The sequence below is a fragment of the Coloeus monedula genome (genome assembly GCF_965178545.1).
Source record: "Coloeus monedula genome assembly, chromosome: 9".
NCBI lineage: Eukaryota > Metazoa > Chordata > Aves > Passeriformes > Corvidae > Coloeus > Coloeus monedula.
Window position 1 is genome coordinate 19,351,832 of NC_138789.1, and position 144,179 is coordinate 19,496,010.

Here is a 144,179-nt window from a genome sequence, read left to right on the forward strand (position 1 = left end):
TAAAGCAATTGTTACTGCAGATTAAACAGGATTTTTATCTCACACCATTTAGAAGAAGTTTTTGCTACAAATTTTCTTCTTAGTTACAAAAGGTCATTCTCTGAATGAGGGGTGAGACATAGTTGTTTAGACAGTGCAAATGACAGTTCTGGCAGAAGAGTTAATATTTGACATTGTGCAGGAGGCATTGATCAGTGTATTTTCAAATCTTTAATTCTGTAAAATTGGACAATTAATGTCATGAGGCTTTGTCTGCAGCATGTAACTTTTGGGTTTGTTTGCAACATGTTCAGATTGCATTTGAACTCGTGTAAGACGGATGAGTCCTCTTCATATATACTTGTATATTTTACATAATTAGCCCAAAACCTTTCTAATGCTATTTGAGATACTATCTTTCTAAAAAGAATAATTAAGTAAACCTGATTGACATGAGGTTGTATCCGTAGGAGCTGATTTCCACCTGAAGCACTAGAATAAAATAACCAGAGAAGGGAAGCCTGAAGCAATATCTACACAGGCTTTCCTTACAAATGCTTTCATACTGCCTTGAGGGGCAAGGCTTGAACTTGAACCAGTCTGTCTTGTACTTCACTTTCTTTCTTAGACAGCAGCTTTCTGACCCAAGTCAGGACGAGGAAGTAAAGATGAGCAAAACAACTGCTCTGGGAATTCATACTCGTGGCATGTACTCACCCTGCTCTTCCTGCAGAAGAGCTGGACCCCAGCCACATACCAACACCTGGCTGGACAGGACACTAGAGGCCAGAATTCAACTGTATTTAGAAAGAAAAGTAGATGTTTCATAAACTTCACTTGACACAGATACATTGGTAGCACCCGCATTCATAAGGTCAGTGCCTGGATGTGTAGTAAATGCTGTCAAACACCCATTCCTATAGACATTTTCTATCTGTTTGCAGTTTTCTTATTTTATCTATATATCATTTGAGACTAAAAATTAAGTCCCTTATGTTCATTAACATTATGATCGATACATTTTATATCAGCAGTCCTTTTAGTCTAAAAATTCTGACTTTTCTAAGCAAGCTCCTCTGTCTCTGGAACAAGATGGAAAAAAACTGCTCCAATAATTGTTAAAGAGAAAAATAAATTTAGCAAACCCCCCTAATTGTAGTACACTGTGTCAGAATGAAAGCTACTTCAGCAAAATTGCATATCTTTACTTAAAACCAGTTTTTTTGGCTATAAGCATTTACCTAGAAGGTCTGAAACCCCGTGGAATTATATCAAGAAGGTTACTAGTCATCCTACTGTCAATTTTAGCTGACATATTAATCCATCTCTCCCTTGGTTGCACTATGGTACAGCAACTGCTCTGTATTAATCAGGTGAATAGAACAGAACTTTTTTTTTCCAAGAAAAGAGTGTGGGGAAATGCACTTGTCCAAATTTAGTTGCAAAGAGTCCAATTCAATCTGAAGGGACATCAAATTGTGCTTTCTGGAAAATATTAATTTATTTAAAATATCCATTCTATGCTTTGTTTTGCAATAAACAGAAAATTAAAAGAAATTATTGACAATGTTTTTCTGATTAATATTTTCAAGATACGACCTACTTCTTGTGGTGGTTTATTAGGAAGATGACAGCTTAGCAGCTTTTTGAACTGAATTTACATATTTACAGATATCCTTCTATTATGTATCATTTGAGTACCATACCCTGAGACACGGAGGAAGGAAGGAAGGAAGGAAGGAAGGAAGGAAGGAAGGAAGGAAGGAAGGAAGGAAGGAAGGAAGGAAGGAAGGAAGGAAGGAGGGAAGGAAGGAAGGAGGGAAGGAAGGAAGGAAGGAAGGAAGGAAGGAAGGAAGGAAGGAAGGAAGGAAGGAAGGAAGGAAGGAAGGAAGGAAGGAAGGAAGGAAGGAAGGAAGGAAGGAAGGAAGGAAGGAAGGAAGGAAGGAAGGAAGGAAGGAAGGAAGGAAGGAAGGAAGGAAGGAAGGAAGGAAGGAAGGAAGGAAGGAAGGAAGGAAGGAAGGAAGGAAGGAAGGAAGGAAGGAAGGAAGGAAGGAAGAGCAAATGCAAAGAAAAAGCCATGTTTACATAGAAGGCAATTTCCATCTACAGCCAAAGTCTTACTATTCAGTTTAACTCAAGTTCAATGTGTATTGCGAAGTCTTTGAAATAAACAAAAAGAAACCCCACAATTTTTCATGCTTGCAAATGACTAACATTATGTTTACCAAATATGATTTACTTCTGCTGGTATAAACAGATATTAGAATATTCTATTTCCCTTGAGACCTGGGGGGCCCTTTTTGTAACAAATAATTTGTTTATGTCTGCATTTTCAGTTTCCAAATTTTGTATGTTCTTAATAATATCATGGTAAGATTTTAGGAAACATTTAAATGAAAGTTCTAATAAAGACATTTAAAGTCCATATATTCAGTGAAGCATAGTTTAAAATTCTCAGCCTACCAGAGTAAATCTTACCTTATTCCCTTGTTCATCCAGTCTGTAGCTCCAAAATAAATACCACAGTAATGGATTTTTAGCACCCACAGGGCTTTGGGCTTTGGGCAACCTGGGGCTAATAGCTTACACTGCCAATAGCAATCTTAATATGCAGTAAAGAGCAAGGCAGTAAAAAAAGTAAAATATAGTATTGAGAATGTTGTTTGCTCTACAGAGGCCTCGCTACCTGTGAAAGATCTCAAGTGCTCTTCCAAGGCAGACTCCCCAGCAGTGCAGGGACAGTGGAGGTGAGGGCTGCTCCTCTAAATGATCAGTTGTTTTTCTGTCTGATATCCAGTTGTAGATGATTTCTGTGCTGTTTAGAGCTGACATTAAGACTCCCTTCAACAAACCTGGGTAATGTGAGCCATATTTCTTCATTCCAATCACTTCTTTGGGGGTTTACCAAAGTAATTTAGAGTAGTGCTTCTTATTAATGTATCATAGCCTGTCAAAGAACTGGCCTAGAGGGAAGCTCTGCTGCTTTCTAAGAATTTTTCTCCTTAGCTATAATAGAGGAAGGAAGAGTGACACTCAGGGCCAGATGTCAAGAATGAGAGCCTGCATTATTCTGGACTTTCTTGCAAGTGTCAAGATATGTTAAGAGACCTGAGCAGAAATGCTAAATATGCATGCCCAGATAGTGCCAAACATGCTGGGGGAAAGAAAAGCAAGTATGTGTGGTACCCCACTGCTCTGGAGGTCAGTGGAATTTTCCAGACTGAAGGGCAGAGCTGGCAGGCTTAGAGCTGCAGAGCCTGACCAGTGTGCAGTGGTCCACATGGGCAACCCCTGGGTGATCCCTGGGCTCCTACAGTCCCCACTGTCCTCAGCCTTTACTGTACACATTGTCACAACAGTTCTAGAGAGTAAGGACGTGCAATTAAATTTGTTCTGCAAACAGAAAATAAGTCACAGGCAAAGGACTGAACACTAGTTTTCAGGTGCTTAGGATTTTGCCAAGTGTCCTGGATGAAAGCTGCACCTGAGATTAGAATTAAACTCTGCTCTTTCATGCCAACAATCATTGCTCACACTAGTAAGTCTTGTCCCTCATTCAGCATTCAGAAATAGAGAGACTTCAGAAAATGTGCATTCAAATACGTCTTCATATTTAATCATGATTGTGATTCTTACTCATTTTTGATAAATATTCATGTCAATACACTTTTGTTCACATAAGTTACTAACCTCCCAAAAATACCTGTATTTAGAGTGAGAGAGGTTATTGGTACACGGTGGCGAGTTTAAATTTCTGATTAGCATTTACTTGTTATTCTTTTTCTTTCAAAATATTTTTCTCGGCATTGTAAGGGAAAAGATGTTTAGCAAATTCTAACTGCATCTTTATTCTGTTAAATGCATGTTCCATTTCTGTAACAAACATTCTTAAAACCCCTTGAAGTTTGATTTAAAAACCAAATTGAATTGCTGAATTATTTCTTCTATGAATACTGCAGGAACATAAATGTTTTTTTAAAAACAGTTTTCAATGCCACATTCATTCTTCTAAATGGAGTGTCAGGGCATGTTAGGTATACCTAAAGCATTATAATTGTGATACTGCTAGGATGCAAAATGTCAAGACACGCTAGATGTTCTAAACAACACTGCAAGTATACCTGTTATAATTTTTCTTCAGCAAGTAGTTAAACAAAATTAAGCAAATTATATTCAGCAAGGAGTATGAGGGTCAAAAGGTTAAGGACTATTGTGAACTAAACTCTTCCTGATGAAGAAAATACATTTTACTGCTAGAAATAATTTCACCAGTTTTTCAGTGAGGACCCTGGCAAGAACAGGGCTACAAAGGAGCATCTTGCTAGAAAGAACAGACCAAGCCAAAGCAGTAAAACAATTTAACTTTGCTGCAGTCTATTTCCCTCTTTTATTAGCTCCTAATTCTGGTGTCTGTTGAGACTTTCCTTACAAGTTTTTCCTTTGTGTTTCTCAGGATACAAAGTTTGTAAGCTCTGTTCAACAGAAAACTTGATTTATAATAGAAATCAGTAAAAACTAAACCACTGCTAAATAAAAGATTTTAATGACTACTTATAAGATCCATCCAAGCCCCTGATTCACAATTTACAAAACCTTAATTTGAATATTAGTACACAAAGAACATTTTAGTGGAGTGTGATTTTCAATATCTTAAAATGATCATTAAAATACCTAACCTCATTGAAAAAAAAAAAATTAAAAAAAGTTTAAAAGATAAATTTAAATTTAAAAAAATAGTTCCATTATATTATTAAAATGAAAACAGCTACTGTTAATTTCCTTTCCTGCATATTCAGTGTGAACACAATCAAATCTAGGCTTACTTTATTATTCCATTAATTATTGAAATATATATATTAGCACAGTAGCCTTTCTTCAAAAGGCAATTTAAGGATGATGTATTTTGTAAATTGACAATGAAAGGGAGTAAGTTTGCCTACCATAAGGAAACGTAGCACAAACAAAGCACTTAATTGTATTAAGCAGTACTTAAGCAAAAAATATTCCTTTCATCAGTAATGCTTTGGGGAGTATGATTGAGGTTTCCCCTCAGTGAATGCATACTGTCCTAGGAGTTGGTAACATTCATTCTTTACAGCTTTCTAGAATGCAATAGTAGCAATATTCTCAAGAATTAAAAATGGACAGAACAAGATAGTTAAAGCAAATAAACCCACTGAGTCCAGTATGTTTTGTGGGCTGCAATATCTTTAGAAATAACCCAATATTAAATGTCTCTCAGGTATCCAAAAAGGTCATGAAAACAGTCATGTAAATTAACAACCAGAACTTTCAAAACTATGCTTTGTAGAAGCACTTTCCTATTTTTATTAGAGCTATCTGAAAGTTTTATTTTACACTTCTGTGTTTAATGAGAAAAATTTTTAAATCGTGTAGAACCACCTGTACCAGTACAGTGCTGAAACCATGGCATCTCCAAAATATGTATTCCCTGCATGCAAAAGCAATGTTTTTCAAAAGGTGAGCAGACAGAGAACTGGGAGTTTGTTTGAATCCAGGAAAGTTCCAACTGACTGATTGAATGACTTCCTTGATATCAACAAAATTCTCTAAAACTGCACGTTGAACCCTGTTAGAAATCACTAACCAAGAGAGTTTCTCTGGTTCCATATTTGTGAACCCCACTATTTTTTTAGGCCAGAGAGGTTCAGATAAGTTTGTATAAGTGTGAGATAAATATAAAATAATAAGGTGTGAAGCAAGAAACCAATGCAGGGACTCTGAATTTAATAGATCATCCAGCACAGTGATTAGGAAGGGGAAAATCATTGAAACCATCAGTCCAGAGCATAACAGCAGCACAAAAGGCAAACAGGGCAGAGGATTGTTAGGTGACACACAGAATATAAAGCAGCAGAGGTTTTTACAGCATACATTTACTTTGTCATAATTGGAAGCACTATTAAACTGTACTCGTGGCAGATAACTGTGAACAATCTAAAACATTTTGTCAGAGAAAGTGGAAAAGAATAACATTACTTTGGGTGAGACACACCTTTTCCTTGTTTCACGGTACCTAATACAATAAAAGCCTGGAATGCTACGCTCTACTCTCTCACGAATCATTAAGATGATTAAAGTCAAAGAGCTTACTGAAAAATGATTAAAAATTTAAGAACAGAATTACAGAAAATGTTTGAAATTGGTTTTGGTGTTGTTTTTCAAAAATATTTTGTACAAGTATGTGTTCAAAGACTGTAGCATCCCATAAACTACCTAGCAAAATCTCTGTTGTGGGAAAGTCAGTGACCATTTTGCTATTGAGTCAGATCAAGACCTTGATGCAGTGGGACCAGCACTATACTGGGAGAATCCTCTGAACAACCAACACTGATTAAATTACATTAGAATGGATGTTATTCCACCTATTTCTTGGACCTTCACTGGGGTTGTTTCCAATTCATATCAGTAAGGTCAATTTTTCCTATCCAAAAGCAAGAATGAAGCAGAGATTCAGAAGTAATGCTGGAGTATGAGAAGGTGATTGGTTTGGTATCAATTTGACCAAGAAAAGGAGATAATTAGGCTTCATGGGTCAGAGAGTATGAAACAGCAATTTTTATCTTCACTACTGCTAAAGTAGAGTTGCCAGAAAACCCATGTTACTGCAGCATTTTCTTTTGCATTTGCAGGGTGCTCCTCGCGGAAGACCAGACACAACTGAGATGGACCTGCCAAGTCTGGCTTGTGCAGCTTTCCAGCAGAGCCTCTACAATGTCAGTTTGCCTCACCTGCTTTTGACTTTTCCTCTGAGACTTCTCACACTAGCTAGTCACAGTTCATCACTGAACTACTCTGGGTACTTATTCTTGCATATCTGTATAATAGCAATGCTCCATCAGATGTCTTTTTAAGCTTCATGCTAGTATAACCTCTTTTTTGCAAAACAAGTGAATTATTTTTTCTCACAACTGAGAAGCAGAATAGGCTTTTGGAAACAATAAAGCGAATAATGATGGATTAATAAACCAACTATATATGTGATAATTTAAAATACTTATTTACAATTTCTCATGACCTTACATTAATTGAATGAGCCTCATTCAGAGTGTCATATACCATGACCATTTTTGATAATGCTACTTTATTAGGTTGAAATAAAATCAAAATGTAATGTTACTTTGGCCGACCAAAGGAACAAAACACTGCAGGTGCTACAGCCCCAAAATTTTGATCCGTCACATATTTTTTTCTGTAGACTCTCTTTGAACAGGCCTTCCTAGAAATAAATCTACTATTTAACCTCTGAAATAGAGCAATGTTTCTCATGTTTCTCATTTACTGTTAACTCCACAAACAAAACAAAAGTACAAATAATGTATTTTATAAAAAAATGAACTCTTATAAATATTCAGTAGAATATTAACTTTAAATAGTCTTCATGTTTAATCCTTAAATAGAAGGCTGAACTAATACTAATGTAATAATGAACCAATCGTTAATTCACACACTTAAAAGAAAATTCCATGCAGTCAACCTCTGAGACTCATGTGTCAGATGCACACAATTCCAATTAATAAAATTGATAAAAAGAGCCCAAAATTTTCTAAGCTTTATCACAGGTAGTGTAAGACTGTTTGACAGCTAAAAATGTTACCTCAATGAACTACCCAAAGAAGAAACTAGGTGAGTTAAATTATCTGCTTTTTAAGGAATAAAAAAAAATCAATCATAAAGGTAAATTCTAGTGGAAGGCATTTCTTTGAGTATCTGCCTCATTTATTTGTGGGGTTTTTTTTTTTTTTTTTTGAAAGTTTGCATGTATCTACAAAAAATATTATTACTTTTAAAAAGTATTTTCTTTTTCTTCTTAATCAAAAATTTTTGTACTTATGGTCTATGAAATATCCATAAGAGTATAGAATCAGTAAATAAATTTGTTTGAAGTTTGTCTTTTTGGAAAATTTAGAAGAAAGCTCTAAGGTTATCAAATACAGCAAGTTTTGTAATTCATATTCTAAGAAATAACACTAGGGATCCAGAGAAGACTCTTTTGGGAAATGGGTTATGCTAGACATATTTTACTCAGATCTTACATCAGAAGGAAAAAATATATTTCCAAAACACTTGTTTAACCTTTCATAAAATCCAGAAACAAACCACTGGACCCTTAAGAGGAAAAAAAAAAAAAAAAAAAGAGAATCCTTTGCAGGAAAACATTTACTGAGCACGTACCAATGCTCAGGGTTTTCTTCTGTGTAAATTTAAATAGGTACAGCCCAGAATTTCATTCAAGCTTTTTTTTTTTTTAAAAAGGAGATGTACGTTGAAGGGTGAATAATGTTTCTGACCTAGAAAGGGAAAGTCATCTGCAGTTCACTATGAATAAAGAACACTGTGAAAAGTATAATTCAAATGCAAAACAGAGCAAACCATCTGAATATAACCTGAGCAAAATTATCCTCAATTGTAATTGGGTTTTTTTGTTGATGAGGTGTTTTTGTGGGTTTATTGTTTGGTTGGTTTTTGTAGCCCACTATCTGGTTGATGTTCTGTGTAGTTACTGTGAAGGACAGAGAGTGATGTAGCTCAAGCAGAAGGCAAAACATCTTCTCCAAACAACAGATTTGCTTTTTATTACAACTCCAGGATTCCTATGACCTTCAAGATCATAGTGTAGTTGAAATAAGAAAATTGTCAGTAGCTATGTAATCCATACCAGGGAAAGCAGAACTACAGACATTTAGTGGCTGTCAGTTGCTGTATATTATCAAAGGCAGGTGTTTCATTTTCTCTGCTCTGCTGCAACTTTTGATTGCTCTATCAGGTATTTATTTTTCTTTTTTTTCCTGCTTTGTTCCTTTGTGGGGATCTAGAAAGAAAGGTGGGACTCAGAAAGGGAGGAGAACAGATGCTTTCAGCCTCTGCTGCTCTGAGGAAGCAAATTCTGAGCACTCAATGGACTGGCTGTTCAAGCAGAATGAATAGAGCTCGATTTAATATTCCATATCCTGTGTGGAAGCTGAAAAAAATGTTGACTCCTTCTCCCTATACATCTTGCAAGTTGGTTGATTCACACTTCAATATTTTTCTTCTAAAAAGTCCTAAAAATTCCTATCTACAGATTTGAGCATAGCAAGAAATGAGATCCTGCCAGTCAGTGTAGGTGGTTCAGTACAAATAGTTTAGGAGACTGACCAATTAAATTGCACGCATAATTAAATGACATTTAATTTGATTCCTATGGACAAGAGATCCATCTTTAGACATGTATATTTGGAAAGACCTCCCCTCTACCCCCACCATTAAAAGAACCAAGCCAAAAAACATCTCCTCACTACTTCATCACTATCTATATCTATGACATGCAAATTATTGACTGAAAAAACAGTTTTGTAAACCAATGTATTAATTAATTCTTGCAGAAATTCTGAACCATAAAAATAAAAACAGGTAAAGGGGCTTTTAAAGTCATTATCTTGAAAAATATTAATCTGATTGAATTAATAAAATTCTTACATGCAATATTAGACTATAAACAGGGAAGTAATGCATTTATGGCAAAGATCAGAAGACATATTTCATCCAAGAAATTGGTGAAATTCATGCAATTCAGAACAGTAAAATTCTTAGTTCTATGGAGTGTGTCTGACAGTAAGATTTTAAAAAGATCTAAGTGTTTGACCTTTTTTAATAAGTAGACCATTTCAATAGAGCACATCTGGTTTATGTTCCTAAACCTCTAGCCTTTAAAAGTTCTGTTCCCAATTCACACAAAATACCATTCAGGATTGCTTGACATGGTGACCTTCCCTGTAGGGTGCTGGCTGAATAAACCGATTAAATAGATTCAGGAATTTAGCATATATACAGCAAGTTAACGCTTATATCCTGGAACCATTAGTAAACACACTTACTGCTTCTCTGTGCCTTCTACTGGAGATATGGAACTGATCTGGGAATTTTAAAAATCCACTTTTATAAATAAAGATAGCATTTCTTAATTTCATGTCAAAGAAGTTTTTATTATGTTGTCACATTTTCTTAGATATTAAGCAGCACAAATCAGAAAGAGTCAGTAATTACAACATTAAATGTTATTATGATTTCACATGGATTGAGACACTGAAGGGTGGAGAAGATAGGTACAAAAAATTCAAGTGGTCAGTAAATATTTAACAAGTTCTTTTGTTAGTTAAAAATTAAATAGTGTATGGAGTGGGGAGGTTTCATTTTTTTCCCCATAACATTAATAGCAGGTTCATTGTTATTTGTGTAGAGTGTAATTCTTTTTGACTTTTCCTTCCATTTGCCTTGAGGACAAGCCGGTTTAAAACCGTTCAGCACACTGTACCATGCATAACAGGTAATTTGTCTAATTAAGGCCTGTAAGGATGTTCAAAGTAAAATATTGAAGAGCTTCCATAACCTCACTTTCACCCTCCCTGTGTACCACAGCTTCTGAGACTCAGAGATACCCTAGCCATTAACTCAAGTGTTTACACTCTAAACTCAAATTCTTCTTTGCCAGAATGGTTCATTTCACATTTTACAAGTCTGTTTTCTCATTTACAGGCAGAAAGCAATTTATCAAATTTTTATATTACATTTCTCAGCTTGTTTCAATATTGGATGGTATAATATATGCTTGGAAATTCAAAATGCAAAGGCATACTGTGACTTTATCCAGGGACCTAATAAGATTTATATCTACCTTTTTTTTGTGTGTGTGTTCATTTGATGCATTTCAATGAATTATTAATTATGACCAACAATAAAATATTATTTTGCTCTGATGCACAACAAAAGGAAAGATACCCAAGAGAAAACCATCTGACAGCTCAAAGTAGACATGGCCAAAGAATGCTCACAAGTTTCTCATCAAGTATTGCATGACATGCATCTGCCCATCAAATGAACCAGGCTGACTGAGCCTTTCTGAACATACAGATGTAATCTTTGGGGAGGTAAAGTCAAGATTTATTACATATTGGGAGGCACTGATTTGATTTTTTTTATAAACAGCCAAAGCTATGATAGTGAACATCAAAAGATTTCACTCTGTTTTCCAAACCTATTTTTAAAGGTTGACATATGGGATGGAAATATATGGAAGGCTGCATGTTCTGAAGCTGACAGAAGTCAGATTCAAAGCTGCATGTAATAACTTTTTACTTAGGAGATTTAAATCATACTTAAACATAGCATTATGTAACTGCTATAAATATGTTATTATCTGCTGAGGAATTTGTTTTCATTTTGCTTTTATTATATTTTCCTAACTGATCTTTGCTCTGACACAAGATTTCAGAATATTCTCGGTACATATGCCATACCTTATGGTCATTTAAGCTACACAACTTGGTTTTTAACATAATGAAAAAATACAGTTCTTTCTATATTCGAGCAACATACTATTATCATTCTTTCTGCATTACTTACTAATGAATGTCATATAGCAAAAAACCTTCACAACTTTCTTTACTTTCAAGGTCATTATAAGAAGTGTTTTTGAAACTGCAATGAACAAATGTGAAAAGCAAATGGAGTTTCTCCCCCTTACAGCTATCTAGAGAGTCAAAGAACATATAAAATATTCAGAGAAAATGTCAAGTTAAAACACTTTGGGTCTGAAAGCAATAAAGTAGGACTAAAATTATTTCTGTTTTCCTTTTAAATAGAGTATTCAGGTTTGTTTTGGTCTTTGTCCTGCTATAAACAAGAAACTTACACAAGATAACACTGTGCCCTACACATTAAGCTTCACTTTCAAGATGACTATTTTTCCTTTGTAGACTCTTCAATTTAACTTTGAGCCTATCAGAAACATATTCAGTGTGCTAAATAGACCTAATTGAAGAATATAGCATGCATTTCACAAATTCCTGAAAAATCACTCTTAATCGTATAAGAAATGCAATGTTTCATGCTTATAAAGGATTACTAAGAATGATAAGAAATCTACTTTGAAAAAATCATACCAAAAGCTGGCTTAATGCTTATTTGAAAGAAAAGTGAGTGCTAATGGATTTTGACAGGCTGATCCTGCCTATAATAGCATCAAGCATACCAAATTCTTTTTCACACCCACTGTCCCCAAGGGATCATCAACCTATAGATTAAAAGCCCTGACCTCTGACCTTTCTGTAGTTAACTATCTGTCAGCTTATTGTTAGCAAGGCTACCAGCAGGCACCACTTCTCTGTTTATATTAATTGCAAATACCAGTTTTAGGTAAGACCAATTCACAACATATGTCCTCTAAGTTTTGAAGCTTCCCTTGTAATTTCTTTTTCAGCTGCTACTGTCTATTAAAAAACAAGAATCTGATCTAAGATGATATCTGCTCTTTCTCCTGTTATGTCTTTCCACTTTCTTCATTAATGATTAACTTTCTTAACAAAGCTGAGTTTCACGACACTTTTTCCTGTTACACCTTGATCAGTTCAGAGGTATTCCTTATGAAAAACAATTCCATTTTAATTTTTTATTTTACTTTATTTTAAGGGATCATGGCCAAGTTGATACTCTCAAGTGCTAATTGGAGGTGAGTTAAGCGTTCGTCTATATCCTCCTTGTTCTTTGAACAACTTGAATTAGAAAATTAATCAGGAACAGCTCAGCTATATCTCACGCTTGCATGTTTTATAGGCACTTACAGGTTTAATCTGAAATATTTCTTCTGGAGAGCAGGGAGTAAAGTCTTAGTCTTGTCTGCTGCCTTCAAAGCTCAAGCCCAGGTGGCATTGCAGAGTACAGACACCCTTTTGGGTCAGGGATTTGTTATGGGCTTCCTGTGTGGCAGGAGAGAAAACCTCTGCGTGAGTTTCATTTTCCCCTTCCCTTCCTCAGAGCACAAATCCGCAGCGGCTCAGGGGCCCTGTGCTTACAGATGCACTGTGGTGCCCCTCTGCAGCCTCAGGTAGGGAGGAGAGCTGCTGGCTCCTTCACCAGTGAGTGCAAAAGGTTAGTTGGTGAAATTACAGGAAGAAGCAGACCTCTGCCTCTACTCTGTTCTTCAAGGAAGTGATGGGAAAGGAATAATTACAGCAGCAAGTAGTGGGATGTTGCACAGGTGAAGTTTCTCAGTGTCCCTCATATGCCTTCATTGAGTCAGGCACAATCTGTTTGATTCTTGGTGAGATTAGATAGATTTTCCATTTCACTAAAACTTGAAAAAAAGAAGACAAATTTACACTAGACACAGTCAATACATGCAGATCCTGCCCCAAAGCAAAAGAGTAAGCTCAAAAAGAAATAAAATCTTTATCCCTGTTATCTTCTCAGAAGTCATAACCAAGTTTTCCATATCCAAATTTTCAATATGTTAAGTGTTTCCTATGTTTTCTCTTCCTTTCCAGGGGGAAAATGCTCAAAAGAAATGACCTCTATTATGGTAAATTGAGATCTAGTGACTAATGGCTAATTGTTATTGCAATTCTTGACCTGATCTGTAGTGTTGGTAACCACATCTTAGTCTCCAGAGTGTAACCAGATATACCAGACAGCCCCAGAGTTTATACTGCCAGTGTAGTAACAACTGAGCAACTTCAAAACTGTTGCCTTAATGATCAACCTCAGATCTAATAAATTCCAGTGCTAAAACTAGGTGAACACTCAGTTGTTTTCATTTGAACTGACAGAATTGAAAATAAGACATTTCTCTTCTATTAGTTTATTCAGAGTGAAGAATAGCATTAGAAAATTAGAGGAAACCTTCTCATTGGTTATTTTTTCAACAGCTTCAAGCTGTTAACAGTTACATTGTCCCCAGGTATGGGGTGGTGCATGTTATGGCTAAATGATTAGTTTAGAGGCTCTTGACATACAGACTTTTTCTGTTCCCCAGTATCAGCTGTGAAAATGTATTTCCAAGCAATTAAACTTCATCTCCTGCTGTCTAGGGAGCCAGGAACCTTCAAATTCCAATTCAAATTCTTCAACACCTACTACTGCTGAAAAAAATATAACTCGGTTAGTTAGAGTCACAAAGAAATCTATTGATATATGTTTGAGTGTCTTTTTAAGAGGAAAATGAAAGCCCTGGGAAGAAAAGTTGCTAACATTGTAAGTAAAGCAGATGACAAAACATATTCACTTTAATTTGTGCAGCTTTGGACATTGCAGCACACATACACATCAGCATTCACAACCGAAAGAAAGGGTTGCAGTACTAAATGGTAGGAAGGAAGAATTAATGTCTGACTCTCCCCTCCTTACCTCCAGTCTTAAAGACTCTCTGACCATATAATTTTTAAAGGAAGTACCACTGTAAGCAAATTTTGGTTAGTAGCTAGATGCAAAATGTAGAATTAACCTCAAGGTTATTGTGTGGCACAGGTCACCCAACAGTGACTTACATGGCAGCTTGGTTTGTCTGTAGAGAGGAGAGTGCCAGACAGCCCGAAGAGAGGAGGACACAAAGGGCCACTTTCACCAAAGGTAGCCAGATCCTTTATGCAGATGCTGGAGAACTGAGCACTGAAGTTCAAGTTAATTTCTAACTACATTTAAAGCATATTCACAGCCCCTTGCAAAGGCCAGATTGTAGGAACACAAATGAGAATAAGGATATGCCAGCAACAGCGCCCTACATTACTGTTTGCCACTGGATCCATAGGATGGTGTTTTGCAATGCGTTTTCATTCCAGCATGTGTTTCTTCTATATTCCAGTGCCTTTTATACTAGAGATACAAACAAATGGAAGAAAGAGGAAAAACCCCCTTGATTATGTTGGCTATACACAGGGAGGAAAAATGGCAAGAGCTTTCCATCAGATGTTGTCACAGCAAGGTCCAAGTGTTTGCTTTGGGCAGATGCAGCTGCTGCCTCCAATATTCTCTTTATTGTTGCTTGTAACATGTAGTTACAGTTTTCATCTTGCATAAAGCATAATCAATCATGTTGACCAATATTTAGCCCGAGTGTGATATAATTCAAGGCAGTTTAGTGTGGAGAGGTTTAATAATTTATATTGGAAGGTACAAGCTACTTGAATAAATGAAATACAATAAAAAAGAGCTAATGTAGCTCATGTGTGTTTTTTAAGAATTCAGCTAAAGCCAGATGAGTACTGAATTCTGGGGTGAATGTTTTGGTAAGAAAGAAGGTCCTTGTTCTGTCTCTTCCGTTGAGAAGGGAGGAGGCAACTTTGTCGTTCTACCCCAATATTAGCAAAATTTGCTGGATATTTGTTACTTCCCAGAACTTGTATTTTTGGCTGTGATGGAAGTACCAACACCCACTTATGATATAATTAGCCAACATTGCAGTGGTTCATGGATGCAATGAGGAAACAATGAAAAGTAATGTTAAAGAAGTAGCCTTAGTGGTTGGGGTCACCCAGCTGGGTGGTCAGTGCATTTCTGGTGGATCTTTGTGCTCAGGGTCAGGGAGAGGGTTATTGGCTGGCTGTCTTTTTGTCAGCAGTAGTCATCTTACTTGCTAGATTCATCAGCAAGACTTAGCAATATGAAATAAAAGCCTTTTAATTAACATTTCTGCTCTCATTAAAATCACTGAAAACTTGGACTTCCTACATGGAACTGATATCAGGCTTTAATTGCAATTAACATATTAGTACCCCCCTATGTGTTCTTAAACTGCAATAATTTCCATACTTTTATCATACTAATAAGATGGCCAATGACTTCCTGCAATATAATTGAATTGAATATTTGTAGTTAAAGTTTTATATAGTTTCTAAAGGGTGTAACTTGATAGCACATTCATTCCATACTAGTGGAAGAATGATATTTTACTCCTTCAGACTCTATTTTAATACTTTATCTGATTTTCACAGATGTCAAAAGTAAGTAGTAATTAGAATTGGATGAATACAGCAAACATATTTATATGAATATTCTTTTGATTTTAAATGAATTAATTTAAATTGTGTACACACTGCTTTGGTGATTACTTTCACAAATACTATAGTTAATGAATTTGTGGAAAAGAGCATACAGAAAATGAGGTACTTAAATACTCCTATTATACAAATATTTTTTCATTTAAAATGTAAGTATTTGGCTCGAAAGTTTCATAGATAATGTTATCTAACCAGGGAATAAGAATATACTTTGACCTTCATGACAAGTCTCATTGTGGTAGATGTATGCTGGCTGTTCCAAATCAACCTTTTCTGATTTTTGCCTAAAAACTAGGAGCAGAATTTCTCCATTATTTTTCTAGATACAAACATGCAAGGAAGATAGACAAAAAAGAAATCTTTTGTGTGAGGAAAAAAAAAATAAATAGAGTTCTGAAAACAAATTATCCTCTTCCACAATTTTCTAATTTTTTTCTTCTTCTGCAGTGGTTGACAGGCACTCCTCAGGATCTCCTATGGGTCTTCAGGAGAAGAGTTTTCCTGCCCAGTGTTTCCTGGCTGTCATTCACACTTTCCACAAGCTTCTCCCATTTAAACGAACGGGGCAGCTCTCAGGTGATGTGGAGTTTCTGCCTCCTGCAAGATATCTGGCATGCAACTGCCAGGATGACACAAGCAGATGACCTTTCTCATCAGTGCTTAATTCTTTTTTTTTTTTTTTAATAAGACTGATGACATGCAGTAATCAGGCAGCAAAGTGAAAGCAAATGATTTAGACGACTCTACCATCCATCATCATAACACATCAACAGGAGTTCAATTCTTCTGGCAAGCAAGTTGATTATTTCCTTCCTATGTTCCTTTACCCTATTTGGAAGGGAAGGGCTTCTCACTTCTTGGTGGCCCATCGTTCACAACCTTTGCCATTTTCTTTGGTTAATTCCATGTTGTTTTGACAACTCTTTAGACAGCCTCTGCTGCTAGTCTTTATAATGTCTTATGTTTGTTATGAACCCTATGGCCTTGAGGAGCCTGAAGTCTCTTATATTCCTTGGGATTTTTCTTTCTTTATTTTTATTCCAGACTTTTTATTTTTCTTTTAGTTTTCCTGTCTTTCCTGTTTTTCTCTTTACAGACTCTTTAAATTTATTTTTTTCTCTGTCAAAGCTAAGTATTTTCTGCAGATTTGTGTTTGCATAGATTTTATGTTTTAGCAGGGGAGTTTTGATGTCATACAGAAAAACTCCAGATAAGTGGTAAATGTAGATAATTTAGCTATGTAGAAAAAGTACTTCTCCAGGTTGAATATTATAAAATCATGCCCAGCTTTCACTTTTCTGGCTTGCAGGTGACTCTTCTTTTGCTAATGATGCTGCCAAAATGCATAAAGTATCAAACATTTTTAACATTTATTCCAAACTCTGTAGCTGGAATGATTGATGATATACAATCATGGGGCTAGAATTTTCTAAAATTGACTATCTCATGTATCTCTGAGACAGTCATAGTGACAATTTATCAAAATAAAATAGGAAAGTTTCAATAGGGAAACAATGCATCCAGATTTGATTAAAGAAAGCCCAATATTGACTAAGAGTTTATAGCTGGTCTATAATCTGATGTATTCTTTCATCTGGATGAAAAAGAAACAAGGAAGGAAAGGGATGGGGAATGAGAAACAGTCACAGGGACAATCTTGAGAAATAATTATTTTTATTACATTTAATTACAACTGCAGAAACACATTTAACAATGAAAATTTTTAAATATAGGATGAGACACATTAACCTAATGTTGAAGAAGAATGACAGTCTGGAAATATGGTCTTACTGAGAGAGAATGAAATTTGGTCACATCTTCTCTAACCAATTAGGTACATGACTTTCATTCAAGCTTCTCTGTAGGAAAAAAAATCACAGCTAATTTTTGTGAGTAGCGTTAATGCCTACATCTTGGGTATATATCATGATGTATGCAGTGACCCATGACCTAAAAGATAGCACAGAAGTAGATGTTCAGATTTACACTGTCAGCAGGAATTGGAATAGTTGCAGTACCTTGGATTTGGCTATGCACTCATTTATGTTTCACTCAAAACCTAACTCAAGTACAGCCTATTGTATCTTTTCAGCTGGATGAAAATGAAGGATGCACTTGGAATGTAGCTGCTTGAATTCCTGATCTAAATTCCCTCTGCACTCCAGTGATGTAGTCTGCATAAACTAAAATGTGACTTTCCATAATAAGTTCTCAGTACGCTTTTGGTTATGAGGGAGGAAGACAAGTAGATTAACAATTATTTCAAAGCTGCATTATAGTGAATTATAACACTGTAAGTTTGTGGTTTGAGACCCATACTGAATTCTTCCTAATCTTTGAAAAGTCATGTAAAGGAAAAGGTTTTCATCAGCAGATATTACTCACACTGAGCAGTGCATTTCTCTTTGACTTGCCAGAGGATAAAGCACTGAGAGCATCTTCATGTGAAGTAACTTATTATAACTCAAAAATAGAACAAGCAACCTTAACTTCAGCTATCCTCTGTGCATTTGTGAGCTACTGCTGATTATCAAGAGTGCTATAAATTCACGTTTCCTCTAACCAGCTGTACTCTAACTATTGCATACCGAGAAGCCTTGAAATGTTACCATGTATGATGTAGGGACCTGGCAAATCTTCATAACTTCTTTAAGGGTTTTTTACCTTTTTATCATGTAACATTTAACAATAATTGCTTAATCATTCATAACTCCTTGGTATTTATTGCAGGAATATTAATTCTCATAGACTCATTTGATGTTAATATGGCTGCAATAGAACTTCAGTAGAATTTCCTCTGAAATTCAGCATTAATTACCTGCTCCATTACTTTGAAGCTGCTACTCTCTTATATAGAATATGTTGTCATAGCTTTTATCTGAACAAAATTTAATGAACTTCCATAGAGTAAATAAGTCACATTCATAGTGGCCCCAGTTAGGCTGAAAGTGGCAGAAAGTGACCGAATGAGTGGTGAAAATGTGACTTCTAAGGCAATTATAAATGCTTCCTGCTTCTGAAGTCAGCTCCCCAAAGAATGTGCTACCTTTCAGATGCTGTAGTCATTTGTAGCTATGCTCAAGAGGAAGGAGAGAAGTATAGAGAAAGTGAAGTCATTTATATAATAGAGGAGGGATTATTATTTGAGGTTGTGTCCTTTCTTCACATAAAAAATTCTTGATTGTGCTTTAAATTCAACTGCAGCCAAAAGATGCAAAGTTATTAAATAAAAGGTTACCAATCAGTCCTTCAAATCTCCATGGAACAAACAAAAAATATCTAAAGACCACAGCAAGTGATCTACTTATTCAGACACTGTCTGCTGACCTTCTTAACAGACTAGAAACTCACAGATATTGATTACTGCTTTAAGAAAAGTGCTTTAAAAATTATTTTGTATTTTAAAACATTTGTTGTCTTGAGCTGCATTTAAAATATTATGAATGGACAGTGGCTAGTTTTGGAATATAATTTTTATTTTATTATTCTGACAGAGCTTTTTAGCTTCTTAACAAAGTTATTTAATCTGTATTTATAGTGCCAGAGCCTGTCCATTATTTAATAAAATAAGCAGGGGTTATAATTGATTCACTTAATCATATTACTAGGAATGGAACCATATCATAGATCTTTATAAGGTGTGAACTGATACATTACTTGGGGGTCTCTGTATAATGGAGTGTGAATTCTTTTTCCTCCAGTGAACCTTTTGCATGCAGTAAGTCATCCTCTGAATCAGTATGTTGAATGAAGAAAACTTCTATTTTCATAAATGAGGACCTATAATATGGTCCCTATTTTACTGGACACTCAGAAATGTATTTTAGATACAGCTAACAGGGCTGGATTAAAGAGTGGAAAATGAAGAGTGTTAATTGAAGTATATTGTGGAACACCTGACAAGTATTCTTATATCCTGCAAAGCATGTAGACAGACTCTTCTTGCGATTTCAACAAGAAAATTTGAGTTCTCTGATGTAAATAAGTCTTCAGAGTAAGAGGAAAGTCTCATCTTGGAGCGGTTTCAGAGAACAAAATTTTCAGCTTTGAAAAAAAATCAATAGGATTCTCAATAAATGAGACCAAAAAATCAGCTGGAAATTGAAGAAGAATAAAATAAAACTTAGCAAAACCCAGGAAAAGCACCAAGATTCTATAAATTTGGGGTTTAAATATGCTTCGAGCATGAAGGTATTTTAAAACTAAATTACTTACCTAGTCAAAATCTAGTTTTCATTCAAAAAAAGTCTGAATTTAAATATCCTTAGAAGACTTAAAATTTGTACCTATGTATCTATAGAGTGAAAATCTAGACATTAAACTTGGAAGAGCAGGAGGAAGATTATTGTTTTGCCACAAATCACAATGGGCTTTCACACAGCTAAGACTATATCTCTCTTGAAATTAATCTTTATGGATACTGAAAAATTGCCTCATAAACATCAATTTACTCTGTGTTTGCTCATTCTGGTATGACACAGAAGTAACTTTATCAGTAACTAATCGAAACTTTAAAGGAAAGCAGCTCTTTGTTACCAAGATGATTGTTGAGATGGTTTGTAAATAAAGAGCGTGACTCAATTGATTCTCTGTAGGATAATCCAGATATTCAGATCAGATCTCTTTAAAAAGCGTGCATTAATCAAAAATCTACCATAACAGTAGTTAATGAACTTCCATAGAGTAAATAGGTCACATTCATATTGGCCCCAGTTAGGCTGAAAGTGGCAGAAAGTGACCCAGTGAGTGGTAGCCATCATGGCACATGACTGTACTCCTCCCACAGTTTGATGAGTACGGGTTACAAGAGTGAAATAATTTTAGAGCTGCTGAATTAGTGAGTACCTCAGAGCTTGTGAAGCTTGTTTGGGCTATTTATCCCCTGTATCTCCCTGACAAGAGATGGTGAAGGACTGTTAAACTCTGATGAACATTATTCAGGCAGGTGCATTCAAAGGAGAGGATGTTCACACGATATTGGAAAGTGAAATATTCCTAAACAGAAGAGTAAAACAAGCAAACAAACAGAAATTATTTGGGAATGTCAGAATTTGAGAATTCTAAGATGCTAAGAAATATGGTCAAAGTGGAACAAAAAAGTTTCAGAGAAACTGGAGGAGGCAATGGATGACATCGAGTAGGGCAGTGCTTCTACTCGGACAGACAGACCCTCCCAGATCACATGAGTGCCTGGAGAAAGTTTGGATCTGGTGCCAAGAGGGAATGAAGGCCACAAGAAGCAGGTAATTTGTAGAGCACATTTGTCAAGAATACCTAAAAATGCTAAGAAAATTCAGACAGATATTTAGGCAGGATATTTAAATTGCAAAAAAAAATCACTAATGAAGTGTTTGGGGGCAACTTGTTATGGGTTTTAGCGAATTTCTAGTGAAGGTGAAAGAATGCAGGTCTGAGGAAGAGATTATCACTGCTTCACTGAGTAAAAAAAAGTAGGTGTAGCTCACTGGGTGACTCAGTTTCCCTGTCATAAGACAGGTTTTAATAATTTCATCCATCTTAATGAAATATTTTGAAATATATGACCAAAGATAGCTATCAAAGAGCTAGCTATCATTAAGAATGATGACCTCAGCTAAAAATAATTTTTGGCTTAATAATTTATTCCAAACTTATTGAAATAAATGTTTTTTATTTCATCAATAGACAAAACATGTCATACAGTGTTCATAAATCAAGTACTGTGTTTAGGTTTTCTAAAAGCTCTAGTTAAGTGAGGACAGAGTTTGTGTGCTCTGCAGATGTATGTGATCATAATATTTACTGGTGATATAAGCTTGGCTTTGATTCTCTGCATTAACTTTATCAATGCAAGATAACAAATGGCTGAAGGTAACTGAAAGCTCAGCTAGGAAGGCAGTGCTGGGTGTGTGCCTTCTGATTGACCTCATAAACAATCAGCATTTCTCCCTGGTCAAAGCATTCTCTGAGGCTGCTAATCATCACAAAAGAATTACTATACTTTCATTCCCAACTCAGACAATCCATAAATTAAGGCAGAACTGATTCTCACACCATCAATGGATATAAAAGCCGTTTAAAGAATCTATGTTCATTACCTGACTGCCACATCGTCTTGTGTGGCAATTTAGTTCACCCACCTGCACCAGTGGGAATGTGCTCGTTAGTTAATATAGATTAGATCTCCTATTTTCTGAGGAAAGATATAAAACTCTTTCCTCTTCCTTTTTAGTAGTCCCAGAGGCATCTGTGCAGGAGATACTCATCAGCACAGGCATGGCTGGGGCAGTGCTGACAGATAGCTGGGAGCAGCGAGGAGCTTTGGAAGCAGCACAGAGCCCAGAGCTCCTGAGGCCAGAGGGGCCAGAATGTGGCAGCTGGAGAGTGAATTTACTGCAGTCTGGGGGACCACAGTCTCCTCTCTGTGCCATCAGCAGAGTGACATGGGATAAACTCCATCAAGAATACCCCTTGGGTTTCCCTCTGCTCCTGAGGCATTTTTAGCCTGCGCTAAAGGTCTGTGGGCTTCAGGCAGTCTCCCCAGTCTGCTGACATGTGTTGTATGGCTTGGTCTTTATGAAAGTCATGCAGACAGAGAGTAGCTATCCTTGAGATCTCTCAGATTTTAAACAGACACATTCCTTTCAATAATCAATTAGGATAAATTTTATCAAGACATAGCAGGAAGGAGTTAAGCAAATTATAAGTATTCCCAAGATTTTACTTCTGTTCAACTATAATTAAAATCAAACAATGGTGCAAAACCAGTTTGGAAATATCATACAACGTAGCTCTAAAAAATCCCAGGAGGAAGTTATAAATGCTTCCAGCAAACAAAATAAAAAGAAACATTAGTCAGTTGCAAGCCTCATTTCCTCAACGATGGGAAGTAACAATGCCATAAATCATGAGTTACCTGAAGTCATAGGAACTTTTGTGCCATGGGCCTTTTGATAATCTTTACATTTACCATCATGGGAATATTTGTTGAATAAATATTTACTAGACCAAACACACTATTTCAGTACAACAGACTTTTTTGTAAACAGCACTGAAAAATGATGTACACATGCTAGGGACTCTCAGCAACTATCACTTATTACCAGACTTACTGAATAATTCTTTAATAAAGGATGTGTGAGGAAATATACCTCCTAATAAGACAAGAAGGTCTTTATAATGACTTAAAATTCTATTCGATGCTTTGAACTGAAAATACACTTCATGTTTGTATAACCTGTGCTCTGTTCTGAAGCCGACAAAAAAAGGAAGTAGGACACTGAACATGAGTCTCAGCCAGGCCAGGCTTCACCTTGCACAGCACTGGAGTAATTTGGTCTGAAAACGTGACAAGGACAGGACTGCAGTCATGGATACATTTTGCAAGCCTTGGGATCAAGTTATTTTGTTTTGACACTAATATAGTTAATACTGTTTCAGTCTAAGCACAAATATCCACAATTATTTGTGCCTTCTTAAATCTCACAGAACTTGCCCAATGTGGGTGAGCTTTTCTAAGTTCTTTTTTGAAGGAAAACCAGCTACAAGAGCAGTGTCAGGTTTATGTGAATAAGGACTTCTGGACTGGAGTCATGGCAATAATTACGAGAAATTTTTATAGATTTCTTTTATGCCAAATAATGCACTTTATATTTTATGCCCGCTTGCCAATACAGACAGAAGCAGAGTAATTTCTAGGGTGGAAAAACTGCTATTCTATGGAAAACAGCTTTCATTGCTATGTGAAAAACTGAAAGCTAAAGACTAGAATGAGAAAATATTTGGCTCTCTGCAAGGCTGGTGCTTAAAATGTGATTATCCATTACTTCTGAGTAAGGTGATGGGAATTTCTCTGAGTTTGACTTCAGGGTAAGTATATTAACTCTGAGTGTGGGGAAGCAGAAGAGGCAGGTGACACGGGCTCAGGGGGTCCCCTCCACAGAGCCCACAACACCAGGCAGCAGCAGCCTGATCCCAGCACATGGGGAGAACCCACTGGGGGCAAAACAGTGGCCTCAACGTGTCTGAGGTGCTCAGGGGCACTGATTTGGGGATCAGTCCTGCCACTCAGACCAACATCTGAGTCTTTGTCCCATTTTAGAAATCAAGAGATATTAATCAGAAGGTATATGCTATATGGCATTGATAAATAAAATTTCCAGAGATACTGTTAAAAAAGAAATAAAATTAATTAGTAGGTTAAAATCAGCTCAGCTAAACTGACAGTCAGAATGCCTTTTGGGAGGTGATTGATTTTATTCCTGCATTTTCCACCTGGAGCTGTGTGACTCATAGACCTGAAAAAAGTAGGAGTAAAAAATGAGGTCTTTTTCATTTGGAGGATATTGCAGAGTATGTTTCGGGGCATTCCTCTAGTTTTTCTAAATTCCAATCTTTAAAATGTCATTCTTCAGGATGACATATAGATGGAGAATTCTGTGTATTTTAGGGTTCTGTTGGATCTAAAATTGCATTATATATATATATATATAAACACTGTTCATCCAGTGCGTGTTTTACTTTAATCTGCCCATCTATCAACAAGAACCTCAGTTACCCTGCCTTTGGGGTAGGTTGTAACAGAAGGATAATTGTTATAGGTGACAAAGTAAGCTGATGTCATGAGAAGAGTCGTAATTAGCAAGCAAATATTTCTTTTACATTGAAACCGTATATGCTGAACTGCAGAACTATTTGAACTGCAACTAAGTCAGATATTTGCAAAATTTCATTAAATAAAGCGAGTGATTTTTTAACTTTTCTAGGTAACAGTGAGGAGAGTGTGATATTTTTAATAAATGGATCCTTTTTAAAGGATTCAGATTAAGAGACACTGAAAACCAAACAGAACTAAAGCAAAGCATTAATGAACATGAAAAAACACTTCATAATGCCAGTGCTCAGGATTTGACAGAAAGTGGATAAAATCTATCAGAGATTAAAACAGACACAGAGTTGAAATACCAGATTGCCTGTGGCAAACTCTGGCAGCAGGCTTGTTCACATGGAATGGGAATATAACATGAAGGTATGACAGGCCATGTTTTATTGGCCCATTAATACATGCCTCAGGTATGTTTTCAGGCAGGAGGCCACAGGCTATTAATTGATATACTTTGCAGTGTTTAAGGCCTGAAACAACAAAAGCTATTCTGTGATCCATCAGAGAAAATCAATCGCAAAAATTCCATTTTAGGAAGATGTGACATATTCTAAAATATAAAATAAATAACAAGAAAAAGAGAGAGATGACCATCTGCTTTCTTTTGCCTGAGGAGCTACTAAGGAGTCTGATAATGCTGGAGTTCCTCAAACACAGTAAGCCATTCAGGAAATAAAATAAAATAAAGATATATAAATCAGACTTTTCTTGACCTACACTTTATTAAGTTTAAGTAATCTGCAAAGACCCAAACTGAGTTTAAGTAATTTCATTACATTCTTTATTTCTCTTGAAAATGTTACAAATATTACCTGTGAATTGTGTCTAAAATGCAAAATTGAAAAGCTGCTATATCCACAAAATTCTGAGGTTTTGTACTTGCAGTGGGAACAGTGCCTCGTAATTTATAGAAGCAGTTCATTCACAATTCAGCTGAAAACTAATTATGAAGGCTGAGTCATGTTATGTGGGAAAATCAGCTGTGCAGTTTTCAAAAAAAGTAATAACCTCCCATGCCCAGCAATCCCACTTGGCAGAGTCAGGGTTGGCTGAGGAAGTTTTTGCCAGAGTAGCTGCCTGTTGAACCTGCACATCAGTGACTGAAAGCCTTCTGTTTCCTGTTTTATTCTTCTGCTGAGAATTTTCATCTTAGAACATTTAATTTTGCATATTTTTCCTTCATTATAGTTCAGAGGTTTTGCTTTCCTTCCACACAAATGAGAAATTGCTTTCTTCTCTTTGCTCTAGTGTCTTTTCTTTATGAAATTCAAATAAAATGATTGTTCTGCTTGCAACATTTGTGGCTTACAGGACCATCCTAAAGTTCAAAGGCTTTACATAAGAACCATCTCTAAAGAGTAAAATCCTTTCAAGGGATTGAAAAATGTTATTCTCAGGATATAAGAATAAGGAGAAAGACTCAGAGGTTCAGAGTGAAAGAACTGGAAAAGGAAAGGATGACAAAACTACTATGGACAGCATTAGATAAGAAACTTTACAAAAGATGTAGCAAATACGAGCAATAAATAGGAAAGATCTGGTTAGCAGGAGCTGCCCAAGGAGAAGCGTGTAAATAGAGCAGATTCTCCAGGGGGAATAAAATGAGGAGAAAGTAATTCTACAGGTTAAAGGGGTAAAAGAACCCTTAATAAAATGCAAAACTTGAAAGATAGTCTCTGATCCTGTGGCCAGCCACACTGCTCTTGGTTAGCTCATAGTCTGTGAAAGTAAAAACTGGAACAAAAAGATCTCTGAAAATCCTCTGGAGACTGCAGACTCTTACGAGTATGTCTGTCCATAGCAGTTGTCACTTGCACTGGAGAGAACCATTGTTCAAGTGCATCCTTTGTTTGCATTTCCATATTGCTGTGTGTGCTTAGCTCTACATGCTTTCTGAGGTTTTTCTTCATCCCCTTTAAATCACTATTTCAATCATGTTTTCTTCTCCAAATGTATTGTGGCATGTATTCTTCTCAGGTTAATGATTTTCTATAGACTTCTTTTCTATATATTTAATGTTTCATGATTTACCTTTCTATTTTTCCCTCTGTCCTTAAGGACATTTGTATTTTAGTGTCTTTTAGAATAAAGTGGAAAAGCCATTTGTTTACTGCATGTTTCTTTAGTTAAGACTGGAGTCACCATGTAGTTTCACAGCTCCAAACTAAGCATTTCCTTTCAATTCATCATCTTACATTCATTCAATTACAACACTTTGTTTAGTTCTTCAGTCCATTTAAAATTAATGCAAATCTTTCAACCAAGATCGTTTAGATTAATTTTGAATGTAGAAATTTGTAAAACACTGTATTCAATTATTTACATTATGTTTGCAATATTTCCTTCATTCTCTAATCTGGAAATCTTATCTATTCCATCAATCAGGTTTCTCAGGCGAGTACCTTCTATACTCTTAGTTAGCATAAGCTCATTTTCCCTTTTTCCTATCCTTTCCACCAACCCTCATTTTAATTTCATTATCTTTCTTTGGATAAGGTATATAATTTCTGGTGCACATATTGTCTATGTAATTTAGTATTTATATCTGGAACTACATATTTTTAGTTTTCATTTTCTTGCAGTCCCAAATTGACAATGCTTTTTTTGTTATTTCCTTTGGGTTTTAGTTCTTTTAACCTAATATAACACATCATTGAATAGAGGCTCTCTGGCACTGTAAATACTTCTGGTTTGTAAAAACTCAACTACATTACAAATTTATTTATTTATTTATTTCATGTAGAAAAGGTCATACCATCTTTTCTTTTGTTGTTCAGAGAAATTAAAAGGCAAAATTAAATGGTTCCATTTAGTTTAAAACTATTTTACTTTGGTTAATTTTTTAAAAGACAAAATGTTTAATGAAACTTTTACTCAATATTTTCCATGCTTTTAAATATTTAAACAGTTTCTAATCTTACTGCCCCAAAACTAATCATTTAGCGGTGCACATCCAATTTGTTTCTTAATTTTATATTATAGCATGTAAATTTTCTCATGTATTATATGATGGAGATCGTCAAAGCTTAACTACTGCTAAAGTTTGACACACTATTTCAGTTAAAATAATCTGAAAATATTTGGGACAAATATTAATTCAATAAATGAAAGCCTTGTCAGTACCTTTGCCAATATATTATATATAGGATGAGATGCACGCAAAGATTAGATGAGAAAAGACCATGTGAATCTGCATGAAGGGCTATAAGACAAATCAGAGTGAGAAATTTACTATGAAAAAAAGAAACACATCTTTTTCTAAGCGATGTCTTTTCACTGTGTGACACAAATAATTTTCTTGTTTGATGTATTGTACCTTTTTTCCCTTGCTTGAACTGATAGTTGATACTACATTCCATTTTAAGTTGTGATATTATTTCCCAGTACAGCCTAGCAATATTTCTTCAGAATATGCCATTCCCTGCATGGTTGCATTGGCAAATAGATTCCTAATCACTTTTAAATAGCAAAAGATCATTTAGGGAACAGATAAAATCAATATATGTCATACAAAGGAGCTATCTTTGAAATATTTAAAAGAAAAATAATTATTAGTAATCTGATGGTTTAGTTGCTGCATGTAGTTTATTGTGATCTTAAAACAAGAACAATTAAATCAACAGAAGCCCTCTACTGATTTTTGCCAACCATTTTACTGGGTTCTATATGATGAGTGAAAATTGAGTGTCTATTATCCCCTGGAAAGACCGTGTTTAAAACTTCAAAGGATAAATGTAACATGCTCATAGTTATCACAAAACAATAGATTATATACAGCTCAAACAGGCAAAACCTCAACAACTTTGTATTAGAGAGGTGCATCACAAAGGCATTAAACAAGACAGCTTTATGGGTTTGAGAGAAACTTTTCTTCCAAAGTCATTAATTATACTGAAGGGTTATGCAAGTCTCATTTCAGCTTGAAATATCTTTGAGCTTTCCAGTATCTTCCATTATCACCTTGATTTTAGGCTAGTCTGTTTATCATTTTAACTTGTATGGGAGTACGTTGGTGGAAAACCTGTCAGCACAGATGTACTTTCTAAAAGTAAGAGCTGCAGCAGATTACTGAAGCACGTTTTAAGCCCTTGATCTAGCCAAAGTGACATTCAACAGCTGTTAGGTTGCAGATGTTCCACACACATTTCCTGGTCAGCAGATAAAAAGATTGTTCTCCATTCCAAGGAAGAAGCACCAGCTTCCTAATACCTGTTACAGTAAAGATTATTATGTCTCAATATCTCCTCAGAGTAGCTCAAGGACACACATTGCAGCAAACTCTGTGATCCAGATAATTAAGGATAACTTGGCAGCAGCTCATCTCCTGGAGGGTGGACTGAGAAATATCTGTTGTGAGAGCTCCTTGCAATTAAGGAGTTTAGGATTTAAAGTCTTGCATAGATAACCTGATTCTTTTCGCTTTATTCCTCCCTGCACAGATACTTCAGATCTTGAGTTCTTCTTTGCCATTGGTCTGGTCATTTAGTCAATGCAGGGCAGAATTTGGTGTCAAATAAAGGCAAATAAGAAAAGCAGCCTTGTACTGCTGGCTGGCATGCACTGTAGGGCAAGGGAGAAGCTTTTCCTCTATCTTTTATTGTAAGTGGTAGCTCTATTTTTCTGACTGTAGGCTGGCCACCCAGGGAAGCTTTGATGAATAGCATTTCTGTATATAGTTGTATCTGGAAAATTAAATAGACTCCTTTAAAAATCAGCCAAATGTCCAACCAGCTACAGACCATGAACAAAGCAGGTTTTTAAGGAGAGCTGTTTTTCTTTACTGACAAACTTGAGATCACTCTGCTAACCAGTAAGCCTTAAGGTGTATAATAAAAATGACAGCTCTTTTGTACAAAATCACTCAGGAATCCCAAATGTATTTTCCCTTTGTTGTGACTGTTACTAAATTAAATAGACTACTTAAAGCAATGGTACTATCTTAAGTTCAAGTACTTGTTTGGAAGTGATGCTGTGCAAATAATTAAGTATAAATTAAAAATAAGTTGTATGGAAACTATTTTTCAGAACTAGATTGAAGTGATAGATTAATAAAGAACTCTGGATCATCCCCAAAAAAACCCAGCTGATGCATGAGACAGAGCTCAGGTGAGGCTCTTGTGTACAGAGCTGCAGAGAAGATGTGGCAGCCGATCAGATTATCTGTCCCTGATATTGAAGAGAGAATCCTTCAGAGTAGGAGCAGTCTGATATAAAAAGGATTAATTCATGAGTAATCCAGGGGATATAGGATTTTTGAATGCAGATGCTCTAATTTCTGGTAGATGTTCACCAGTAAGTCTCCCTGAGGTGAAATGTCTTAGCACACCAGAAACTTACTAAACTCTATTAACATGTTTATAAAACAGCATTTAAGCTTTCTGCTCTCAGTCCATCTTTTGCTTATAACGGTTATATAGTGCATCTATTTATTTTAATGATCAAAATACAAATACTTGAGAAGCTCAGTGCAGTTGCAGAGACCTTTTCTTAAGCTTAAATTTGCAACACAAGAATTACATTAAACTCCCTAAATCCAATGCCAGATGTCCATACAATCACATCCTAATCCAAATCTATAATTTAATTATATTCACTTAACTATCTCCATCCAACTCTTATTTTGTCCAAGATGTCACATGTACCCTCAGTAATAGCTGCAGTAACTCAAAACAGATATGAAGATATCTGACCATCAGAGAAAAAAGGATGTTGAAATAAAAGCTGCTTCCAGTAAGAAGATGTGAAGGAAATTGATATGATATTTCCACCCCTGGACATCAGGCTTATTTCACTGCTCACAGTTTCCCACTAAAAACTTTTCCAACCAAATGTCATGCTGCTTCAATATGACATAAATCATTCACTGGCTAATAAAAAACTGATTTATTCTCAGTTCTCCAGACCTTGCTATTACTATGAGAGCATCTTTCTGTAGATGCTAATGTTGCAAATACTTGATACACGTGTATAAACATATGTGCTGAGAAGCACATACCTTTTGGAGGATATAATTTCACAGAATCGTGGAATGGGTCAGGTTGGAAGGGACCACAGTGGGTCATCTGGTCCTACCTCCTGCTCCAGCAGGGCCATCCCAGAGCACATGGCACAGGAGTGCATCCAGACGGTCCTGGAATATGTCCAGTGAGGGAGATTCCACAGCCTCTCTGGGCAGCCTGTTCCTGTGCTCCATCCAGCACTGTGTTTTGCTTTGCCAATAGTGGAGTGATGTGGTGCAACACAAATGAAGAGTGTATGCAGGTAATTAGTCAGTGAATTAACACAGCAGCTCAGTTCTCCTGGACTTAAACCATTCTCCCCTTAAAAAAAAAACAAACCAAAAAAACACCCCAAAAACTCACACAAACCAGAAAAGCAAACCCTGCCCAAGAGTCAAACTACTTTTTTTCCATCAGTTCAGTCTGCTGGTTTTAGCTTTTCTAGTTGCAGTGTGTCACTTCAATTACTTTCAACATTAGAGTTATCTAAACAATAGGCTGCAACATGGGAAAGTATCAATAATTTCAGCAATATCAATTATTTTGAATAAAAGATTAAATATTTCTCTAGAATCCTGATTATTTCAAAGAAACTGTGACTATGCAAGTGACACAAACTTTGCTAATAATCCCTTTGGGATGGAGACCAATGAATATTTGCATACAAACATAGTCATTCAGAAAGCACTATATAACCACATTAAACAACTCATCCAATTTGGATGGGCAAAGTTAATTTAAGCTAAGGAACATAAAGCACTTGTAAGCATCTAAAAGAGAGAATTGATCAGCAGACCTGAACACATTTCACATTTATCAATAGCGCATTGCTTTCTGGGGTTGAATGTCTGGGAAATGGAGTAGGCATTTTATTAATTAGATCCAGTTCCTCTTCATGGCCATTGATTATCCTTTACTTAGAAAGAGAAAACACGAGGTTGCTACAAAAGAAATTCAGCAAGCAAATATCTCAATTTTATATATATATTATCAATTACTCTGCATGTTTTTTCCCTTGGACCTTCCACTTAATCTTATTTATAGTCTTGTGGTGTTGTGCCTTGCTCTCAGATACCACACAATCAGATTTCAGCATATATTTACCAACAAACCTTTCTTTATTCAGATTTGTCGTGCGCACAAGTCCTCAGAAGGTATTACCAGTAATAAATGCTCTGCTTCCAGTTAGATTAGTTTTGTATGGTATGTAATAAACTGGATTTATTGTGACTAGATAAGTAGCTTCACCAGAATTTTCAGTTTCGATGTCTTATCTCATTCATCAGACTCTTACTGACAAAAGAAGAGGAGAAAAAGTAATCAGGAAATCTTGAGGCACTTTCATTGTCACATGTTTCTGTCAATCAAGGTAATCCTGTAGATAAGCGGGACAATAAGAATAGACACAATTTCTTTGTTCACTACTAAAATCCACATTTTAGACAGACCTCAGCACAGGTTGTACCATGTCAGTTCTGGATTCCAGTCCCCACAAGAACAACATAATTGTGCTAGCTTTTCTACTTCCATTTTTTTCATAGTTTTATCTATCATTCTAACATGGGCAGGCCACATAAATAAATTGGGCCATGGGTGTGGGAACCAAGTACGATTTCTCTTGTTATGAGCTTATTTTTCCTTGTAATTTCCCTGTGGAGGCACTATTAAAAATATTTATGTGTCTTCATGTACTCACCCATGCTGGAAAATATGCAATATCTCTGTTTTTAAAATGGTTGTCTCCATTTCATTAATTGCACTCTCTACAATTAACACCAATATAGATTCAGCCCTTGCAGAAACCTCTTTTCCACAAAGAGAAAGGTCTTTTCTACCATTTGCTAACACTAGCCTTTTGTAAGGAGTGGGAATATTTTTTGACATCCCAGTTCAAGTGGTGAATTTGATTTCTACTTTGAAAATCACTAGCAGTTTCAAGCATGTTAAAATTTTAATGGATAGAGAGAACTAAAGAAGCTATGAGGATAGAAGGAAAGCAATTAGAAAATATGTCTCGCTTAGCTGCTTTTCTTCTGCTACACAACTTATAGATTTGCTCAAGTTGAAAACCTGATACAAGCTTCCCTGAATGGAGAGATGTCTATATCAAATCACTTCTTGTAACATCTATTCAAAAGTTTTGAACAGGGGATTTTCATTTTTTAACAGATGTTTTTACTGGAAATGTATTACATCTATTATATTTACAGAAAACCAAATATTTTAAAATCAATATTTATAACACTTTTAATATTTATGGTACCGAGACTTTGTGAGCTGAAAGTCAAACAATTTAAAGTATATTCAGTCTTGAAATATTAAATATATAAGAAGATTTGAAGTGAGGTTTCAGTTCTTTATGCATAGTTCAAGTATGAAATTGATGTAAAATCAGTGTGATTGACACTTGCTGTAGATTTGTTCCACATCATTTAGGTATCTTTCATCTTATTTGTGTGTTAAACCTAAACATAAGGCTGAAAAGCATGCAGAGGATATTAAATGGTGACTACCACTTCTGTCAGTGGAGAAATATTAAATGAAAAAAAAGGTAGAAAAAGAAAGTAAATAAAATAATTTTGCAATCCATTAAAATTAAATAATTATAATTTTTTTCTCCTTGGTGCTTTCTGAATGCAATATAAATCAAGAATTATAAGTCATGAAATTTCATAAAATGCTTTGATTTTATTCCATGTGGTTGTTGGTTAGAATCCATAAACCCAAATCAAGAAGCACCATCCTCTTTGCTTCCAGTCTCAGCAAAGACAATTTCTAAGTAATCTCTAAAATCAGATTGACACATTGCGAAGTATTTTTCTTCTCCCTGTCCTGCAGTTCTTTTGTAGACAAACAAAGATCTTCTTTCTCTTCAGATATCGTCTTTCAGGGTGATTACATTTTATTAAAAAGTAATTAAAATAAAAAACAGAAAACTGCGTGTTTAATGAAGTAGGGAATAAATGGTTTAATGATGATTTACATTTCTCATGTACACTTTAGCTAAAAATAATCCCAAAGTAGTTTAAACTATGCTTTTTAACATACTGGGATTTGCACACTAATGCATTGATTATGATTCCATAACTGAAGGCTAGAATTTATCCTCTTCCTTATGTATTAATTATATTGTGTGTCATCCCTAATCTTGCAGAATTTATTCTTAGACTAGAGAATGAGACAATATATTTGAAATGGATTTTTCTGAATATTTTTGTGAACCTCAGCCTTTTCTATTACTGTCAGTAATAGATTTAAGAAAAAAATAATTAAACTAAGCTATTAAAGTGATGATTGGTTTGTTTGCTATGCTTAAGACAGGGCAGTTTTCAAGGCATTTTTAGGAAGCTGACCTTGTGATATCAGAAGGTGTTTTTGCACTCTCATTTCTTGCTGCAGTATTAGAGTAGAACTGAGTCAATGTTGGGAAGATTTCTTACTGTTTGAATACAACAATTAAAAGAACATTTACCATTAGGAAGTTTTTCCTAACATCTAACTTAAATGTACATTCCTGCAGTCCAAGTCCATTCCTTTCCATCTTATTCTCTAAGAAGTGGAACTGTTCAATTTTTTTTTCAATGCCTTTTTTCTATGCCTGAGGGCCAGTGTGTACATCCTTTAACAAAGTTATTTCAGCTATTCATAAAGACTTGGCTTTTTTGTTTCTTTCTTCTTCAGTTCCTTGAACTGGCCACACAGTACTCCAGCTGTGATGATCCTGTTTCAGAGTACAGTATAGCTGGTGGATTACCTTGGGCACTCTACAGGTAAAGTCCCAGTTAACAACTCTGCTGAAAACTTCATGGACTGCTTTGGTTTGGTTTGGCTTGGTTTGGTTTGGTTTGGCTTGGTTTGGTTTGGTTTGGTTTGGTTTGGTTCAGCAGAGCCGTCTCTTAAAATCTCTGCCTGGTTCCACCAGGCTGTAAGGATTAGAGGCATGAGGCATAGAAAATGGACAATGGGAAGAGCAGTGAAAAATAAAAAGTCAAACTTGATTCAAATAAGGCATGCAGTCTGCACACCTCTTCGGAAAAAAAACCCAGCAACTTATATTGATTTGGCATCTGCTGCTATTTTTAAGTCCCAGGTATATCATTTTTGATAAAGCATGATATTTTGTCTGATGTTTAAACAGTGATAAATTATAAACCTCAGTGGTTTATTCTGCATTTTTTTTTCATAACTGATTATCATCCATTCTTGCCCAAGTTTACAGAGCTGCACCTGTCCCCATTGCTCTTCTGTGTCATTTCTTTGAGACCATTTTTTCAACTTGACCTCACATATTTTAAACCCCACATATTTTAATTTCCTTCAATGCCACTAGGTACCTGTAATCTCCTGATTCCTAAATGAAAATATCGAACAAAACTACACAACCACTTTGCAAGTGATCCATTGATAATTGGCCCTTTAGTACATTTTTTCAGTCTTACAACAGAAGATGAAAACATACGAGAAAATGGGTCATTGAGGTACACTCTGCCTATTTGGTTGAAATGTTTACATATGGCAAGACCTGGTTACCAATTTCCAAGCTCTTTAGCCATATCTGTGGTGCACAGCTAAACCTGGCAGTTACACAATGTAATATGGTTTTATTTCAGAATACAGGAATAGGTTTCAATTTTAACATAACAGTAAAATAGCTTCTCTTGCAAGACAAGGTGGCTTTCTCCAATGGTGAATCAGCACTATCTAGACATTTAGGAATGGGAGAAGAAACAAAGAAAAGAAAGAAAATATTTATTTTGCTTCTATCTGTAGGAGACTCTACTGTGTGTACATGTGTGTGAGAGCGTGTGTGCAAGTTTGTGTGTGTGTGGTGAAATTGTCATCTAAAACATTTAAAATTAAATGACAATTCTTGATACATTATTAAAAAAGTGGGTGTAAGAACATTCTCTATACTGTTGTGAATGGTACATTTATTCAGTGTTTCAATCCCTCAGCTTGCTCTTTTCTGTTTCCTGTTCTTTTTTCTGCCTCAGTTTCTCTCACACACATTTGCACACTCTTACACACACTTTTACACACACCAACACACACGCACACAGTAGTTACACGTGTGTGTGTGCATGTGTGTGCTTGCTTTTCATTACTGACATTCGACTCTCCTTTTTGTTGAATAATTCATTGTATATGACATTCCAATTAGTAAACAACAGATTCAGTCCAAGAGAGAAAAGTAAATTACATTTTATGTACCATTCACATCTCTTTGCAAACCAGCCATAAGTCATCACTTAAGATACTGCTCTGGAAAAGATGCCATAGGATGATGGATCACTTTGTTAATTTGAGTGAGTAAATTGCAGTCACTTTTTTAATATGTGGAACCCAACTTTGTACAAAACCCACACTTTTGAATTAGTGACTGACAGAATGAATGCAAATGCATAGAATACCTTACAAAGAGGTGTTTTTCTAAATTCGATTGAATTATGCAGAAAGTTACAGCTGAGAAGCTGGCTGGGTAAACAATCACAAATCCAAGTCAGTATTATCAATTATTAAATCAGTTCACAACTTTCCTAGATCGTTCTAGACCTTTTAAAAACCTTTCCAGATAAAAGAAAAAGTTATTTCACCTCCTAAGACAGACTTGGTTCTGTCATTGGTTTAATTTGAAAATGTATTTTTTTTCAAAGTATTCCATTTTAGACTCTGTGTACTAAAGTAAGGCATTCATCTAAGCTGCCTCTTAGCTATTGCAGTTGCAAATAGCATAATTTTCTGCCACATTTCAGTGTGTTTGTAATGATAAGACTGATCCAAATGGGAACAAATGCACTACCTGGATGTCTTTCCAAAGAAGGAACAATGGAGAAATAGAATGGACCACACATAAGGAAGAGATACCACTACCCTCACACGAGTGACATTTCTGCCTTCAAGTTCTTTTTCCTACTGCTCCTTTTTCCTCCAGACTGACCAATCTATAGTTTCATTTTATTTCATTTCCCTGCCAGGTAAGCCTTAGGGGAAAGAATTGCTGCCTTTTTTCCTGTGCTCTCTTTGCATTGAGCTCACTGCCTTTGAATGCAAGGGGGGACAGCGCTGAAAGCATAGGATAAGACAAACTCCCTTCATTTACCTTGAAAAAAGCTTGTCTTCAGCCATCAGATAGAGACTGCTGTGGATGATATTGTTCTGACAACTTGAAACATTGACCCGTGTTTCTATAGTCAAAACAATTTGGAAAACCAAAATCACATTTTCCCTAATTCAGTGCAGTAAAGATATCTCCTAATTTCAGGCTGGTTACTAAAAATTTAACATTTCAAAAAAAAAGCTGTTTGTTTCTTCTTATAGGCCCAGCTACATATCTTTGGACCTTTGCAAGTAAATGAATTTATTTTAATTTTGGCTGAAAAACTGTACATCTGGATATGGACTGTACCCAAAATCACCACAAAGTCTTATCATACCATGGCTCAGCATGGCTCTGCTGGTCCTCAGTCACACCAGCCTCTGCAGCTTGAATTACCTCCTTGATAGCATGCTTTTAAGGGGCTGGAAACACAGGATTTTAAGACCACTGATATTTGGTTTTCCTCATTCATTTCTCCTTTATCTAACATAAGATGGATTTATTCCAATCTTTTTTACAGCAAATGTATAGAAAATGTCTGGAAAATGGCAATTCCAGACCTGCACTGCACTGGAGTCAGAGTACTAGACATTAAAAAATAGCCTATGTGGAAGGCAATTCTTTCCTCAATCGTGCCACTGTTTCTGACCAGGCTGGCACCTACTGAAGAGATGATTTCTTAGCATTACCAAGACACTAGGAAGCACCATTTTCTATTAAGCAATTCCTTTTATTTAGCCTGAATTGAAACATTAGTTTTCCAGTAAGTTCTGGGTTGTTAGAGGCATTGAAAGATTTAATTTTACCAAGCAGAAACAAAAGAGACTCAAGTGAACTGTTTTCAATGCTAATTTGGAATTAAAAGGTAGAAGTTGTCCCTTATACAGTCACAGCTCTGCCCTGGGTGTATTCCCTGCTCTTTCTCTTGTTATTCCCTACTGAATTGGATAGAACAATGCAGCTGAGAAGTTGGTAAAATAAAAGATAAAGAATGTGTAAAAATCAATAGTTAGTTAAACTTTATATGAACTAATTTTATTTAAAAGTTGCCTTTTCATTTGTTTTTTCACATCATTTAATTTGGTATTATGGAAAATTTATTTTCAATGCAAATGAGGTGAAAAATGCTTTCTGCTTTAAATCCCTTGACTCTGCTCATCTTCATCATGACTTTATCCTGTTAAAAAAGTTCTGCACATTACATTATTGCTTAATTATCCCACGTTGCATTTTCATTGACAATCAAAAACTCAAAACTGCTGACATTAACTTACTAATAAGTACAAAACCTCTTCTGTCCATTATGTGTGGAACATAAATCATATGGACAGTATTGCTTGGATATTGTGGTCATATTTAGTACTTGAAAAACAGCCCAAACTATGAAAACCCAAACTTTAAAATTTAGTCATAACTTGTTCTTGCACATTCCAGAAAAAAATAAAAAGAATAGGATGCCATCAAATATTGGACTCAAAAGTAACTGTGGTTCCAGCTGAAGCCGTGGAACTACTATCAAGAATAGAACACCTAAAAGTCAATCCTCTCAACAAACACACTAATCACAAACACAGAGTATTCTTAAAGGATTAGAGGACTGACCTGCAATATAAAAATTTGTACTTCCTCACAAATTATATGTGCATGTATATTTATATACAGGTGTTTCTGAATAGGAAAAAAAAATAATATTTCAAGTGTCTCAATTTATTTAACAGGGTCTATAAACACTTGTGTTGTAATTTTAAAAAATAATTATTTATTATATGATCAAGCATAAATCTGAGCTACACTACTGGCTTACCTAAAGTAAGTTAGTTTGGTCATGATTTTTCAATTTTGACACTAATTAAAAAGCATAGCTTTCAAAACTAATCTTGGTTAAAATGTGATGTCCTAAACCAGTCCATTTACAAGTCTAAAGTAGGCATTATATTTCTTATGGGTAATAAAGATTTTCTTATGTATCATTAGGCTGTAAATATGGCTTACAACAGCTTAAAATGGTTTCAAATAAATTTGATTGTTGCTGTATCTTACTGTTTGTCCCTTTCATAACTTAAATGCAATAAGAACAAAAAAAGTTTGCCATGATTAAAAGTGTTACTAAAATAATTATAATAAAAAGAGCATCTATGATTTCCCACCCCCCTTCAAATTAATACTAATAATAATTTGCTTCATGGGAAAATCTGTTGAATTTGTGGCAGTCTAATAAAATTGCGGCAGGATGACCACAAGCATTAATCACATGCTTTACTCAGCTAAATGTTAGAGATGCTGTTTAGAGACCAGAAATGAACACATACTGTGTAGAGTGTTGTACAGCCTGTAAGAATTAATCCTCTTCTCTTTTTTTTTCTTTTTTTAGCTGAGCACTTGCAAGTAGTTTTCTATTTTTTTCTTTAACTGAGCACTTGCAAGTGCTGCTGATGCACAGCCACAGTAAAACAGGAATTTTGAAATTATAGATTTTGTCATTGAGATATTTTTGCTATTTGCACCTGATTAATTAGTAATAGATGTGGAAGCAGCATTCTGACCTAGTTATAAATCTCCATAGGTACATGTATATTTATAGAATTCCTCGTTGGACTTTAGATCTTTAGACAGTGAGCAATAAATGAACTTTAAATGATTTAGTGGTGTTAGTTTCTTGTCAACTTTCACAAATACCTCTGCTGAGCAGAAATATTTATAACACAAGAACAAAAAGTTAAGTAGAACTATCCTACAACATGTCCTGGTTTTAAATTTTGCACACCTTATTGACATTTTGAACTTGCAGCTCAATATGCTATCTAGTGAACTTTTACCTGTGATGAGGCTACTATTGATCCACACAACATCTAAAGCTGTTCTGATCTTTAAAAAGTCTTCTTTTTTTGTATTTACTTTTCCTTCTTTAACACATATTAAATCCTTCTATATTGTCTGATGCACTAAACTCACTAACTGTAATACCAGTCTTAGGATGGAGAATGCTTTTCAGATACACTAACTCCTTAAATTTATGAGCATGGCTGGTGTTCCTTCCTTATTGCTTTACAGTGCTTTCTTGTGGATTTTTCCCTGATAATATCTCATCCTTACATATCAGAAAGAAACCTGAACGTTAATCACAAGACTACAGAGAAAGAGGCCTCTGTGTTAAAAGCCTATGACTTTTTACAGAGGTAAATCTTTTCAGCTGAATTGTATATGTACATGCATATCTACACAACTTTCTCTTGCAAACACCTGCAAACAGTTGAGCTTAATTAAACTGCAGCTGTTGCTGTCTGAGAACAGAGATTTACCAACAAGTATGCTAACCTTACATTGTCTTTCTCTGTGCATTTTTTTAACTCCCAATTATCTGTTAACATTTTTCTTTAATGGTAGAAACATTTTGAAATATATGCTCTGTAATTAAAGACTAAAAATCAAAGTGCTGTCTAAAGTGGTGGGCATGCAATGCAAGTAATGGTGCTCCCTAGATGAGGAGCTTAGAGACTAATGTATATGCAAATAATATCAGTTTACTGAGCACCTTGAAAGCTAAATTGCTCATCAGTAGACATTTGGGGAAATGAAGAATATTCATAGATAATGTAATGCATGCCCCTGAGTTATATGCCATCTTGGAATAGGATAAACTAGTAATTAGGCCATTTCCTAATAAGAGGAAGGATAAAAAATGAAGAAATAGAACTAAGAACAGAATTAGACAATACTGACGCTGGAGACAAAATGTGGCAGATATTTATTCACTTCTCTATTGTGCAAACAAAAAGTTAAAGCCAGTTTGTCTGTATTGACAGCTAAGGACCATAAATAACCAGGGAAATATAAAGCTGCTTCCAACCATCCATAATCTATAGGTCTCTCTCTGGGAAGCCTTATTGCTGGTAAACTAAGGGAAAGAAAATTCTCCATCAGCTGTTACATTTAATTGGCAGTAATCAAAAACTATTTGGTAACCTATATTCCCAAATTATCTCACTTGGAAATCACCATATTTTTGCACTTGTAGCCCAGATGCATTCTTTCATCAATTTTGATTAATCATGATTCTTCAAACATTGAGTTTGAACATATATAATGGAGATGTATAATGTCCAAAACAATCAGGAACTTCTAATACATGAAGTGGGAAGATATACAGAGCCTGAGAAGTAGTGCAACTTAGAATCTCAAAATTAATCTTGATTTTTTGATAGGAAACTCCATTTAAGTTTCTGATACCTTTCAATAGATACAGATACATAACAAATTGACACATGACAATATATTACTACCTTAAGAGATTAATAAAAAACCACAGTTTAAAAAAAAAAAGTATGATTTATTGCAAGACCAAAGAACTACTTTTCTCACTATATTTTAGATATCAGACTTTTCAGTAGATCGTATGAGAAAAAAAGAAATACTTTATGTTCAGTTATTTCTGTGGCAGGCTCTCTCTTTTATAAAGATGTAGTACTGCTTCACTGACATATCTATAAAAGGAGACTGTATAATTAGTACTTCCAATGAGCCCTCCATATCAATTCATACCATCTACCATGGGGTGCATTTTCATCAAACTGTATATGTATCTCTCTGGTACTGAGAGAAAAGAACACGTATGTAATTTGCATCAGATAAAAGGAGCCTATTCTAGAAAGCAATGGTAGATCAGCACAATCTGTTATACCTAAAACAATATTTGTGACTGCTGCAAGAGCTCCTGGTTAACATAAATTAATGCTTTCTGTTTCTTCCAGCAATCTGTCAGATGCAGAAGTCAGATCCACAGGCTGCCTGAGGAAGAGCATGGGAACTCAAATCCTAGAGTGCAGTTCCCTAATTCCCATAACACCACCATCACTCCCTTCACTGAAATGTAGCAGGAGAAGAACTGATTTCAGCCAGTGAGTTGCAGCAAAAGATCATTTCCAGGAAGCTTTCCTAAACTTGTAAAATTGCTTAAGCCCAAATGCAGATTCTGCAAAAATATTCTACTTCTGGGCTAGAGGTTAAGCTCCCTGTGGATGTCCAGAGGTGGCTGGTATTCCAGGAGGAGAAGGAACCTTGCAAAGTGCCTATGAAGCTCTCCTCCACTAAAACATTAGTCTGAGCTAGTGTTCTTCATATACAAAACACCCTATTTCTATACTTGCCTTTCCTGAAGTCTTCCAAAATCACGGGGTTTTTTTGTCTCTCTGTCAGTGTGTCAGTGTCATAACCACTGGACTACAGTCAGGTGGACAGATGTATTTAGTTGGCATCTGCCTAAACCACTCTGCATAAGGGATTTTGAGATTTACTACTTCACAGTCAGAGCAAGATGCTCTAATTTAGAAGCTGCATCACTCCCTGGGGGGGTTCTGGTCCCAGAGCTGTAATGTGAAATATATAATCAGCCCAATTAAGGCACAGTCCCCAAGAAAGGGCAGAGGAAAATTTAACCTTCAGAGTGAGAAAAGAACTAAACAAGATTCTTCTCCATAGTCAGACCCAGTCTGCAGGACAAGGCTACTGCATGCTAGAGGAGTGTTCAGAACCAGGTATGAGCTACAGGATGAACAGTGCATGTGAATATATGAAGAAATCACTAAAAAACCTTCAAAAGAAGAAAATTTTTATCTTTGAACATTGGATAAATAGTTCAAATAGAACAAAAAAAAAGCATATGGAGGATGCAAACATTTATAGTATAAACATGAAATAGCTACAACTTCCCACTGACTTCCTCTTCATTCTGGATGTCTATAATGGACTGAAATCCCATTTTAATGCCTCAAAGTCTCTCTTTGGTGGTGATCCTAATAATACTTTAAAATAACCAACTGTACAGTACTAGTTTCTACAGTTACACTCCTTTTCATGTAATAATTTACAATTAACTAAAGCATTAATATTATAATTAATTCAGTATAGAAATTTAAAAATATCTATAAATGTCAACATTTACACACACAGCTACATGTCTGTAACTTTGTTTCCTGAATTAGAATCATAGAATCTCCTGAGTTGGAAGGAACCCATAAGGATGTTTCCTGAATTAGAATCATAGAATCTCCTGAGTTGGAAGGAACCCATAAGGATCTCTAAAGTCCAATTCCTGGCCCTGCAAAGGACAGCCCCAAGAGTCATACCATATGCCTGAAAACATTGTCCAAATTCTCCTTGAATTCTGGCAGGCTGGTGCTGTAACCACTGCCCTGGGGAGCTGTTCCAGTGCCCTGCCACCCTCTGGATGAAGAAGCTTTTCCTGATGTGCGGCCTAAACCTCCCCTGACTCAGCTTCAGGCCATTCCCTCGGGTCCTGTCACTGTCACCACAGGGCAGAGATCAGTACCTGCCTCCCGTTTTCCCCTCCTCAGGAAGCTGGAACTGCAGTGAGGTCTCCCCTCAGTCTCCTCCAGGCTGAACAGACCCAGTGCCCTCAGCTGCTCCTTGTATGTGTTCCTCTCCAGACCCTTCATCATCTTCATAGCCCTCCTTTGCACACTTTCTGATAGCTTTATAATCTTTATTATATTGTGGTGTCCAAAACTGCCCTCAGGACTCAAGGTGAGGCCACACCAAACCCTTTAAGCACCTGACTGTCTTTAAGCACCAGCTTTCCTTTGAGGCCATACAGCCACCTGCTTAATTCTCACTGAAGGAAGTAGGAGCTCTGAACATGCCCCAATACTTTGCAGAACAGTTCTGACATTATATAATTCCTTTAGTGCTTTGAAAAATTAGGGACTCAAAATAATTATTACCTTAGTGTTCAGAGTAGCAGTGCTTACTATGCTCAAGAGGGTAAGACATCGCTGTTCCTACAAGCAGCTTGTCCTTTGAGGTTTTCTCTTGCACTTGTCAGTGATTTAGCTCTCTAGTACAGTGTGCTGGAGCACGTTCTGTGGTTCTTATTAGAATCCCGTTTCCCCTTATCTCAGGGATGAACTCTCAAAGGAAAGATTTCTTTTTTTTTTAGCCTAAATACTCCAAATCAGGACTCTTCACATAGCTTAAGCTTGATTTGGACAAAAAAAAAAAAAAAAAAAAAAAGAAAAATTGGTTCCTACATAATGAGTCTGTTCTTTGGCACATTGAGGCATCATACTGAGGTTTTTGTGTATGTGAATTCAACACACATTTTAGATGAAGTAATCTTTAATTTACAAATTGTATTAACTAAATACTTTAATAAGAGCAGACCATGAAATAACATTAGAAAATAGATTGCCTGGTCATTCTCAGCTTTTGACACCTGGTTTTACCTTTTCCTTCTTTGATCTATTTTAATTTACCTAATAAGCCAAGCTCATGGAGTATTTTTTTTCAGACACACTAGACGTTTCAAGTTTTACATATTTTACATCTAGCTTTTGCTAGCTAGGGAGCTCATTAGCAGTTACTTCTTGTGGTGAATAAAATGCCACCTGAGAGTATAAGACCTCCCTAATTCACAAGTTCACATTCTTTTAAGAGGTCGCTTAACCTTTAAGTCAACTGCAGCATATTAAAATTAAGCTGTTTTCAGCAGATAACAGATTATTCAGTTGTATTGGAATTTCCAGGTTATGCAGTTTCATTGGAATGCAACTGTTTAAAATCTTGCCAGGCATGAAATTCCAATAGTTAAAAGTCTGTGCAAATGCTTCAAATCATAAGAGGTAAATGTGTTTTGAATGAGATGCAATCTTTGAAGGGAAATACCTCATCATTGTTTTGACTACTGTAATGCAAATAATCAGCATAATATCTGGAATTAATAATACTATTCCAGACAGCAAAAGAAATGAGCAGGAATTGCTTTTGTTTTTAATTCACAAATGTAATTTGTGAAAGGTGGGAGACTGACAAGTCTGGGAACCTAAGAGCAGAAAAGCTAATGGAAATGCAAGTTCTCTAAATCACTGAATAAATCTTTGTGAAAACTTTCTTCGGCAGGGCAAAAATCCCAAGGTTTGAAGTTTTCCTGCAAGTTTGAAAGGATTGATAATACTGGGTTTGAGTTGTTCACAGAAATATTTGGAAAACTTTTTCTTTTAATGTGTAAATTTCTGTCTATGAAAAAGTTTTGTATACTAGGCCCTTGAGTTATTTTGTTTTCTGGGAAGCTCTATATGATAGAAAAACTTCTATTTCCTTGACTGGTCTTCTGACACCCAAAAGAAGTATTTTCTATTTTATTTGTTAAAAGTATTGCCACTAGAGTTAAACCAAGCCTTCACTCTTGCTAAGTATTTTGTCTCATCTTTATGCCAGTGGAAAGAGTCCTACTATCCTTATATATTTGAAGATTAGTTACATGATTGTATGAATTTTTGTGTAGTTGATTTTTTAAAAATTATATTACTTGTGGTTACTTAGATATTTTCCAAAACGAACCTCTATGGTCACACTGTTTGTCTTACGAGTGAAGTGAAACTCCAGTGCTTTAAAAGAGAAATCAATAACTCTGATGTAAAATCACGCAAAGAGATTTAAACCATCACATACACATTTTTCATTTCAAAATTTTACTACCGGTAAGTATTAAATTTGAAACTAGTGCTCTTCAAAACATTGTATGATGGCCATTCCCACAGTGGTTTCCAAACCTGCTTAGTTTGCACTTTGATCACATTCATGCCAACTACAGTGGTGGGTTGTAATGTCAAAAATCTGTCTAATGAGAAGCTGTGTAGGTAACATTTAGAGCAGATATCACAAGATTTTCAGACAAAAGGGAATAAATATATCTATCCATTGTGAACACCATATTTCTAGTGTGAAAATTTGTGATGGAATCCAGAAATAGCTGGAATTCATAAATTTGGACAGTGATGTAATTTTAAATGAAGTATGAAATAATCTCAATACTTTTTTCTTTTCAATACTTTAACTGCATCAGACAGGTAAAGCAGCAATTAATGATGGTGACCCTTTTGTGCTGCATTTCTTTTTAAAAAATTGATATAGCATAGCAACAGAGGTGAACATTTTCCTAGGCCTAATGAGAAGGTTTTTGCTCATGTTTTCTGAAAGTTTCTGATTTTCAACTGAAATAAAAACAAAGCTATTGACAACAGCACTAAAAGTCTTATTTCTGAATCACTTTTCATTCAGTGTACTTCAGCAACAAATGTAAATATCTGTCACTGTGTAAATCTTGTGAGAGAAATTTGACCTTAGATTTAGAACCCATAAATTTGGTGTCATTGCTCCCTTCAGACCAAAGTCAATTTTGTGATAATGAAAAACATTACACTAATAGAACATTATTTAGTGCACCTCTTAACCTTTTTTTTAAAAAAACCATATGAATTTATTTTAAAAAGAAAGTAAGGATTTCTTCACTTAAATATTTTTAATACTTAAATACAGCTTAATATTATTTTGCACCTGAAAACTGAACAAAGTGGAAGTCTTGGTGTTATTTCAGGGGAAGTAATTAAATTCAGTAAAGTTACTGATTAATGACAGCATAGCTATAAATAAAATTTTTGCTCACTAGTGAATACGCACATTTAGGACAAACAAGCAGAGATTATGAGATACTTCTGTGTTAAGAGACTCTCTTTGTTCAGTTGAGGAAAGAACAGCTCCGATGACTTGGTGAGAACTGACATAGAATATGTGGAGAGCCAAGTAAGTTGTGGGCCTCCTGGATACAAATATCTCTGCCTCATCATTTGATGATTTTGCAAAGCAACTGGGGAACTAGAAATCAACAAATTGGCAGCCTTAGTTGTATGTTTCCTTAAGCATACTGCTTCCCAATGGTCTAGTTAAAAGAAAACAACTAATGTAGCGATTATTCACTAGAAAAAGTACTTAACCCAAGACTCTAACTGCAGTCTTAGACAGAAGGCAAGTGAGGAGGCTGCTTCCTCATAGGTGTAAAAAGGGAGTGAGGAAAGAGGGAAATTTGGAGTTCCCCATCAAGTTGGTCCTTACTGGACTGCGCAGAGGGAATGCAGTTAAGGTCTCTCAGACCTCATGCCTAAATTAACATTTTATTTCAGAATCTCAAAACAAATTTACCAGCTGTCTCGACTTTATCAAATTAAATAATCTGGAGGCAAACACTAGGCAATTTTTTTGCTCTGAAAATGTATCCAGTGTCATGTGTCCCTGCCTTGAAAGAGATTTTTTTCCAGGTGCATAACATGCATAATTTTTCTTATCTGCTCTGAAAACACACCCGTGGATAAGATGTGTGTAGTATTTTCTGCTCCTGTGGTTCTCTCATCAGTTGCAGACACAGCAGAGGGGGACCAAAAGAGGTGATGTTTCTATCCTATAGAAAAATATGCATATAGAGAAGTCAGGACTTTGTTGTCTGCCTTAGCATTAAAACCCAGCTGAAAGGATTGAAAGGTTTGTCAAGGAGCAGTAGTTGTTCAAAATTAAGAAAAAACCCCAAACATTTTCCTTTTTGGAACTGAGTACCTTAGTTCAGCATAAGTTTTGCACACCAGACTATATTTCACTAGATAGAACCATAAGCAGAGCACTATATAATGTTAAAATGTATTATTAACAATAGTTAGATTGCTTACATATATCTTAATAACCTTGAAAAAAAATCTTTACTTCTAAAACAACTTAATTGATTTTTCACTTTTCTGGAGATGAATGTTTCTCCAGTCTCAATACATCTCCTATTACAATTCACTTCATATACATCATATATTTTTGTTGCTCTCCTTTAGTTCCAAATATATTAATTACTACCAACACATTAACAGAGTTGCTTGCAAAAAGCTCATTTTGCTGTCATTATCACACATTACAATTATGTGGATCTAGAAAGATTGCAGAATACCAAATCACTTCCAGTTGTACAAAGTGTAATCTTGCAAAACTGCAGCTATGATCTTTGGGAAAGGCTCATGTTTTCCTCAATAGAAAAGACCATCAGATGTGAAACAGTGAATCTTGCTATGAAGCTTAGCTGGACTTGTAGGCACAGCTAGGAATGCAGACATCTGGAAATCTGAGGATGCTTTAGATGAGTCTGACTCTCCCTGGCTCATGCAATGCCAGACTGTAATTACACTTGACCATAATGCTCTTAAACCTGTTTACCTTTCAGAGCATCAGTGGGGATGTACAGCATGGACAGTATCTGACAATTACCATTCCATGTGTTGACAGGAAATTGCCATTCAAAATTCTCTGTTTGTTGGTTTCTCTGCCACTTATTTTTTAGTGGATCTTGGGAAAACTGATAAATTGAACACGACTGATTTCAGTTTACACATTCCTGTCTTTTTTTCAACCATTAAAGCTTACAAAACATTCTCTAATCCTGGATAGGAAAAAGCTGCAGAAGTACAAGGTAGAATACTACGTTTAGCTCAGGTGGGATTTGTGAGCTTGTGCACTTATAGTCCTAATGTCAGCAGTTCATTTCTTCCCTGTGAAGACAATGTTCTAAGGACTTTTGATATGCAGGCGTTTGACATGCAATGTACATTTCTGCTTTGGACAAAGAAGAATGTTTCTTCAGTTCCCTTGTTTAGCCTTTACTTTTAAAAGCTTAGGTTAATACAGTATCTCCAGTATCCTTCTAAAGAAAATAAATTATCTGTCTCCAGGGTAGCCTAATGATCATCTAAAAACCTCAATTCACTTTTCTTTTTGTTTAACTTTCCCTTGTCAAAGAAACATGTATCCAGTGAGTTTTCAATTCAAGCATACAATATACCTTACAATGTCAGTAAATCCAGAAGAATGATAAAATATCTAAGTATTTTTGATATACTCTAATTTGAGGATTAGTTTATGTTCTTTCTAATGAGGCAGAAGCTACTAGAAGCCACTGCAAGCACTGGTTTCCAGGGTTTTTTGATTTTCAAGGAAGCAGAGATAACATGTCCCTTTGTTTCTATTCTTAGAAATTCCTGTTGTACGACAGGGACTCCCAACAACCTTTCCTGAATCTATTGCAGTTGGAATATCTCTCCCAAGGATATCACATCTGCCATTGTGTTCTCCTTTAAACCACAGCATTCCCTAGTCCAAGTCTGTCTGCCCCATACAAAAACCTTCACAAAGGAAGAGTCTGTAGTCTTTTCTCTCCAATCTTACAGCAAAACATCTTCATTTACTTCTTTATAACACAATTTTACACAATTGCCTTGAGTATGGCTGTTTCCTTATTTTGGTTATGGGTTTTTGTGGGGTTTTTGAGGGTTTTGGTTTGGTTTGGTTTGGTATTTTTAGCAGGAATTTAACCCATTAAAATCTAAATCTCATAAACTAAGATTGGCCTATTCTGCTGTGCTTTATTTCCAAGAATTTCTACCATGGTATACAACCAGGATACATTTGTTTTGCTATAAACAGGTGGGAAGTCCAAGCATGGTAGCTGAGATGCCGCAGAAAATGATGACCTTAAAATACCAGCAAAGTGGATTTATGCTGTGATATTTAGTTATGTTGTACTAATATAGGCTATGGCAGTAGTTCTCCTTATGACTTTAATCTTCAGAATGAGACACCAGAGTTAAAGCTGAAAATTGCTTACAGTGGGGACCCAAGAAACACCATCAATTTTGAGCACATGGAGTAGGGTTAACAGCCTTCCTCCTTTTTTTTTTTTTTTTTTTCTACATCTAACTGTCCATTGATTACCTTAAAGACTATGGGGATTGCATATGGATGAAATATTGTGAGTGAAATTATGGATAGTGAAGGTGTTTGGGGAAGTCAGAGGAGTAGCTGGCCATCTCAAGGACACCCATTTTCTGAAAGATATGAGTACCAGCATAGCTTACAGTTATTTTTCTCAGAATACTTGACACATAAAAATTCTCATGTCGGTTTTCAATAGATAAATGGGGCTATTGTTGTATGAGTAACAGTACCAAATACTTGGGGTTGTGCATTACTGTAACAATGCCAGGTGACCCAATGACACAGTCTTGCATGCTGAGAAATGAAATGAAGTAGTGATCACTAAAAATTAGTGAACTGGGGTTTTTTTTAGGAGGAGGAGAAAGTACTTTGGAAGTCAAAAGTCAGCAAAACTTAAGGTCATATAGCATTTTTCTCTTAGACATATTAAAATGAGGACTATTTCCCAAGGACCATTTATAGTTTTCTCAGTAGGATCTAAAATGCAGTAACTTTCTTAGCATAAAACATAATGTTAGAAATGATTCAGTGAAAGAAAATTTTTATACCCAAATACTACCAAAAGGACCTCAGCCAGCATTACTTTCAGTTGATACTTTTTCATATCTTCCTGGTACTGCACATTTCAGACTTGTGGCACAGCTACCTACGATGCTTTTTAGCACAAGAAGGAAGTTAAAACCTTTTCAGATTCTATATTCACAAAGGGTTTAATGTATTACTGTAATGTTAGTGACCAAGCCCAAAACAGATCTTTATAGGCCTTTTTTGTTTCCTCCTCATCTGGAAGCATTTAACTTCCCCAAGTGCAAAAATTTCTAAGTCACATTTGTTAGAGTTCACACTTTTGCTATAACATATAAAATCAACAATGGGTGGAAATCATTGCTCTGCAAACTTCCTGCTGGCCAGACTGTCATTAGCTAACCTCAAACATGTTTACTCTTTTCTCTGCACTTAGATGGTTCCTGAATTAAAATATACTGGTCAAACTACCACATAGTCAGTAAACTCCTGATGTTGAGGGGCCCTCCTAGACCACTAAAAGCAAACAAACATCACATACATCAAAGTCAAAGCATTCCTCTGGTTATCTTGGCTTTAAGAACATCTGCCAAAGTAAACCAATAACAACCTGAAAACATCAGGCACTACTAACACAAAAAAAAGTAGAAGAGCTCCCACTCCACCCCTGCCAACAGCTTAATAGTTGGAAGTTAGAGTAGGTGGCTTCTGTGGACCCAAGTTCATTACCCCGCCTGTTTCAGTCTGACAAAGGGATTTAAGTCCAGTTTGTCACCCTCCTGAGAGCCTGCTGTAACCATTAGGCAATAGCACAGTCCAAGGTAAATCTTTCACTCCCTCCAGCTGACATTATTCCATTTGGTATAAATAATTAAATGAAGGAGGACTCGAATTTGACTTTCCCACATGATTGCTCTAACCACCAGGCTATGGAGTCAATCTCTCTTCCTTTTTTTTTTCACCCAGCTTAATTAAAATTTAATTGTTTACACAAAGTGAAACAGTTTTTATAGGAGAGAAATTCTGAGACAGAATTCCCAGTAAGGCAATACCTTGGAGACTTTACTGAGAAATGGCAGGTCTAACACCACCTCCTAGTTTCAAATCAAGGAATAAAAACTTCCTTGTGGGGTATGCAAGAGCCCCTTCTTTAAAAAATGAAGCATTATCCCTTAATATTCATTGTGTTTTTGTGAGAAATGAATAGCATGGCTCAGACACGAAACTGTAGGAAATGGCCTTCAATTTCAGTCCTAACTGGAGTAAAGGGGAGTGCAGACTCATGGTGGGGCATCATATCTATTTTCAGAACTTCCTATCACTTATTTTTGCTGGTTTGTTGTTCAGCTCTTTGCCTTCTGTATACCTTATCTTCAGGCACATAATGCAGGACATGCTCATAAAGCATGCAGACACCTAAGCCAGAGTGCCTGACTCTGTGAGGTGGGGCGATGCTTGTGAGACACAGAACCAGGGCAGACACAATCATTTCTGATTTCTAAATACATCTTCAATAAATTTACACTGAAAAATCATTCCAATTTTCTTTCCTCAAAGTGTTCCTCAAATTAGGTTTGAATCCTGGGGCAGAGGGCAGTACCAGTCGGAGTAAAACTGTTTGATGTGATATTTTCCAATTTAGATTGATTGTTCTGTGGGACACTTTAGTAAAGCTGCTTCTGTCAGCTGTTCAAGAGTGGATGTTTTTGAGATATGGAAAACAAACCCCTGAAAGCTTGCAAACACCTTGTTGTTTGCCCCTTAGGCACATCTGGCAGAGAGACTGCTGCTGCTGACACGAACTCTCAGGTCTGATCTCACTGCTCCCAGGATGAAACTGTTAGGTAAATCTGATGTGAGGGATCAGGAGTCAGCTTGAAGCACAAGGAGAAATTGTCTTCTTTTTTGTGAAATATTTCTATGAAGTGAGACCAGAAAAGCAACCTCACAGGGATTGGATGGTATTTTTTACAGTAAGGATCGGTGAGCTGTCTTTCCCTCTCCCACCACTTTTATCCTTTCTTTTTTCTCTCTGACAAGGTCTGTAAATATGTCAACTAATCTCAGAAAGTAGGCAACAGAAGACTCATTCAAATAGGTCAGAAGGTGCATACAACACTTTTCTGTTAATATCATTCACATGCTTCATTTTCTTCAACCTATTTCCTAAATCCTCCTTTGAATGTTCTCTTTTTTCATTCCTTCTCTAAGCCAAAAGGTACACAATAACTCGGGCATTTAAAATACAACAAAAAAGTGCATGGTATCATTTACAGGATTTGGAAAGGCTGTTGGCCTGTGAAGTAAAGTGGAGTGAGTGCTGGAAAAAACCAACCAACCAACCAAACCAACAAGAAAAAAACCCAAACAAATAAAAAAAAACCAAAAACCCAACCCCAAAAGGACATATATTGTGACATTTTATCTAACTGATTCTTTTTCTTTAGTTCAAGTCTGGCCATCAATTAGTTCACAGGAGGGCATGCTCTGTACAAAATCCTAATGGAGCCATTTTAGGAAGCTTTAGCTTCATCCCTGCATGTGTCCTTGGTCCAGGTGCACAAGTTCTTCCTCAAATTTTATTATATTTTTGAGCCTACCAAAGTAAAACCTCAAACTACATCATGAACCCAACGTAAGAGAATATAATTTCTGTATGAAGCCTTCTTACTCAATCCTTTCAGGCTTACTGTACTGAAAGAGACCAATCTACTTTTCACATAATTCCAGCAGACTTTATGGCAATTGACTGCTATTATGTTCTTGTGAAAGCTTCCTCTAAACTCAGATCGCTCTAGTCTTGTCCAATAAATCATTCCTCATTTCAGGTGTTTTGAGGTCATAACCTCAAAACTGGCCCCAATCTATTCTGTCATTTTACCCAAAAATCCTGACCAGAACTGCCTTGCTCGAGTTTTTGACTCTTACAGACAAGATATTCAAGAATAATTTTGAGCTATTCCAAGTCTATGGAAGCTGGATATGAATAATTTGCTGACAGGTCATCTTTTTGCAGAGCCCCCCACCCGATAAAAATCAGTCCAATCATTCCAGTTCCAAAGAAGCTTTCTGGCAATTTAGGGAGCAGAGGGCCCACATTTTCTTCCCTACCAAGATCCCAATGTCTCATTATACTTTGCTTTTGCTGTCTAAAATCTCATTCTTAAGAAGAGAATTCGGCCTCCAGTGAAGCAGAAGGATGCATTGCTTGACATGTCTATTGACACAAAAACTGGAGGAAGGTGCCTGCATATCTTGCAGATTTTCCAGATTTAGCTGTAGGTTTTCTGTACAAGTCTGTGTCACCTCACCTACTTTGTTTTCCCTACAAAACAGAGGGCTTTAGGAACAATAGATCAAAATCTATATTTCTTGTATCTCTTGTCCTAAACACTTTCTTATTTTTGTCTCCCTTTTTAAACTGTGGGTTAGATGGCAGACCTCAGAGATGCCCCAGCACATTTTCAGCACTTTCCCTGAATATCCCTGTGCTTCTGGCACAATAATACTGGGCCTCTGGTGGTAAGCCTGAAATATAGCCATTGCTAGAGTTGATGCTTAGAATGCTTTGAGAAAGACTCTCCTGTCCCTTTTCAAGCTCCGCCTCTCCACAGGAATGAATGATAGAGATCCCAACTCCTTGGTTTAATTGCTGACCTAATCTTTTGAAAGAATGCAATATCTGTCTTGTCCTCCTTAGCAGTACTAGTTAGCTGGACAATGCTTTCTACATTGACCTCAATGGTACGAACTGTTTCAACCATCACAGGTAAGGCCAATTTTTCCTGCACAGCTTATCTTACATTGCCTATCAGATCTTTCCTGATAGGTTGCATACAGTAATTACATACATACAATTCCAGAAACATTCTATGGAAACATTTATTAAATCTAAGAAACCTTATCAAATTTAGAAAAAGGAAAGCATAAACCATGGGGTTCCTGAACCAAAATAAATATGAAAATTTGATTGGTAGAAAGAGGAACAACACTGAGTTGGTATGAAAAAAAAATGTCAATAACTCTGGCAATCCTCCACCAGCACAGAGGAAACAAAAAGTAATTCACTTCACAGCACTTTTTCCCTCTCACACTTTCCTGTATCTTCCTCTTCTCACCTCAACCCCCAAATCAATCTCTTGCCTTTCAGCACTCTACACACACACACATACACTATACATTCCTTCAGGGCAGTGCACAATTCCCTTACCTGTTTTGACAAGAAATGCTCATTGAGTCACATGCCAGAGGCCATGGTTACAAAAAAGTCACAGGTCAATAAAGATCACTTACGTTTAGTATGAACTTTTTCATCCTCTTTTTTTTCCCTCTGGGAGCCAGGGCCTCAGAAAAGAAAGAAAGAAATGTCAAGGGCCCCTTTGCCAAGTGCTTTAAAATAAAGTCCCCCAAACCCACCATTGGATGCCCCCCCCCCATACCTCCTGTTACCTTGCCTTAAGGAAAGTGACCTTTTTCTCTTGGCCTCCTTCACCTTGAAGGAGTTCTGCATCCCTTCCAGAAGTTGGTCACTGACTTATGTCTCTCCCTTGGTAATGTACAAGAAAGAAGAAGAGATTAGTCAGTATTCTTTTAAAACTGTCTTTTACAAGGAAGCCAATAAAATGATCTACATTGTATCACAGTTCAACATATCTGACATCTGTTCTGTAATAAAATTCACTTCATACATATGCTTCTTCAAGCTCATACATATGCTCCCCACAAGCATCCCCCAGCTGCTCTTCTGAGACATTTTGGTAACACATCTATAGCATTATGCTAGAAGTATTTAAGTGGGTATTCTATCTTTTCTCTGTAATATAGTAACTACTTTCAGCAATTCCACTTGGTAAAGGTGGCACCACAAACTACTCTAGGGCTGCTTGGATATTGCCATAAGTTGCTCATTTTCTCCAGGAAAATTCATTGTTCTGTTCATTTTTCTGTTTTAGACTTGGTTTCCACAAACCTGGAAGTAATCATGTTCCATTCACAAAAATTCTTGTGATAAATGGAATTATTGCTCAACAAAATGAGCATATGATTCACTGAATCTTGAATAGAATAAAACACTAAAACAGAGATAGGTCAAAAACTATAATTTTGCTGAGCCATTAACCATAAGGGTTATACAGTCTGAATACCAGATATCAGTAATTCAAGTCATCAGCAAATGCAGGCAACACAGTATCTAACCTAATATTCATTCTGTGAACAAAAAGGTTCATCTTCATCATCATGTTGAACTGGATCAGCAGTAAATTTCTGAAGCACTCTTTCCAGGTTTTCCAGCTAACTGTGGTGTAATTTCCTCTTCATAAGGCATTTCAGAGCACATGACCTTGATTTATTCAAGTGATACCTTAGGATTTAGCTTTTGTATTTTTCAGATCCTATACTGCTTTAGTGCATAACTTTTAAAGTCCATATAGCCTGTTAGCTACTGTTCCCCATTCTGGTTAGACATAACAAATCCTCTCTGGGCCTGGGCTCAAGGACAGCTTGGAAATATATAAACTAAGCCTCTGAAAGGGGGGAACAAACTGGGGTAAATGACTTCGTTACCTGAAATTGTAATTGGAGAATTAACCCTGATATGCAAATGGACCAAACTTATAGAAGCATGAGAAATTTGTGAGCTAGTGTCCATCTTGGGTGTAGCCCCTCAGAGGCTTTTGGCTGCCCAGGATGTACTTTTGAAGACCCTTCAATAAATACCCACTTTATTCTCTTAACCTTGTCTAGCTTCTGTTTTCATGTAGCCATTCCAAGGCATCACTTGAAGAGGAAACTGCACCAGAAGATACACTGCAGGGGTATCCCCAGCTCACTCCAGCTGCAAATGAACATAGAGGTAGCCAGACATAAAGATACTCAAGTACATACAGTGTAACGTGCCATCTATTATATGGTAGTTCTAGATCATTTTGGAAGGCATATAAGGTGTCCAACATAAAAAATACCACAAAAGTACCTAATTATCACACATAAAATTTTTGGTGAATAAAGATAGCTAGGACCAGCAAGACTGCTTATTTCTCCTCACTGAACTCTCAATGTGACATAAGCTAACTAAAAGTTAGCTTGAATACTTCACAACCTACCACAACATAAAACACTTAACATGGCTGCTACATAAAAGGATTTTCTGGGAGTTCTACAGTGATGTCTTAGATCAGACTTTCCACCTCCCTGAGAACAGGAATATGTGGTACAATCATGCCACACCTGTTAGCAGGCATCTCTTTATTAGCTGCAAAGTTTTCAAGGCAACTCACAAGAATTTAATTTTTGTACTATAGAAATGGAGACATGTTTGATGTCAAACAATTGTCTGAGCCTAGAATAGGAGTCTTCTCCTGTTGGGGATCTGAACAAGGTGAAGACAAAGAAATCTGTGATACTCCCCAATAGCTCTTGACAGGTTCAGTAGTGCTGGCAGGTGATAGGAGCCTGAGGAGACACTGCTGGGAAGCCTGCTGAAGCATTCATCCAGAGAAAAATAATTTCTTCCAGGAGAAAAAATTCTCTTATTTTGAGAATGTGTATTTTTTTGTCATTCCAGTATGTGATCTGATAATGCAACTAAATTTATGGACAATACAGAAGATTCTTTCAAAGAAGTATACAAAATTAAAGAGGACGTGAAACTGATATTCAGCAACCTTGTATACCAAGTCAGAATTAAACAAGTTCTAGCAAGTCAGAACATGTGTCTTGAGCACACTGGTTATTTTTTTCATATTGACCCAGGATAATTTCTTAAGAGGAAAAGACTATTTTTAGCTAAAACAGTCATAATTAGATTTTGGAATGATGTCTTGGCTTATGGGTCCAATGATGGTATTGTATTTGGTAAACTATCTCCTAAATACTAAAATGCTTTGTTATCATATGTCTATTAACTGCATTTCAAATTTCCTGAGATAACTGAAGTCTTGACTATACAGAAGGCAGACTATCTCAGCCTTATTACTGACACCAAGACTTGAGAAAAAAAAAATTAAAATAATAATAATAAAATAAAGTATTAGGTTGCTGTTACCCAAGTACAGGACCTGACATTTAATCTTGTTGAACCACCTGCCATTGTCCTCAGCCCACTGATGGAGTCTCCCTGTAGAGCCTTTCCAGCCTCAAGCAGAACAATATTCTATCCAACTTGGTGCTGTCTGCAAATTTACCCATGTTCAGATTACCAATATAAACAGGACTGGCTCCAAAACAGCCACAAGCAACCAGCTGCCAACTGGATTTAACTCCATTCACCACAACTCTCTGGGCCCAGCCATCCAGACAGTCTTTACTTACCAAAAACTTCACCCATCCAAGATGAGAGCAGACAGGTTTTCTAGGAGGAAAGGTTCAAGTCAAATTTTCTCTTGATTAGTAGTCTTTGTTAAGACCAAGTTTACTGAAGAAGCACTGCATCACATCCCGCTCTGCAAACCAGTGTCTTGGATTTCACTCTCAGATGCAGCATAAGATAAGAACTTGAGTGTTTCTAAAAAATTACAGGACCAAAAAGTTATGGAAAGACTTAATGCAGTTTACTTTCAGTAGCCTTGTAGTTGGATTAAATAAAGTTTTACTACTCACCCATTTGAGATATTTATTTACTTATTTTGAAGAAAAAGGAAAGAAAAATGGAAAATAAAAGGTCTTGAGACAGCAAAGATGTTTTCTTCAGGGCTGCAGGAACAGGCAGTTAAAAAGCTAGGATCTGCCTTCCAGAACCTAGGCAACCCTGCCTATTAATGTTAGATATACTCCCTGTTGTACTCCCATAAATCCGGAGTAACTCAATCGATCGCAGTTGTAAGCTAATGCAAGTGAGGTCACATGTGTGACCAATAGGTCTCTAAACTATCCTGTACTTGAAAGTTACGAAAATAATTCCTTAAATTGTTCCCATTCGGTTCTGGATCAATTGAACAAAGCCACTTAGTATTGTTTGTACATTTTTTGACCAGGGAAAAGGAAACTGAAATAAGGTAATGTATTTGGGAGTTGTTATTCCTAAAAAACCTTAAAATAATAATTATTGTAGGCACCATCACTGGTAACCTCTATACAATAAAAATCTCTAGAGAAGCGCTTCACGCAAACTCAATTTTGATTTATAGTACCATAATAGTTACACTTTTTTAGAAGGACTGTTACAAGAAAAACAATTTATTTTCAAGGCCTCCCTTCATTAGCCCATAAGTCATACTACCTCAAAAATTTGTGATTAGTCTTTTTCAAGAGATGTGTGAGAAGTGGTCAGACAGAGTTGCAAGTGACACTGCCTATAAAGGACAGTTCTATTTTCATTATTTAAGAGATGCCATTGATGCACTAGAATATTGAATATAATTGTTAAATTTACATAGTTAATTATATAAGCACTAGTTGCTAAATCTGTAATTCACACAACATAATCTTTAATAGAAATATTTAATCCCAATATATGCTTTGCCAGGATCCAGATATAGACCTGAACTGCTGAGGTCAAACTGATCAATCTAATTGCTCTCTGAGAGGTACACCTGAGAAGTTGTCTTTACTTACCATTCTTAACTTTGTCTTCAAGGGTTTTTAATTTAAGACCAATTGGAATAGACAAAAGTGTATTTAAGAACCCAAAGGGTTATACATTGTTTTAAATGAGAAATGTGTCAAACACTTCCAATCCCTTGATCCTATCATTTTATATTTCATAAGGAAGGGATCCCTTTTGAGAAGGATTTATGTGTCCCAACATATTTGAAAATGTTCCTTGACAGAACAAATTCTTTGAGGACATAAATCAAAACTACAGCTACTCCCCTAAAAGCTGTCAGTGATAATAGCATCAGGAATTGGATTAAATAATTCCTGTCAAGAGACAGTATGTCCATTTTCACATTCAAAACACATACAAATTGTCAGAGAAACCTTTATTCCAAGAGTGGGAAAGGGACAAGGAGGAAGTATAGCAATGATTTTCAACATATAGAAGCCCAGCTGTGGAGTTTTCCAAAAGCAAAACTCCTCTTGCTTTGTGTAAACCTGACTGAGCTTCTTTGAATTACATAACCACACAACCTTAACATATTCTAGAGTGGTAAGAATAAAACCTAACTGTGATTTCATCCAAGAATGGATAGGACAAACCCAATCATTTGCTCCAAAACCAGTAATCTGTGGAATGGGAAAGGAGAAAGGATTTTCCACAAAGTGATAAATATGTAACTTGGGATTTCCGGGTGACAATCTGGTTTGGCTCCCTCCTGCTGTACTTTTTCTTTCATCTTTCAGGAAAGGATTGCAAGAATCTAGCAGTGATTTGTACTTATTTACATTGAAAGGGAAAAATGTTGAAGCCTAAACAGACAGTGTTAGATTAAGGCTAATTTTATTCTCTTTAGTTTCAGGGTAGAGCTCATTGATACATCAGGTGCACTGTGAATCAACTTTACAGATATTGCTCAGTACTGTTGAAAACTGCAACAGCACTCTCATGGCTGACACACGTGGCCATTACCAATCAGTTTTATATTTCTTCTTATCTTGAGCCATCCTATTTGCACAAGAAGGAAAAATTTTGGGGAAAAATTGTGCTCTGTTTTATAGAAATGTGAGACATAGAGAGGCTTTTTTGTATGACGTATTGCCACATTTCCTTATATTTCTTCTTCTTCTTTCACTTCCTTATATTTTCTTTGTCAAAATATTATAGACATAATGAATAATAAAATAGATTAATATTATAAATATTTGAAACACCAAAATCCAAACATCAACCACAGCTAAGGAATCCAGGTCCCGTGGTGTCCATTCTGGGTTGGGCCCAGGTCAAATAAGTTTATAGGACATGCTTGGCTCTCTGCTCACCCAGCTGCCCAGGCAGGGTTGGACATGCTGCCCCTGGAGCTGATTTCATTGCACTGGGAGGACTGGGCTCCACACTGCTGGTGTTACTGAGCTCCAGTGTGAAACATCAGCTTTGGTCCCCTCTCAGTTAGCAGAATACCCACGCCCATATCATGCACCAAAGTGGCTGCTCCAGTCCCTTCTCCCATCCTCTCCTCTCTCAGAAGACAGCTGTTTACATCTGGGAAGTATTCTTGCCTAGCACTGATTGCCTCTGCACTAGAAGTAATCTTGCCTGTGTTAAGGAACCTGCTCTTCTCTTCCAAGATGAAAGAAACAAGCATCAAACATACACTTGCAAAAAGTGTTTGTGATCTGTCTAACATTTATAGCACAGACAACTTAGCTCTAAGTTTTGGGATTAAAAAAAAATAAAAAAGAGAGAGAATTTTTCACCTTTATTTGTTTAGTGTTTACCAGAATATATAAAGTTAGGAGGATGAAATAGATTGTTATCCTTAGCTATGATGGATGCTTCAGGCTCAGAATCAGCCAGTTGATAAAACAGTTATTTCTGAACACATGGGCTATCCAAATTCTACCTTATATCTTCAGGGTCACAAACCAAATGCACATTTGTTACACAAATAGAGATTCATTATTCTGACTGAAACAAACAGGATTACTTGTTTACCATTGCAAAAGTAATCTGGTTTTTTATTTACCAATATATTACATTGCTGAGCAAAGAATTATCTTTCCATTGTTTATATGCCTCACTATTTAAGAGGATTATTATTGTAGAATAATCATCTTGCTTTAATTACCAAGAGGAGCGCCACATTATTTTATTAATTTTAGGATTTATGCCAAGTTGGAAACAGAATGTAAAACACAGACTCCGTCAGTAGCTGACAGCAGCTTTGTTAACACTTCCGCAGAATCTTTACTGGGAGAGGAAAAACTCCCCGCCCACCCACCAAAAAAACAAAAAAAAAAAAACACCAAAAAAACCCCAAAAAACCCCAAAAACAAACAAACAAACAAACAAAAAAAAAAAACAAACAAAAAAAACCAAAACAAAACAAAAAACTAAAAACCCAAACCAAAAAACCCCACCAACCCAAAACTAGAGGCAGAAAATTAATATATATACTTTTATGTAACTCAAGCACTCTCAGCAAACAAAGTGAACACATTCTTATACAGTACACACCTGAGGCATGCAAATGCACATACCTCTCTCCTTGATTACTAAGGAGACAAAGTACACCCCTGGATTAGTGGCAGGGATAGTGTGCAGCCTGCATTGCCCAGAGCAGGAAGCAGGAGCACAGCCAGCCCACATGCAGCAGCTCCGTCAATCTTCACCAGCTTCAGACTCCAGAAGGAGCAGACCAACTTCAGCAGCCCTCAGGAAACAGCCATGATTAAGTTAAAGCTGATTGCCAGTGCCTGCCAAAGCAGTTAAGCAAACACACTTATTTTACTAATCCTTCAACTTATCTTTTTCAGGTGGTGGCTTCTTTATCTAGGAAAAGGGGGTCTCATTCTGTGCCTGGTTTACCTCAGGATGCTGCCTTCTCCTCTGGTGCACTTCCTCCAGCTGCTGCTGTGCCCTGTTTGATACATTTATATCACCAGTTATAGAATCAACAGGGACCAAAAGCAAACTAAATAGGGACTACAGTTAATGTGCATATTTATTCAACTGCTAACCAAGTATGTGTCTGCTACTATTGCTTTTAATAATACTAAATATTACCATCTATCAGCAGAAATCAAGCTACTAAGTCAAATGACAGCATCCTGTTATATTCATTAAACTATATAAAAATAATGGGCATAAAGACTTGGAACCTTGAAAAAAAAATTTTTTTCTATGTTGTTCTTTCTTTCACAGGTTGATTTATCTAAGTCTGTGTCAACCATTAGATGTTTAGAAGGGTCTGTATAACTCAGAATTGATGACTTGTTTTCTTTCTCTTTCATAAGATATTGTGGGCCTGCAACAGACAGCATTTCTGTGGCTTACTAAATACTAGAAGCTCCATTTCTGCAGGCTGACTCTGAGGAATTGATGTAAATGCATTAATCTTCAAAAAGAAAAGCATTAAAAAAGCAGTATTTTTTGATCCCTATTGAGAGTCACTGTCTAACATTGTCTTCTCCTGTCGTATTATATACACACAGGAAGACTATTTTAGGACAAACACCAAACACTTAACTTCTATTTTTTTTTTAATGTTTGGCTGAACTCAAACCCTGTCAGCCTAGAGAAGTCCACCAATAAAGTTTGGACTACCTCAGCCTTAGAAGGTAACAATCTAAGTGAAATTAGATGATGCAAGCTCTCTTTTTATACCCTCCCCAAATTTCCAGTTCTGTTTTAAAATTCACAGGAAGTTTCTAAATTGGAAGCAACAAGATTTTTTCTAGATGAAGAAATTATCCTTTAAAAAAAGAGAAACAGTGATGTTGTAAAGTCAAATCCGATAAAAACCTTGAAAACAATCTTATACCTCTTTTTCCAGAGTCAACTAATATGTAATTTTAGCTAAACATGAAAAGCTGATTATATTTGGAATTTGAAAATGTTAAGAGAAATCTTTACCTTACATTCAGAAAGTTAAGAATTAAAAAGGATTTTTGTTTCATAACATTAGGAAATATTTCACTTTAACTGAAAGCTAAAACTGAAGTTTTTTTTTTTAAGAGATACTTTCCTCAACTATTGCTTGTGCTCATTGACCTGATATTTTATGGATTCTTATGAATTCTGACTGCTGGCATTTGTGTATATGATATATTAACAAAGAAAAAAGAACTGAAGAATTTTTTTTCTGATTAAATAAAAGTAGCATGTGATCTTTGCAAAGAGATAGAGGATTTAGAATTGATAATTCAAAGCATCCTAATTTTGATGGTGTAAGATAAGGTCACCTTCATACTCCTGATTCGGTCCCTGAAAATATCTTATTCTGGCAAAGGCTGTTTAGCAGTAATCAAGCAAACCAAAGGTATAATGAAGAGAGCTGAACAAATAATTCACGCTGAATAATTTACTCAAACTTTGTCTCAAGTTCTGGAGTGTAAATGAAGAGTTTCCTTGAACTTTATTTATTCAGAAAGAAGGTATATTATTTTTATCTGTATACGCTTACTGAACTTTTGATCTATCTGATATAAAAAAGCTAAGTCATGGACCTAAATTACAGTTAATTTCATAATTTTTCTGATTCTCCAATAAATCAAAAAAGTAAGGTACCTGAATTAAAAAAAATAATCCAGGATATTGATTATTTTTTCTTATCAAGTAAGGTACATTGGAAAAAAATGTTCTTCAGAGAATGATGCCCTAGTCAAGAACATGATCCTTGAAGAAACAGAAAACAATAAAATTCACTGGTGCAAGGTTTTTGTCTCCTGCAACATCTTGCGTCTTGCAGGTATCTGCTTTCTTCAAAGAGTGTGTTTAAATGTTAAATTAGAAAAAAAACCAGAATAGAATATTTCAGTTGGAAGGCACCTAGCCCAAGTATATTTAAATATCTTTGTGCCAGTGTGCTGTGAGGTGGAACAGGGAGCACAGCCATCCTGCCCTGTACAAAACTAGTGAGTATTCCAGCTCTTTAAAGGAAACACATAACTTTATTAATTTCACTGGTAAGAAGCTTTGATGAGCAGTTTTGTTGTGATGCAGTTGTGACCTGTGTAATGACAAGTTTCTGATTTGACTGTGTAGCATCTCTCATATGAGAGAGTTTAAAATAAAGGTCTTATAACCAAATCCAGGAATGTCTTCATAGATGACAGGCATCTCTATTCTTTGATGTGATTAAATTTATCTTAGGTTTGGTTTACATTTAGGTACATCTAGGCAGTTGTCAGTAGCATTGCTTCACTTTGCATGAATATCTGCAAGCTACATTTAAAATATTGGAGCAAAAAGACTCAGCTGTATTCCCAACTTCACATTGAACCTCTACTCAGCCCTCTGCCTCAGTGATAATATTGCTGTTGGTAAACAGCCTAAAGATGTATCAGGTTATACAATTAAGTGACTTCTACTCACCCATTTATCTGCTGCACAGATTTGGCTTTCTTGCACCAAGAGGTACAAAACTAAGAATTGTAACATTTAAATATTATTCTAAAATAGTAATTATTGAACATCATTACCTCTTTCTGCTACAGAGAATTTTATGGGTTGTTTAACTCAAGGGAGAGGCAAGACTTTATTAAAATTGATGGATCTTTTCTATATGTGTCAAACTGATATCCTGTGACAAGACATTGAGCTACAAATCAACATTTAATGTTCATTGTCTGAAATTCTAGAGATAAGGACCAAGTTTGCTTACGGTTAAAGGCAAACCCCCTCCTTCCCACCCCCAATTCTACCTCTTATATTATATAGAAATGGTTTTTCTAGAAAAATATGCGATGAAAATTCCAGCAAATCAGACTGCATGAGAATGGATACTTAAACACATAAAAGTAGAGAACATTTTTAAATGACTACAATGTCACCTTTCCCTAGTGATAACAAAATGGATGCTGACATTCAGCTGTGCAAAATACTGAGCTCTATTCAATAAAGACCCCCAAAAGATAAGGTTTCTGATGTCCTCACTAAGGCTTTAGAATCCTAACGAGATGCTCCAAATGATACAGAAATAAAATCTGCCAACAACCTGGAGTAGAATTCAGGCTGAGAAAACTTTACAGACACATTGGATTGTACTTAAATTATTGTCATTGGCTTTTTTTATCCTTGGAAATACTGTGGTTTTGTTTCTTCAAACAAAACACATAACAAAAATTAAATAGTCAAAAAAAATTCCATACAGAACATTTTACTCATTAGGGCTTTATATAGTAACCTTTTCTTTTTCCTTTTTTTCTTTTTTTTACCATATGCTTTTTTAAAAATTACATATATTTTATTTGGTTTAACACCACTAGGCTCATTATCCAAGCAAAAAAGCAGATTAATTCCTAAAACTCGGTCTTAAATTTCTCTTTGGAGGTTTTATTGAATTCTATTCTGAAAATTCACCTTATGATATTTTATCTTAGTGGTATTATTCAACTTCAGACTAAATCCTGTAGCACTTTCAGTTTGGGGCCTCTGTTGGGAGACTAGTTTTATTTAACAGTACAGGAGTAATAATTGTGTAATCTGGGACCCATTTCCTGTTCTGTTGCAGATTTTCTGGGCAATCACTTATATCCTTTCAGGCCCAATCTGATGAAATGAGCTATGGAACACTTCCTGCGGGACTCAATCAGCATATCATTATACTGCACATAGAAATAGGCAAAATAAACACCACCTCTCAGATAAGATGTAAGCATTCATTAAATGTTTTAAATTGCTGCAAGATTCTTAACATATAAAACATTAGAGGAGTGATTTTAATATTTAATGTTCAATACAGTTTGGGTGGTTTTTTCCCCTTTCCCAATCACTTTACGTAAGAATTCCCCTAATCTATTCATAAAGGGATTGCAAATCCACATGACAAACATGTAGTTGAATTTGTTGTAAAAGTTGAAAACGTTGTGGATGCTGCCTTCTCTATAATCCTGTTCTCTAATACAAGGAAAATACATAAACCTTGTTAAGCCTGCAGGGACTGTATATTCCTTGTCCTTGCTAGAGAAATAAGAAGCTGAAGAATAATTGCTCATGGAATGGTTTCTAAGTAAAGTTTTTTTTGGGTTTTTGGCTCTGGGTTTTGGTGTTTGTTTTTGTTTTTTAATAATTCAGAGAAAATTATTTCAATTCTATAAAAGTAAAAATCATTCTATTTTTTACTAAAATATGTTTTCCTCATGCTATATGTTTAGCATATGTATCCTGAATAGGCAAAATTGCTTTCTCTAAAGTCATCACGGGCCTAATAGAACTATCTTTTCCCCAGGAAAGTTGTTCTCATTTACTTTTCTACCAAGGTACATCATAACCTTTCCTTGGATAAATAGCAACAGTGAAACATAGGAAACTGTATTAAAAAACTACAGATTTCTTCTTCTTTCATGTTCAATTTTTAAAGCCCTACTAGTCAGAAATGTAGTTGATGATCATAAAATTTATGAGATAAATCATCCACGATCAAAAAATTGGACTATCAATAAAGTGACACAGAAAGGTATTGTAATGAGATTTTAAAATGTTTTTAATATTCAAACCACAAAGTTGCCTTAAAATAGGTGACAGTATTATGACAAACTTTCTCAGTTCTTCTTTTTTTTTTTTTTTTTTTTAGGTTCATATACATTCAGAGCAAATCTGTTCAATTCTGCATGCTTTTGAAAGATATTTCCACTGACCTAACATTGGGTTGGGAGGAAAGGCAGTAACTGTGGAGCTAGACACCCCTAACAATACATATATTTTTGTTTTAATTTTAAATAAAACTGACAGGTCTTCAGGCAAAGCTGTTCAAGGCTGATTTCTGCAATACAGTACTGTAACTCCTCAACAAGGGTTCCTAAGGTTTACGGTAAATTTGTGCATCCATGGAAAGTCTGGTCAAAATAAAATATTGCTTTAAGCTATGTAACACCAAAAAATGCTTCCTGAAATTTTATCACTGGAATGTGCGCCATGGAAGAATATTTGAAAAATGCCACAGTGCTTTGCCAAATTTCCCTTAGCTATTGCTCAGCAACTGAGGTGTGGGCCACAGTGATTATGCTGCGTATAGGGAAAGACAATAAGAGTGAAATAATTGAAAATTAGTTCTGTGATACTCAGAGAACCACCCTCTTCTCTGATGTACCACTTTCAAGGCCGTGTTACTACAGGGCAATCAAAGGACCCACGTAAAATGGATAGTGCAGAAAACACGGTGTTTTCAAAGACCTTTGCAACTGGATGTCAACTGCAGTTTCATCATCGCCTGGACCTGCAGCCATCAGAGCCAGTTCAGATGTGTTTGCAGCTCCCAGAAGTGATGGGAACTAAAAACAGTGTCTGACCCAGTACCTGAGAGCTGCTTTTGTTATTTGGCACTATTCACAATGGACAGAGTAATGAGGCAAAAGAATAAAGCTTCCCACTGCAAGCAAAACATTTGGGATGTTTTTCTAATCAATGACTCAACTGCATCCATTAAAAGGGCCAGAGCCTCTGAGAACACTCAGATGTGGTGTGATATTATCATGTTCAGAAATCAAGGAGGTGTTTTCTATTTTCTCTGTGGAGCAAAAGGAGAGGAATTTGTAGGAGTTCACTAACAATAGTGTGTTGCTTTCTCCATCATAAACACTTGTTTTTAGCATTTTGTTTTCAGATAGCAGAGGCAAGCCCAGCTGGGAGATAGGCAGGGAGTCAAAGAGAGGAAAAGATATCCCTGGAGGGTTAGTGATGTTCAAGCAGATGGGGGAGGAAGGAGGAGAGAGTGGGAGCAGATGGGAGGGGGGAAGAGACCAGAAGCAGAACAGATGTGGGGATGGGAGGGGACTAATTTTGGTTAAAGACAAAGGAGGATAAATATGAATTAAATTTGTAATCTACATTAAGAATCTTCTTTTTCCCATAAGCAAACATTTTGTGTCTTACACTAGAGGAAAGTTTGAACAGCCTGCAAAACATAAAAGACAGAACAAACATCAATGTCACTTGAGCAAGCACTAGAAAGTGAAGGGGGTCTGAAAGAGTTTCTCAACCATGAGGTTTTGTCTCTAAAAATCTGGAAACTGAAGGTTCCCATTTGTACTGCATTCCACTGCAAAAAGCACACATTCAGAAATATATGCAGCAGTAAAACAATAAAGAGGAGACTTATGTATGCGGATGAAGAACAGCTCTTTGAACTTCCTGAATTAAAGAGGAATAATAATAAAATTTGAGTTATTGGGCCATGAGTGAATTACATGCATGTCTACTACCCTAAATAAATAATAAAAAAGTATAACCTATGTTTGCATGCAGAACATTTTCATTTCCTGTGAAGCCACTCTCTCTATTCTGTCCAGTTCTATATTTTGAAGTTGAATTTTGTTGTTGTGCTTCCTGGCAGGGTGTGTAGGTTGTGAGCAAAGGCTGACTGGGAATGCTGCAGCTGAAAGTTAATTAGCGTGTTGGCAAGCTGTCAGCCAGACTTTTGTCTGTTTGCTTTTCGTATAGAAATGAATGAGAGTGGATTCCAGAGGTGTCTGAGTACAATTAAGCATCTCACTCTCTAAAATAAATATTTTATACTACCACGTGCTTTTAGGAATCAGCCAGAATGTATCCACTGATGGTATTTTCTGCTGATATTCTTAAATGTAAATATATGGTAGCAGGTAGAGAAGATGTAGCTTAATTACATCAGTTTGGTAGAGCATGAAGGGCCAGATTCTGTGTTTCATTTAAACACAGAATACCATTTTGTGTAATCCAAAAACCTGCTCCAGCCTTGTAGAGGAATACTGGAGATTAGAGTCTGGACCAGATTAATTTGGTCTAATTTAGTTGCTGATTACACAACAGACAATTCTATGTAAAATGTTAAAAAATTATTTTCCAATTCTATGTTGAAAAACTGTTAGAAATCTCAGAATATGAAACAGTGTGCACCCAGTAATAAACCTTCACCCACAATAATTACCAGGCTTGTGGCAAAAGGATGGCTAGATTTCAAAGCCCAGAATTAAAGTGAGAAGCCTGCAGTGGGTGCAGGAGGGGAAAAAGGAGGGCTAGAATGGCACTAGAGAATGGCAACCTTGATTCAGACTGGATGCCGCTCTCCTGGGGACCTTGCCGATAAATGAGTTTCACATGACCAGGGAACAAAGAACAATTTCTCCATTTGCAGAAAAGGAAGTGCATCAGCTCCAGAAATCACAAAATTATTTCTGTCTTTCCTTGGCTCTGAGAGAGTATATTCACCCTGGGCATTCGGGTGTGCTTCAGCTAAGCCACAAGAGTGCACATAGAACCCCCCTGGAACAGGAAATTACTGAAAAGCAGGTTGTGCTGCAGCCAACAATCTAGGCCTAGTGCTGTTTGTCTTGCAACCAAGATCCCCAAAAATCTGATGAGTCCAGCCACAAGTGAGGCTCTAGAAACACCCATTCCTACCACTGCCCCCGGAGGAGATGGGGGCCCCCAGAGGGCAGGCTGAGTATCTCTGGGTGAAATTAGATTGTTCCAAACTAGTTTTATGGCCCCCTGAAAAAGCAAGCACAGATGATATAGGCAAGAAAAATCTGCTGCGGACTGGAATATTATCTGGAGACACCATAGAATACACTTCCCAACAAATATGACCATCTGTTAAACAGATTTCTAGGGCCTGGGTTCATGGTGCTGCAGGGCAGACAGTATATTGGACCCCAAAAAAGGAGCTTCCGATTCCCCAAAATGACCAGTAGTATGTAATAATTTTTTTAAACCTTTTTGATATTATAAACTTATTTTCTATAATAAATTTGCCAAACTTTATGAAACCTCACAACAAAGTCACAGAAACATCTAGGCACAAAGAACTCGCATTCTCTTTGGTGCAGTTGTCCTCTCTTACTGTTTGCTTAGCTGGTTTGTGACTTAGCACAGAGACTTAGCTCAGTGCTGGTCGCTTTCTGAATCCCATTTCTGTTTTGTTTTGAAGTTCAGCGTGAAAATACTGGCTCAGAACCTTCTTAGGTTGTCACTAGCTTTTACCTGAAGAAGGAAGGCTCCCTTGTGCCCTCATCAGTGTACACATGTGTGAAGTTTAGAGTATTAGTTTATATATTTTTAGAAGGGATGTAAACTATTTGGAATAGAAATTTATCCCAAGAGTTCATATATAACCCACAAGGATTCATATTAATCCCCAACCCACTAATCCTGCAGTTTTGATGGCTTAAAAGCCTACTACTTTAGAATTCTGTGTGTCTGTATCCCCAGCTGATCCTTAATTGTTTCTCTCCTATATTTATGTGTACTCCAGATCATGTGTTGGTATACAATGTCATTATCACAAATTGATTTAAATCTGTCCGGCTCCAACTCTCAGAATCCATCAGCATAAAGCAAAGCATTTATTTCCTGTTCATCACATGATAGTGCTGAAGCAGTCATGACTTCCAAGCTACAAAACACATCAGCACATAAATTAGTGAGTGCAATTTATGAGAACAGGTTCATAACAAGTATATTTCTAGCAGCTTTGTATTAAAGAGGAATGTTTAAGTCAGGGCAGCTTGTCCCTCCAGATTGTCAGTCATTTTCAATCACAATAAGAAAAATCTAAAGCAATTTAAGTAAATATAGGAGTTTCTTTGTTTGAGCCCTTTATTTTAACAAATGTTACCAAGGTAGAAATTATGCCAACTGAGAACTGGTTAGGCTCTGCCAATTTGCCTCAGCTGACCCCAAACCATAAGCTTCTAAGAGCACTGAAATAAAGAGAGACTATTGTTAATGTTGCCAAGCTGTCCATAGGGTCCTAAAGAGACCTCTGTTATCTTTTATAAACACCAAGAAGATCTAATCCAAGTGCCAAAAGAGAGGCAGGTTGTCTTCATTACAGGGATGAAGGAGTGAGCACGTAACAGCCTGTAGGATTAATACTGCTCAAAATAAAAGTTACAGGGTACTTTTTGACATAAGCACCCTGTTAGAACGTGTTTCACCTCAATTTAAAAGCCCATTAATCTTGTGAAGAGCCGGAAATCTACAGTCTGTGTCAGTTAGCTGGCATGAAGCACAAAATGCTCAGCAAAACTGCTGAAATTCTGATCTAGAATAAGCTAGTGAATGAGATATGGACAGCCTTAGCAGACTGCTGCTTTTGGTAGCTGCCATTACCAAAGGCTTTCCCCTTTTTTTCTCTCCCAGTTATTGATTTGGCAGTGTGTATTTTTCTCTAGTCACCTGCAAAGGTAGAGGTGCCATATGAAATAGAACAGCAAAGGTTAAAGACAGTATGTTTGCCCTTTAGGGGAGATATCTTCATTAGAGATTTCTCTGATCTTTTCCCTGCCTGTGCACCCCAGTTTGCTAACACCTGGAAGCTACAGCCAGAGATTTCTTGTGGACAGCTCTGCTGCCTTTGAAAGTCTTCCTGACACCTCCCTGCGACTCCGCTCTTAAATATTTTAAGCACCATGGCCTGGACACCCCTGTGCAAAAATAAGGAGGATCAGAAAGCATCCAACCATGATCCCTCTTGGGGACCTACTGTCCATTTCACCTCCCAGACTAATTTTTACCCTTTCCAAACTGCCCTTAATATGTCAGTGGTCTGTGTCCTGCCTGAAGACATTCCCTAACACCCTCACCCACAACCTCAAGACAGGCCAGCAAGAGTGACAGATGACAGATGACAATCTGATCAGGCTCTTGCCTAAAATCCAGAATATTCAGCAGCTAGTTGTACCCAGATTCAAACAAGAGCACTGGTGACTTGCCAGGAAGGGCTAAAAATGACCAAATATCAACCTGTTCAGGACTGACTATTGAATAACCCCTCTAAACAGGAGCACTTCTTCCAGAGATCCCTGTGCTTGACAAGGACAAGACTGAGCACAGAGTGCCTTCCCTTTCAACTCCCTACCTCACCCCATTTCTACCTCAAGCACTTCTCTGCTCTGAGTTTTCCAGGGAGATCATCTACACATGAGAAGGACACTGAGAACAGGATGCTCTGAAAAGTTATATTTTTGTTATATTATTTTTGCACACAAAACCTAAGAACAATTTATATGGCAGATAGCTAACTCTGCCTAGGAAATGCTGCAGCAGTACCAGTTTTCCCATATTCTCTTGTAAGTCCATTCCTGTCAGAACCTGTTTGCAGGTTGCTCTGGGCGGCAGGGGCTGCCTGGCACTCAGCTCTGCAGAATGAAACACCTCGGAGTGCGACCTCCTGGGTGCCCTCAGAGAAGCCAACAAAACAATTCAGGTCAAGACAAATCAGGGAAGGGAATCAAGGGAAAAGGAAATAGAAATAGAAAACAGTCATTGATACTAAAGCTCGCACCATAAAACTTGTAATAACTTGACCCAGGTAACCAGACAGTTTTAACAACTTTGTTTTCCCTTCACCAGCATGTTTACATGGATGATGCAAGAAAAGAAAGGACTGTGAGTAGATGATGTGAAATTAATTTATTTCTTAATGCTGGTGAACTCTCTGAATTTTATGAACAGAGTGCATTTGGTTTTGTAACATTTCCCTCATTTTGCTATTTTAATACCAAGAGCCTTATTTTTCATATTTAGCTCTGTCCTTTCTATCATTTAGTGTATGTGGACACAAGAATTTTACCAGGATAGATCTTGAAACTTGAATATTTGGATGGAAAAATATATTCAAATCATAAATTAAGCAGGAATTTTTTTGATCATTTGCTTGAGAGAAATACACCTATGTGTTCAAATGCTATTATTCATTGAAGTAGCATGTGCTGAGACATCGCCAAGGAGTCGACTGCTAGCTCAAGTTCATATTTCAGCTTGTGAACACTCATGAATCAACCTTAGAATTTTGTTTTCATTGCTGCTCAGTACTGTCAATGTTTTAATTCTTCACAAAGTTCTAATTACTGGAAACACATTTTGATGAATATCCCCAAGGCTTATAGTAAGTGAAAATCAGTATTTGGAAATGCTAGTGAATGCAATCATCCCATTAAGGCATGATGGAAAAGCAGTGTTTTGCCTGCTTGTCCTTTGCTATCAGTTTGCTTATTGTAATAGCTCTTTTATCTCTGTCTGTATTTTATACTCACTGTACTCTGTAGTGCTTTTGTGCTCAGTGGCATCACATAAATCAATACTTTTTATGTTTGTTCTTGCCTTGATATGTATTTGTAAATCCTATTACCATGCAGACCGGAGAGGAAAATACACACCAGAATTAGTCAAATTAATATTTTATTTGTTATATTTGCTTCTCATAGTGACGGATTCCATATTTGGTCTTTAGACTTTATGCTTGGTTAAATCAACTGGCTTAAAAGCATCCAGGACTTTGAAAGCTCTGTTTGCCGTAAATTAAAATATATAATATATATGTTTTCCTAGTATCTGGCCAGCTCTATTACAGGGAAGATGCTAATGTGACACACTGAAACATGAACTTCCCCATGAGCACCAGAAAAGTGACACATTTTCAATGAAAATTCATTGTATCTACAGGAAGGCAGAATAATCAAGGTCTCTGCACAGCCTTCTGTAGAGACACACAGGGAGGCAGTGAGGCCTCTTTTCCTTTCCAGAAGACTCAGCTGGATCCTGTACACAGGAACCACAGGATACTGCAGGCTGGATCCATCCAAATTCTTATTCTAAATCCTCTCATATGGAACTAGTGGAGAATAAAGAGAATGCAACGAAGATTAAAAACATCAAACACCACTCTGTTATGACAAGGGAAGGTTGCTGATAGGAATTTATCATTATTGAATGAAATTTAGGTCCAAGAAAAGAAAAAATAATTGTAAAATGGGTGATTGCTCAGGGTCTTTTCCCATATAAATACTTTTCAAGTGTATACTTTCAGTCACCACAGCTTTAGATTGTGTTTGTAAAAATGACAGTACCTGACTTACCCTGGAGACTTCTGCAAGTTGAAAGCTTTAGCCTTGCAATTTATGTTTAATAATTTAACACATTAATAATATTTTAGATTTGGATTATTGAACATAAGCATGGAGATTATTTAAATGAATATTTAATTTTTATTCACCTTGCAAGAAGACAGGAAGTGTTTTTAATTGCCAACAATAAAATGTAGAAAAAATTATCAGTAAAGAAAGCAGTGAAGAAAGTGTTTTTATAGAGTTCATGGCAGAGGGGGGTATTTTCATTTTTTAAGACGATGAAACAACCTTGTCAAAGGAATCAGATTTAAGGATGTGATGAGTTTTATTCGCACAATTTCCTGCTAATTTATCTGCACTAGCACAAAATAAAGTACACAGTTTTTCATAGTTTCCATCTCTACATTCTGAAATTATCTCTTGGGTTTTACATACTGTGGCTCTGCCCAAAAGCTTGAGTTTCTTGAAGACCAACGGAGCCCAACTTCTAGCTATTTGCAGTGTGGTAAATGTAATCTTGAATCTGATGCTTGCAGTAAAACTTTGAAAAGTCTCTGAAATCCTTTTGTATCTGTCGTACTTTAGGGTTTGTACTATGCATTTGTACTTCTGCTATTGGAGAAGCTATTGGTTTGTGAGTATTTTTCTGAAATTTTTATTATTTATTGTTGTCCTTAGGAAGCAATAAAATCAACCTTTGCAGAACAGAATTTTATTTTTAGTACAGTTTCTCTGAAGCTATTATTTGACTGAATTTCAACTCAGTGACCTTCCTTTCTTTAGAATTTATAGACACTTTAATTTCCACCTTTTGCCTCAAGCTCATACATTTTTAGCTTTACTTGTTTTTGGTTTCTATAATTCTTAGAAATTGAGGAACATTTTTCTTCCTAGTCATCTAAACATTGAAACATTCCAAAAGAATCTCCAGGACAAACCTCATCCTTTAAAGTTTTGCACGAGTGTTTACAGCTAATTACTGCTAAACTAAATAGCTTGTGATGGAGTATGCCAGAAATCATGCATATCTTTTGTGGGTATTCAATATGAGGCACATATGTGCAATTTTTATTCAAGTTCCCTTCTGTCTAGCCAAATTATCAGATCATTATGGCTCGCTTGCCTGTTTGGGCTCCCTTCCAATGCATTCCATATTTTTTATCCACTTTTCCCCTACTGGTCACTTACTATGCTGGAGGCTATTTTTAGTATTCTTAACTCCTCCTCTAGTTTAACACTTTTCAAACAGGCAAAAGTCTGCTGCACAAATCTAGGGAATTATCTCTGCCTCATATCCATGGTGGACAGGACAGAAAATAATAAGCTTAAATTATAGCAATGAAGATTTAAATTAGATAAAATAGAAACAAAGCAAAGGCAAAGAACAAAACAAAATACAGTTTCCTACTAAGAGAAGTGTAAAGCATTAGGATAGACTGGGGAGTATATGAGATCTCTGTCACAGAACATTTTAAAAAACAGGTTAGACAAACATCTGTCAGGAATGTTTTAGGTATAACTCATTCTGCCTTGGGGCAGAGGGAATGGATGTGGTGACCTCTCAAGGTTCTTTCCAGCTCTATTTTCTGTTTATTTCTAATTTTTTTTTTCAGCCTGGATTTGGACAGGGTCTTCAATGTACTTTCTATTTGCAATGGGTGGTCATATTTCTGTTTATAAAATACAGATGTTGCTGTTAAGAAACATTCAGTCAAAATAATCTGTAGTTAGGAAAATTGTGGTTAAAAATATCATTTAAATGCAAAGCACAGAAAACATTTTTAGCAAAGTTCATAAAAACTAACTAGAAAAAACACAGAAAGCTGTACTTGAAATCATTAATTAAATGAGGGGCTTCAAACATTGATTAGGCTGTACCACTTGTCCTTGTTCTAAGTGGTATTGACCCTTTAGAAATGAAGTTGATCCAATACTTTCTACTATAACTCCTCTTTGGGATTAGGAGATTTCAAGTATTTTCTCTTGTGATATTCAGTTCTTGATAGCTTAGAGCTACAGTGAATTAATTCTTCCCATACAAAGAAACTAACAAAATTCTGAGGAACATAGTTAGATATAAATAGTACATATGTAACAATAACAGAGTCAAAAAAATATTTTGTGTGCTTAGTTGGAATCAGCTGGAGTCGTGTAACCTTTTCATTCCTGAGGCATAATTTCAAAGGATTTATTTTTGTTCCTCAAGTACTGCTGTTAGAAAGAGAAAGCCAAGTTTCTACTGGGGGTGATGGGAACCTGTTGCACTCTCTGGTTCCTGGCGCAGTCTGTGGCGGATGCTCGCCAAAGGTCCACTGAGAGCCTTGTTACATGGTTGTGCAAAACAGTTCTTCAAGCAAAATGTTTGCTGGGGGCTCCCTACCTGTCTAAGGAGGGTTGTTGTTTTACCTCAGAAACACAGAAGGCTTTCCCCATGGCCAGGAATAACAAAATTCAGTTGCAGTGGGATCTGTTAACTTTATTCCATTTTCTTTTCATATACTGTAAGTATACCTCATTGAATTCAGATATATTTTAAAGATATTTTAAATATAAATTAGATCGTGTGGAAAGCGGTTTGAGTGTTTTATTAATATTTATCATTGTAACGTGTTATACTTCGAAATTCAGATTAAAAATTCACAAAGCTCAACATATTTTTCATCTCAATCAGCTAGTGAGTTGTCAGATTGACTTGTTATTTATTTATAAGGGCTTGTAATTGAGGCACATTGTCACACAGGTGATTGGTGAGCCAGGCAGTGACACTGCGATCCTGCGGTGGACAAATGTGCTGGTACCACAGGAAGTTTGCTGGGATATGCTGTCAGCTCTATTAGCAAGCACAGACCTCTCAGGTACATAGATATGTTTCTGCTGACAACACAGTGACTCTGTTTTTTAATCTAGTACAGTCTCAGTGATGAGAAGAACCTACATTTTCCCTGAATGCTTTGGCTCAGCCCAGATGTTGGGCTTTTGTTTTTGTGTCTAGTTCAGACAGACAATGAAATATTTTGGGGCTTCAAGTTTCTTTGAATTTTTACATTGATCTGAGAGCCCAAAGTAGCATTTGCCAGACCCTGAAGGTTGAGTGTTATCAGTCAGTATGAATCCATGAAAAAGGTTAAAATAACTATATGGAATGGTCTGATTTGTTTTTTCATACAGTTTGAGAAATGTTTTCTATTTCTTTTATTCTATCTCCCTTGAAAGGTAATGTAAAGTTTCACTGCAAGACTTTAAGGTCCTGAGAGATGCTATTGATTTGTGTTACACTGAGGTAACAGGTGTGCTTAGTAAGATTTTGTTGAGCATGGTACAGAAAATTACAGTAAAAACAATTTTATCAGGTTTTAACAGAGATTAGAAATCTGCTGTAAAGCTGACAATGTTTTTGTTTCACATAATTTCCCCTGCCTAATTATGACTACACTCTCATATATTCCAGAATGGCCTGAGAACCAAGATTCCAGATATTTACTGTTAATTTATTACTTTGTATTTATTCCGGATTTCAGATATATGTATTACAATGCCCTCCATCCCTCTGTATGCAAGCCCTGGGCTCAGTGGTTCATGAACTGTTGTTGACTGTTATTAAGAAGGGCAACCCAGGCCATGGGCAAACTGGATATACATAAAATTCAAAACTAATAACCCTCAGATACAAATGATAAAGTTTTAAAACAATTATTTAATTTCTTGGGCTGTAGTAGAACAGCATACTCCTGAGCTTACCTGTGTCTTTTGACCACATTATTCAATATCTGAGTAGATGGTTGTACTATTCTTACTTTTTTAATATTTTTCTTCTTAGTGAGACACATATCCTTTGCACCTCTGTGGTGAGGGATCAGACAGTGAGCCAGCTGTGTTGTGAGAGCACCAACCAGCATTTAATTAAGTTAAATACCTATAAAAATGTTTATTTTACTGCACAAATAAGCAGTCAACTTTGAAAAATAATTATATTGTTTACAATGATTTTAAATTCAGAATTTTTTTCAGACAAACTAGAAAGTAGTTTCTTTGAAGAGGTATTAAAAAGTATATTTATGATTGTTTTTGCCTCTTTTCATTATTTGAGGAAGGAAAGAAATGCGATTTTCCTCTGAAGGTTAAGAGTCCATGTGTATATTTTTTGCTTAATATCAGATCTACATGTATTCCTTCCTCCATAAATAGGTTATATTTCTCTACCACATCTCCCAGATTTGCTCTGTTTAACTACAATGGCTATAAGGGAGCATCTAGGTCAGAGTCATAAGGAGAGACATTACCACTGCAGCTGTTGAGAAATTCCTTTGGTGGTCTTTGCTAAATTTACACTAGAGATGTAAATACCTCACTTAAATACATCTTTCGGTCTGGATTTATTGTCCACTGTATCTCTTCCTCTTTTGAAGTTTTAAAGACTGCAAGAAAATGATAGGCCCTTGGTGTGGAAAATCATGCTGAAGCAGAAACTAACTCAACACAGCAAATGTTATCTGGCAAACACAGCCCACGGGCTCTTGTTTATAACCCTTCTTCCAGCCCAGGCTTTGTAGAGCACTTTGCCATGCATTTGTGGAGACAAGAAAAAGAAAAGATCGATAGCTTAAAACAGTCTACAGAAATTTTACCCTAAAGCCCAAAAACACATAACCAAAGACTCCCAAACCTGCTAAGAGTAGTTAACACTATTTTGTGATTCTGTCAGTTGTAATTAAAAAACAAACAAACAAACAAACAAACAAAAACACCAAAAACCCATGCTAAAGTTGAGAGGGGGGGAAATCAGTGCAGTCATAGTCCCCAGCATTACCTCCTGTATACAAGCCATTGGTCTAATCTATTCCTTCCTTTTCATGCCCTGAGACAAATGCACTTCCTGAGATTGCATTGGCTCTCTAGTAAGTTTACTTAAAAAAAATTTGAAAACCCAACCAAACAAAAAATTTGTTCAGAAAAGCAGCTCATATTTTGTAAATCACATAGAAAGTAAAACAGAAGCCCTTTTACAAGTAATGGCACAAGATTTTTTATTTATTATTTATTTACTTATTTCTGTTAGAAACATTGCAATTAAGGGAGTAAATTAGCATTTTGTAACAGTTTGACTGCTTGCCAAGTTAAAGTGATAGAGATGTTCTCTCCCTCTTTTACCTCTGTATGTGTCTCTTCCAATGAAGCTGTAAGATTTCTGGCTTTTTAATCTATATATATTTAGTAATGTTTCTACCACTATGCACTGCGTTTACATGACACCATAACGTAAATAGCAAGTCACAGAGAATTCTGAGATTTCCCCCAGAAATGTCTGTGGTTTTTCCTACTTCTGCTAGCCCAGAAGTGCTTACCCACAGATCTTTAATAAAATGTAAAGTTAGTGAGATATTGTGCCCCAAAACGCTTAACATTCATCAAACGTAATTTGAAATTCTGTAATGTTTATTTCTATACTTCAGAGGGAAATATTGGAAATGCTGTATGCATTTGAAACAGGATTCAAGTAATTCTCATCTATTATTTGCCAACAAGACACCCATGAAAAGCAGGGGGCAAACTGGCAGAAGCTTGTGTGTGAGTTCCTAGAATCGTTGAAGGTTTCAAGGCCATAAAAAAGCCGAGGGTGAGTAGCTCCCAAGCTGTTAATTTCTTTGTGAAATTCGCTCCGCTGCTGAATTTTGAAGAGATTATGCAAAGCATCTTAGTATTTAGCTATCAGAATGCATATCAGAAATAGTCATTATGACTAAACTCCACAAGGTATATTTGATCATTTCCTGTGTTGCCAGGATTTCCATTTGTGCTGTAGCTTGACTGCAGACAACTTACCATGGTATTACATTAACAGTATTATAGCACCTAAATGTCCCATTAGTGATGGCAGGTGAGAAAAGAATATTTTGAGAATAATTATTTTAGCTCCAAAGACTCAGATTAGGCATAAGAAAATATTGCGGAAGTGAAGGCCATTTGAACAATGAAAGGTTTTTCTAACACACCATGTTTGAAGAACTGACTTTGTCCCTCATTAATAAAAATATATTTCTTCATTCCTAACAAGAGGAAATAGGTAAACTTTGTTCTGCCTAATAAGATACTGTATTCAGTGCCCATGTAAAACAGGAAGGATTATCATGCACAAGTAAAATCACTGATATGCAGAAATTCCTTGAAAGCCGTCATTTCTTGTCCATTACCACATCGTTAGTTCAAGTAGGGTCAAGGCTTACACAGAAAAGATTATATAATTACTTAGGCAGGGTTTGATACATCCATTATAATCCACTCTTAATTGGTATTTACCCACTTTTCTATGCTACTGAACAAGTTTTTAAGACGGGCTTGAATTAATAGATGATGGTGGCTTGACAAATAGGTGCTGTGGAGGTGTTAACATTCTTCTCAAGAGTGAGCATTAACAATGGCAGCCATTTTAAGAGTGCTGTATCTTAAAAGGAGGCTATCTCTTGAAAGGTTGGAGAATAGCACCACCACAAATTACAACAGAGATTCCTCTCCAGCAAAATTGGAAAATAAATTACTTTTGGGAAGTGAAAAATTATATTAGAATTTGAGTTATTTCTTTTAATTTATTATTAAAAATATATAAAATACATAAAAATGACAATTATTCTTATATTGTAAGAAAACAAGCTTTTTTTTTTTGGAAGGTAACAGAAAATCTTATTAAGTTGTACTTGGCTAGCTCTTATAATAATACTTTAATATCTGTTTAAGGCACCTAAGTAAAAACTAGGCAAGAAAGGAAATGCATAGGACTTCAGAATCTCCAGGCCACTTATTTCAGCTTATCACCTGTGTATAATGAATGCCAATTAACCTGTTTCTGAGTTACCTATGAAAGGATAAGGAACTGAATTATTTTTATATCACCTACACATTTCATTTTTCCAGTTGAGGTGAAAGATGGACAGAGAGATACAGTGAAATGGAGAAATGCCAGGATCACAAATAATTTTGAAGGCCTAAGGGTTTTAGAAAGATGTTTCTTTCTTAGAAGCCCATCTAAATCTGAAATGCTAATGACCATAGAAGTATATAGAAAAAACTGTCAGCACTCCTTTGTTTTTTTTTTATCTTTTCTTCAGAAAAAAGCTCAAAGCATTGCTAAGGATTTTCTAATTCTGCTGATTTTGTTTTTCTAAAAATGTATATAGATTTCTTCTACCTCAGAGATTCATAAATGTTATTAAAAATGAATGGCAAGCCTCATTTAAATTGAAATGTCAGATGGTTGGTTTCCTAGTAGTTAAAAAATGACAACTGCATAAGAAGGAAGCTAAATTAAGAAAAAAAAAAAAGTTCTGGGGTTAATTATAATATGAGTAACAAGCTATAAGAATTGAAATATTATGCCTATAAAACATGTATTTACACACATGTATGAATTTAATGAGGTATCCTTATGAATGGACAGGTTGCCTAATTCTGCAGCCCATTTGGCTCATTAATCACACCATACCTGTTGCTTTGTCACTCCTGTTCCAGCCCCACACCTCTGAGGGGAGGCATGTTATTCATCCCAGCTCTGCTTCAGCTGCTGCAGTCGCTGCCCTCACCGGGGGTAGTGAGCACCAACTAGAACTCTCTTAAGACTTTAGTTTGCTTCCCCACTGCTCCTGATAAGGGCAGGAATCAGACATCACCACATCAGATCTCTGGCTAGAAGGGTCACTCTGCAGAGACCCCGAGGGCAGAACAGACTTTGTCCATATCCATTCACACTGTGAATATTTGTGCTAAGGGGAACTGAGTTACCTGTGTCCCTCTGTATCTGACTTTTGCATTTTAATAAACTGATATGACCTTCTGTACTAATATGTTCTAAGGCCAAAGTTATAACAGCTTGAATCCTTAAAATCTTGGGTACAATATTATTACTTTTACAACTAAATTAGAGCTGTCACTGCTGTAGAGCCTTCTTTTAGAAGCAAAACCACCACTACATACTATAATTTAAAACCAAGATCCTCAGTATATCTCCCCGTCACCACCCCCCACTAACCCAAGGGACCCTGTATATGTTTCTTAAGGTCAGCTCTCATGTAAATATTCTAAGAAAGGGGAAATCTGAACCCAGACTATTCATAGAAAAAACGCCTCCAGTATTTGCAGAGGAATAACAGAGAATAAGAGTGTGGGATTCTGCAGAAAGTCATACCATCAGTGTTCACCAGGCTTCCGAGTTTAAGAAGGTATGAGACACCATATGCTCCAGGACGTGATTTTTCCCTTGTGCAAGAGAAATGATGCTGGGTACTCCAAAGACCTTGAATTCATGGTGGAAAAAAAGTCTTCTAATTATTTCTATTATTCCATGGATAAGCAGTTAATAATTTGCCCTAACCTGATTTCTTCAGTCATTTTACATATATCTCACCAGTAATATGTCATTTAGGTACATTTTTCAAGCATTTACAAACTGAAAATGAGTATTCTATTAGAAATATTTATGCAAGTATAAAGAATATATCCTAACACTTCATAAAGCCTACAGCAAGAACAGCCTTTAACAGCAAATTTGCACTCTAGAAAGTTGTTTTATACACGTGAAGAGAAAGAAAAAGTCTAAGAGATACTAGCAAATACCTTTATAAACTTACACTTCTATTTCAATTTTTTTCTAGAATAGAATAAATCAGGATTAAAAGACTTGAATTATAGGTGACAGCTGCTGAGTACTGAGTATTAATACAAACTACATAATTTCTACTAGAATCTGAGCTACAATTTCTGGTTAGATATCATGTAACACTATCTTATAAAAATAACCCCATAAATGAGAAATTTCAATAGAGAAAGACACAAAAATATTCCTTTCTATTTAAAATGTAGCATTAAGGCTGAAAGAGCAAAACCCTGAACGACCTCCTAACCCCTTTTAAACCAAAAGAACTGTGCTTTACTGAGCTCTGTTTTATAAAGTATTCTGTTGAGACTAATTGAGGATGGAATAATGAAATGGATCAGGTCAGCTGTGAGTTGTATGTGAGGCTAGAAAAAAAATTAATCCTTTTATTTTGAAGAATTTTTTCTTTCTTCATAATTTATGAAAATAATTACAATGTTTCTACAATTTTAAGGAATTCTAGGGTCTATTCCTCTATGGCAAGTCTATATGCTTCTTGGTGAAGGTGAAGACTTGTATTGCAGACACAGGTAGAGAGTGTGTAAATTGCTGTCTGCTCATATCCTTTCTGTTCTTCTCTACCATGAGTTATAAATGACTAATTCTTCCATTTTCCTCATGAGGTCCATGAGGTGAAAGTTCTCCTCTCTAGCTGATCATGTTAGACTTTGATGTTTCCTTATGAGAAACAGAACTACTTTAAACAGGCTCAGGTGTCCAGGTCTTTCTCTGATCTTTTCTAGGTATAAATAAACATTTTTTTATTCTTAAGGTCTGACTTAGTTTTTTTGTCATAGAGTGAGTAATTTAGAACCAGATTAAATAATATCTTCTATAAAAAAAGAAATAGATACTGTAAGATCTGTTAAAATTACTTCAAAGAATTTTTTTTTATAATTTTCTTAAAAACTTCACTATTATGAAAACCAAGATTTTACGAGTACCTGTTTGTCTTTTCCTCCAGGAAGAAGTTTAGCTGACAATGAGTCTGTCTTTTTGAAGCCTCAATATTTTAGCGCATTTCCCGGTGGGAAACCAATTGATACCTAACATGAGATACCTTTGTGGTAAATATAATGGTAAATAATGCTTAAAAATCTCCCTCCTCTGAATACAGGTCTTGCCTGCTTTATGAAGACTGCGTAAATTAATATCACACTGTAGACCACATGAGAACAGCAATTTGCCTCTGCAGGCTGGTATAAAAAATGGAAGGGTAACCTGACACCAGCAAAATATTTTAAAATTAACCAGAGCTTAAAATGTGAACTGATAGAGATGGACTTAGCCATTTGGACTATGGGAACAGAAGAATGGAGTTATTCTTGTATTTCCCAAACCAGAGACAGGAGGGAAAACATTATGCATGCTATAGCTTCCTACAGCTAAACTGTTCAATATACTGTATTGTACCAAAATATTCTGGAAAACTAAGCAAATAGAGTTGAAATTGCTTATGAATATAATGCAGATTTGTGGTATTTTAGGCCTGTTATTTACTGTGCATTTGCTGATGTGTTTTTTTCATAGAACTGCATATTCAGGTATATAATAGTTGTGACACTCAGACTGCATTCAGGTTATATCAGCATATCCACTGAAAAAGTCTTTTAAGGGAAGAACTACATTATTTCACAGTAAAGAATATAAATCTCCCTCTTGATACATAAGTATTAATTTAGGATTGTGAACTTGCACTCTCTTCAAGGCCCACGGTGGATAGCAGACTCTGTGTAGTGGAACAAATTGTGTAATACCTTTACAAGGCTCCTATCCCTGAGGAGCATTGATAATAGGGATATATACACCTTGCTTTTCAATTAGTGAAACTGAAACAGGGTCTTCAGAAAGTACAGAACAAAAAAACCTAGGAAGGAGGAGTGAATAGGGAAATCATAACTGACTTAGCTGTGCAGCAAACTCAACTCTTAATTGCCTGTCTTTTTCGCTCCAAACAATTGGAAGTTGAAGATATATCTTTATTCAACAGAGCATTACATTCATAAAATCAATACTCAGAGAACTATGGTATGCACATTACTGACGTCACTGAAGAGACATGAATATCCTCCTATCTGATCAATTCAGACTAACTTTTATGTACTGTATTTGGGTGATTTTGTAGGTGACAAAAGGAGGCAGGCAAACACAGCTGGAAATTTTCTAGCTGATGTCTGTATTACAAAACATCTCCAGCATTGGCAGTTCCAATTTTCCTTTGCAACTGTTAAAAACTGGTTTATCTAATTAACCCCTTCAGTGTTAGCATGAATTGCTATCATAACGTATTGCTTCTTTTTTAACTAAGCAATTTTCTAGAAATGTAACAATCTGCTTTCTTTCATTAAAATCTTGGGGTTATTTCTTGTAGTTGAGAGTGTATTTGTTAAGGAAAGGTGATCAAATTTTTCTCGAAGTAGTTCAAGAAAATATGGATAAATAAGGCAGAATCTTGTGAAAGGTGGTCACCTTGGCAATTGTTCTGTTCCTGGTAGTGGTTTACTCTTCCCTTTATGTAGGTGGTCTTAGCCATCCCTCAAACCAGAGTTACCCTGGACAGTCTCGACCAAGAAGCCCCACATTTCTCTCTCTGGATTTTTCTCTGTGAACAAAAGAATTGGTTTAACATGACCATCTGCAGAGATAACAGCACTGAATAAGATATCTAATTCTTTTGTGACTCGCTAGCTATCATTAGTTTCCTTTATGGAGAAGTAAGAGGAACTTAATCCATTAGAATAACATTAGACTAATATAACCATGTAAAAGTTTTCTATGGTGTGCTATTAGAACAATTTCCTTTGAATGCTGTATTGATTCTCCTTGCTACCAGGGAAAAAATGGGTGTTGGAGGTAGCGTGCTTGGCTGTATAAGCACCTTATCTTATTCTCAGATAGTGATGTAGTGATGGTACACAAAAAAAGTAGATGTTTGACTGATTTCAAGGAGTTACCAGAAAATCCAAAATTTCTTGTTTTTACACCATGAATATTAGAAACTGTACAGCCATGAGATAAGAAAATGTGAAAAATCTTAGAATGTGAACAAAAAGAAAGAAAAGTTGTGAGAGGCCATTCTTATGCCTATTGCACAGGTAGAAAACAGGAAAATACAGCTTTTATGACTTGAACACCTGACCCAAAAGATGAAACTCTTCCTTGGCTTTCTCCCTCACTGTCCTCATTTATTTGCTGTGGAAATTGGACAGAACACTTCCCGCCTCTGAGTGTCTGTTTTCTGCCAGCTTCACCACCTCTGTTAGCTAGCTGGTGTTCAGCAAGAGAATTTTGATCTCCAGGGCCCTTTGAAGAACAACACAAACTGAAACCATGACTGACATCCTGTCACCCACTGGTAATTCTCCTTGATTTGCAAAATAACTTCCTAAAAATTGCCTGTCTCTAGATGTGGGGTTTTTTCACATAGTGGTGACTTAGTATATGAGTTCTACCTCATTACTCCAACACCATGTCTTGAAGGGGTAGTTCTGACCTTTCTTACTAAGTGACCACCAAGTTTGAGTGGAACTTTTTTGGTCTATTTGTCTCCTGACTGTTTTAGAGAGAATCCTTCTTTTACTACAGTGTGGCTTATTTTCTCCATAGATAACTTTTTCTATCACAAAATGTTTATTTACTGTCCCTTAGTATGTATACTGACTAGTAGTTTTTTCCCTTCTTAATATTACCTCAGTGATTTTCAAATATTTCTTCAGCTATTTTATAATTGTTTCTGGCAGGACTGTTATCCATGTATAAAACTTAAAAACTCAAAATCTTAAAGCTAAGGTACTATGGGTAAAAATTGTTTCATAATGCATATGTAAATTTTAATTCTATTTTGATAATTTTTAATGTGCTCTTGGTCAATATTTATAACTTTACTCAGCAGTGTACTATTGAATCTTTTTAAAAGAAACTGCATCTGTACTTAAAAAAGGGCTCAGAACAGCATTGTCTTCAGATTTCCTGCCTTCGTCATTCCCTAGCAATAAAGGGAGTTTTACCACCCTTGCTGTTTAAACCTAGTTACCTTGTAAGTGTTTCAGTGCTATAACCTACAGCTTGTCATAATTAATCTACTTCAGTTTGGAATTCTCATTCCCTGATTTTTTTTTTTTTTTTTCCAGGAGGGAACACATAATCTGTTTTTGCTTTTGTCTGTGTTTGGAACATACATCAAGAATTCTACTTAAACATTTCTTTTTCTCTTGAAAGGAAGCAGTCTCAACCTCAACAATATTCCTAACTGCTCCTTTATCACAGCAGCCTTCATATCTCCATGTTCTCAGATAGGAAATTGACCTGAGCACTGATTTCCCTTGTTTTGTGTTTAGGAGGCAGACTTGAGCTTTCAGCTCAATTATTTGAAACTTCGTGACTATAAAATGTCCCTATCAATTATGAATATGATGAAAATGTCAAATCAGAAGCACTAGTTGATGTTGGTTTCCCAAACATAAAAATGGCCTAAAAATATTACTAAGATTTTACTTCTTCCAGTTAACTCAGGCAGGTTAGGTCAGAAGCCTGAAGACAGCAAAACTATTCACATTATCAAGATTACTGCAAACTAATCTGTCTTGGTATATACCTGAATAAATGAGAAACATGTTCTTTATCCCAGAAGCCCAAGCTGACAGCATCAGTCTTAAAGCTGGGTTAGAGGATGCTCTAGTGTAGATTTCTGTGTCACCACAGACACCCTGTCAATATTCATGCTGTTGGGTGAAAACTTGCTAAAATGTACAATGGGATGAATGTGTCTAATTAAATGTTTTCTTGCTGAGGTAACAATTGCTTTTCACCTCCCCTTCTCACCACCTCATGCCCTCCCTGCACTGGCTGGCTTAACCAGTAGTCTTATAACTATCTAGAGTTACAGCATTATATGATTACGACTTGGCTACTTACAGACAATTTTTTTTTTTTCTGTGGACATTTTATTCCAACTTCACAAAGATCAGGTTGGGCATGTGAAGCCTGAAAGCCTGACTCATTCACAGCAGTTTCATGCTGCCACGACTTGTGGAGCTTCAGATCATTTGTTCAACACTGTAGAATGCTAGGATTGTCATTTCAATTTTTCTGCATTCCATTTTAAATTATTTTTAATGGTGTGTCTGCGCTGGCCACAGCATAAATAAGAAAACAGGATTTGCATTTAGAATGCTGTAAAATACTGTATTCCTTTGGGTATACTCACAAATACACCCCTTCATATTAATCAAGATAAGAAGATGGAAAGCAATTTGATTAGGTACTAAATTCAAAATGTTGCAAGAATGTGGTCTAACAGTCACCAGAAACTTAAGTCAGGCTATATACAGCACAGTCTAGAGTGGAAAATTAAAATGACAGGTTTAAGAGATAAAGACAATCTTGTTCTTATTCAGCTTCAGGGTTCCTGCCAGTTTCTCTTATGAGGTGTAATGTAATATTACATACACATCTACTGTAAATAGTGAGACTTTTACAGATATGTGCAAAGGATACCATTTGATGGGAAATAAAATAAATTACAACCTTGTAAAAGTTCTTTAATTTATTCTTATAGGCATTTCCCTCTGAGAGACACGGAGCAAAAAGTAAAGCCTGTATATTTTACTTAGTGTCTAATCAAGGTAATAAACTATAGTTTTCAATTATGGGAGATAAAAATTCTGCCCTTAGCTAAACTAATAAACAGTGTCATTAAGGCTTATGCAATTTTAATTAATGAATATCTAGAGTTTTTAGAGCATTTCATTTCTAGTTAATAGGTCTCTGTGACATGTGTGAGAGTGGCACTCTCTTCTTCCTCTGTTCTTTAGGTTACTTTCACCTTCTTTTGATCTCAAAGTTCTTGTAAAGTTTTTCTTTTTTTCCATTTCTTTGTCATCTGGCTCTATCATTACCTGATTTTCTTAGAACTATGTAAAAATACCACTTGAGGCTACAATAGATGTTTGCAGTCTTCCTCTAAAACAACAGAGCCTCCTCCCATCTCCTTCTGATAATGACATCAAAAAAACATTTACGGTTTAGAGATACTTGGCAAGCTACTGCATTCCTTTCCTATCAAGTTTTACGGCTTTTATACAGCTAGCATAACCCATTTAATCTCATACTCATTCTATACATACTTTTTTTACTGATATTTTCCTGCATACCCTCTTATAATTAGGAACTAGGCCCCTGAGGGCCCAATTAGCCAACATGTGAATGTAATTATAACCCTTGAAATGTTCTTTTCCATGTGTGTCTGTGATATGACTTTGACCATGCATAATGTGAACCTACTCACAAGGAAAGTTAATCCCCTAATCATTTGTAGAGAGAGCTTTTCTCAGATTTATAGGAGGAATACAAATAGTTATAGAATATCATACTCCAGGTAGTGTAGTAAATATGTAATGCTCCTGTGGCAGTATTCAAGAAATAATCCAAGTTTCAGAGTGTTTTAGTACCTCTCTATTTCTATTGAATTGTAAATTCTGTGACCTTGCTAATGTGTCAATAATATCTGGATTTACTTTACTTCTGGGATTTTAAAACTTTATTTAAATATTTGAGACATTACCTACACATTATTCCAATGCTTTGTCGAGGCATTCTCCCATTTTCAGTCTCTAGAATGTGAGGAAAATAAACCACAAATTTTTGAAACAGTGTTTTCTGAAGTCTGTTTTCTTAACATTATTTTTATAACACTCTCTGAATTAATGTTAACAAATCTCTCAAGAATCTGGATATTTTATTTCCTGTTACTGGGTAAAACCTTTATTGGAAAAAACTTCCCCATCTTTTTTTAAGAACTGTTACTGAAATGAATAGCAAACATTAACTTGCACGGACAAGTATGTATGATACAAAATTAGATGTCTTCTGGGCTAATACCTAGTTATTTTATTCTGGCTTCCTTACTACATATCTGCAAGATATAAAACACCACAAGAAAATAAATCCATTCGACATTAATATCTAACACTATGTTGGTCATATCCTTATTGGGTTTGACCTGGTTTAGGAAAAAAATCCATGCTCCAACTGAAAAGAGAAATAACAAATTTTCTTTGGAAAGAGGTTTATTTCTGAACACAAATCTTGTACAAAATACATGTGGAAAACAAAATAAGCAAAACTCATGAGACTATATTGAAGCTAACAATCTTACACTGACAACTTAACTGTCAGAATGGCCTATTATTTGGTTTTTTTTGAGGTTTTTTTACTTCATCTCTAAAGACAGTTAATCATAAACTTACAAACAAGTCCTAGAAATATGTGTGTGTTTAAATTGACTCCTCTGAGATGTAGCAGGCTGGCATTATGGGAGAGACTTGGCGTATCAAAAGTACTTATGGTTGGCACCTTGCATTTTCATTAAAAATGAAGCACTACAGCAGATGGGCTTTGAAGATATTTTTAAGATTTACATGCCAGCCCATGGGAGGGCTCCAGTGCAAACAGCTCCGTTACAGGGAGTCGGAGCATCCTAGGTCAGGGGAGGGGACCAGGCAGCCTGTTTGTCACACATTAGGATCCTTTCATGCATTTGGTGTTGTTAAATCTCACTCTGCCTGTACAAACAAGTCATTTTAATAGGGGAAGCTTAACGTCTCTCAAGTGCTTGTCCTGCACCAAATGTAGAGTTTAAAGATATAATAAAAATTAAATGAACTGAAATAACACTCTACAAAAAAGGCTTTTAGTCATGTGACATCCTGGCTGCAAATGACATGTTTGGTCTCAGGATTAATTTCTCAGTTTGGCTCTGTGCTGAAGCCACTGAAGATGATGGGAATATTGCCACTGACTTCAGTTGGTGTTAGAAAAATTATTCTCCTCAGTAATGAGAACTTCTTTTCAAGCCAGTCTACCAGTACATGTCATAATATATAAACAACGGAAGAATGGAGCCATTTAAGGATAAATTTTGTCTAAAACTACACTGAAAAGGCACAGTCCTTTATAATTCTCTATGTTGCTATTTAAAGAAGTACTTTCTTTCCCTGCTTTAATTTACAGCAATTGATTTATACCAGCTGCAATACTTCAGTATTCAAATACTGAAGCTGTTGGGAATCCTCAAAGAGTTCAAAAATATCAGCAATTTTGACTGTTAATTCTATGAGTTCTGTTAAGCTTTCACATGAAATACTTACCAGACTGTTGCAACAGGCTGAATCTGCTTGCTATCTTCAAGGTCTGACAAAAACATCCCCACGTCATGCCAGTGTGCCTCCAAATGTCCTCTTTGCTTATCTCTTGTGGTATGAGCCTTCTGCTTTACCACTTAAAATTTCAAGTTCAATTGGTAATTTGCATAGTGTTTCTGAAAAAAAAACCCACGTTGGTTTTCACTGTGTATCTGGATGTAAATCCCAAAGAGAAAACAAATCAGTCATTTTATGATCATTCAGGAATATTCTTCAGGACCTCATGGACATAAGACATTTTTGTGCACCTTAGGCTGCACTTTTGAACCTTGCAGTACATGATTTCTGGCCCTCATTCCACATGTAAACAATGTCCCTCTATCCTGCTGTGAAATCAAAATTATAATTTCCCCTCTACTGTCCTAAAATTTTAAATCCACCCATGAGGCTTTTTCTCACAGTTTTCAGAGTTGTTTTTCTTTTTCCTCACCAAAACTTCAAAAGCCTTTTTGTTTCTGTTTTTAGAAAGTGGAGTGTGGAAAGATACCAACCTCTTGCAGACAGGCATGAGAAAATTAGCTCTCCTGAGGAGAATACCTTTTGACCAAAGATGTTTCCATGCCTTTACTTCTATTAAGTTTTAGTAGCAGATCTGTGCTCAGATCTATGAGGGTCTAAGGGCCTTATCTGTAGGACCAAATACCTGGTTGCACATACTTACAGAAATACGGTAATGTTCTAACTCTGTGTCATTAGTTCATTAATTCTATATAAGTTCCCTAAATTATGAAAATATCAACTGCACTAATGACAGGAGCTTTTTGTGCTGCAGGACAAGACTGTTAAGAAATTAATAGAAGACAGTATCATGTAGTATCTTGCTAGTCATTAGATCTTTATGATATTAGGCTGCCTGTAAATGAGATACTTTATGTCCTAGATTAAACAGCTGATATCATTTTAGGCTCCCAAGCTGATCAGAAAGACCATTTGTAGCTTTTTGTAGCACTTCAAGATTTTTAGCTACTGGCTGTAGATCAAAAATGTTTGTTTATGTTTGCCTTTCTTTTAAAAATATTCTTGTTTATCTTAGATTTACTTTGTTCTCAGGGTGTTTGAGGGTAGCCCTGTTCATTAAACAGAGCTATACATGTTCAGTGCAATAAAGCATGTAAGGAAAAAAGCTGACTATTTACAAAAGGGTTGTAATCTAAATATGTCTGGGAATCACTTACCTGAAGATAATACCAGCAGTCATGTCCCCAGTTGGCTCTGACAGTGACCATTTGTGCTACCGATGTCTGTTACATCTGAGCCAGTGACATCAATAAAGCACAGATCCTGCCTCGACTGCTTTGTTGTTAGGTTTTGGGGGGGGTTTTCATACATGTCTATTTCTGTTAATTAAAAAAAAAAAAAAAATCCCCCAAAACCTAAGGCCCCAAGTTTCTTTAAAGCATCATGAGCCAGAACCACTTCCATTTCTTGTTTGGGATTTTCTCTATGGCACACCTCCTGTGCTGTTTGGTGATCACTAGCAATTTTGCTTCTTCCTGTTTGTAAAATCACAGGTTTCTTCACTTGGCTGCTAAAGAGCTTGTTTGTATCTCTGTGGATTCTGCTCACATTATGCAGTTGGACCAGCAGCAATAACTGTAGCAAAAATACTTCTATCAAGAACTGAGGAATCAGCAGAAAAAGCAACAGCAAAACCAGTTATTCATCATAATCATCATCATTAGCAGAAACATGAGATCCACAATGAATTCCTACAGGACCCATTTGTTCTAAATAGCCAGTGCTTTGGATGGGCAGTGTGTTGTTTTTGTAAGGCTTCCTCATGTGCTCAGAGGGAGCAAAACTAGTCTGTTTTGGGGAGAAAGGTTATTGAGATTTTTATATCAGTGGTGCGGATGTGTGTTGGGTTGGATGGGTGGGTGGTGGGGATGGGTGTTGTTGCTGTTGTTTTAAATTAGAATAGTAATTTTTATCCTTTTTATTCAAAAGGTCCATGGAAAATTTATTCAACCCTCCATGGAAAAAAGACTAAGTATAAACTGGTACTTGTATAATAACAGTTTTGTGTAAGAAAACTCTAATTTTAGGGAATTGAACATTAATTGGTTGACACTGAGCTTTAAGTTACTTATGTAATGCGTCGTAAAAAGTAGGATCCTGAGTGCCTTCAATCACTGCCTAGGGAAGTTATTCTGTCTTCTTTGGCTATGAAGAGATCTTCACTCTGTCAGATGTTACTAACAATAGCAGAAGTAAGTGTCCCCCTATGCTTTAATGAAGTTCTAGCTATGAATGCAAGGAAAAATTTTATGGGTGGAACAGTATCAACAATGTACACAGACTGTAATGCAAGAATAAAGCTCAGCATACTAAAATCTAGGGTATACTAAGACAAAACAAAAGAAAGGAAGTGTCAATAGAGCTGAAAAACCTACAGCATTGACATTAGATGGGGAAAATGACATCTTAATTGAGGTTTCAGTTGCTCAAAAGGCAGAATAGTAAGGAAGGAAAATCTCTGAAGACTTCCTTCTAATCAAAAAACACCTATGTTACTAAGGTTATAGTATAATGAATGAGCAAATAGGCTATTCTATACGAACTAAGTGAAGGATTCCTCCCTAGACTGCTGGATTGCAACAGCCCTTAAAACACAGATGAAATAAACAGCAGTTAGCAGGGAAGAACCTGACTGGAAAACAGAAACCCATGCTGAGATTCACACTCCTGTTACTGGCTCAGCTCCCTGTGCCTGACACTGCAAGTGCTAAAACGAAGCTCTCTGTTCGTTGGAGTTTGGCTTTGTCTGACATGCTTTGTTCTTATTTTGAGTAGGGTATGGTTTTATGTTGCGAGCTGACTTGAACTTAGAGCAGTGTCAATTCTCATTTCTTTTGATAAACTGCATTTTTGCCTAGAGGATTTATTTCCAATCTGAAAATTCATAGGTATAGAAAATCTACAAACATTTGCTGTTACAAATACACCGTGTTGTCTCAAAAAGTTTTCTTTGGAATTTATTGTGGACCTCTTAATGGTTAAAATAAAAAATTGCTGAACTTAACAGGAGACAAAGAGTCTGGTCAACTTCCTTTCTACTGCTGAGAAAGGGTTTGTAGTGCCAGGATGTGCAGGCACAACATTAGACGTTGTTAAAGCATTAACATTAACATTTTAATTACTAATGAATACTTAGGACCTAAGAATATTTATTAAACTAGGTTTACACATCTTCAGTATTCTGTGTTCTCACTGGGCCACAGCTTGACCAAAGGGACCTAGTGAACTAGTCTCCCAGGTGTGAATACTATTCTTTGCTCAAAAAGGGCAGAATTTTAAGTGCTAGATGTCACATCTATGGAGTCATGCCATCACACTCTTCTAGATAAGTGCATTGAAATAAAAGACAAATTACCTCAAAAATAATGTTTTAGAAGAGTATTTTAAAATTCTAAGGAAAAAATCATATCTGATAACTCCTATCAGCTTCCTTAATATTAGCTACTCTTAGAATTTAAAATGAAACAATTTATCTGCCTTCTAACACTGCGAATCACTAAGTATCTTGTGTGATCTTATTTACACAGTTTTCAAAGGATGACAGTTGAAAAAAATTTAATCTATTCTAACATATTATATAAAGTTAAATATTTGGAAAAAATCCAACAAACACAAGCAATTGATTGTTCTGAAGCTCTAATATCTTAATACTAGAGAGAATTCAGTTGTTGAAAATGGAGAGAATAAGGGACATGATAAAAGTGTGTTCAGAAATGATGAAAGGCATAGGTAACACTGATGGGTTGAGCTTTATTCTCTGGCCAAGTATTTACTAGAGTAAGGGGATCTTTCTTGACATAAGTTCACAGCACCGTTAAAACTGATATTTTTTACATGAGGCATAGCCCCTGTCAAAAGTAGCCTCTCTTGCTTTAGTTAGTTTTATAGAATTTAAAAGTGGTTTAATGGCTTCATGAATTCACATAGCATAGACAGCTGTACTGAAACAGGAAAGTAATATAAACGAATGTCAGTAAAAATGAACCACTTGTTACATGTTATTTAACTGCTAGGTTATACAGACTTGGATATCGTTTAAAGCAACTGTATCTTAGTTATCTAACATGGAGAAAACTGTTCTTTTACTTTGTTATAATTTGGCCTAGTCATGGTTTCACACAGTACAGCTCTAGAAAGAGTTTTTATTATGTTTTTAATGTATTCTCTTTCAAATCACATGTCTGAACACTCCATCAGTGTTCTCTGTCTTTAAAATGTACAGGTAAAAATTGAGGTGCAAAAAATCACTGGCTTTCTAATGTGTATTTCATAGTCAAATGTTCTTTTATACTCTTCCTTAAATATGTTAAAATAATACTGAAACTTCAAAGTTTGCAGTGAAATTCATCCTTAGTAAATACAAACTTAAGTAGTGCTTGAGAACTGTATTTCTAGTGAGATCCTAATTATGAGCATAAACAAATGGTGATAAGGGGCATCAATCACTTTTAGCATCATAGCAATTTCTCTTCTACTTGCTTTCTTTTCATTTAACTGGCTCAGAAAATAACACCAAATGTTGAAATCAACACACTGTTGAGATCAAATACCCCTTTTTCACAGTTCTATGACAAAAAAAAAAATCTGAAACATGCCCCTTAAAACTCAGAGATTATATACATTAAAAGCTCCTGTTTGCCTTAAATAGTTCTTGAATTATACCACAGAGATGTAAGTAGGTTGAGTGAAATGAAATGAGTTATTATGCTCAATCTTGTTTCATATGCTAGTGGCCAAGTAACAACAATTGTGGTAGATGAGGTACAGAGGCAGAGGAACAAATGCTTTTCCTAAGCTGCCTGTAATCTAAATGGATAAGATGGAAAATATGGGTGAGGGAAAAGATTTAGCACAAATGAATGTACACAGAGATGCTAAGAAGCGGATACAATTTGCTAAATGTTTTTATATGAAAGGAAATGAAGGATTTGTGAGAAGGGGATCAACTGAAAGGAGCATGCAAGAGGAGTCATTGAGCTCTGTAAGGGTGAAGTAGGAGAGGAGAAAATGGAAGATGGAGGCAACATGGCAGGGATGTAAACATGGGGACAGAAAGGAGACTTCTTGCCATTATTTGTATTCTCATGAGTCCATCCAGCTACGTTTTCTCACTTGGGCCTTTATAAAGAGAAAGCAGTAAAAGATGCAGCGAATGAGGGAGGCATCACCTGGACTCTAGTCAAAAAATGATGTTTGGCATGTTGACAGGCATGGGCTGTGGGGGAAAAAGAGGGTCTTACAGAAACATTGATATATCTCTAATTTAAATATTTTCTAAGAACACGTGCTCATTAAGTGGTCTGCATACACAATTGGTAAGTGTGGCTCAGCTGTCTCTCCAGAATAATATGGGCACTTTTCATTGGAGAAGCTTAAGTGCTTGCAAAATATATTCCACAGAAATTGTGGAATTTTTTTTAGCTAAAGCCCAGTAATGTCTTACTTTCAGAAGCTGAAGAAGAAACATAAATAATGAATAAAATAGTGACCTATCCAGGGGTATTTGACTAGAAAGTAGATTAAAATCTTAAAATACTGCTGAAGTTATCAGGGCAAAAAAGAGTCAAATGTAAGGGCTGAAACCAATCAAAGCTTTCAGTGTCAGGTAGCAGTATTTTCTCCGGAGCTAATCTATGCACATTGCATTTATCATCTAAACAGCTCTAGCACTACAACTCGTGATGATATTATATAGCCACAAGAAAGGGGGGGGGGTGAAAAATCTTACAGCTGATCATTTATCTGCCTTCTCCCTTCTCCTTTTCTTGGAATTCTATTTACGTTTAGCTCACATTTTAAAAGAAAGAGAAGGCAAAAAGGGGACAAGGATTCAAATTTGGCTTCAGTCTTTCTATCCCCTCCTTTTTTCTCTTTGTTTTCTGCAACACTGTTTTAATTTTAGAAAGAAATTCTAAATTGACATTTAAATGGTGGCAGGGCAATTCTCATTCTCTGCCTTATGAAACGGTCTCTGAAATGTACAATTATGCTGTCATCTTTAGCACTCCACATTGGACAGAGTTTAATTATTAATGTGTTTCCCTCAGAGAATGACTCGATCATGTCACAACTCTAGACAAATACAGCTAATGCAAAATCATAAAATATTCACTTGAATACTGCTGAACTGACAGGAAATTAATTCTATGAACACTTTTGATATTACCAGAAAATTAGTTTCAAATGCATAAGACTGAAATAAATGTGTTCATAATTTGCTCAAGGGTAACGCTCATCTTGCAATCAGTTGGTGTCTTTTTATAAATGTTACAAGTATTCAACATGGCTTTATGATAAAGAGGACAGTTAATGTAATGTATTATTTGTAGACAGTATTTCCCTTGTAAACAGCAGGAAGTGAAGAATTGCTCTCTCAGAAATATTTAAACTCTAGAAATATTCTGCAATTTATCATTTCGTGGTACCAAAAATACACCTATTTTGAATAGTCCCAGGAGGGGGCAGGAGTTCAGGAATTTTCTAATAATCACACGATAGTCTCTCACATCTAAATTATCAGGTTGAGTTTTATTAGCCAGATTGGAAGTGACTGAAAATCATTATCAGTCTGAAAGTTGCAACCAACATAGTCAGTGAAGAAGGATCAGGCTCTCTTTACAGGGAAATGTCTTTGTAGCAAATGTCATTATCATAGTGTGCTCTCCAGCTGCAGGAATAAAAATGCAGATGAAGTGTGACAGTTTGAATGAACAGAAACACCAAGTTCAGTTGTTGTTATGTGTGGCATATTATTTACCAGAATTTAGAAAGCCTGGAACATAAAGAAAACCACTTTCAACAAAAGTTAATATGGTGTAAACCTTTGACATGTGTGTGATTTACATGCTTTAACCAATTCCTATGTGTCTCTTCCAAAATGCTTGTTCCTAGTCTGGCTTTCTGTCTGGCTACTCCTCTTGGCAACACGTGTGAAATCACCTGCAATGGGTTACCATTACCAGGAGTAGGCAAATGCTTGAGTGGACTACTTGTCACTGAACCAGGGACAGAGACTTTATCCCTTAGGCTACTTGGCAGATAATCCTGAACAAAAACAAGGCCTGTTTTTCAAACAGGAAAAAGTATTTGGAGTAAATATTATTCACAATGAATAATTTAACAGCTCTCATGGGCACCTTTGGAAAGTTTCCTCAGAAAGGCCTAGAATTAAATCACCATGAAGACTAAATTGTTTTTCAGGGCTAATCCTGCATTCATTTTTGCAGTGCTGACCAAAGTTATGCAAAATATGGAGGATGAATACGGTGAAGCCAAATTAACTGGGAGAGCTGGTATAATAACTATTGACAGTTCAAGGACCAACCAGATCCAGTCTGCTGTTAAAGTACATGAGGGGAGCTGGTTACCAAAATATTCAAGAGCAGCTCAAGATCACAAGGGTATCAAAGATGGTTGTCAAGTCAATCACTTCAGTATTTTGTAGAAGGAAGCACAGGGGTTGTTTCTGTGCACTGATTTGTAGAGCTACAGCAGAGCATGAGACAGAGAACTGACTCCCAATGAAGCTACATTCTGCCAACAGAAAGCCCAAGTATCTGTTTATCCATGTTCTGGAAGATGTTTTAGTGTAGAAAAAAGAGGTACCTTCAGTTTTCCAAAGCTGTTCATCTGGAAATTCCCTAAGCACTGCATCTACATACAAGATAAGGTCTTTTTACACTTAGCCTGCAACGTTTGAAACTAGAATCTAAAAAAATATCCTGAGAACATCTTTTCCACTCTGTCTGTATGGCTGCATAATAAATACACCATTAAAATATGCAGTGTCATTAATGAACACCAGCGAATTGCACAGTTTAACTGCCTAAACTTTTTATTAAAAATTAGAGGAAATGAGAGTATTCATTATGCTGTAATGCTCCTTCCTATCATGACAAATAGCACTAGTTCTTAGAATTAAGATATCTGTATAATAAGGAAAGCACAGTACTGAGAGTATTTTCACTATGTGAGAAGAAAAATCCAGCAGATTCCATCATGGTAAAGGTGGCAGGAAAGAGACAATACCTTTCTCCACTTCTGGAGATCTAGTTTACTAGGTGTTTTAGCTGAAACTGTCATAAAGGTAAAGTTAGAATGCACACATCATGTATAAACAAGAAGTTTACATGCTAAACCACACTCCAAACAAATAGTAACTTCTACTGGGTTTGTTTTTTCTGTTTCCAGGTAAGCGTTTTTTGTCTAATACCTGGTATTAATACCCATGGTATTAAGCATGGGCAGTACATGCTGGCACTTTCAGTTAGCAGCTTTCAAATACGGTATCAATAAATTGTAACTTAGCTTCATAGAAGTAGTAAATTATTCAACATCAGTCTATGGATGTCAGTGAGGACTGGCTACTTAAGAATATTGAAGTAAGCACAGACAATTTGTTTTGTAGAACTATTATTTAGGAGGAAAAATATATATAAATAAATAAATAACCACAAAAAACCACAGACACACACACGAAAAACCCCCAAAACACAAACAACCTAGAAAACCACCAAACAGTCCTCTTACTTTTAAAAGGAAAAGAAAGCAAAACCTGGAGTGGCTGATTTGCTCTATGTTTGAAGCAAGGCTGCTGTAAAAAGAATAAAGAGATGGCTTGGGAAGGTGACTATACGGGGCAACAGGCAATAAGCTGCTATCCACTGAACTAGAAAAGGAGCCTCTTATTAACTTCAGCCACCACTGATTCATTGCCTCTACCTCGCAGCTGAGTGTGGATTTCTAGGCAAAGGATATAGATGGAACCAATGCCTTAGTCTTCGAGTTCTTGAGGCCTCTATTGATTTTATACCTCCCAAATATTCCTCAAATGTTTAAATTGCTTAATTTTAAGAACAGGTTTTACTAAGTGAGGAAAATTTCCAGTTTGAGATTTCATAAAGTTCTGTGTGGAGATTTTTTTTCCACCAGAGAGTATCTAATTTTCATGAGTAAACTCAATATTATAAAACATACGTGTTCAAGAGATTAAATTTGAAAATTATATGCTGTATTCAGCAAACATTCTCAGTGAAAGAAATACTTGAAGAAATTTTAAGATATTCTTTTGTTCTCATGTCATCTAAGTTTAGGAATTTAAATGCCTATCACAATTCTGCTTAAAGAAAAGAAGAAATAAGTAATTTTGAAAAGTTCCTTCAGATTTGGAACAATACTGTATTGAAAACACAGGCTTTTAAAAATCATTGCATGAGGTGAAAGTGGAAAAAGAAAAGAATCACCAGTTAGGATTGTATTTAACTGTCTCTTGGGAGATGATATCCTCAAGTGGGATGAATTTCCATGCTGCTACCTACTTCAAGCTGGCCACTCCAGGTAGAGACAATGTTCCCAATTTCATTTTATTACAAATCTGGAAACCTCATTCTGTATTTCATGACACTTTCAAATTCATAGTGCTAATATTGATGTAAAATTATTTTATATTGTAATACAAATGCATATATTTACTTATAGTATGGATATCTTCCTAACATAGGGATCGTGTCTTGTCCTGAACAGATAATATGTATGTAAACTATGCCTCCTACAAATCTGTCTCTAAACGAAAGTCTCAGGATCTCAATGCTTGCTTTCTACTGCTTTTCTTCCCTTCCTTAGCCTTGCTGTGCACATCTGCACACCATAACCTGCCCCTTCAGCTCTTTTCAGATCTTGTTTTCTTTTAACCTTTTTGGATTTCACTGAGAATGAGAGACTTACTGGAACAAATGAGAGGAAGCTGTGAATCACTGCCAAGCAGGAAAAAAGAAGTTACAGTCTGTGCACTTCAAATTGCAGTTGCATCTCCAGATAGGTATTAGCTGAGGCTGAGAAGTTTTGACCATGTCTTCAGCAACTCACTAGTCTGCCCTCTTAAATAGGCTTAAAAGCATCAGCTGGAAAACAATCAGGAAAGTAGAATTTTGGGCAAATCATATCCAGTGGTTGTGATGCAGGATGATATATACTGACAATCGGGAACAGTATATCACTAGACTACTACCAGAACAAAACACTGAAAATAACATCTTGTGAATTGAATTGGGAACTCTAAACAGCTCCTTCCAATCTCTTAGAGAAATGAGCTTGTTTATGAGTTTTCAAACAAGTTCATTTAGCAGACTTTTACTTTAGGCTCTTGCTAACTTCACTTCTCGTTGATCTGCATAACCATCCTTCCAAATTATGCTTTTAATTATTTTCATTTGTTCAGTCTGTATGCTATAAAATCAGTGCTGGTTGGCTTGCATTAATAGCCTATGATGTACTGAGGAAGAGGATGGACAGCAGAAATGCCTTGGCCCTTCCATGATTTGGCCAGGGCAAGAGGATGCAGAGCTCAGGATGAGGGGCTGTGCAGCTGCTCCTCGTCATGGTGCACCACCTCAGAAATGCCAGCCTTTATACCCTTCTCTCTCCCAAAAAATCCAATCCAAGCTGAAGCCTAAATTGGCCACTAAACTTAGTGTTACACTGAGACTTCTAGAAAAAAAATGTGTATGGAGAGAGGTTTTAATTCCTTAGCCCAGTTCTGTTTTCTTATTTCCCTACTGCCTTCTGTCATCTTTTGGCAATTTTCTCTCTTACAGTAGCATGACTTTGTGGTCTGCTCATCAATTTCACTACACAGTTTAAAAATCCATGTAGGAATAATAAAATCTTTACAGATTACTGAGTAGTAGTGCCAGTGTCTGCTGGAGTCCTCTGACATCAGAACCAGATGGGACTTCAGTGTAATGGCTTCAGCAGAGGGCCAGGGAATACATGACATGGGTAGCATTAGTGGAACAGTCATTATATAGGGTTTATTTCCATGTAAGTGATATGTCATAACTTTCGAATACTGCCAAAATGTGGGATTTTAATACACTAAAGGAAATTTTTTATTCAGGAAAAAAAGAAAAAAAGCTCATTTTAGCAGCATTTTTTCATAGGACTTTCACACCAGCATGACTGAATTTGTAGGTTGCTGTGGTCATAACAGGAATATCTATGTGCTTTTATTTTGCAGCATGGCATGTGTTTTAATAATGTGCACTTTTTTGTGAAGAATGAAAAAACTAAGACTTTCTCCAGAAAGGCTCTCCCTGAACAGCTGAATGTTTTTCAGCTAGTATACTGGTTTGGGGGTTTTTTGTTATTGTTTCTACAAAGTAACTTAAATTGATTACTTGCAAATATAAGCAGAACATTCCTATCCTGATCTTTCATTTTTAATACAGGAGAAAACTATAGCAAAATAATAAAAAACAAGGGTCTACATAGAACACTTTCATTATGTATGTACATATTTCTTCTTATAATGGCTGTATCTGAACAAAAAAGACCTGTCTTCAATTGGTGGAAATCTCTACTGCCTTATTATACGGCCAGCTGGGAATATTTTGACAGAACATTTTATCAGAGATTATAAATGCCAATGCGTCCAAGTAAAATGTTTTACAGAAACCTGACAAATTCGACAATTTTATTTCAGGAAGAAAAGACGTTCTGTTAAGGTCAGAAAATTTTGTTTTGACACTTTCAAACTGAAATGTTTGGCAAGCTTTTAAAATGACTTTCATTTGAAAATTTGTTTTGTATTGGAGCTCAGCCTTCAAATCAGAGCAAAAAGAGAACAAAAAATGATTTCATGAAAAGTTTTGAAAGAATCATCATCATGCTCAGTATGGTATGTGATGAAAAACAGTGAACTTCTAGCTAGACATTACTTCTTGGGGAATTCCATATCAACTTCAAAGTATCTGGATTAATACAGCTGAAGGTTTAATTCTCCTAGGGCTTCCTTTATACCAAAGACAGAGAATTTCTTGTGTCACTAGGGAGCAGTAAATAGGTAACAGCCAAAAAAGATGCTAATTAAGATTGTTACAAAAAGAGGTGTATGTGTGAACCCATGTGTGTAAAGGTAATTCTACAGCAGATCAATATTTTCTGTTGAACTTTAAGAGAAGGAAATTGCCTTTGGATGTCTTATTGTAAGGAAAAATTGAAGGGGTGAATAATATTGAGCCTGTTTTGGCTACAATTTAAACCTTCTTCCCCTATGGGGAAGAAAGACTTGATTTCACTGGTTTGTTAAATCCTGGTTTATATGAGGCTGGAAGGTTATGCCTGAGTCTCATTTTAGTGGGTAGTGAGTATTGCCAGTGCTGTCTCACTCAGACAGCAAACTGATGGGAATATTCCATCCAGGGAGTGCACTGCAGTCAGCTCTGTTCCAGAAAGTTACAGCAAAGGAGAAGTTATTCGAAAAGATGGTCTACAATTTTCAGAGCTGTACTAGACTCTAATGTTGCATGCATTTAAAATATTTTCCTCTCTGCTCTTTCTGTCCAAAAAGCCTTTGCAATGAATGTGTTGAGAGGGAAATGAGCTGAATATCACAACAAATGCAGAATGGAGCTGATAAAAGCAGAAAGCATGGTTTGTATTAAAGAATGAAACACTATAAATTCCATTCATATGTGTTATCTGAAAAGACAATTTTGCAAGCAGTAAAAATCCAGCACCATGCATTAAAATATGTCTCTGAGATATGATTCTCCCTTTCCCTAGATGAGTCTGCTGATCCTTCCTTCCTTTCTGCAGTTTCCCCTTTCCTTTGGAACTATTGAGAGGACAAGGATCACTTTACTGTTTGTATCAGAATGAGTAGCTTTGTGCTTCCTTTATACAGATTTCCAAACTACAAGTTCTGATTCTGTCACCTTTTACCTCAAGCCTTCCTTTCACTTTTTCACCTCAGCCTGCTTCTTTTCTTTGTGTTTTAGGCCTGTGTCTTTTCTTTCACTCCTCACAGATCTTTCTTCTTTTTTCCTTATGTCACCACCCCTCCATCTCCTAATGTTTTCCCACCTCTTTTAGCGCAAACATGCCTGGTTTTGACACACTTATTCCTATCCTTCACATTGGTGATGTATGTGTAAAAAACTGTTCTACTAAGTATCATCTTTAATAAAAACCCATTTATATAAACTACTACTTCTCTGAAACCAGTTTTCAGGCAAAACATTGGAAAATATGCTTCCTGATTAAATAGGGCAGGAGTTGCTCTATTCTTTTCACAGCTGGCATTAAAAAAAGAAAAAGATCGGATTTTGTAGGAAGACAGATTTTTCACAGGGAAACATCTTAAGTCTCATAGATCCTAGAGTCTGGTAACTAAGTTCTTCAGTAAATGTAATTTTCATTACGGGAATCTCCAAATCTGAAAAGGGAAAAGATCAACAATCTGGCTCAGAGTTGTACTGTAAACTACTCTTTTCTCTTTTCCCACTCTGAAAGGACTGCATCATCCTTGTAAGTATTTAGGAAGTCTGCATGGTAATTAAATGAACCTCAAAAAGAACCTGTGTTAATTCCTGTTAGAGATACAAATGTATATATGTACATTTATGTGTGTATACTGTTATACTATAAAATTGTATCCTTTTGAGGACCTACCCCATACTTCTGATTACCCAACTTTTAATGGCCCTATTTAAAATAAAAGACAATCAGATGGATGGTCCCTGTTAGCCAGTAAAAGAGGCTAACATATATTTTAACAGTAGCAAGTTCCATAATTAATTTATAGATCAATTCTTGGAGGCAGCCATTAACACACCTTACCATAGAAATATGCACTGTTCATATAACTGCTGGTCTTCACACATTCCTAAAATGATTAAGATTGCAATGAATCATCATTTAACTATGGTCTTTGGAGAACTGAGGATGCTGAAGCAAATTGGTAGAATGCTTTCCCTATTCATGTATGTGTAGTGAAGTCATTACCTAAAGGCTCAAAATTCCATTGTGTTTAAAATCAGGCAAACTGCAGCTACTTTGAGAATGAAATTTCAATAACTGTATTGAAGCACAGAATTATAGAATGGCCTAGGTTGGAAGGGACCTCAAAGATCTTTTAGTTCCAAACCCCATGCCACAGGGAGAGACACTTTCCTCTAGATCAGGTTGCTCCATCTGGCCTGGTCTTTAAACACTCCCAGGGATGGGACATCCACAACTTCTCATGCAGCACAATAGTTTAAGCAATTGCATGCTTTTTATGCATCTTAAACACTAGAGATAACAGGATGGTGTTAATGATCACTAAGTTTATGGAACCAGACTATTAGTGTTTTATGTTGGATTACCTCTATTGCCATTTGCTACCCTTGTAGATCCTGTGTGAAAACTTTAATGACTCTTAACTTCTGATCTTACAACAGGATCACAGCACAAAGCCCTGTAGCTGTAAGACATTATTTGAATAGTTATTTATGTTATATTTACAGCATAGTTTAAAAACCAACACTATCTTTCTTTAACTATCATTACTGGAGAACAATAGTCATTAGAAAAACTAGTCTACAGAATTTCAGAAAGGCATAACTGATGTTTCAACTTTCTATGGATTTTAAGAGCACTTTATCTAGGACTTCTGTGGCTCTCAATAAACAATCTCAATTAATTAAATTAAGTACATCACTGAAAAAAAATATTGGAGAAAGTGTGTTAGAATTATTTCAACAATAATATTTCCGACTGAAATATATTCCAATTTCTGGTTACAAGTATCTGCTGATGGAAAACATGACGTGACTTATAGAGCTGAAACCTTTGGGGGCTTTTGCCAATGCGCATCAAATTAACTAATCTGATTTTTAATCTCAAATGAACATCAATTATCATAAATTCACAGCAGACAGTTGCAAAAAAATTAGTTCATAGTTACACTGTAGGTTAAAGTGGACCTACGTTTGAGACTGAATTTTACCTATTCTCCCACCCTGTGCTTGGGTCTGATGATGACTTCAGCCTCCTCGTGGAGGTAGATGCTCAAACCTGTGCTAGACTCAATGTCTATAAATAGCTAACTTTGTCTTCCAAAGGGAGGAAAACCCTGAAGTAATTTAAGAACCCAACCATTTTCCAGCACAAGCACAATTATGAAAGAAAAGGTAGCTGGGGGAAAGGAAACTGATTAATACACTAGTTCACGGAGTAAAATCATAATTGCTAGATAAGAAATAACCAGGTTTTCATTGTTCTGTTTTATCCACTAATTTATGATTACTTCAGACAGTATTAGAGAGAATAACAAATTAAATCAAGAAATGGTGCCTAATGAGTGAAGTAAAGTGAGTTACAATACCTAGGAACTCTGCTTTGTCCTGTCATCCCTTACTGAATAACCTTCAGAGAATTGTTCAGCTTGCGTTGCCCTACAGAGTTGATGGCATCCCTCAGACTTTGTAAAGTAAATATTCTGTTATAAAGTTCTCTTTATACAGGCAATTTTTTTGTTTATTATATAGTGAAAATGCCGTTTCTTGTCTGTTAATCCTTCTGACACCAATGAAACGGACTGTTTTTCATGTGAAGAAACTCTAAATGGTACTGTTAATGAGATAGATATATAGAAATTTACTCAGAGAAAAAAAAGACGACATAATAACTGAGTTCTGAGCCAGGTAAGTCCCCCAAAAGTGCTTTGTAAGCTGGGTTATGGCTCATAATATGTTGACAAAGAACTCCATTCAGGTTATTTTTGCACTGAAATAACTGATGATGGGATACATGTGAGAAATAATTGCGCTAAATTATTGCATAAGGGGGTTATAACTGGAAGAAAAATCTTTTTATGTTTGGATAAAACAAGCTGAGATGGCTATATTTGCTTTGATTAAAGTGTAAAGGAGGGTGATTAGAGAATCACAATGCATGGCTGTGCAGAGTGGTTTGATGTTTTGAAACTACCATACAGGTTTGTCTATAATTGGGTAGGTTTACTTACCATCAGTTTGGCTGCTTCTAACTCTTTTTAGTGCAATAAAACTATGTTATTCTTTGGACAAAGACCTGCAGGCATTTTTGGTACTGAAATAAATGGTATTTGGTTGACATAATTACACAAATGTTGAAAAAATAAAGGTCTATTATAACTCTATGCACTTTTTTTCTGAGCAGATTGCACTTTCCCCTGATCAGTGGGAGGTTTTTTTAGTGATTCCCAGCACTGTGATCCTACAACTGCGTCATGGGGAGGAGGGTGGCACCAGCCAGAACCAGCCGGGCTTTGCAGGCAGAGCAGGTGGCTCTGACACAGCTCAGAAAAACAGATACTGCTCAAACTTACCCATCAGGGATACAGTGACTCACCCCTGAAGCTGGAGGCTGCCAAAAACATTCTTTTCCCCTCAACAGACTGCAAGATCATGCCATGCAAACCTGATCTGTGGGTGAATGAGATCCTTATACCATATTCTAGGTTTAAAACAGATTCAAAGAATACTGCCTATTTTTTTGTATGTGTGCACTGTTCCTTCAATTCCTGGTGATCTGACAAATTCCTGGAATTGTCCAGAAATTTGCTTGCTTCCAATATATTTAATAATCTTCTAATTCACTTTCAAGTTTGCTTAGCAATTGCTCTTTCCCCTTTTAGCTGTTTTAACACATCCTCTGTTTCAAAGGTTACTTCTTCATTGTGCTGATTTTCAGTGGCTAAAATTTCCATATTTTCTCTTTCTACTGGAAATCAATTACAATCTTTTGAAACGACAGTGTCTTCATGGCCAATGTGTGTTGCTTCTTGATCTACTTTTCCTCTGTACATGTGAGATCTTTTCTCTTGACAGTCCCAATCTTTTAAAAGACCCTTTCTTTCAAGATTGCTTTGAGATTTCTTTCTGTAATCTCAAATACTGTCACAGTCTCCATAGAAAACCTTGTTGAGAGGAGTCCACTTGACCAGAGCCCAAGAGCAGCAGATATCATGTCAGTTTATTGTCTCTGTTGTCAACAGACAAACAATATTTAGACCTCGGATTGTGCAGCCTGTTACTGGTTTACTAGAGTGCAACAAACTCATATTTTCCTTGCACTGAGCTAGCATCAGACTGAACTCTGTTTTCTTATCGTTTTCACTGATAACATAAGCAAGGAGAAAACTTTTAGATCAAAACTGAAAACTAACCCCATTCATTGTCTTCTTCTTTCATATTAAGCCCAAAACATTTTAAATAATTAGGAGCCAGGGAGCTGAAACGTAAATTCAGATAAGGACACTTATGTTCGGAGTTTGTGTTCCCTTCTTTTGTCTTCCCTCTTTTTATTACATGACTTTCTAGTTCCCCTTGTAGTAAGCTTTGCTGTTGTACATTTAAAGTGACTTTAAACAGAACATATTCAATTACTGCATAAAATTTTACAACTTACACATTCCCATTTATATCTAAAATTTATTTCCTTCAGGCTGGATGTACTGAACCTCTTGACACATTTTACAAGGAATATCAACTTTGGCATTAAGTGTATCACCTGTGATAGGGTCAAAGATAAATATAAAGAAAACAGGAGAGTATGTCCTATGCACTCAAGGATCTTAAATGAGGCATTAATAGATTCCATGTGAGGAAGAGGAAGTTTGGAAGAAAAGAATGTCCTCTGTGATAAATTATGCCTATTTTTTGCATAGCATTCTGTCTTCTAAGCCAAAAAGGTCATTCCCAAGAAAGCAATGTCAAAACAGCCCCAGTCCAAAGATCCTAAACATGATAAAAATTGCTTGCAAAGACAGAGTTTATTAGGGATTTATATTCCGCTATTAGTAAAGGAAGAAGATAAGTTTCTAGTACTGGTTTCTGGTGGTGCACTTCTCACTCTGTACTGTTCTCATGTTATACCACATGACTGGGATTTTCAATGAGTTGTCCATTAAAAACTCTATTGGCACCGTAGCCTGGAGTCTGAAAAAAAGGAGCTCTTTTGAAGATTGAGTAAGAATTTCATACTAAATGACATATAATATCTTTAGAGGCCTTATTTTATCATATAATGATATTCCATCCAACATCAATCCAGAGTCACCTATAATGTATTTCAAAGAATGAAACTGAAATGACATTGCAGAGGGGAACTATAATTTGCTCTCATAGACAGGGAACTCATGTCTGGTCTGTAGTAGCTGCCTGCTGCTATTTTTTATAGACTAGATTGAAAATACGGCATGGGCTACATGAAAAGACAGAAATATTTGATTTAAAGTCTAACAAGTGATTATTCATAGCGTGTACTTGTCTTCTCAGACAGGGCAGAACACAACATGGCCTTGGGTATCCTGTGTTGATTCTACCCATTTCTAGTTCTTTAATTCACCCATCTAGAATAAAAAATTATGAGCAGACACTGATGGATCCTTGCTAATTAGAGAGGCTGTGTATATCTGGGTAGAACCAAATTTGAATGTTATTTTTCTAAATCTGGACTGGGAGACTGAACATAAATGTTGTAACTTTATTTTTTTTGATTGATTTCATGATGTGGACTCAGCAAGATTAACCATGCGTGCAAGGCTTTGTGGGAATGGATTTGATTACAGTGTGTTTTCATAATACATTTCGAATCTCATCCTCATACACCTTCCACAAATAAAACACTGTTACTATTCTTAGAGTGGTGTATTTGTAAAATTCCCGTCTAATGGATAATTCCCAAAAAACCAGTCCTTTTGTATCACCTCATTTTGTTATGTCTCTGTTATGGGTTAAACCACTCAGGAGTTTACCACTGCAGTGGGAACACCTGCTAGCAAAACAGTTTAACTGCAAGCTTTTCTACTGCTCAGTTCAACTAACAAGCTGCTTTTAAATGGCCTTCAGACAGCAGTGTAACACTAGTGGGTTTTTTCAGTTTGTTCTCTTGGGACATATAGTGGAGAGCTATTCATCAGTTATTAGGATTTCACCCTGTTGCTGCCTGCTGTGAAAGCCAGGGGAACTTAGAGAAATGTATCTTATGGTTTCTCTCTTGAAAAAAATTCAATGCAATTACCAGAGACATGCATCCGCAGAGAAGTAAATAATGAACCTACCGTGACATAAATCTCAATTTCAACTCCCAGATTTGTCAGTTTTCAATGTTAATATCTTGGGGTTTTTTTACAGTGCACATCAGGATATTGCAGTTAGCCAATTTTTTTTTTATAGCACATGTAACTACAAACAATGAAATCCCTAATTTTTGCTTCTTTTAAAAATCTATTTGTTAAGCATGAAACTTCTCTTAAACTATTCTGTACTTTTTTACAATTTTGAACACACATGCAGAAGATACAAGTGTTGAAACCAGTAATAAATCATGTATTTACAACAAAATTCTGAAATATAAACTGTATTTTTGAACTTTAATAATAACTTAGACAACTTAGACACGTATAAGTGTGATTCACGCTTCAAGACTGCTCACCTCACACAGAGTGATGAACTGTCACTATTTCATTCATTCTAAATGCAGTATCCATAAGGGTTTAGAGAGTAGACATCACCATAAATCAATGTTATTGGGCTATATTTTCAAACAAAACATTTTACAGACAGACATCCCACATTCCATACTGATCATGAAACACTTGCATGAAGGTCAGCTAAAGTCAGCAACAACTTATGGATTCATTTTCTGGAGGAATAAAATGTGCTCATGTATTTTTTTAGTGCATTAAAAGTATCTTAAGTCTATGGAAGGTTTCTGTGTAGAATTTCTCATAAGAGAATACGTGTAAAAGAAACAGTATTAAGGAAACACATAAGCACTTCAGGTTGTCTTTTCTGATGAAGCTCAGAGGGGACTCAGACACTATGCTGGATTATATCACTGCTTTGTAAAGCATGCAGAAATAGCAGTAAAATTTTCTTAACTGTGAACTTTGGTTCATTAAAAAAAAAAAAGTGTAAAATATTTTGCTTATAATTCAATGAAAATCCAGTTACCTTAGATATGTGACACCCTACCTATCAGTAAAGAATTGGAACTTCTGCTCCGCATGCCCTAATGTAGAAATTTGCTTGACCAAAATCCAACTGTTTCTATGTTTTTATGAATTTGATGCTGTGGCCTTGTGTTTCTCATTACAATGCTCTGAAGATTGTTTTGAAGTTGCTAAAATAAGGACAATAAGTTCTTTATATTAAAAATCCTTTTTAATGTACTCAGATACACCTAAGAAAGTCCTAGAGCAGTAAGTGTGCATATTTCTACAGCTTGAACTTAAAGACCTACTCTTATGGGGAGTGAAGATATTGATACTGTCACTTCAGGCTACAGAAGATTATACAGTGAAGTGAATTGGTAGGACTTTGGGCTTGTATGAGAGAAGAAAGGAAAACCAAGCTCATATCTTTAAAAATGGCAAGGATTCACTTGTGTAAAAACTTCATTTTACAGAGCCATTAATATAGGAAATTTTAAAAATATGCTGACAACATTTTTTTGAGTTATACCTCAAAAGGCAGTTCATGAATGATCCTTTTTATATCCACTGAAAGCTTTTTAAAGGAACAAACTAGGCTAGCATTAAATGACACTGCTAAGGATCAGACCTTGGCAAATCAGTAAATATGCTCTTTTAACAATTTTTACTATGTACTTAATGCATTTTTTAATCTATACTCACAGTCTGGAAACACTGCAGAACTCAGAGTCTGCTTTGCTTCTACTAAAGAACTTTGATCCATCTTTTCAGAGTTGACTGCAGATATTTATGCCAGAACAGCTCTTAGGAGCAACCTTGGGTTATAAAAGCTGTTTCATTGGGAGAATCCTCAGCTGTCTAATTTGGTCTTCCCAGAGCAGAGGTCAAGATCTGTCCTTCACAATTAGGCAGAAAAGTCTACGTATTAATTGTGTAACAATTAATAGCAAAATTTCTTGGAAAGCTTTCAGGCCAAACAGCCATCTCTGAGCCACAAAACATGAAAAGCCTAATAATATCTTCTTTAACCTTGTATTTTTAATGGAAAATTATTTGCTAGATTATATTTGGCATTAAAAAAATTACTGCATAATAATAAAAATAATGTAAGATGAAAAAACTCTTCTGTATAATGAAATTCATAAACTGCAATTTAGTGAAAGTTCTCACTAGAATAATACGTTATTTTTGCAAAGAATACTGCAGTACACTGGAGGTACAGAAATTTATCATATACTGGAATTTATGTTACATAGTGATGAAATACATCTGTTAGGTGCTCACTTATACCACATAAAGTAATGAAAGCAGCCATCATCAATCATACATTACTCTAATCCTACCTCCATATTCTACTACTCCTGGGTCATTGAAGAAAGGCAATGGTAATGATCAGACCTGTAATTATGGAGCAAAGTAAGTATACTGCATTCCAGTGAGGATAATGATGTTTACTTTTAATCTCAAGATAAATTTGGTGCAATCAAAATGCTAATAATGGCGCGCCAGCTACAGAATTTCTACTGTGGACAACATTGCTACACCCAGGTTTTGCAATTATTCTAAAAAATACCAGTCAACATAATTTTGTGAAGTGCTGCTTTTAAGGGAAGTTGGAGACAAGCATCTAAGAACATGTTAGTCCTGACACTTATGCTATTCCTGACACTTACTGATACCTTTTTTGGTATAGAGAAACTATACCAAAAAAAAAAAAGGAGTTACACAAAGATAAAAAATACAGTTTTTCTCTGAATCTAACCTATAATTTTGCATGTTTAAGCAAACGTGTTATACCACTGAACATATCTTAGCAATTTACAACTATTAGATGTATTTTGGCGGGACAAATTCAAGTAAAAGGATGCAATTTTAGGACAACTTCAAACAAACAAACAAAAAAATCCCCTCTGATGAATCAACACTTTAAACCCAACTACTGAATAAAAAAACCCATTTCTGGACTAAGTTGTAAAAACAATTTTTCAGGATGCAGTGAAGTGGAGGGGAGAAAACACATTATTCATTTTAGATTAAATTTACTTTTTCTGAATATATGTGTTTAAGTTTTAATGTCTTTTAATGTTTTCTTTTTGAATTTGAGCTAGTTCCTAGCAAAGGTATCGCTTTTAATGAAAAGCAGTGAGGTTTTAGGTCTTTTTTGAAAGATCTATTTGAACATTACATTTTAGGAGGAGGCAAACAGTAGCAGAATGAAAACTAGTGCCCCTCCTGAAAGTTAATTTATTAATCAGCAAAAGAATTCACCCAGCAGTAGTCCCCATTGAGAGACACTTATATCATGCCTTAGTTAGTGCTCTGAAATCAATTGGTTCTCATGAAGCATGATCTGTGCAAAACAGTGATAATGAACATATCCTGGAAATAGCATGCAGTGATAATTGCATTGGCCTCAGCTCATAGCAGCATTCTGGACATTGGGGCCAGCAGTGTGATCAGAAAACAGGCCTGAAAGGAAAATACAGGCAGGCCAGGTAGAAGAAAAATGGAAGTTACAGAGTAGATGTTAGTCAAGAAACCAACAGATCTCGTCCAACAGTAACTGCAGGGCCAAAATATTGAATAGCTTTTCCCACATGTACAGGTTGTGCAGACCAGAAGACGTGACCCAGACCAGAACTGAGGGTTGATTGTTTTGACTTTGTGCACTACCTAGGCTGGCTTCCTGTTCCTGTAAGCACGTGCATCTCATTCATGTTCTCTGAAACTCTTTTTCCACCAACAAAAATAAAAGTTAAAAAAATAATTAAAACATATGAGACACAATTTTCGAACTAGGAGAGAAACAGATTGCAAGGGAAGGCAGGGGAAAGAATTAAAAACTCTTGGCACAGAAAAAGAAGACTGTATAGAAGTCTGTGGACAATTATTTAAAGCCCTTTTAGCTGGGATTTGGCTGAGAACAGTACACAAGTATGTGTTTTTATTTCCTCTAAAGAAACTCAGATTGAGATCTCAGTGATGTGTGACAGGATGCATGCCAAGCAGAGAATTTCACTGAAGTCATGTCAGATGTGCAGGATGTCTGCAGGGCGTTCCTCGAGACCAGACCCATGGTCCGTACAGTGAGAGTCACCAGACCTTTGCCCCACCAGGTACTCTTGAAGAGACTGCTGGAGAATGAGCAAATGTGGCAGGAGGTGGGAAAAAGTGCAAAATAGTCTGGACTCTGCTGCAGGGTTTTCTGACAGACCCCACAGGTCTGGAAACAGGGCTGGAAGTCATCTGAAAAAAGGCGGCTTGGTGAGATTCCCCTACTTCCTCTTTGATTCAAGTGGGAAACAGCCCTTAAGCTGATTATTTGTGCTTTAAGTCCTTATCTAGGCCAGGAGCCAAAAATGCAGAAGGCCTGGACATAAGTTACCAGAAAATGTTGTAACCTTGAGAGAGGTTCAGCCCAAGTTCAGTTCTAAAAATATGGGAATGATCAGTGGGGGGTTATTATTCTATACCAGCAGCCTTTCCCATCATACGGACAGAGTCTTCCATGTTGTATTAGCTTTACATGCTTGTTACTCCACTCATTGGAAGGTAATTACTCATGCTTAATATGAGGGTAAATGTGAACACATTCAGGCTTTTAGCCTCAGCATTATGCGGATTTATTGGCAGAATGCCCAAACCCCATAGACCTTTTCCAGCCTGAGCCCCCCTCCACCACTGTCAGTAGCTTTGCCCAGCACAGGATCATGTGCTGTGGCTGTATCAAGGCTGACAATGTTGTGAAAAGTTTCATCTCACCTTTTCTGAAGTTTGCAGCTTTATTACAAACTCCTGTAGTGATACATCCTGCAAATTTCAGCCTTTTCTCAGAGCTGTTCTGTCAGCCATGCTGGGGAATGCCTGGTTTTATTTTGCTGGTTCAGAGTGGAAAAGCAGGAGGTAGATTAAAAAGCTAAACTAAAATGCTGCTTTAAATCTCCAGATTGTAGAGACTTTTTTGCTCTTATAATTTCTGCGTGTTGGAGTTATTATTGGAAAGGTACCACTTACAGTAGCCAAATCTCTGTTATCCTCTGAAGAGGACAACACTCGCTAGATAGAGGATATCCTCACTGAAGGTGCATAATTCTAAAACAGAGATACCTACTTCAAGCTTTATTTTGTTATTGGAAGACATACAGTACAATTTGCACTCAGATCTGTGTTTTCTGTGATATTGCAGTAAAAATTTCAAAGTATATGGAAACTCTGAAGCATGTTGAGCTTAAACAGATATTGCAATACTATATTATACTGAAGAAAGCATCTGAAAGCTGTACTTGCTTTGTCAGTCAATTCCAGGTAATTAATTTCTATGTCTAAACAAGAAGCACAGATGTGCTGACATAATGTTCAGTCTTTCCAAACCTGTGCAGATATTACTCTTCTTATTACTTGTACATGCTTAGTGTTTGCTCCCAGAAAAGATTAAGCCCTCCATCCAGTTCTGGTATAAATTTAACGTAGTGATAGTCAAACCATGGTGGCTGCATTGTGAAGAGCTGTTGTGAAAGCAGTAATGTTTCAGAGTTCACAATTTGCACCCTCAGCTTTCTTTATATCACTTTGCAAAACTGAACTGAGTTCAAAACTGTTAGGTGCACTCTCGATGTGTATTCATACTAGAAGCCACTTGCATACTTTTATGAAAGTGTGAATGTTTTGTGTTAAAATTGACTTTTTCTCTGGTCTAAACTCTGCGCAGATGCCAACAGTTTAGGTTTGGTGAAATTGTATCTGATCATGTCAGCCTAATGAACCAGCTAGGCATCAGCTTTGACAGCTGCTTGGCATTGTACAAGATGGAAATAAAAGACTCAGGGCAAAACTGTGACCCCAGAATTCAGGGCAAAACTGTGACCCCAGACAAGTCAATGGCAAAACTCCTCTTACCTTTAATGGGTCCAGGATTTCATCTATGGCTCTCTGCCTCATTTTTCATTCCCAGAGACAAACAGCACACAGAGTATTGCAGGGACTACAGACACTAGACTTTCTGCAGTATATAATGAGGTATAAACTGAGTGAAGTCAGAACTTTTGGATCTCAGCAAAGAAGTGTCTGTTTTCAAAGAGGGGGAGTGAAGAAAATATAAACACATAACTGGCTGGAAGGAAAAGCCACTCCTGTACATACCAGGGAAAAGTGAGAGATTGCTTAGGTTTTCTTTTTATTTGCTTTTCCTCCAGCTTCCTGAAGTCACTTGACAGCCTGATAGAACTGACTCATCATCATTCATAGGCAAAACACAAAATAATATCATGACTGAAAAACACTGCCTTCAATGAAACTCCCATATGCAGAATTCAGATGGTGACATAACAAAGGAATTTTAAAAACTTCTGTCAGATGCTCTCCTCTCTCCCTGGTGATGATCACTTCATTCCAAGGTAACTTCTTTTAATTACAGGGACTTCAGAGGGCAAAGGCAGGTTAACAACTTGCTTTGTTTTATGGAACATCTCTATCACAGTGTTAAACTATTTCCTCCTGGCCCATTACTCTGTTGAGGGCTTTGGTGCTAAATAACAATGTGAGCTACAGATCTGCTTTCACCTCCAGCTCTCTGAAGCTCCTCCTGAATCAGTACCAGGTCCTAGCATAGTGCAATCTGACTGCTAATGAGCTCAAGATATTTCAGGACTTTCTTAAGCTGAAGTTGTCTTTGTCCTCATAACTTCACATTGCTCCTCCAGCCATTTCTTGCTGTTTGTGTGGGGTGGTTTGCTGGGCAGCAGCACAGATGGCAGGAGCAAAGGGTGGGTGTCGGGTCTGGGGGCTGTAGATGCCTCCTGCCCCAGGCTGGTCTCTGCCTGCAACTCCATGTGGCCACACACCAGGATGGCAGAGTGTAGTGGGGCAGTCCCAGAGGACACCCCCAAGAGGGAGATCAAATGTGCATCTCCTGCTAATGATGCCTTGGCTCATTACTGGTTTTTATATAAAGACTGAAGGCCTTTACTCATATTTCTGAGTTAAAGCTCCCTGACAGAGGAAGGACTGAGTCCACCCTTCAGGAGCTGGCTCTATAGTAACAGCCTGATCAGTATTGAGCTCTGCTTACATATCAGATTTTTAAATCTATTTGAATGAAAAAAAATAAATGGGGTAGTACTCTTAGTCTCCTGGTCCCCATTGAGAGGCGACCTTTCATGGCAGGGTTTCACCACTCCTGTGGGCTGGGAAAGAATGAAAGGAAGTGGAGTGGCCTGAAGAGGAACAGTACCCATGCCCCAAGCTTTCTTCTAAAGGTGTGTCTCAGGGAAAGCATCTCCTGGTGTGCATGCAGTGGCTGGGCTCAGCCAAACCCTGCAGACAAGGGGTGCAGAGAGACAGCTGGTAAAATATTTATAGTCTTCCTTCTGCCTGGACACCCTGCCACCCCTCAGCCTCACACAAACACACACATGCACCCACACAGCGCTCCACAGAAATCTGCCAACTTTTGTCTCTCCATTCAAGCCCATCCCAGCTCCATTCAATTAATCAAGTACGTGCTATTTCACTGAAAAACTTCTGGAAAAATGTAGGTATAAATAGTGGTACATTGAGCTGGAAGGCTGAATCTTCCTTCATCCCCCTGATGGAGGAGGAAATAAGAAATTACATAAGAATCTAGGCAAATCTCCCAGAAGATGAAATATGGAATTTCTTGGCACAGTTTTCCTTGCTACTTTTTAGGAAACTCGCCATCAGCTCTAGGAAGACAGGAGTTCAACCCCTGAGTGAAACAGAAAATGTGGGGTGAGTCTTACCTTTGCCCATGAGAGTCTAAGTAACATTGATTTCAACTGAGCTATCCTCAGTCTAGAGCAGAATATCCAGTGTCAGACCCCAGCCCTGAGCAATGAGGCTGTGAAATGGAGAGAGCCGTGCCTTTGGCTGCTATTAATCTGAGATCAGTTGGTCTCAGCCCGCTCTAAATCAGTGGTGGGATGGATACAGAATGTTTCATTGTTGGCATAGAATGGTTAATTCTGAATGAGAGTTTTCTTTTCCTTTTATCTGGCCCAGGAACTAAACAAGGAATGTTTTAAAAACTGAACCTGAGAGTTAGTTAAGGCCAGAATTAGGAGGACAGGTTCTGTCAGTGCCTTTCTAAGACAGCAGTGTGACTTCTGAGGCACCTATGTTTGCAGACTCTTAAAATATTGGAACATACGATCTTAGCAGAAAGCACAAAAGTCTATTTTTTAACTTCATGTCATATCTCATCACATTATGGAGGCTTTTGCTGCATAGTGTAATGAGATGCACATTTTAACATACAGACTTTTTCTTGTGATATCAAACAGGAGAGAGTCTTAGGGAGCAAATTAGGTCATTCACTGCCAAACTAACTGGTCAGCAAACCAATGTAATGACTATTTTCAAGTTTGCTCTTAAATTTGCCACTTTCCTGCCTCCCATTAAATCAGGCAGAAAATAGAGCTGTGTCAAAAATTAGGTACTTCCAAAGAAATTGTTCCCCTTTTTGTTCAATTTTCTTTGGCATTCATCATAGGGAAAGGAAAGGCAAAAAAAAAAGTCCTTTTACCTAGGATATTTTCACCACTTTGAGCGTAAGTGAAAAGCAGCTTTTGTCAGCAAAGTGCTTTTTGCTGCCTGATGGGTAATGTAATGTGTGAGTCAGTGTGGAAGAGGAGTTGAAGGTCAAAGCTGTAAGAGTACTTGCAGTGTCACTTGGTGTCCTGATCTGAATGTTATGCATGTCATTTCTGTAGCTCACTGTCAAAGAAGGGAAATCATACCATGGCTGGAACTTTGCATGAGTATTGAAGAATAAGTCAAGAAAAATAACTCTTTCAAAATGTGCCAAAAATGGGGAAAAGATTAATTACTTGATCCTGTTTCTCACAGGATGTGTAGAAATTTGTACATTTCCTTCTCTGAACATCAGCACCCATCTTCACTATTTGTGAAAGATTGCAAGAAACTTTAAAGAGTGAAATACTGATGAGTTTTGCCACTGACTTGGTGAGGCTGGGATTTATCCAGAAAAAGCTCAGAGAGAAAAAGAAAGCTTGCAAGAGAGTAACAGAAAGTTTAAAGGACTTGAAAAATCCCTGTGAGTTCCTTTAGCAGACACAGTAATTATGAAAGCATTTTCAGATGAGTTTCTACCTCATCTGAGGTAGAAATACCCTGTTTGTTTTTCAGCAACATTAACCTTTTAAAAACCTTTTAAAAATCTCACTTATGGGCTAAAATGAAGTGTGCCTCTGCACACTGACTTTCTTGTTTTCAGCAGAAAGGCTCTGCGGTTTTTTTTTAACATCAAAAAAGGTAGAATGAAAGGTTCCTTTAAAGGACCTTAGCTTATTTACTCTGCACAACTGGACATTAGTAATTTTGCCCAATTTTTTCACTGACTGGTTTTGTAGATTGGCTTAAAAATATTGTTTTTGACATTTAAAGCCTTTAATTGACTAGGTCTCAACAAAGTCCCTTACTGAGCTTCTGGCACTCTGCATACCACTTCCTTCTTTTGGGTCAAAAGGGGCAAAACTCTTGTATTTGAAGGTCTGCAGAAGTAGAAAGGGCAATGTTAACATTTCTGCATGTTCAGCTAAAGATGACAGAACAGTCACCTAGCTGACTTTTCCCAGGACTGTGTATTTCTGTTTAAGGAGGAATTGCAATCCCTTTTATTTCTGGGGACTCTGACAGGACATTGTTTAACCTGGTATATCAAAATCTTTTCGCAATTTGTCATAAATTGCAATAATGTTTTGGTTGGTTTTTTGTTTTTTTTTTTTTTTTACTTTTCAGAATGTGAAAACCTGTAATGAAAGTAAACAGCATACATTTACCTCAGCTCCTAGTGTAATTTCAGTTGATTGATTCCACAGCTCCTAAATGCTTTTCCTCAGAAATGGATCCAGAATCATTTTTTCAGGCTTCCTGTCTTGTAGAGTTTTCCTCATCTGGGATCTGGCCTTGTAACTGTCTCAGCATATGACCAACTCAACTGGATTTCTTGTGTAGAAGCTCTTCACGCTTCTGAACCCAAATAGGCAGAACCCACAAAGATTGTTGGGGTCCATTTTAAAGGGTATTGATGTAAACTACATATTTTAGAGATTTATTTTCAAGAACCTTATTTAGCAGAAATTCGGAGGAATTGTTAAACTCATCAATGTTTTGATTCTGCCTTGATGTTTCAGTTTATTTTGTTATTATCAGTTTATGATTTTGTGTAGTAATGAAGAGTAAGACCAGTACTAGTAAAGAATCATTTTAGGTTGCAATGATACCAAGCAGCCTAACTGAGATCAGTATTATAAATCACAAGATGTCTTCCCTCATAGTTTATAATATCTTTCACAATTCACTGATGCCAGTGAAGAAACATAATTTAAGAACCACAGGAAATAGTGAAGTTAGGTTTATGTGCATCCAATGAAAATGTTTCATAAACTGAAGTTAAACCAGACTCTGTTTCAATAGATTGTTAGAGCACGTTTTGTAGACACCCATTTGAGAGGCACCATTTTAATCAATGTGTTTCCTGTCATTGTATCATTCTGTTATTTTGTTTTAATATTACTGAGAGAGACATAATCATGCATGAATTCTTTCAAAATCACTCTAGATATAATAATTAAACCAATCACTAGTCCATGCATCTTGGTCATATGGTAAAGAAGAGTCTCCTAATTTTGTGCAGTCTTGCCACAGGGAACCTGTCTGAAATCCATACACACAAGTATAAACTGTGCCGTATACGTTATGAAAACTCTTATTTCTATTAATGGGCTTATCTCTATTAATGGGATTCATAATTGTTCCATCTATGTCAGACATACTCTAGCATCGTATTAGATCTATAGAACAAAACAGATGGTGTGGATGTCTACATTTGGGGAGGGGAGATATTTCATAGTGATTCTTGGCAGTTCCAGTGAACTGTATGCCTATTAGCAGCCAGAGTGCATTGTGTTTGCTCCTGGAACTTTGCTTCTGGTTTATTTTTTATTTGAAAGGCATCCAGCTCATAAGCTCCAAGACCACTCAGTGATATGACTCAAATCCCAGCAAATGGAAACAAAGCAGGCATTTATATGAAAAATTGTACTCCTGATATAAATCAGAATTTTAATGTAAATTCATCCATTTACCATATTTTAGAGATTGTGCATTTAATGAGGAATAAACACAAAACTAGTAAAATAGTAGTAAAACCATATGTCATGCTCAGTAGATGTTAATATCTCTAGACTGTTGCTTCCTGCTTCCCTAATTTTTTTTTAAAATAAGCTGATTACAGATGATATCAAGTGGTTGTCTTTCAGTTTATTGTGTTCTTGGAGGAATGAAAGCCCTTGACTGCAGGTATGTGCAAAGAATACATGAGCAGATGAATTATTTATCAGGAAATTTATCAGGGTACTTCACTTTCATAGGCTTGAACTGTGTAAAAAATTCCTAAGGACATATAGTACAGTACAGATGCAGTAGTGCTGCAGGAAAACAGGTGAAGCTGTCTCCATCATTATTGACTATGAACCATATTATCTCCCATCCAAGCTTGCCATCTGAGACTTATTGGTCCCTCTTCCCCTGTACAGGTTGGATGTGCAAAACATTTTATGACAGAGCCACATTTACTAAAGCTTGTAGAAAGTTGGGCACAGAGGTGTGTGAGCATGAAGCTGAAGACACAGCTCTCTCTTTCCCAGATAACTTGTGTCTGCTGAGGAATGGCAGCACTGGCAGGGGCCGTGTCCAGCAGAACACAGACTGGACGGACCCTGACGTTTGGCACTCACAGACAGCACAGTAAGTGCAGATGATGGATGTGAGACATACCCTGCACTGGATGCAACTCAGCCACCAGCTGACATTAATTGTGGAAAGCCTCTGGCCTAAAAAGCTAACAGCATGATTGGAATTGTGGCATCCTCAGCTCAACACAGGAGACAGCCAAAACAGCTGACTGAAAATGATCACTGATGTGCTGCACTCTGACCGCAGGAGCAGGGCAGCCAAAGAAAGCCAACCTAGGGATGCTTCAGTTCAGAGTCTGAGCAAGAATAGGCAGGATAAAGACAATGTGGAAATGCAGCTACTCTGATGTCACAGGAATATTACTTGGAAAATGCAAAGAAAGATGATACATATTTTCTCATTTGGCAATGCTGAGCCTCTCTGCAACTGTGCTCTCCAATAGTTGCCCCAGGCACCCAGAAAAAACAATGTTGGAAAAGCCTACTGAAACTCTTTCTGCAAAAGGGAACTAGCTACTTTGGTGGGAATCTTGTTTCAATCATGTGAGCAGCAATTTCTAAGAGTTATTTAATCTTTATTAAACAACAAAGTAAATATTTATTGAAGGCTTCATGTAATTCTTCAGTACACAGGGCTGGTCCTATCCAATGTACTGTAACACATATAGAGCTCCTTTGCGCCAGAAACTATATGTTCTGAATTTCCCTGGAATTCTGTACACAGATTTACTTTTACAAATAGGTACTGCCTCTATTTTCCTAAAGCCAGATTCCTTCTTACCCGAGTCAACTTATAGTTAACCCTGAAGGAAAAAAATCTTCAGTGTACATTCGTGTAGTAGAACATGCAACTTGCCCTGTTGTTTCTCCATTCTTCTTTAAACAGCTGTGAGTCTGGTAACAATAATAAAAAGAATCCATTACTTTTCCATCCTAATAGTTCCTTCAGGTTTGATAGATTACAATGAATTAATCATACAGGATTTTGCTAGCATATTTTATTATGTTGATTGAAAGGATTCACTTGAGATGACAGCTAACATGGCTCAAATAGCCAAAAGCTTTTTAGCACAACTATAAGTCTATTCACTGTAGCTGCCATTCTTGAGCAACCTCAAGGAAGTGGCTAAAGTGAATAATATATCACTGGTGATGTGTTTCACTCTATAACTATGTAATATGGCAATTAAGCAAACACAGATTCAGAAAAAAAAATGTTTAATTTGAGACTTAACCCTCCCAAACCCATCCACCAGATTAAAAGTTAGTATATGGTAGTTAACTTCTTATGGACATACTTTATTTAAATGCTTCATGTGAAGTAACCCTTTGCTCTTCTTGGCTGGGGCAGTACTCTTCAGTTTGTGGTCTGTAGCTAGAATATTAAATTCAGCTTTATGTACCATACTTCATAAAAATGGAGACCAATTAGAGCTTGTCAGGGGATTATAACAAGAAGTTTCAGATGTTTATAAAACATGACCTTGGAGAGCATAGTTAACGAACTGGATTGCTCAGCCTAAGGAGGAAAAGACTGAGTGTGACAAGATAACAGTCTCCAGATACGTAGAAATCTGCTGCAAAGAGGCAGGGAACAAGCTGTTGTCCATGTTTTTGATGGAAAGAAAAATAAATAAGGAATTTAAATTGCAAGAAGGAGGATTCAAGTTATATATTAGGAAGAATTTTTGAACAGTGAGGATAGTGAGGGAAATCTTAGATTAGATTGCCTGGGGAGGAATGCCCATCACTGAAAGCCTTTAAGAAACTGTTAGACAAATATCTGCCAGGAGTGACACGGATAGAATTGATCCTGCTTTGACATAGAAAGAGATCTGTGTTATGCTTTAAAAATTTCATGTGCTATTAGTCATTACAGCTGTATATAGTCTGCAACATGTTTGCAGCATTTTGGAATATACATTTCAATATGTCAAAAACATGTTGAGTTCAAAATCTCATTCCTAAATGATTATGCAGCAGGATTAAGGCCAGCTGTTTAACCCTTATTTATGTCCCCAGTATGTTTGTACTATGATACATCTTTAATTACCCTGTCACACACTGGTTTATTTCCACAGGCCTCTCTTTCATCAGTCTATTGGATAAATGCTTAGGGAAAGCACATTATTTTTCCATATTGTCTACTGTTCAGTGGGTATTTTCATATTTTATTGCTGCACACTGTCCAGACTTGCTCTGAAAACAATACTGCTGTATTTTTAGGAAGATTTATATGGCTGTCTTCAGTTCAGTGTTTGAGTAATGCTTTAACTTACTCTCCCAGCATTGCTCTGACAACTGTACAGTCAGTTGGGTGCTCAGTCTGACACTGATTTTTCAGTGTAATCACTATTAAGTAGCATGTCAGCTATTGAGAATAGAATTGTAATACAAATTGTTTAAGGTTCAGAAACTTTAATCCACCAGTTCCTAATCTCTCAATGGTGATACCACTGATTGCTCTCAGTAAGAACTAGTATGTATGTACTCTTCCTAATGGAGAGCTACTGAAATCATTAATAGCAAACAAATTCCAGTATGCAATATAATTTTAACAATAAGCAGGGTTCCTCAGAAAAGCTGAAACTTTTGGATTTACAAAATTTGTACAAAATTAATGATTTCTAACAATACAAGATGCACATTTTTTATGTGTGTCATCATTACTGAGAGATTACTGATGTGAGAACTGAGAATGAAAAACCTGTTTGCTTATTTAGGTTTCACCTGAACGTCTTACAGCAGACTATGGGAAACCTAGACTACAATGCCAACTTAGCAAGATAGTATATTCCAATGGGTGTAGGCAAGAGACAGCCTGCCAACCTTGTTCCAACTTCAGCATCACCTGCTGCTAAGGTCTCTTATGACAGCAGTGGATATTTTCAAGTGTAACTTAAAAAATAGGAATCATAATAAATGGGGCTGAACTCCACCAGTGGCAGGAAGGAAATAGAAGGAGTGGCAGGATATAGACACTGATCTTTCACCTATCAGGCCTCCTGGTCCCCTGCTATGTTTTCCTAAAGCCATCTAGTAAATCTATAAAACATAAATATTTGAAGTTTGTTTTAAGAAACATGGACACTTTATCTCCAGGCAGCACTATAAGTCTCACTTTTGTTTTAGTTTTTACAAAGCTAAGTATATGCTTCATTTTTACTCAAGAGAACTGCTATTGACTTGAAGTAGTCATTCATTTAGCCTTAAATATTTACCATACTGCTTCTGTAGAGGTAGTTAGAAGAAAGGGACCTCAGTTAGCTTCAGTAGGTTCAGCTCGTGCGTACCTGAATTTATGATCCTGAAAAATGTTATCCATGTAGTCTGCATGTAAAAAATTCAGCTGAGTTCTTCAAAGGTCTTGTGGTTGCCTGCATGCTCATTGCTTTTTCAGAGCGCATCCTTGTATGATTTTCCTTGCCTAGAATTGAAGTATTTTATTTATATAAGGTACTCTGTGCATTTCCATTACCCTTTTTTTTTTAACAAACATTAGTTAATGTGTTCTAGATCAGCACATGCAAGCCAGATCTGTATATTTAATGATCCTTCATGAAACAAATGTTTAAGCCTTTAGCCTAATAGATACACTTCATTTATTAAATGATGTATGTGCTGACTGCAATATGGAAAAAAATATGTGTGCAGTCAAATGCTGTGGGTTTGCAATACTAAAATTGCAACCAATTTCCTTGTATGTAATTTAAAGAAAATGTAGCAAATAAAAATGAGTAATAGAACAATTTCAGGGTGTTTTATAGATGTAAACATATGACGTACAGGTAATCTGATGTGTCATTAATTCAGTATTTATGAATGTGAAAATCATACTTTTGACTTTATGTGTATATATAGGACATATTTTTGTTTACTCTCAGTCATATTTGTAGTGCTTTTTCATGTCCAGACAGCAGGAGGTCTTCTACTTTTTCTGACCCAGGAAAAAATAATTAGTTTGAAAATACGTTCCTCAAAGAGACCTCGATTTAGGATTAAACCTTCTTACTTGATGCAATCTTTTATTGCTCAGAGTTTGGCTGTTCTCTCAGCCTGTGGAGGAAATATTAATACAGGAGCTGAGGCAGTTTTCCAGCATTCCCAGTAGAAAAACATGACCTACCACTAGTTATGAAGTGTTCAAGAGGTCAAGGAATCTGTACCTTGAGACATAGATGGATGGTTCTCTTTGCCTCTTTCTACCATTTGATATGTTATATATTTCTTCCTTTTCATATAGCACATACTGTAGACATTCCAAAGTAGTATGGCACAGCTTAGCTAGATTATGGTGAAATTCAGGAGAAAAACTTTCATTACTAATAGCAGAATAATGAGCTGACTTTTCTGCTGTTTATTCACAATCTCATTTTCTAGGTTTGTTTTGTTTTCTGTTTGAGCAGCTGTGAAGAGAATCATTCCGACGGAAATATTTTTGAGCTCTCAGATGGTAGCAAGTAACCAATCATTTGTCATATCAAGTGGATAAGATCTGTAACCTGTTAGTTACTGTAGGAATTTAGTGGTACCAATGTGGTTAAAATGTTTCTTTAGCTGACAACAGAGATCACAAAAGAAAATTCTTAGCAAGAAAGCCATAAAAGCATTATTTTGGAAGAGGCTTCTTTTATGATGTAGAACCACTTCATTCATTCAGGTGTATATTCATTAGAAATGCCACAGGTTAGAGAAAGAATAGGGAAAATTTAAAAAAAGAAAGTAAAATGATCAATACCAGAATTTGGATACCAAACCTTTAAGCGGAAAGAGAAATGAAGGTGCCAGGCTACAAGCTCCTAAGAGAAGGATGTAAGAAACTAGAAACCAGTGAATAATACAGCATAAATGTAAGACAGAAAATGTGGGTCATGGGAATTGTTAGGAAAAAATCTAAAAAGAAGAGAGTTCTGTTGACTTTTTGTATTTGTTATTCTACTCACGTTCCATTATCTCATAAAATGGTTGAAAAGTGTGATAAAGATAGAAAACTTGAAACACATATGCATTAGCCATCATAAAACAAGCAGTCTTATTTTCATCAAAAAGCAACAAATCACAACTCCCAATACACATCATATGTGTCTCATCCTCCCACTGTTTTCTTATTTTTACATAGGGTCAGTGATGAAAAGATGTCCAGATGTAATGCTAGACTTCATAAAAACATCTTTAATATTTGAGTTGGAGTCTTCTTTGGTTGCAAGAACTGAATTGAAGTAAAACCCTTACAAATATTTTGCATTAGATTCTGAAAAATATCTTGCACTCTTCTAAGTCTGGTCCCACAGAAATAAATAACAAAACTTTACCATTTCTTCAAAAACTTAGTTAAACTGTCATGAGGGCTGCCAAAACCCCCACTTTTTATTAATGAAAAAAAATAGAATGGAATGTATGTTCTGTAAACGTGTGCAGGTCAACATGCATTATTAATAATCAATGAGTAGTGGTTTCACATTATGAACAGAGATCTATGAATAATCTGATACCACAATAAAAAATGGATGTAGCTATGTCAACATTTAAGAAATGTCATCTCTGATATCACAGAAATAGAGGAGGCTTTCATTCTAATATTATCAAGCCTTCCCACTTCCACTTTTGCTTAAGACCATTTGTCTTTAGAGACCCTTTAGGCAAGGTGGGGAAGTCATTGCCATGTTGCAGATTCCAAGGCTGCAATTTTCTAGCTTGCCTTTCATTTTAGGGGCATATAGGTTCTGGTTTTGGCAGTGTTTTCTGTAGTGATTTCCATTTCCCTATACTTAATACTTTTTCCTTTCTGGAGTTTAATGTCACATTTTTGCACAGTCCCTCCCACAAGGATCTGAATGTAACTGTGTTTTGGACACTATTATTTAGTGGCTCAGTTATGGTCCTTGAAATAACTCTCTGTGTGTTACTTAGGGCCATAACCTCTCCCCTTGTGGGCTCTAGAAATAGCTGTTCCAAGAAACAATTGCTTAAAATGTCAAGAAATTGCTTCCTAAACCTTGTCCCAATATGACATATGACCAGTTTATATGCTGACAGTTGAAGTCCCCCATTACTACTGTTTTATTAGATTTAGTTGCCTCTATGTTCTTAGCATTGCACACATGGTGTGGTTTTCCTTATCTGAAAGTGAGTAGTTACAAGTATATGTGCTGTCTCTGCACAGAGAGAAGCATAAAATTATTCATCATTTAATTCTGCACATGTCTTTTTTTAAGGATGAAATGGAACACGAGCTGTGTCTAGCTTTTTTTGCAGACATCCTGAACAAATGTGTACTTTAATTTGTATGGATATACAAACCGAATTATAAAACATGCTTGTGTGTAAATGACTAATTTTAGGTGATTTTAATGCATTAATTATAGTTTAAGCATTTCATTTTCCTGGGGCTAATCTACTCCGTTGAGCCTTGCCAAACTAAGGATAGAGACTATATCTGATATTACAGATTTATAAATGCCAATATGAGTTCTTTCCAAAGAAAACACACCTCTGTTCTTTCAATTTTCTGCTTCTGCAACTTGAAGAACAGAGCTATTATGTCCATATTAGAGCTATTAAGACTGAAGTTTCACAGTCATAGGATTACGGTTCCCTTTCACCACATTAAAATTACAGTTTAAGTCCCAACTTAATTGTTTAGCTCACTGAAATGTCTTACTAGGTTAACTAGTCATAGTACAAGCCAATGGCAGATTTGGGAAGACTACCAAGTTGTTAAATTGCCTCATTCCAAAACTTTTGGCTCCATAAGAGGCAGATTTTTTACTGTGATCATCTGAGTGTTTGGTGTTCCTTGGAGTATCTGAACTGGTTGGTTGTGACCACAGCTGCTCATCAGACTAACTTTCAATCGTCACCTCAGCTATTTACGTGACTGAACCATTCTCTTTACTTCTAACTCCCTATCTTAATGCACCTTATCATCCAGTGCAGCTGCCCTACGGTTTCCTTCAGCGTATCTCTGGTTTGGCACTCCCTTCTCAGTGGCTGAAACCTGAGCCAACTTTGTAGTTCTATGCTATACCTAAACCCTCTCTTTAATAACAGCAGCGTTGATTTCTCTGAATGAATAGTACAGTCAGTTACTCTGAAATTATCAAAATACTTGTTAAACAAGGGTCTTAAAGGATCTGTGGAAATTTATGACATAGGTTCTTTTGAAACAAAACCCTCAAACCTTTATTTTGTGCAAAACGTTCTGCCAAGAATGAGGACATAACTCCCCACAGGAAACATTCCCAGTCTTTACTGATGTTAACTGCTTGATTTAAAGTAGTTAATTCTCGGAAAAACTGTGGAATGTATCCATTGTATGCAGTGGAATGTACCTTTGAATATAAGAGGAAAAATTTGTTTTCTTTTGTTTGAAGTAAAAATGTGTATTACGTGAATGAAAAAATAGTAGCTCTTAGTTTTTAGTAATAATTAAAAACTATTTAATTGTTTTCCTTAGTATAATGAAAAAAAAATTAAAGTTAGTCTTACTTTTTTATTACTAGAACTCAGAAAATCCATATTTTTCAAGTAGAAATGAAGTGTTACATTAATAAGCACAGAAATTATCCAAGGAATCTAATGTCAATCTTTTCAGTACCTTATAATTCATCAAAAGGAATACGTGGCTTCTTGAAATATGAAAACTCGCTTGTGGTTTTCTCTTATACTCATTTTCCATATTCTGAGATTGCATACTTCATTTCTTATACATTTATGACATCCTCTCAGTAACCAGTTGTGTTTTCTCTGGCTAGCTCCTGCATTAAAGGATGATTTAGTTTGTATATTACTCCGTGGGCCATGAATCCTAATTGTCACATGCCATGAAATTGAGTTTCTATTCCTAAAGCAAGGTGTTTTCAATATATACCAATAATTAGCCTACATACTGTGATTTAAGAATCACATTTTAAAGTTCTTTAACTTAAAAGAAAAAGTGTGCTCTACCCTGTGCTGGTGTAATTGCACTAATAGGATCAAGCAACATTCTCTGTCACGGGAACAGGGAAGAAGCAGTTCTGCCTGTGCCTGTGCTTGAGTACTAAAATGCAGGGGTTATTTTCGAGACAAGACACAGAGCTGAGATGTGGTGTTCTCCACAGATGATGATCCCACAAAAAGAATAAAGTGCCATGTGTTTAACTTATGACTTATTCAATTGAGCTATTCTTTATTAGAGCTCAAATGAATGAGTCCCAGTAGCCCAGTGTTATTCAGCGTAAGAATAAAGTCAGGAACTCTCAAGGGTAGTGAACTAGGGCAAAACTCAGGTTTACAAGCAACTCTTCTGAAGACTACACCATGGAAAGAATGGTCATACCAGATTTATTATGGTGTAATCTGGCTATTTTAAGGCCACTGAGGTTAACTTGCTATTTTGAGGGATTACTTTTTTTCCAGAGAACATCTTAACTTCAGTAAACTGTAAATGCTGTATTATTTCTCTTGTTCTTTTTCTGCTTGTGTTCAGTGTTATTCAATAATCTCCTGGGGTTTAGAACTAACTTGTCTTTAATACTTGTACTTGGAGATGGACACTCTTGAGTGGTTTTGACCTACAAGGAACAGCAATCACTGTCTCTGAAATTTTTCTTGGAGGTTCAGGGCTATATGCAAAGCAAACTATAAGAACCAGAGATACAACAGTTTGCCCCTAGAGCAAGTCAGATTTTTCAATTGTATGTCTATGAACAGATAACAGTTTATCCTGGTTGAATACCTGGTGTTAGATCACAGCGTGCAACCAAAATCTCTCTGCCTCCCTCTCTCACACACACAAACACACAGACACAACACTAAACTTTTTCTTCAGAAAAAGGGAGTTCTCAGGTAAACTCATGATTATTGCCAGGCATGAAACCTGCAGAGCATTTAAAACCAATAACCACTTTATCTAACACATTCCTTCTATTGAATTAAAGAATATAAGTAAAATTGAATATGTTTTAAATTTGTGCAGGATTTTGTGTCAAAGAAAAAGAAACAGAAGTTCCTTATGGTTTTATTTCAGAAGTTTTCCATATTTTGGCAAGATAAATTGCAGAAATTGGTCTGGAAGAAATTTGCCTCAGAAAAGTTCCATAAAAGTTTGTTGTAATAATAATGGTAATGACAATAAGTAAATTTCTTTGTTTGATAAGTACTGACAATATGCTCCCAGAGAACTGGTGTTGGCTGTGTTTACTCCTTTTGTGTTTACTTTTTGCAAATGTTCTGTTGGATTATTATTGTCACGGGAATGTTTGTTGAAATGTTCATTTTATAGAGGATATTAGAGGACATTCGCAAATTGTCAGTTTGGAACTCATAAATATTACAACCATTCCAGAAGTTTGATATACCTGTGAATCCTGTTTAGCTTCTTAAGACCAAAAAAAAAAAGAAAAAAGAATGTTTTATTCAGTCCTAATTAACACAAGCAAAAATGCCATGCTTTGTTAGCAATGAGCTGCTTGAACGTACTCAAGTAAGATAGTTCCTTAATACTCCTGTAGTGATTCCCATCAAGTAATGGACATATGAGATAGATAGTGTAAGAATTTCACTACTTGTGTATTGTGGTTCCTATTGGCACCCCTCTGTGGGGCAAGTGATTCTATTGCAATCTTAACTAGAAAGAAGATAATTTCATGAATTGTTCAGCATTTTGGTTTGTTTGGTTTTTTGTTTGTTTGTTTTGTTTTGTTTTGTTTTTTTAATTTTACTTAAGCTGCTCATAAACAGAAATCCTTACTAACCAAGGTCTTCATGGACATTTTAAACTTACAGCCCTGGACAGATAGGCATAACCATGGGCAGCAAGTTTATAGACTGCTCTGGAAAATACATAGAATAGTTCCTTTCTCTCTACAAAACCTGGGAGATAAAATGGACCAACCCACCAAAAACCTGAAGAGCTAAGCAATTGAAAACTTTAAAAGAAAAGAAAAAAGGGAAAAAGAAAAGAAAAGAAAAGAAAAAAGAATAAATAAGTTGTTTTTCATGTCTATGTATTGTGATTATTTTTATGATATTTATTGAAACGTGTTTATTAAAAAAAAAAAAAAGAAACAAAGCTTAAAAGACTAAATAAAATAACCTGCCCAAAGATATGAGCAAGAACATTTAACAGAAAACAGATGGTCTTTTATACACAGAATTAAACATCTCTAAAAACATAACAATCCATTTATCTTGATGAATTAATCCTCTAGCAGATATCTCACATAGCAGCAGCAATTTACCTGAGGGTCTGGAAAGCATATTTCCATGAGGATACATGACATAGAAATCAGTTCTGGATTTCTTTTTACATGTTGAACAGGAATATTATGGTAGGTTTTCCCGTCTCCTCATCTTCAGTCATAAAAACTTTCTCTCCTAGTTCTGAAGCTTAAGGGCACCAAATTTAATTCTAGAGCACAATTTAAGCAGCTGCACAACTCTTTTAAGTACTCCCTATTTGCATTATCTTCCACTGAGTCATTTGGAAATCAGACCTGGGTTCTGCACCTGCCTTCTGCTACAAGAAATCTCTAAGAAATCGAATTATCAGGCTTTCCGCCTCTTTTTCTATCAGTGAAGAAGTTTAATAACAAAGTTTTTGTAATGGTCAGTGATAACAATTTAAAAAGTTATTTTGAGCACACTGAAAATTAGTTGTTTACCGTATGCATGTACAGAAACCTCAAAGCTATCTCCACTGAGAAATGATTAGTCAGGACAGCTTTTTCAAAGATTTCTCAAAGACATAGATAACTCCTCTTGACCAGAAAATTTTTAAAAATGGCAGAGCAATAGAGAAATTGACAATTTTAATATATTCTTCCGAGGAATTCACTGCAGCATTGTAAACTACAAACATTAGTGCCATAAACCATCTCTGACTTGACTTTTGTGGCATTTATGACTGATTTAAGTTAGAATACTTCTACAGAGTTTCTGTAGGAACTTGTGTTACCACTGAGCATACCTGAGTGATTAACAATGTTCTTACAGCACTGAAAGGCTCCCATAAATAGATGCATATCGACCTATTGATTCATATTTAGTCCTCTGAAATTAGAAGGAAATGATCATGGAAAAATGACATGAAAGCCTTTATGCAGTAAGGAAAAATATTTCCTGAGATGTCACAGAATCAGTATTTGTTGCATACTGGATTTACAGCATTTATTACATACTGGATGCAGTGTTAGTTTCTCAGGATCTCCTGGTAAATGCATACAGTCATTTCCATAGGAAGAGCCCACAGCACCAATGTAAACAGCACAGAGGAAAGGTCCAAACAAGTTATCTTCCTAAGCATTTACACCAGCTAAAGAATTAAGTTGGTGAAAACTTGGTCTCACATTTTAAAGATATGATAATTCAGGTTTCTCACAGGATAATGTGCTTCTGTTGTCAGAATCAGTGATGTTACTTCCCTGTCATCAGATTACTGATATGGCAAGACTCACTTTTCCCCAGGCACTTAGAAAATGGGAAGAACTGTGAGAGCTGGAATGTAGGCGGGAACTCTGGGGATTTGTAATGCATTATTATAAATTGCTTTGCTATTTATGTAGATTTAAATAATAAAATATACCCATAAGCTTTCTTATCAGCCACATTAAATATGTTTTCAAAGAAAGGACTAAGCCAACCTGCATTTAAAATTCCTCACTACCTTTGCCTCCTATCCTTGCTGTGGGATTTACATGTCCCCACACACTCTTGTGACAGTGTGTGCAGAGGGACCCAAAGTAGGCTATTTTGAGCCATGGGAGAGTGTCTGTTATAGGAGCTTGAGACATTCCTCTGGTCAGGGCAAGACTTGTCAGCTATCTCTGCTTTATTATGAGCAATTAATCTTGAGCACCTTTTCTGACTATCACTGAGGCAGGGTGGGATGGGAGAAGAGGCAATACATCAGGCAGAGGGCCCCAGGATATTAATGATTTTTCAATATGTGAACACCTGAAATTCTAGCCTAAGACCAGTGAGAAAGTCATGCAGATCCTTTTAAGATAATATATTGGGTATGTGAAAGGAACATATGGAGAAAGGAGAGACACTTTTGGTACATACTGACCAATTCTTTAATTGTCTTTGATAATGTATTGTATTTACCCAAGTGACCTAATGAAATGTGACTGTGAAATGAAGTGTTTTCTCAGAAACCCTATATTTACATGTCTTTCTTATGTGTGAGACACTGTTCAGAGAGTGGATCTTCATTGCTAGCCCATTGCTAGAAGAGGTAAAAAACAATAGTTTCTGATACAGTACACAATGTTTCTGTGAATAATTTTATAATAAATTCCAGATTTCTACTGTCTTCTGCAGTTAAGTTGAAACATCATGTCAGAAAGGTGAAAAAGAACAACAAAAAAAGGGACCTTAATGACAAAATGCCTGGGGATTTGTATTGAGTCAGTTCAATAAAAAATATCTTTATCTTATTTTTTTAAAAATGTGGCTGGGATAACATAAATACTAAACAACAGTATTTATTGCCTGTTTTCTTGCCAAAGCGAGTTATTTTCTACAAAATTTTGATTTATGCTCCTCTTAACCGCTCCTTCCTTTCTGAGCTGTTCCTCACATTTACCTGGGAGCATTTTCAGAGCATATTTCAGAGCATCTCTCTTAAGCAGAGAAGACCTAAGAAAGAAACCTCTCTATCTCTCATGTGCAAAATTTGGTTTTGGAAAGAAGCCTTAAGAAGTTTTTAAAAGGTCAATTAATCAATCAGAGAAAAGTAAAAATGTTATTTGTCTCGGAAGCCTGGCCACACCACTCAGATAATGAATGATGAATACTGAGCCTTTGACTGAATCCTTACAATCAACAGCCCATGACTAATCGATAGGCTGACATTTTCACACAGTTGCAGAAGGTGATCAAATTTCATAAATATCTGATTGTTGTTGGAAAAAAACCTGCACAGAAAAAAAAAAAAAAAAAAGGATGAAAAGTTACCAGTGACCTGCTCACTGGTGCCTGTGGGCCCAGGGGTGCTGCTCCTGTGGGCAGGGAGAAGATGCCACCTGCAGCCCTGCCAGCCCTGCCAGCCCTGCCCAGGGGTGTGCAGGTACCAGTTTGGCTAATGAAAGGAAGCTGGGATTGTGGAAGGATGGCACTCACAGCCCTGCCCAGGGTGGGCTGTATGTTCCCTCACATACACAAACGTGCACCGCACCACACGAATGAGGACTTGATTGGTATCTCAGAAGACAAGTTATTACTGCTTAATCTGTCTGGAGAGCTCACTCTGAGTCACTACCTAGCAAACTTAAAAAGGCCAGTGGGGTAAATAATTAACAGAGCATTTAACAGGGACTAGGATTGCTTGATGACTTGGACTATGTAGAAAAACTGTAGTTTAAGGTCATGAAAAAGCTATTCAGCAAGAACAAAGGATGAAAAACACAGTGTGTGCTGGAAGGCATATGCCCTAAAAAGAACTAACATGAAATTCCAAAGCAGTGCTGTGGCAAAAACAGTAAATATTGCCCATGATTAAACAGGAAGGAGGCTTTTATCCATGTAGCCAGTCTGAGACAGGAGGGCATGCAAGCTTAGCTCTTCAACAGGATGTTTAAAATCTGGAGAACATGGAAAACAAAAAAGTGACAGAAATTATTCAAATCTTTGAGTAAATGCCAGGTCTGTTTAGTTTATCAAAAACAAGTTTGAAGGTTGATTTGATTGCAGCATACATATATGTACTTCCAGAGTGAAACAAGCTCTTTTGAGTTAGAGGAGTGAAGACAGAACTAGTGGTAGAAATCTAATGCCATTATAATTCAGATTAGAAATTGCAGATATTTTATTATTTAATTTCTTTTTTTCTTTTGACTTGTTGACAATTATCCACTGGAAATGGATAACAAAGGAAGGGGTTTATTCTCCAGTTTCTGTTGTCTTCAAATAAGGATGTTTTTAAGATTTAACAGCATGAAACTGTTTTTTAGAAGTCAGAGTGTGAGGTACAAAATGTTAACTTTATAATCTTGCTAGTTACTTCTAACTTTGAGATGTGTTGACCTGAAAGCTGAGTTTCGGCCCTGAGGTCTCTTGCCACATTCCTGGTTTTGTCATCATTTGAAAATCCAGGTAGCAAGTAGTAGGTCAGACATATCTGTGCCCTTAATAGATGAATTTATTATGAAAGCAGCTATCTCCTGACGTGCTGTTATATCTGCAGATTACTGCAAACACCTCTGTTTGGTTTGGCATCATGGCCAGGCTTCTGCCTAGAGCTGGTTTCACACTGGGCTCTCGCTTCACCTTCTCATTTAATATACAGCACCAGCTTCAATCTTAAAATCAAGTGGCAGTGCTGACATGAGCTTATCAGAGCTATGTCATATGTCATTAAATTTGAGGGGTGAAAAAACTTTTTCACTCTAAAAAATCAATTAAAATGTTGAAGGCAGTCTCTGTACAGCCTCAGGAAACCACCAGCCATTGAGGCTGGTGCAACCTGACCAAGCTAAATAGATGAAAAATAATGTGAAGGTGTCTGGGTAACACCTCCTTTGTTTTGGTTTAATATGCTTTTTGACCCAGCCCAGAGATGATGAGAGTGAGCAAGATTTTTGAAGGTGTTTCTAGTTCTGGGAGTAACTAAACATAAGGTTAGTGGCTCTAGGTTTGGAAGGATGCTCCCCTGGGGTAAAAGTCAGTGAAATCAGGCTATAACAGACCCAGCATGCATTGTTTTCTTTGGTTTGGTTTGGTTGTTTTACAAACCAGGACTGAAACCTTTTGAACACATCCTCAGCCAATATAAAGAAAGAAAGAAATTACTAATGATTAACAACATAAGTTCTTTTATTTCCCTTCTGACTTGGTTTGGGTATCTTGAAGGAGGTTAGTTTGGTCTAAATTAAATTGATCTTATTCTGATCAATGACCAAAATATATTACTTAGAAATTAAATATTTTGCATAAATATTACTGCTATGATTGTATAGAAGAAAAAAAAAATTTCAAGTAAAGTTTATTATTTGAAGAGGAGAGGTGAACTCTAGGCAAATAGAAATCTGAGCACTTTAATCCGAAGCCATTATGGTTTTGGATTTTTTTCGTAATCTTTTCATTAGCATTTCTCTCAGTTTCTAGGCAGTCAAGAAGGATTAGAAATTTTTTAATTATCTTTTTTTCTGTTGAAATAGTTGTTGAGTACATAGGAATACTTAACATTGTACTCATTGTCCAATTTTTCAACAAGTATATTATTTTTGGGAAAAAGTTTCATATGTGGAGAACAAAAATGTATTTTAAAAGCAAAGCAGTATGCAGTCATACACTTTCATAACTGTAGAGAAAGCTTTAGTTTCAATTTCTACTTGCCATTTCTTTCACTGTAAAATTTGTCACTCCAGTACAGAATGTCTATGTTTGACTTGTCTCCAAACATATTAATATCTTTTTATGTTGTGGCTTTCCTTCAGTCATTCTTATCCTCCAGCTATGGGGTATCTGTTCTCAAAAATCCTAGGGCCTGGAGTTTTGCTGTAGAAAATAATCAAATACTAGTTTCTTTGATATAGAAAATAATCAAATATTATTTTCATGAGGAACAGCTTCCAATTTCAAATCTTTATCTGAATCACTATGATAAAAAAATAAACAAACAGAAAACCTCTGTCACTAGCATCATTTCAGGGATCAGTGTGGCAATCTCATGGAAAGAGCTATATACTTGTATTTTTTCAGGGTATGTCATCACATCTCATCTCAGTTTTACTGAAATATAGTTATTTATTTAATATTTTAACTTTTCTTTTGCAGTTTACAGTTGTATACTTTTGTCTTTTTAATCCCTGACTAACTTTTAGAGACCAATTTCTGTATTAGATTTTGTTTGGAAAATGTGTATGAAGAGCAGTTCATTTCAGAAACATCATCTGAAGCTCACCGTAAAATATAATTCAAAAAAACACAATAAGGGTTAAGAATTAATTATTCTTAGAAATGAAACAAAAGTTTGGTCTTAAGTAGCTATCCTGAGACAAAAGAGCTAGCCCTTAAAAGATCAAACAGAAGGTGTGTGCAAAAAAAAATAATTAAAACCAAAACAAAACAAAAGAAAAAAACAGAGTCACCTAGAGTTGGCAAGTAGAATCACTTCCTATAAATATTTCATTATCTGGGGTACCTTTAGGAAGGATTGATGCACAGCGTTAAGTGACTGGCTGGAACTGAGGGCTTCTACCAGTAAATTACTGTAACTCTCTGCATTCCTGAAAGCTGCTATTGTGAATACAGCAGTTATTTCCCTTTTGACATTTTCTACTCTTTTCAGAATTATTTTTTGTTTTTTATACATATAGGGAATTTCTCCCAAACCGGTAGCATCTCTGTGTAAAATGAAAGAAGAAAAAACCGAGAAGCTTCACCTTTGTTTGCTGGAAGGTCATACTCATTTTTCCTTTTGTAGCAGAAGAAAATGAAATCAACCTGGTAAATATCTATAGGCAGCCATCAGAAAGAAAAGTGGCTCCTCTGTTCTAAGAGGAAAGGGAAGTAAATTCAAGTCTGACAAAATTGTCACTAGCCAGAACCTGCCAGTCCTGCTTATTTTTAAATCAAACAGCCAGTGGTAATGAGGTGATGTGAGCCTCAGGAAACGAAATCAAACAGCAGAGGTTAGCTCTTAGGAAACATTCTCAGTTAGCCTGGTGGTCTACAAGGGTGCAGAAAAGCAGGCCTTTGTGTTTTCAAGACCTTGAAAAGTTTATCTCTCACCGTGAGTAAAACCCTTTGTCAGCTCCCACTGAAGTCGGTGGAAGGATTCATGCTGTTTACAGTGGGAGCCAGCCTGCCCATGGGAAGTGCAAATATCCTGGGTGGGTTTTTCAGAAACAGTCACTAGGCACATACCTGTTATCACATTCAAATTGATGAAAGTCCCAAAAGGCTTTTTGTGGTTTTTTCCAATCTTTTTACTGAAGAAAAAATTGGTTTTAATGTCTGTAATTTTGTGCCTCCCTATTTAGAAGCTGTGTTTTTCTTGAAATGTGAACACTCACATGTAAACTTTCTTCTATCTGTGGATATACTGTAAATCTCATCAGAAATAGGTGATTTCTTTTTCTCACATAAAAATGGTTTTTTCTCATTAATTTTTATGGAAATTATTAGTTAACAATGATATAAAATCTATGTCAAAAAGAGGTTTCCAGTAAAAAATCTGCATAAATGTTATATTTATGACATTTTGAAAGAAGTTGTAGAGCTCATAATAACATTTAAAAAATAACTTTGAAGTAAAAAATGTTCAGACTGCTTCACTGCTGTAAATGAAAATAACTTGACATTAAATCAGTATCTGCCCAAGTCTACTGCACAAGCATGTTTTACAAATATTGCACACATTCATTAATAAATGGATATTTGCCTCACAGCACTCATCTGCAGTCACCTTTGCTCACACTGAAGGGGTATTCCTCATGGGAGCTGTCCCACTGAGCAATGGCACACTTGGGTGTGTGTTCAGCTGATCACGCCATGGTTATGAGATCTATTTCCATAGCATGTTTGCTGTCATTACTCTGCTGATTTGAATTGAATTGCACTAGACAGAGCAGCAAAAGCCTCCAAGGAGCTGTCTAGACACCTGAAGCAGTAACTGGAAGACAAGGGCGCATGAGCTTTTATTTACTGAAAGTTATTGTTTAAAGACTTTTGAGAAAAGCAGTTTTAAAAACCCTGAGATGTAATTCCAGAAAGCAAGGCAGCTTGGAGGCTTAATTCTGCTCCCACTTGCACACAGTGTAACTCTGGATTAAGTGGTGTTATTCTTGTGAAAAAGAAAGAAACGTTAAGATCGTAATCAAGAAAAAGTCATATGAGAACAAGAGGAGTATTTTTTTCTTAAATTTCTAGGTTAATATTAAATTAAAGAACACATGAATAATTTGAGAACTTCTTTCAGGATTTATTTAATCCTTTGTTTATATTTTTCTTGTACAGGCAATTAGTTTGTAGTTAAATAAAATGTTGTCTCATAAGCATTGAAATGTAGCCTATCTTTTCCTGAAGAACAATCATCTGTTATAAAAGAGAAAAGAGCTTAAAAAACTGCAATAAAATCAGAGGAATTGCTTCAGGTTCAGGACTTTTTACTCTTGGTGAAAAGCTCTCTTTGAAGTGATTTTGCTTTGGTATTTTTGCTTAAGAATAAAATAGCTTCTCATAAAAAAAGGTTTAAAATCTTTGTGTTAAAATCTCTGTATTAGAATCCCAGCCATCACAAAATTAATTACAAAGGAGAATTGAGCATTGTCTTCATACTGAGGGGTGAGGTCCAACTTTTCTTTTTTTTTACTTAACCAAAACCTCATCAAAAGGCTTTCAAGTGTTTAAATACATCCAGAAGAAATCAGCAACAGAGAGACAGACCAGGTTTCACTTCTTGCCTTCCACAGGATTACTCTTCCTTGACAGCACCTCAAGACATAAAATACCAACCTCAACTACTCATATTACCTCTAAAGAGTGGTTTATATTTGGCCATATAATCAAATACAGCAAATACAGCATGAATGCTACTCCAAGTAAGAATGGTTGCTTACCCTAGAAACTTTCATGCTGATCTTACACCAGATCCTTCAAAATGAGTAAACAGTTTAATAATTTCATTTTTTTCTCAGTGGAACTTGCTGGGTTATTATGATTTAAGTACTTAAACTTTGCTGCTGAAGTGTAATAGCATGCTCAACCATGATTAGTAAGTAACAATGAAAATGCCATTTTTCAGTGAGCCCAAAAAAACCACATGTATTAAAGAACACATCAAGCAGGAGAAAGTTAAACAGAACAGATATATCAGACAAAATGACACCTCTGCCACCACAGTTTAGTATTCATACCCTGCCAAGATGTCAGTAGCTGGAAGGAGAAAGACTGGTTGCATTTCAGAATGTGTGTGAGTAAGATTGTTGAGGTGAGTAAGGTTTGATTCAAAATCTTCCAGATGACAAAGATGACTTTTGCACCCCCTGGAAATCACAACAGGTTTGTGGGAAATAATTAGGTGCTCAAGGAATAGCAGAACTTGAGGAGCTGATCCCAGTTTTATTTATATCAGTAATAAAATGTCTAACATTTTCACTTGGTGGAATTAGTCCTGTGTGACATTAATGGGGACCAGCCCAAGAGTGACTACTAACTAAAAGAGTATAAATAAGCCAGGCTGTGATAAGTATGATAACACAGTAGAAAATTTCAGTAGATCCCTCAAATAATAAAGTCATAATCAATGTGTGCAGCAAAGGAAGCTTCCTCCAACTGTGCAGCCTGAAAAATTTTTTTGAGGATTTCAACCCACGTTCTGGGTAGACAATCTCAAAGATGAATGAAAAATTTTACTTTTATGCAGAAGAACATGGGAAGTTCAAACAAAAAACAGAATAAAGGGACACAAACTAAGTAACGCAGGTTAGAAATAATCTCTGTGTAACCTATCAGACCTAATGAGGCAAGGAAGACCAGATTCAAAGAAAAAATCCTGGTTTTTTTATTTAATTGATGATGGGGACTTATAAGGAGAGTACCCTTACCTTGTGATGACTTTATTTACCAGAGCAAGAAACAACTGAACTGTTCATACTTGCACACATCTGTAGAGCAAAATTTCTATGGGGAATGCTCTCTGGGATTTTCACACCCAAGCTGGGTATTAAATCTCAATTAAAACACGCCCAGAGGGAATTGAGTCCTTCTAGATGAAATTGAAAGGAAGCAGCTAAATGAGGTGTCCAAGCCACTCAGAAAACCATAAAGTCAGATTAAATAGAAGTTTGAGTAATGGAGGACAAAATTTAGACATATAAATAGCTGATGTTGATTCCAGAAGATGAATCAGACCAAGATGCCTCTCTTCCTTTGAAATCTGTGTTTGCAAACAGGCTTTCAGAGCTAGATATCCAAAGCACATTAACTGAGTAAGACACTGAACCTATAACCCTTTTTCTTCCTCTCACATGGAGAATTCTCCAGCACTTACCTCTAAGTTTCTCCACTCTGTGTTACCTATTTCACAGGTTTAACAAAATATTCTGAGTTGGAAGGGGCCCTCAAAGATCATCAAGTCCAACTTTAGGTGAATGGCCTGTATAGGGATCAAACTCACAACCTTGGTGTTATTAGCACAAGGCTAATAACTGAGCTAATTGCTGCTCCCCAACTATGTCTCCATTCTTAGTTAGAGGATACATAATACATATGGGGTGTGCTTTGTTCAGAGCCCTCATTTGGAGGGGTGGATTCCCAATTTTAATCTAACAATCTCAACTCACATGGTTTACATGGATTTTCTCTTGAACCGGGGGCTGAAGCAGATTGCTAGAGGGGAAAAACATCAATTCTTTAAAACTATTTGTCTAAATCTTAATGATGTTTTCTGACTGGAATTATACAAAAGTTGCTTTGAATTTTTGTTTCATGATGCTGTTCAAGACTCAATGGATTTTCTTGGTTAAAGGTCATGAGGAGAGGTCACCATCTGATATTTTCTCATCTGTGCTACTGAAGAATTTATCTTGTGTTTGTATAGATCCTTATGGCCTTGATCCAGGGAGCATTTGTGCATAAGGGAGTATTTTATGTTTAACCCACAAGTATACAGAACCAATTTATGTAATTTAGATTATTTCACCTCTTTGCTTTTAAAGACTTTTATATTCTTTTACCAGGTACACCTTAAAATTACTTAAATGTTTACATTTTAATGATTTCTCTTATCTATTGTCTTTTCTGCAGCACTCATCAGCTATTTAGAGCCTCATTTTTCCCCACATCACACTTGTAAATTGTGGTGGAGTACTTATTATTCTGATTCTTTTTGTTATGAGCATAGTCTCAAATGAGGGTAAGGAGGGAGCAGGTGACCTTCCCAAGGTCATAAGCAGAGCTTTATATCCACCAGCAAGTAAAGCTTCTAAAATCCCCAATTCACTTTTATCAGAACACCCCTCGATTCCTCAGAAAGTTTCTTTGCAATTTATCAAAACTCCTATCTTGAAGAAGACAATTTGTTTAACTCATAGCTCACTTTTTCACTCAAGGCTTTACTTATGTATATTGTATAGTAACAATAATGATAATAAAAATGTATGCTGTGTAGTGAACAAGCACTCTAAGAGATCTGATGCCAAGGCAATGCAAGGGTTAAGGTAGTTCTTCAACAGCTCCACATAAAGAATCCAGTATTTTAATAGTCCCAACTAGGATTAGAAGTTAACACATCATTAAGATGAATGGGGGATACAGTTTGCACCTCTACTGTTACTTCTATGCTGTGTGGCTTGCAGGCTCCTTCTACTTTTCCTGGAGGACAGGCTTAAAGCATACAAGACTGCATCATTAATTTATGCAGGACAGTGTCTTTGTCAAAGAAATTACTAGTGACTCTATTTTTAATGAATCTCTAGTTCTGCAGAAAACCTTTTAACAGTGTGAAGACCAAAACACCAAGGGATTCATGATATTTTTGTATGCACTCCTTTTCACTGTTAGTTTTCATGTCATAAGAGAAATATTGCTCATAATACCTATTTTATACATGTGCAGTTCTATAAATGTGAGCTAAGTGAGACCTTCCTATATGAGGAGGAAACCCAGATGTTTCCCTCATGGTCATATTTGCATTCAGCATTAAAATGAGTAAAGATCTAAAGCCCACCTAGAGGCAGAATCACAGTTGTGTTTTCAGTAATAAAACCTAGTGCAAGTGGGCTTCATTCTTTTTCCTCTATGTCCTGCATTACAAAAAAAAAAAAAAAAAAAAAAAAAGCCATGATTTTTCTTGGATGTAACACATGTTTTTCCAAGGCAGTTGCTAACAATTAAGTTGGCTGGTTGATCCAGATGAAGCTGATGCAGGAAGGCAGAGAATGGTTTGATAATTTGCCAATATAAAATGATATAGTTGCAGGCACTCTTGGGTGCCAACACAATGTGTTTGCGTGACATCTCACTGCCTCTGTTTTAGTTTGCTGCAAGCCATATAGGTTTGAGATAAAGTAGGTACAGAGAGCTCTAGGTGAGTCATGATCACTCTGAGGACATAAAAAAGTTAAAAATAACCTGTAACTGCTTTAGCACCCATATATACAAATCTGTGCACACACATGTAAACATATTCTGGCCCATTCAGTGACAGTAGTTCAATTTTACATGTTAACATTACTGAAGTGAAATAACTCGTGGAAATAAGGAAAACATTTTCTAGATAAATATTTATACTCTCCCTATTTTGACATTCTCCTAAAATTTTAATTGCCTTTTCAGTGGAATTACAGATGCTCACTTCAAGTGCAGAGGCCTTTTAACTATCAATGCTCTCATATTTACAGAAACAGAACTGAGTCTGAAGTAATACATTGTGCCAGAAACCCAGTATTTAGGAGTCCACAGCATCCTTTTTCATTCAAAAGACAAAATTCCCACAGACGCAGTAAACTCTGTGGCAGACTCAGAGACCAATGGGATATGGACTGCAGTGATTAATGCTAACTGCTAGACAGGGTTGTGGAAGGGATTAGCAATTTTAGAGACCCAACTTTGAAAAAATGTCTGCTAAGAGATTGATTTTCAGAAGGGGAACAGCCTCATCTTCCTGTGAATTGGACCCCTTTAAATTATCTCTTCTTTTCTATCCCACAATGAACAGTCTTTAAATCACCAGTTACATCTGGAAATCTTTCCCGAATTTAGGATGCTTACATTTATGCATGCAATATGTATTTTATTTTCTTTTCTGATTTCTTAAAAATCCATTTCTCTTGCTCCCTTTTTGACTATGTCACACTCTGAATCACAAACTTCTCCCCAGATAAAATGTATAGACAATATTTTAATCCAGATATAATTCCTAAACATCTAAGAAAGACACTTCAGTGTAATGGGCTTGGTGTCTACAATACACTTACATGAAAGTTCAGTAAGCTCTGTATAAAACCATTCATTTTCCAAACCAGAGGCAGGGTTGATTTGTTTCTGAGTAATTTAAGTGTGCTTTTCTTGTTTAGGTGATAGAGATGAAATGTTTTGTGATTTTTTTTTTCAATGAGGAATCACAGAACTACAAAATACGCTAATTTGGAAGGGACCTGCACTCAGCCCTGTGTAGGACATCCCCAGGGGTCACACCATGTGCCTGAGAGTGTTGACCTGAATGATTTAACAGCATACAGGAAAGTGATTGGATTGTTTCTAAATCATCCTAAATGTGCATTTAAGCAAGATAGTTACATAATATTTGCTATCTAATTCATCAGGAATTTTGGAACAACTAATTACTACTGGTGTGCAAATTTATTGAAACCTGATTAAATAAATATCAGATATAAGGATAAATCTGCTAGGGAAGACTTGTGCTTTATATCAGCTTGTACACATCCTGTGTTTGCTATGAAATCTGTTTGAACAAATAAATGATAAAAGACTAAATGAGTCAATGAAAAAAAAGTCCCCTAAGTACCAGGTTGTGAATTGGATGCTATTCCATCTCTCCGTGGGTAAACTGCTGCCTGCTCTGCTGTAACGAAGATCACTCTTAAGTAAATACTGTCTCCTTTAAAAGAACAAGTTTAATAAAGGCCTAGATTTTCTGTCTATCAAGGAAATATATTTTAAAGCTGCTTTTGTTGTTCCACAACAAAGCCAAAAGGCATTCAACTGTCTGATATTTGCATACTTTTTTTTTCATCTGGCAAAATACTGTATGAATGGAATAGAGAAAGCCAAACTGATTATGTCCAAGCACATGATTGTAAAATCTCTGCTCCCAAAGATATTTTAACTAGCAAGACTCCATTGATCTACAGCAAAGCTTTGTC